The sequence below is a fragment of the Anopheles gambiae genome, chromosome X (assembly GCF_943734735.2).
Source record: "Anopheles gambiae chromosome X, idAnoGambNW_F1_1, whole genome shotgun sequence".
Classification (NCBI taxonomy): domain Eukaryota; kingdom Metazoa; phylum Arthropoda; class Insecta; order Diptera; family Culicidae; genus Anopheles; species Anopheles gambiae.
Genome location: NC_064600.1, coordinates 9741963 through 9863858, shown reverse-complemented (window position 1 = coordinate 9863858; position 121896 = coordinate 9741963). Strand labels below are relative to the sequence as shown.

The 121896-nt window shown below is 49.2% G+C and overlaps 2 protein-coding genes across 6 annotated transcripts; one reads left to right on the top strand and one right to left on the bottom strand.

The window, feature by feature from the left end:
• The first annotated feature begins 425 nt into the window (after positions 1-425).
• LOC11175652 (mucin-19) lies at positions 426-109633 on the top strand. 4 transcript variants are annotated; one of them, XM_061651826.1, is made up of 13 exons: positions 3659-4401; positions 15645-15734; positions 18227-19976; positions 21058-22659; positions 28396-28584; positions 97173-97409; positions 97653-99871; positions 100563-101356; positions 101438-101808; positions 104087-104122; positions 104326-104620; positions 104690-104816; positions 104902-109633. In XM_061651826.1, the coding sequence occupies exons 3-13, from the start codon at positions 19698-19700 to the stop codon at positions 106106-106108; spliced, it is 7356 nt and encodes a 2451-aa protein (XP_061507810.1). In that variant the 5' UTR covers positions 3659-4401; positions 15645-15734; positions 18227-19697; the 3' UTR covers positions 106109-109633. The 4 variants fall into 4 exon arrangements, with proteins under 4 accessions (XP_061507949.1, XP_061507741.1, XP_061507810.1 ...); XM_061651965.1 differs by lacking the exons at positions 3659-4401; positions 15645-15734 and adding an exon at positions 426-609 and having other exon boundaries at positions 104090-104122; XM_061651757.1 differs by lacking the exons at positions 3659-4401; positions 15645-15734 and adding an exon at positions 428-585.
• A 4448-nt stretch (positions 109634-114081) lies between these two features.
• On the bottom strand, positions 114082-117424 carry LOC3289708 (small ribosomal subunit protein uS8A). Of its 2 annotated transcripts, none has more exons than XM_565801.4 (3): positions 117269-117424; positions 116311-116636; positions 114082-114496 (listed from the first exon to the last, which is right to left on the bottom strand). In XM_565801.4, exons 2-3 carry the CDS (start codon positions 116607-116609, stop codon positions 114403-114405), a joined length of 393 nt encoding a protein of 130 aa, XP_565801.1. In that variant the 5' UTR covers positions 116610-116636; positions 117269-117424; the 3' UTR covers positions 114082-114402. The 2 variants fall into 2 exon arrangements, with proteins under 2 accessions (XP_565801.1, XP_061507639.1); XM_061651655.1 differs by having other exon boundaries at positions 117122-117314.
• Positions 117425-121896: the final 4472 nt, after the last annotated feature.

Here is a 121896-nt window from a genome sequence, read left to right as displayed (position 1 = left end):
TGCGCTGCAGCGCGAGCGGGCCAGCTGTATCGAGCGTTGCTGAGAGCGAGACAGCCTGCGCAGGCCAGCACTGGAGCGCACCACTCTCGTGTGTGAGCTGTTGTTATTTTGGCAAGCGAGCGCCCCCTATCGCTCTCTCACTCTCCCCTTCTTTATCGTGCGCTAGCCGCTAGAACGGTCTCGCTCGCACGCACTCGATATTGATTCGCTCGTTCCAGGAAGCGTGCTCGAAATTGATTAGGCGCTCACCGTGCGCTGTACGCCTGCAGTCGCCCGCGAGCATGTGTGTGTGTGCGTGCGTTTGCGGTGGCCACTCACGGGGTGGGATTTTTTGTTCCCGTTTGCCTGCCGCGTCGGGCTCCGCGCTCTTTCTCGCTCGCTCGCTCTCTGTTTGCTCCGTACGCTCATGGCTGCCAACCTAACGACGCGCTGCCGACGGCTGACCGCTCAGTAAGCAACCGTACTGGAGCGCAGCAGTAGCGCAGCAGCAACGGAGCAGCAGCAGCAGCAGCAGCAGCAGCAAACATTAGCGAATAGTAGCAACAGCAGCAGCAGCAGCAGCAGCAACCAACACTGTCTCGGCGAGTGTGTGTGTGCTTAAAAACGAAGGTTTATTTTTCGTTCGTTGGATCAAAGCTCGTACGCGCTGTGCGTTTACCGTGCCGTGTGCGTTTTCTCTCGTGCGGTTTTTTTTTTCTTGATTGTACGACCCCATCCGTCCGTTATTTATCCAACATCGAGTGCGCGTGCGAATCCGTGCCGTGGTTTTTTTTTCATTCTTGCTTTCCTCCTGCTGGGTTGGCGTGTGTTGATGGTGATGTGTGTGTGTGTGTGCGATCGTGAACGGTTTTCGCCCTTTTTTGTTTCGCCGTTCGCTTCCCTGCCCTTCGTGCATTTTCCCTTTTCGGCATCACGCACGGGACGTTTCGGGGAGGGGGGGGGGGGGGGGCTTTTTTGCGGATCATTGGTGTGCAAAGGGCATGGGGGTGTGCCTGAGGGAAGTGTGGGGAAAAGGAACCGTGTACGAGAGCGCGCGAGAGCGAGAGAGAAGGAGAGCAGCAGAACGGAGTGTGTGTGTGTGTGTGCGCGCGCGCGCGTGCGTGCGAACGCTTGCTCACTCGCTCACCCTTGCTGTGTTTGTGTACGTACCGTGCGAGCGGAAGAGATGGAGCGGCAGTGAAAGAAAAATATACGCACACACACACATACACAGGCACACACACACACACACACACACACACACATATGAACGAGTACCGGAGTTTGCTGCAGTGTACCTTTCGCCGCCCGTCACCCGTCCCGAGCCGCCTCGCGTCAACGGCGCCGCCGCCGCCACCATAAAACCAAAACACACATACATGTGCACACACACATATACATCCCGCTAGCCCATTTATTTCCCTTCCCTTCGATGCACGTGGAGCGAGCGCATAGGCGAGAGAGAAAGGGAGAGAGAGAGAGAGAGAAGAAGGAGAGCAACAGGGAAGCGTCTCGGGGGCGGAAGCGAGAGCGTTGCTAGTGTGGAAGGGAAAAGAACAGCCAAACAGCCGACCGGGTAGCGAGACGAGCACGGACAGGAAAACGGAAAGGAAAAACACACACACACACACACACACACACACACACACACACACACACACACACACACACACACACACACACACACACAGCACACATCGCTTTTGGAGAACATCAACCCCACCGATGCCCTCCCCCACGGGATCATCACCACCGTTCCCCCCCGCTCCCTTCACTCTTCCAAGCCGCCCTTCGCTCCCTCTTCCAACGATCCAGCCTCCCACTCATTTCCCATTTTTCCAACCACCTTAAAATACACACACACACACACAGATACACTGATGGGGGGACAGGGCAAGGAAACACCTTGTGTGTGTGTGTGTGTGGGTTGAGGGCGATATCGGGGAGGAAGAAAAGAAAAAAAAAGAACGACAGCAAAAGAAAACTGCCGCCGCCGTGCAAGAAGGAGCCAGGGGGCGGGGGGGGGGGGAGGAATTGCACAGGTTTTTGCTACACGCAGCTGGGGGAGAGTGGGGGGGGTGGGGTGGGGGTAGTTGGTAGGTTTGTAACGGACAGAAAATGTACACGAACGCCCATTTTGGCACCCTTTTTCTCCTCCCTCGCTCTAACTGGGGGGGGTTTATGTGGTTTTTAGGCTGTTGTGTTGTGTGTGGCAGGGAAATCAGTGCAGAACACACACACACACGTGCTCAGCGGTACCTTTACCTTACACCTCTCGTGTACACCTCCTCCCCTTCCCCACCGGTTGTTTGTGTGTTCTCGGCGTTGCCGTTTTTCCGCTACTAAGTTGCTGGGGAAGGAGGAGGCGGGGAGGAGGGAGGGGGATGAGGTGTAGGCTGGCTCGCTTTTTCCAAACGCGACCGTCGTCGTCGTGTGTGCGTGCGCACGCGCGCGCTCCCTTTTTGCTGTCTGTTTGTGTGTCGGCGTGCGTGTGTGTGCATGTATGTTTTTCATTGTGACACACACACACACATATTGAGTAAACGTTTTGGAAAGGGTTTTTCTTGTTGGTATTACACAGGAACGGTAGGGAAGTGTAGAAGGGGGGGGGGGGAAACAGGAAAAAAGAGTTTTCAAAAACGCCAACCGGAAAAGGAACAAATACACAACCACACGCACGGTGGCCACAGATGTTTTGTGAGGGACACAATACACACATTCAAAGGGAAGGGAGGGGGGGGGCTGTGGCGGAATGGAAGAAAGCTGTATGGTAGTGATGGTGGTTTTCCATTGTTTTTCTTCGGCTGAGCCGTTGTCAAACTGTCAAAAGCAAACGCTTCCTGGCTAAAAACACGAACACGCACACACTCACTTACAGCAATAAGAGTGTAAGTCTTTTCCACAATGCATCGTTCTGTAACTGCCCCTCCCCCCTCTACCCTCCCGTCTAAAAGCTCTTTCAAAATCAAACCACAACCCCCCCCCCCCCCCTCAAAACCGCCTTCGCTTCCCTGCACGGGGTCGTATCCCGTGACGTAAGATTCGTGTGTTTGTGTTTGTGTGTATGTGATAGTGCGAAAACAAAAGAGAAAATGTGCTACATGTGTGTGTGTGTGCGTGTGTGCGTACAGCAGCACAGGAAAAGCAGGAAAAACAGCAGCAGTAACAACAATAGCAGCAGCAGCAGCAGCCGAAAACCGCAAAAGCGTCCGGAGAAAACAATCAACCTTGTCCGAAACAAAACCAAAAAAAAAACCGTTCCCCTCACAACCACACCAGACCCAGACCAGACACACGCGCACACTACCCCTCCCTTTCCATCCTCTTATCACCCCCCCCTCCATAAACATCCTCTTTTCAAAGTGTGTGCGTGCGTGCGTGCGCTCGCGTGTCTCCTTTCGAATGTGTGCGCAGCGCGTCCGTCCCGTGTGTGCATGCAATTGTGTGTATGTGTGTGTGTGTGTGTGTGAGTGTGTGCGCCCGCGCGCGCGCTCCTGCTTGTGCCCATACTATCTCCCCATCCCCCTCCCCCCCCCTCCGTGTGTGTGTGTGCACGTGCCCGTTTGATTTCACTGAAGAAAGGCAAAAAGAGGAACGACTGTGTCCGTGTGAGAGTAGGTGTGTGTGTGTGTGTGTGCGCGCAAAATCGCGCTGTGTGCGATCGACAGAACAACCTGCACTCCCCTCCCCCCCCATCCCTCCCTGCACACCATCAACCATCAAGTTGTGTAGGGCTGTTAGGGGGTTTTTGTGAAAGAATTCGCCAAAAAAAGAGTCGTCGAGCTGTGCCGCAGGTCCCGGTAGTAACGGTAGAAGAACCTGCCTGTGGGTGTTGGTGGTGGTGCCATAGTGGAATAGTGAAACGCCGAAGGGGGGTGGGGAGAGGTACTGTGCGTACTGCTGTGTCTGCTGTGGTGTCTGTGTGGTTGTGGGGAACGCAGGAGGAACCAAGCAAGAAAAAAACCCGCAAGCAATCAAGCCATGTCAGCAACCAACTGAACCTGCTCCCTGTGCTGTGTGTGGAGGGGGTGGAGGAGCGGTAGAGAAGGCCTCCCCGTTCGGCCCGCTGCAACAGCAGAAGAAGCAGCGAGCGAGTGAAAAAAAGCGCACCACCACACACACACACACACATACATCAACAGAGCGAGAGAAGAACGGAACGCGCCAGCAAAACGGAACGACCGAAAGGCTTCTCAACCCTCTGCCTTCTCAAAAATTGCAAGCCAGGCCCAGGGCCCCCGCAGGCACACAGGCTCCGTAGCCCTCTCGAGACATGAAAGGGGCAGAGAGAGAGAGAGAGACCGAAGAAGGAGAAAACACATCAACCACACAACCAATAATATAGTAAGCTGTGCGAGCCGCACAGCTGTAAGCAGCAAGGAGGAAGAATAGCAGCAGCAGCAGCAGGAGGCGAAAGGCAGTGTGAGTTTTGCAATTCCTACACTTTTTGCTTTTCTGTTGTTCTTTTACTGTTGTAGTACGTGCGTGTATCTGTGTGCTTTTCATTGTAGTTGCTTGCTTGGTAGTAGCCTTTATGTTTAGTGTGCACCGTTCGGTAGAGTGACGCCTCTAGTGGCTGCCCATCTCCCGGCAGTCGTGGAAGAGAGGTGAACCCGCGTTGCTCTGGGTGGGAGTTTCGTTGCCGTGTTTGACGTCTGCAAAAGCTATCAAAAGTGTATCGGTCTATGCTGGTAGAGTCGTCAGTGAAATTGCAAATATTCCCAACCGCCGTTGTGCATTCGCTGTGGATTAGGTGTGGTGTCTCCTAAAAGTTTTTCGGAAAGGGGTTTGGGGTAAGATCGCAGTCGCACAGAAACCCCGTGCGAACAGGCAGAGATACTGACCACTATACTATCGAGGATTTAACACGCAAGATCATCGGGCACGCACACAAACACGCTGGCTTGGGCAGTGTGTGTTGTGGTTAAGCGTTCGTTTCGCAGCGAAGGGCACGGGACAAAGGCCAGGTAATTGCTACCTGTACCGCTGAACCGGCTAGAACCGGCGTCTCTGGAGTGGTTGCTTTTTTTGTTGCTGCTGTTGTTGCATACCTACCACACACATCATCACCGGATGTGCATGGTTTCTTGCGAACGTCTGCATCTTCTGGCTGGGCGGCGACAAAACACAGAAGTATTTTTTTTTCTTCTGTTCTATGGAGAACGTTAGAAGCATTATAACACACTTCCAGCAGACCAACGCGGTACCTGCCTCTGTCCCAGCAGCAACAGTTGATGCTCGTCACGTGGCCGTTCTGCATCTTCAACCATCAAACGACATCCCCGGCACAATCAAACGTTTCTGTTGGTCACGTGGGATCCCACTGGCGAAAGTGCGGGATCGATCCAAAGGATCAAAGTCACTATAATTTGAATTCGCACATCAAACATCGTGAACTGTATCGTGAGTGGGTTTGGCAGTCTCTTGACGAAGTGATGGTTAACATTGAAAATATCAACATTGAGCCCGGATTGAGCAATGACCTTGACAGAAGAGTAACCATCAACAATCAATGCACCGTCGCTTCTTGACATGATCAATATTGTCATCCCTTGGCTGGCATCTCTCTCGACGCCACAAAGTACGCTTTGAATGGATCAATCAGCATCTTCGACCGCTTATGGGTCGAATGAGGTCAACAGGCTCAAAGTCTCTATAAAATCCCGTCGCACCTGTAGGACATGGTGGCTCTAAGAATTGACACTACAACATTGTACGCTTCCGCCCTCCCGACATTATGATGCAATGTCTTCATTCTCCCAGCGCATCACTATGCTGCACCATAACTAGGAAGCGTTACCTCAACAAACCTATCAAACCCCCCGCTCGGATTAGCACACGCCAACGGTCTTTTCTCTTTCTACTATCGCTGAACCCACTGCGAGTCAGATTTTATTTTCATTTTTTTTTTTTCAAAGTACCATATTACGGCTATTTAATCCGAGCTAATCGCCGCGAGTGTTGTTGCGGGATGCTCCTCCCGCCGCCAGCCTTTTGCAGAGCTTCGGCCGATCAATCCGGCCCCCCCAACATCTGCTTGAAGCCGCGTGTTTATATAAACAACGCACTCTTTACGCTGGCTGCATCGCGTCACCGCGGCCCGCGATACCTTGCACATTGGCTCGCATCGGTCCCCGTTATCGCGCTTGTTTGTTTTGTTACGGATGATCTTTAATGAGGTGTGCTACCTCTCTCTCACACACACACACACACTCATAATAGGCCCGCGAAAGCGCATTGTTATCGTCCATTAGCGGGGCGCAAGAGGCATGCCCGGTTTAAATGGTGTTTTTAAGTGCCCGCTTACGGTTGCAAACGGTTGTTTTTAATTATCAAACAACGATTAACGCGCGGCACGTTGGCAGATGGAAGATTTTCCCATCCTTTGCCCACTGACCCGAGGGGCATCTTACGGTTCGGTTTCAGCTTCGGTGTTTTGTTTTTCAATACCGGTGTCGTTGATTGTTTGATTGGTTTTGCTTTCCTCGAAACACAACTTGTTCGCTCTGCCACCCCTTGTGACATTAGCAGCGAGCTGAGATTTTGTAGCTCATCCGGTACATTATCCTATCGGTCGTCTCGGGCAAATGTTCAAACGTATACACACACTAACATGTGCAGGACGTGCAGGAGTTGCTCTAACCTTGAAACTGTCCCATTCCCTATCCCATCCCATGCAGCCATCTCCTCGGTTGCAGCTTTCACGTCACTCTTTCCCAGTGCACTTTTTCCGTTCACCCGCCTCGGCCGTGCTTGCAGCTGGCAACCCGGCAAAGAGATGACAAAAAGAGAGCGCGCTGCTCTCACTGCTAGCGAGAAAGCGGAGAAAGAATGTGTAGGTTACACAATTTCTACCCGCGCGGCACACAGCATGTGGATGCAGTTTCCTGCCATCTTTGCTTGGGCCGGAACGTATGCCGTTTTCTGTTCTGTTCTGGAATGTGGCATCTCTCTCCGTGCCCTTCCCAGTGTGTGTGCGTGTGTGTGTGTACGACTGTATGTTGGATAATGTTTTCTAAACTTTCATTTCCGTGCCTGTGTGACGGTTGATGTTGGCTTCGTGTCTTTTTGTTTTTGTTTCCCAATGTCCTTCCAATACTTTACATACGCACTCAGCCTTTGTGTGAAATGTCACACTGCCCTTGTTGGGTTACATGCCAAGGGACTTTTTTAAAACCCCATATGGCTCGAAAACTCCAATGAAACAAACAAACCAAACCAACCAGCTTTCAATTTTACTCGCGCGAACAAAATGCAACATGTTGCAACTCTGCCCGTGTCGATGATCTCGACGCGTGTGTATAGTTTGCCCTGGCTTGGATAAACGGCATACGGCAGGGAGCATAATTCGACTGGCGGAAATCACCGTTCGTGGGAAGTTTATGGTCGTAAAACGAAATAAAAACCAGACCAGCGCAGAAACTTGGGCCATAAAACGAGTACCAGCCATTGGGAGGGGGGAACGATTCTGATGCACCCGATGCACATACACACACACTGTAGTGGGATAGCATATGTGCTTGCAAGTATCAATCACCCGCTCGGTGCGGGCGCGGGTCACATGAAGCTACTATATAATCCCTTCTTGGTGGAAGATCATAAAACGGCACCGCTGCGGCAAGAGATTTGCTGAACGATCCGGCCAAGTGCAAATATGCTAATTTGATTGCATTATAAAGCTGCATTCATATATGGACAGAAGAGTCACTACGGCCAGTCACTCCTTCGGCCAGGCCGCCGCCGCAGTGAAGGCGGACCATACAATCGCAGGTTGATTTTTGTTGTTTGAAGTACAATTAATAGCGATTTTCGAAGCAATTACAGCGTTGCCATAAAGCACTCATTAAGAATAATTCGCTCCATAAGCGGGAAACGAGGCTGGGAAAAGGGGGCGTACGCCCTATTAACGGGTAATATTGACGGCGAAAGTAAACATGGCACTGGGAGCAGAAAGGCCACCGGTACGCTGCGGATGGCGGTGAATTATTTAATTAGTAGAAATTGCCTTTACCTTGGAGCGGAGGTGCCTTGATATTTGGCCGTGCTAAATAGCTGACCCAAACGTCCCTATCCTTGAGCATCATTCGGTTAATGATAGTTGCTTTAGTTTTTTTTAACCATTCGGTGTGCTCTCTGTCATTGGGATGCAATTAACCGTACAGAGTTCTCAACTTCTGTCTTTAAAAATTCGTGCCAAAGTATTTAATCCAAATTCCATCAAGAATGGTTTTAAACTGGCTCAGTCGTTCGACATTGGGTAAGCGATGCTTACCGAACGTCCTTTTTTTATTGTTGTCATCCATCCGCCGTACTAGTGTGTGTTTGTAGAACCGGTGTACCGATGTGGCTGGCTTCGCGGCCTTAATTTCCTTGCCATGCTTTGGTGCCTGCTCGAACGCAACACGAACGTGGCGAGGTGGAAATGGTTTTCCAAACACAGCACCGCACCACCGGCACAAGATGCGGTGCGTTGCACATTGCTGCGGAGAAACAATAAAAAACAAAACAAAAAACACACACACACAGAAGGCCACGGAAGAAGTTTAATGCACACACCGCGTCAGAGGGAAGAGCACCGCGAGCAGAGCGACAAAGATGATGAAGCAAAAAACAATACCGCCTCCATTCCCCTCCCCCCCCCCCCCCCCTTCTTGCAAGACATCATGGGACACACTAAACATAAACATAAACAGACCGATCTCTTCGCATCGCCGATGGATGATGCTTTATGGCCATTCCGGCGTGCGCGCTACACTTGGCGAGTGCTGTGGGCCTCCCAAACCAAACCTTCGGCCCGCCTCAACCTCTGGAGGGCGCAAATGGTATTCGATTGTTTATTTATATATTTATCCTTCCTTCTGGCTCGCGGGTTTTCTGACTGCCTGCCTGCCGGCCTGCGCTTGTCGTGCCGTTTTGTTGCGCTTTTGTGTGTTTATTTTCAAGCGCTCCTCCCATCCCCCCCTCTCCAAAGCAGCTAGGTTTGGGGGTTTGTTTTGGTTGTTGGCTGTTTTCCGTACAGGTTCGAGCCGCTGCAACGTGCCAATGTGTGGCGCACAAAACACAACCTCGAACCGGTGCAGTTATTTTATTTATCGTTGCAATTTTTTTTTATTGCCAGTGCACTGCTTTATTGACCTGCTCTCCTCAAGCACTTTCCTTTGCTTGTTTGTTTGTTTGTTGTACATTTGAGTGAGTGAGGTGCATTAGAGGATGGATGCATGCTCGCCCCGTTCGCTTGGGGTCTTCCTTAGCTCAACCTGTTTTACAGCCACACGTTACACGTACCGGATGGTGGTGGAACGATGCCATAAACTCTAGTACAGACCGCAGACAAGAGATTCGCGTTCGGACCGGGGCCGTGTCGGATCACAGGGCAGGGCCCGATTTGTGTACGGGATTTTGACAGTTGGCGGTAACAGATTTATGGCTACCGTCCCTCTGCCGTCCGGTGCGTGTAGCTCGGCGGTTATGGTAATTTTATGAGCGTTATTATGTTTGCTTCGCGTTCGATTTGAAACACGTCGTTAGACTTCGAGCACCAACACGTTTCTGTTGCGGGTGCTGCTGCGGCTCGTTCGAGCTATGGGTCGATTCTTCAACAAAGTCTCGCAGGTTAACACACACACACACACACACACAAACACACAGTGAGACGAGTGCGTTAGAAGGGGGAGAAGGAAAAAAAATCGCCCAGTATCAAAAGAGAAAACCTACCGTAAATCTTGTGACAGAGTTCGGGCTGCTGGCAGCGTGTGCGAGATTTTTCCAACCATACCTTCGAGGCGTGTTTGTGTCCCTCTGCGTGCGTGTGTGTATGTCTCAGGAGAGCGTGCGCTCAGCATGAGTTTGCTAGCACGGCAACACAAGCGGGATGAGGTCACGAGGAGAAGAACGAGAGCGAGAGAGAGAGAGAGAGCGAAATAAGGGAACGTAGATTTAGTATAAAAAAAACCTACGAGTGTTAATAACCTTTTGTGTATGCTACGGCCGTATGCTAGTCTGTCTGTGTGTCTGTGTGTCTGTGTGTTCCGTACTTCGCTGCATTCCTCTTCTCCGGAGATCTTGCCCCGTTCTGGTTGGCGTTTTAATCGGATGCGTTTGCGGATTGTGAGCACACCAGTTTGCTGGGTACGCGGCGGAACCCCGGGCCGTCGTGCACGTCGCTTGTGTGTGCGCGTGACAAAACCCTGGGAAGGTGAGGGAGCGGAGCGGGATTTGGATGGGCCAGCGACCACGCGCTGCGAGACAGGGGGAGAGTTCTACGCTACGCTGGTGTTGGTGCGCACGGGCCCGTTTTGGGTCTTTCCCTTTTCGGGTCGATACGGCGTGCGAGCGTGTGCAGGCAGCGCCCGGTCGGTCGGTCGGTTGGGTTTTCCTTTGTTCCGGGTTGATGGTCCCGACGCACCGCTGCATGCTCCGGAGAGCGGGAGAGTGCAGCCAGAGAGTGCCAGTGAGCACGAACGAAAGGGAGCGAGAGAGCGAATGGGCTGCTTGCTTAATGTTACATTTTGTTAAATTACAGCGCACACTTGAAGCGAAGAAGAGAATCATCCACGTCGGTTTAAAGCCCACGAAAGGCTTGCAGAGAAAATCAGACAAACCATAGGTTTCCCCATTCAGCAACAACTCCAAAGGGGTCGACATGATGTAGGGACTTGCTGGTTGATTTGCTACAACAACACAGAAAAAAAACCCTTCGTCTCTATGCACCAAAGCAGCACCAGCGGCAGCACACGCACACACGGCCAATTCCATGTGACCGAGCCGTGGGGTGACCCTGCCTCCCCCCCCCTCCCCTCATCCTAAAAGGCTGCCTTTATTTACACCGCTCTCGACGTGCGTTACACACATCTGCTCATCGGTGGAACCAATTTCGGGTTCGGGCTGATGGTGAGGCGAGTCGGGCTTTGCGCTAGTAGTTGTGCACTCGGGACACGCTGTTTATCAAAACCGCTGGGCCCTAACCAGGTGGCGCTTGGTGAGGAAACGGCACGGCACGGCCCACAGTTGATGCGAGAGAAATGGCAAAAAACAGAGGGATAGAGAGAGAGAGAGAGAGAGAGAGAGAAAGAAAGATAGAGAGAGAGAGAGAGAGAGAGAGAGAGAAAGAGAGAGAGAGATGGTTTACGTTGCACGCCTCTTGTCTTCTCGTACGCCGCCGCGTTTATCGAGCCGCCCGTGTTCGAATTCTCGGCTCTGGTCGAAGACGAAGCTATCCACTATCCCCGTCACCGGTAGATGTGGGCCGTCTGGCACGTAGCGAGTGAGCTGCGTTGCTTATCCCGCTGTCAACGAAAACCCCCTCCGCCCTCCCCATCTCCTCCAATCCCTTCTGTTGTTATTTACAATCACTTCACTGTCCTATGTGACTGTGTGTGTGTTTTTTTTTTCGCCGTTTTCGGTTGGTTTGTTGTCTGATTTTAAAACCGTTTATAGTTGCCGGTTTAGCGGCTCGGGGGCTCTTAGCTTCGGGCAGAACCCCAGAACCCGGGATTGCACAGGGTGCGGGTGGAGGTATTGATTTGTACGGCACGGTGCTTCGGTGTGAACCGGCCCCGGATGACGTAGAAGCGAAGGTTCCTATCTACGGTCATTACCGCTCAATTTGGCGTCTAACTTATCTCGTTTTGTCTTTAAGGCACCGATGTTTGTTGATGAGTGACCCACTTTTTGCTTCTAAGACTTCGATTCTTTACTGTAAGTTAATAGTTTTATATACAAAACATCAATTCAGTTGCTGAATTGTGTCCATAATTAAGAATAGAATTTGAACGATAGAATATAACGATAGTGTTTCGATTCGTGAAGTTTCAATGCAGTCAACAAGAGTTTATATACCGTTACAGGTTCAAACAATGCCTGAGAAATGTATTTAATTTCATTTTGGGTTTTGTGAAAAAAGGGCATTAAAGTTAATGGATTTAGTGCCATTGTACTGTAACATGACAGTTGTATTAAATCTGCTCAAGTACCTTGAGAATAGTTATGATTTCTTAAAGGCAAATTTGGAGGTAAATATAGATGCCTTTGGAGCAACAATTAATGCCTCAGAGTCATCATTTAGTGGCAACGACTGTATATTGGCTCGCATCTATTTCCATCGCGATCTTCGCGCTATGCTGTCAAGTTAATTTAGCGAAAGAGTTGTAGTAGCAGTGCTAGTAGCGCGATTTTCTGCTGCTACAGGCTGAATAGATCTCTGAATGCCTAATACCGTAGTGTCACAATGGGCAAAGGCGACCTACACGAGATGGACGTACAACATCTGTAGTAGCACTGTTCGCCATCCAGAAACAGCTATACAGCTGTCACATTCCAGCACACTCACACACTTGGTACGATAAGCTACATCGCCGAGCAACGTACGCGCTGATATCGAATCGATTATAACGATGCTGCTGCTGTTGCTGCTGCTGGAAGTCACCTTGTCGGCCGACATCAATCTGGTTTCGGAGCCAATGTGCCATGTGCCAAAATAGCCGTGCGTTTTAGGCTACTATGACGTTCCGGTGGTCGTTTGCCGGTGAAAACGTCACCGGCAACACCTTCTCCCTCTGTCCCAACGCAGTGCACAAAGGCAAGCAAGGCATTTCGGACGGCAAAGCGGGCAATTCTGAAGAGAGCGAGCAGCAGCAGCAGTAGCCAGCAAACGAATTCGCTCTAACGGCCGATGTTGTGTATGCAAATGAAAATTATCATTCCCAAGCGCTCGTTCGGTTCCTGCCTACCTTCCTGGAATCCACTACCACGCTGTGTGCGCGTGTGTGTGCCCGTGTCTATCGGTATGTTGGGTTTGGGAAAAGAGTTTTGGCCAAGCGACACGCAGGCGCGCGCGCGCGTACACACGCACACATCCCACCGACCTCGCTCGGGCCCCCATATCCCATCGCGGGGCGGGAGGTTTTTGCTTGCTGTGTGCTACTGTGGTGGCCAGATTTTTTGTTGCTGCTTTTACGCGCTACCAGCATCGGCCATGTCGCCCTGCAGTGCTGCATTTAGCGGCTCCGAGCTTCACGCTGCAGCGACTGGGTGGTCGTCAGATGCCGTGATTTTATTTCTGTAAGCTGTTGTGAATCTTCCAGTCATGTCACAGACACCTTCGTGTGCGTGTGTGTGTGTGTGTGTGTGTGTGATTGTGTTGGACACTGCTGGAAGTCACTGCTTAGTCGCTCACCTGACAGCGAACTCTGCCGCCTGACACGAAACGCCGATCTTCAACAAGCACATTCCAATTCCGTCGTCAGTTAACCCGGGCCTGGAATATTTATGCTGAAGATACACGCAAACTAGCCAACGTTTCGCGTCGCAGAATTCTAACGCAGGAACAAAGAGATAAAAAGAGAGAGAGAGAGAGCGAGAGCGAGAGCGAGATGTGCACAAAATGGTGTGGGCCATGGAGGGAGGGCACAAAAACGAATGAAATCAAAGCGGAAGGATAGAATGGTTCGCTGTACTTCTTGTCCGTAGCTCTCAACCGAAGCCGTCGCGAAGTGGAGACGAAAATAATTAAGGAATGAGCTATACCACACACACACACACACACACACACACTTAGAGACAGACAGATACTCCAAGGCATGAGGTAGGCAAGCTCCTCCGCGTGCTTGATCGGCGCAGGTACCACACAAGAATGTGGCTGCCGGATGAGCTCGCCGATTAAGGGCGATAATATGGCGCTTGATGGTTGATGGCGTTTGCTCGGCAATGATGAACTCTATTGGAGTGGGTTTTTTGCCTTAAGTTGTTGAAACAGCTTCTCCAGATCGTAAAAAAAAAACAACAGAACCACCGCTTGGGAGTTTGGCAGAGTGCAAGACAACACGGGAGGTGAGAACGAACGCGAGCGCGCACTCCGTAACCTTGTCAACCCAAGCGGAATGAGATCAACCGACCGCATCATCACCATCACCATCTCGAGAGAGCCCCCCCCCCCCCCCCCAAGGGTTGATGCAGCCCGAGTCCCAACGTTTTATAAGCAGGAGGTGGAGGTGCCAACGGTGCAGTGGACGATGGGCGATTTTCTCCCCGCAGGGGACAGTTCATGCGAGAAGCGAAGGAATGATGATCGCTCGAAATGTAAGGGCCGTGGACGGCCGTGGAGGGGAAGGCATCCCGCGCCTGAGCGGCAGTGCGAATGAAACAGTCCAGCAGTGAAAAGGGGACGGCCAGACAGTGTTCGTTTAGGATCGGATCGAATCTCTGCAGGAGGTTCGCCCTGGCTAGAACCAGTCGGGAATGGAGATCACCGTTTTTGGAGGCCGATCTGCTGCTAGATGTTGGGGTGGGCTACACGGAGTTTTCTCGGCCTTCTCTGTCGCTGTTTGTATGTGTGTGTGTGTGTTCTGTGTCTTCCTCTCTGTTGCTGTCCGTTCTATGTAGCCACATACTCCACGTACAGATTTCCAAACGACACTGTACCACTGGGCACTGGGCCACCCTTTTGCAATCCAGGCCTGTCATTGTGTATGTATCCGTCGCTACACTGTACGTTTATGTGCGTGCTCAGTGTGCCTTCCCCGGAGTCGATCCGATCCGAGCATCAAGCACAAGCAAGCCCGCGCTTGGGGTTTCTCGCTCTCGCACACCACCGAGGCGTGGAGGTACCTTTTCGTGAGTGGAGTCCCATGGGCGACCGGGCCGTTCATTGACCGGTCAATATATTCGTCCGTGGTGGTGGTGGTGATGGGTTTTTCGCGCATCCTTCGCGCGTGTCGCGGCTCTCTCGCCAAGCCCCCCCCCCCCCCCCCCCGCCACACTGTTGCTGTTGTGGTGGTTGTGCATATACATTTTATTTTAGATTTTTGTTTCGCCCTGCTTCTTCTGCCGATTCGCGCGCTGCAGGCTCAGGCAGGCAAGCACTGGGGGTGGAGCAGAGATGCAGTTCAAGCAATAATGAATTGCTGCTGATGATTGCTGGTGCGTGGTAGGAAATGTCAAATGTTGTCATAAAATCTCTGGTACACGCTGATGAAGTGATGATTGTTGGCGGTGATTAAGTTCAATTCTGAGGCCTCAGACTCTCGCATATCTGTGAGAGATGCATTCTTTGTGGCCCGTTTCTTTGGTTGCGGGGAGATGCGTGCTGGTTCTGCTCTGCTTTTTGGTTGTTGCACTTGGCGAAGAGCTTACTGAGGTATACAGGCTCTTTGTAGATTTACCTTCGGGGGCTTATAAGACTCGCTTTACTACACAGGTGCTCCGTTGGAGACAATGAAGCCATATCGGGAGCTGGTGGGTTGGAGCCCATTTGGCTATCAGATCATCCTGGAAATATAGCTCAATTTCTGTGCAAATTACTTCCTGAGAAACAAATACTTATCTGGTCTCTCCGGTCCAATCATACAGATGCTTAGATAGTTACCTAGCAATGGTTTAAAGCTCGATGCACGATTGCGAAATGGTGACCTTTTCCAGTTTTCCTGTATTGTGAGCCAATTTTGTAGCGACTTCCAAGAAATGTACCCTTGACGACAGAGCTCCGAAACTGTTCATAGCCCGGGGTTTCCCCGTACGATGGGCAGTTCCGTGAGCTAGTCTCGCATACCAGTGCTCCTCTTCCCGTTGGTAGTTGGCGTTGCTATGAATGCTACACATTGAATGCTTCCCACTGCTAATAGCTCCACGAAACTAACAGCTCTTTCTGGCAACATCTCCTCTCTTTGCAGGCGAACGACGATGAACATCATCCCTACAAACTGCAACATACAATGGGCAGCAGCAGTTGACAGTGTCAGAGCAGCAACACGACCCCGAACGTAAACAACACACGCGGTCGCCGCCGCACGCTGGCAGTGGTCCCCAGCGGTGCCGACGGGACCACCAAGCCTTTGGCTGCTCGAATCGAATAATCGATTGGCAAGCGCTCGCTCGGTAACGGCTATCAAGAGCGAGCAGCAGCATCATCATCATTCGAGTCGCCGCGCAACCCCCGGTCGGCAGAACCGTTTGCAAAAAAAAAAAACAAGACAAACGCCGCCACCACCGCCGCCCGTGTGTGCGTGCGTGCGCTCTCGTGGTGTTGGTGTTGGTGTGCACACGCGAACAGTTGCACACCTGAGCACACTGCTGCCCGCACGAATACAGGCGCAACAGCACGCACCAAGCAGCTACCCCATGCGCTTCGGGGGGGTAGTGCGCAAGCATCGTTACACGCGAAGGACAAGGAGCACGATTGTGTATGAAATAGTGTGTGTGTGAGAGAGAGATAAAGAGAGAGAGCGAGACAGAAAGGGAGAAAGATCAATAGGAATGAAACATAAAGACGGCGCGCACACACTGTAGCCCGCTGACTGACAACGTGTAACATACAAAACGGCATGCTGTACGTTGCTGTGTATTATTCCAATACACACACACACGAACACGTCGTTTTACAACAAGCCCAACTGTCAAAATAATTCCAAAGACAGTACGAAATCAAACGATACAGAGAGAGAGAGCGAGAGAGCGCAAAATGTTTGACAGCTGCTCACGACAACAAGCACTAGTGAGAGCAAGACAAGCGGCGATATAACACAAGCGAGCGAGAAAGCAACAAAATCGAACTGAGTGACCAGAACGCAATCCACAGAGAGAGAGAGGGATAGAGAGCATGAGAGCCATAGTGGGAAGAGCCATAGAGTGAGTGAACCCGCAGCATGTGTTGCGAGGGTCGAATGAGTGACACGTTGAAACGACGAAACGTGTGCGCCTTTTTTCGGTTCTCGCTCTTTCGCTCTCACTCTCACCGCAAACGCACACACCTCTCGATTGCACAGTTGTTTTTGCTGCTGTTGTTGATTGCAAAGCCCTTTCCTGCTTCCCTTGTGTAACTTAAATTGTGTTCACCTTTTTTTTTATTCTACCTTTGATCGGCGCTTCCCTCTGTGTGTGTGTGTGTGGTTGTGTTAGTGCATTTTCTTTCGCTGGTCGGTGGTTTTTGTCGGGTTTTTTGGTAATGGCAGAATTGTTATCGCCCAGTGTGCGCTTTGTTTGTTGTTTCCCCAATGCGGAAAAACTCGGTTTGCACACTTTCTGTTACATCCTTTCCTTTTTACAGCCGTAAACCTTACGGCAGTGCGTCGTGTACCGTGTGTTTGTGTGCGTGTGTGTGGTCGCTCCGTGTCATTTATTGACGTGTCTCTCTCTCTCTGTTTCGGCTGTTTCTTAACCGTATCTCTCGCTCTCGCTGTCGCTGTCAAAGCGCGAAGGGGGCAGCGCTTTGTTGTATTAGCGCACACGTACGCAGCGCAAACACACACACACACACACATAGACAACTGGGCAGCACACGTACGAGCAGCACAAACACACACACACACATCCAGTTGTCTATATATATACCAACACGCTCGCGCGCACGCAAACAGGGACAGAAAAGGCACTCCGTGTGTGTGTGTGTTTTGTACGCAAAGAGGATCGCGGAGTGTCTTGAAAGCAAGGTTAGTTTTCCACCGTTGCAAGTGGAGACTAGTAGCAGCAGCAGCACCGTAGTCCGTTACGGTCGGTTTTGCTGCAGGAAGGCGGTAATCGGAGGAATACAAAAACACAAACACACACACACACACACACACACACACATATTAGGACTCGACACACACACACGTGAACAAACAAAACGTTGACGAAAAAGCAGGCACCGAACACGCAGAAACTGCCCAAAAACACAATGTTGCCAGCGCACGTACGCTGTGAAGTGTGTTTATCTTCGTGTGTGTGTGCGTGCTTGTGTGTGTGTGTGTGTGTGTTTTTTGTTGTTGTTGTAGCGATCATCCACCCCCATTGCCGTCTGTATGTTGCGCAATCTCCAAATCAACGGTGGGAACGTCCCCGGTGGGGGAGTGGGTGGTGGGTTGAAGAAGGAGAAGGAAAAGGGTTTCACGACAGAGGCCTTTTTTCGATCTTGTTGTATGTGTGTGTGTGTGTGTGTGTCGGAATGGTTTTGCGGACGGTTGTTTGTTTTGTTTGCCTCCACACTCCCCCCGACCCAACAGCTCGTCCATACATGCGCGTTTGTGTGTGTGTGTGTGTGTGTGTGTGTGTGTGTGTGTGTGTGTGTGTGTGTGTGTGTGGAACAAAAAAGAAAGAAAGCAACAAAAATATCCTTCCACATCGTGCCCTCGTGTGTGTGTGTGTGTGTGTGTGTGTGTGTGTATGTGTGTGTGTGTGTGTGTGTGTGTGTTGGTGCATTATCCTTTCTTCTGGTACACAGTGTTGCCATCCTTTCGACCACCCAAGTGACCATCCACCTTTCTCACTCACCCTCCAGACAGGTAGAGACATTTGTGTGTGTGTGAAACAACAGCAAAGAAGCAGCAGAAAGGAAAAACAAAACAGAAACGAAACAAAAGCAACGGAAAATGAAACAATCGAAACGACGACACGTGTGCAATAGTGTGTGATTACCGCGTGCGAAAACGATGCTGCCGACAGACATCCGACAAACGGACAACGCCACCGCTGCCGCCATCCTCATCCTCATCATTACCATCGCCACCGTCAGCTCCTCGATCAACCTCGTGCAGCAGTTGGTGCGTGTGTAAACCGTCTCGCTTTGCGTGTGTGTGTGAGTGTGCGCGAGCGCGCGCGCGCGCGTTCGTGGCTGTTTGTGTGCGCCTGTGTGTGCTGTGCTGTGTAAAAGCTGCTCTAGCGCGTGGTGGTATTGTGTGTGTGTGCGCGCTCTGTGCGCGCTGTGCTCTGTAGTGTGTGCGGTGTCGGTCGGTTCGGTTCACCACCCACCCACCCACACGCCGTTTGGTCAGACAACACCAACAGCTGTCACTAGCCATTTTCGATCCAATTGCGTTCGCTAAAATGCATGTTAAAAAGCATGTATCCTAATACATAGATCCTCGCCACCGCTCTGTGCACGTGCAGTGAGGCTGTGTGCGTGTGTGTGCGTGCGCGCGTGTCTGTTCTTCTATTTTGCAGCCCGTGCAAACCAGTGTGTGTGCTAGAAAGAAAAAAAAAAGTGCGTCTGTGCACCAGTGAAAGACGGGCAACTAAAACGGCGAGCGTGCTGCCAGACGACACCCCAATCCGAACCACCCATACCACCCACACACAGAGGCGGATCGAGAGCACAGGCGTGTGTGGTGTGGTGCTGGTGCCCGCTCTGTTGTAATCTATTGTTTTAGTGCGTGTGTGTGTGTCGTTCTGTGTGAAAGTGAAGTGGAAAAGTAAAAAAAAAGAATCCTTAAATAATCCCTAAAGAAAAAAAGGGTCACACGTGTGTGTGTGTGTACCAGTGGTGTATTGTTTGTTGCGTGTGTGCGTGTGTGTGTGTGGGCTCGTGGTGCGGGGGCCGCCCATACCAACATCCGGCCGCATGTCCGGAGCGTTCCGTGGCGCGTGCTTCCTTTCGTTTTCCGGTTCCGGTCGTTGAACGGTGCTAAAGTGTGCAAAACGCGTGTGCGTTAGTGTATCTGTGTGTGTGTGTGTGTGCGCGCGCCCGCCAGTGTGTGTGTGTGTGTGTGTACGCGGCTACCTATGTGTGTGCGGTTGTTGGACTGCTGCCGCCAACGCTGCCGCCACTGCCGCCGCCTGGCGGCACCGCTCTACACACCGTCGGCCACCAGCAGCAGCAGCAGCAGCGCCACCATCTGGCGACAGGAGCCACAGTGGCACGGCGGTGGTACGGTGCGCCAATAGTGCGCTCCATCTACTCCACACCCGAGCGCCGACACCACAGCCGACAGCGCCCTAGAATGCAGTGCCGCCGGGGTTGAAACGAGCACGCGATGGAGATACATGTGAAGCAGTGCAAGCAGCGGAACAAACGCCGGGAGCGGGCCCAACGTATGATCGCCGAGCGGGACAAGGATGCGGCGGCGGACGGTACCGGCAACCGCGATCCGGACGACAGTGCGGACGACGACAGCGGGCCGGTCAGCCGGGAGAAGCCGCACCGGCCGCCCGTCCGGCGGAAGCGCAAGGAGAAGGAACCGTCGCCCGTGCTCGAGGAGGACATCATCGACGGGTTCGCGATACTGGCGTTCAAGACGTACGAGGATATTGAGGTAAGGTCACATGCAAAGCTTCAAAAAGGCTAGCGAGAAATGAAGGGGCTAAAGGTTGTGGAATACGAAGAACTTCTGAAGGAGCTCGCGATACGTTGCTACAAAAGTACTTCCCAGGATCCAAACTCCTAAAGGTCATGTAGAAATTATCCAGCATATTAAGGTATCCTGGTAGTAAAAGATTCAGGAATCGATATCGTCAAGCTTGTCGAGGAATACAAAGATGGATAAGGAAAACTAAAGTCAATCAGGGCTCAAAAAGATCACCAAAGAAAAGCATCTTCAAGGTTCAGATATATTCAAGATATTTTCCAAATATCACTGCACACTAGGTCGTCCAAATCTTCAAGAATAGAAATATCCGTATATAGGAATTGCTCCAAAGGATGGAGTCTGGATTAGTTTCGGAGGATTCAATAGTATTTCCAATGACAGATCTTCTTAAAAGTCCTACATGAATCGTTGTAAGATTCAAACTTGCTTCCAGAATTACATAAAACACTATCAGGACTAAGGATTTTGTCAGATTATATCTTTTCATACATCCAACACATCAAGTAATCTAACGGATCTTCAGGATGTCCAGGTTTTTGAGACTACAATGATCGCAATATGAGAATTCAAATGATAGAATTTCGGAGAATTCAAGAATACTCCAAAAGACAGATCCTCTAAAAGATGCCCTTAATGAGTCGTTGTAACCTTACTTCAGAATTAGATTGGAACCTTATCAGGATTGAGAACCTTGTCGGATAAGATCTTTTCATACATCCAACACATCTACTAATCTCACGGATCTCCAGGTTTTTAGCCTGTTGAGAATACAATTATCCTACTATGAAAATAGTTTCAAAAGATGGAGTTCCGGAGAATTCAAGAATACTTCCTAAGACAGTTGTTGAGAATAAAATGATTCCAATATGATAAAAGTTTTAAAATATGGAGCTGCGGAGGAATCAAGAATACTTGTAAGGCACAACTTCTTTCCAGAATGAGATAAGATCCTTGTCAGGATAGATCTAGTGCATCCAACACATCTACTAATCCTACTCCACCATCTTTCTCTTTCTCTTCCCACCAGTTTGCGATAAAGGTCGCCAACAAGCGCAATGAGAAGCGACTGTCGTCGATCGTGGAACTGACAACTGTGATGGTGCCGGAGGAGAAGCCGCCGAAGATAATCGACACCACGCCGTCGAAGCTGGCGGAGAAGTCGCTCGGCGGCACCGGCGTGGTGCCGTTGGTGACGAACAAGAACAACAACAGCATTAACAATAGTGAGAACCATGCCGGTGCGAACGCTGCCAGCCCCGGTGGTGGTACGGCCCCCGGTACACCCGGGCCGGGTGGAGCAGGAGGAGCCGTTGGAGCAGCAGGTGCTGGAGCAGCAACGGCAGTAGTAAGCAACGTCAATGGCGGCGACTGGCCGCCGGTCAACAACACCCACCATCAGCTGCACCATCTGCAGCAGCAGCAGCAGCAGCAGCATCACGGTGTGGTGGGACCACCGAGCAGCGTTAACGAGCGCACACCGAACGGCGAAGGGCTGACGCACCACGGCACTGGTCCGGCCGGTGGTGGCAGCGGCAGCGTACCGGCGGTAGCATCGGCGACAGGTGCCCGCGGCCCCGGCAGTGATATGGCGCTGATCGCGGCCAACGGTGGTGCGCCCGGTGGGACCAATCATCACAATCACCTTCACAACAGCCACGGGCACCACAACAGCCACGGGCTGCACAACCACAACCACCTGCATCCTCACCACAACCACAGCAGCCGGAATCACAACCAGCAGCAGCATTCGCCGCAGCAGCAGCAACCGTTCGCGTCGGTTCACCACCATGGGCATCACAACCATCATGTGGTGAGCAATGGGAGCGTTAGCGGACCGACAGCGGCGACGGCACTACCCGCTGGTGGTGGTGGTGGTGATGGAGCAGTCGGCAACGCCACCAATAGTAACAGTGGCGCCCCGAACGGTGTCAACGGTGATCCCGGCCCGGTTAGCGCCGGCAACGGGCCGAGCAGTGTGGCCGGTAGCGCCAACAATCGGAGTAGCAGTAGCAGTAGTAACAGTAGTAGCAACAGCAGTAGTAGCGGTAACGGTAGCAACAGCAGTAGCAGCAGCAGCGTCCGGGCTGCCAACAGCAGCAATCGAAACAGTGGCAGCAGCAATAGTGTACCGGCTAGTGGTAGTAGCATCAATATGAACAGTAGCAGTAAGAACCATAGCAGCAGCAGCAGCAGCAGCAGTAACATCTGTTCTCTAAATAATCTCACCATTGCCGCCATCATTGCGAATGGGCCGCCGCGCCGGAACGTGAACGGCAGTGCGGCGGCGGCAGCGGCAACGACAGTGACGGCGAACGGTGCGCCCGGTCCGACCGGCACGAACGGTATCAGTGGCAGCAGGGGCAGCAGTGGCAGCAGTGCCGCCAGCAATAGTAGTGGCACGCCGAACAGCAACAGTACCGCGAATACGCATCATCCAAACCACCATCAACTTCATCATCCGCATCATCATCACCAGCAGCAGCATCAGCAGCAGCAGCAACAACAACAACAGCAGCAGCAAAGTCACCATCTTCATCATCAACAGCAGCAACAGCAGTCGCCTCATCTTCAACATCATCCCCACCATCAACAGCACCATCAACATAACCATCATTTATCAGCGGTACATGTAAGTATACGACTCTATCTCGATTTGGCTCTGAGTGGCGGCAAAGAGGGGACACGACCCAGCAAAGCATTGGGGAGTGCACGTAGATTCGTGAGGCAGAATGTAATTAGCCAAACATGAAGTCCTAGGGTAAAGCAGAGGCTCAAAGAGACCCTCTTAGGTCCAGAAGATTTAGAAGCGAACGAAATGCATCAACAGATTAACAAGGTTAAGAATTGTTGAGATATGTATGAGGTAGATGCAAAGACTTCAAACTCTCTTTTTCATCCTTGCTCTTGAAGCAATGATCTAGTAGTCATAGCTAACGTTAGGTATCACTTACTTATCCGGCGCTACTACTGCTTCGCGGTCTTGGTCTGCCTCAGGAGTGTCCGGAACCGCGCACGGACTAACACCTTGCGTCTGCGTTATCCTCGGCCTTAATGGCGGACGCCTCCACGCCATCTTGCCACCTCAGTTTAGGTCTACCACGCCTCCTCTATGCTTGTGCACGTTCTAAAAAGACTTTACGGGTGTCACGGATTACGGGTTAGGTATCACTGATACCAAGCGATTGCCTACTTCAATGTTGTAGTCTCAAGATACTACCTGAAGATTACCGACATTGGAGATCCCAAACTGCTCAAGTTGGCCATCTTGTGACATACTACTTAGTTATTTCCCAATGAACAGATCCAGCTCTAATGACCTGGTTCTGGACGCCCTAACTACATGTAAGAGGGGGTTGTATCAGATGGTTTGTTTCAAATCGGAGTTGTAAAGCCGTCTCCTCGGTATATTTAGCTCTCCGTGGTCTGCTGAAGGGGTCGAGGGGGCATGGAAAATAATCTACCATCGCCGAGAGTAGCTTATCCCCCCCCCCCCCCCCTAATACGTGCAAACATGGCTGTCAAGCTGTCAATGTTGCTCATCGACGCGCCCGTCGAGCGGCGATGCTGTGTTTACGTTCGCGCGCCACCCGTAACAGCCAGGGCAATAATATTTTATGGATGTTTATAACAGCTCGGTAAACAAACGAGCGGGCGCGCTCGCTCTCGCGGGGCGGATCGTTAAAATAAAACAATAATCTTCGCCGCGGGACAATTGAGCTCTGGCCCTGGGCGGTTCGGCGAATGGTGGGACTATGGAAGCGCTCGCGCGAAAATATTCGCGCACGTTCGCGAAGTGTAGTGCGAGCGGGTTACTTTGTCCATTGGCTGGTGTCCCCCCTCCCCATCTTTTCTAGCACACAGGACGACTCTTCAATCCACACTCTTATCGGAATGTTCTTCCGCGCCTGCTCTAGAAGCCGTCCAACGCAGTAGTGCAATGTGCTGACCGTGCCGCTATTGGAAATGATCTGTGCGGTGTTTGTTTATTGGCCACGAAGCGAAAACTACTGTGCGGATGCTGTACTCCCCTCCCCATCCCCCTCCGCAACACTGACAGCCCCCCCCCCCCACCCCGGGGCCCTTGGGGTTTGGTTTCGTTTATTTTACTCTGGATCTTGCTTTCCAGTGCAGTGGAACGGTCTCGTCGGCTGCCCCGGTTGGTGGACCGTTCGAAGCAGCTTTGGCTGGATGGTTCACTGGTGTTTGTATTGCTCCAATGCTCCATACTGAGTCCGCCTCTGGGTGCACAACAGTCTCTACCCCACCCCAGTGGCTCGAGATTTTCAGCGAAAAGCCGCTTGTTTTTGCCGTTTGCGTTCCGCGCGTGGAAACGGATGTTCGCTTTTTGTTTCCTTCTGCGCGAAATTGGTACCTCCTTTCCTCCTCCTGGAAGCGTGGGTACTGCCGCGAGGAAAAGCCGTTGGAACAGCGCTCCGCTTTACGAGAAGCGACTAACAACTTTACCGGAACGAGTCGCGGTCGTTCAAGGGGGGAATTATCTTCCCCGAAGCGGAGAGCTTTCGATGGGCGAAGGAGCGGTTAGTGTTTCGTCAGGGTGGGTAGGGTGCGATAACTTTTGCTGATGAAATCATTAAGCGCCGCACTTTGGATATTAAGACTAATTTTTGCAACCAGTAAATGCAGTTCGAGGAGCACTCGTCGAACAATACAGCAGCCTGCAGCTGGCCAGCTGGAGCTTCCAGGAGCGGTTGTTTGCAAGTGTTATCGCCAGGGTAACACCAGCTTCCAGTTTTAATGATGTTTTTGAGCGAGAATCGTCTCTGGGCAGGACTCAGAGTCTGAAGAATTTGTAGTGTTGCTTCGGGTAAAGTTCTGAAGTATACATCCAGTAGCATCGTGAACATATGTTTGACAGAACTTCTAGGCAAATTCTGAAATCTGTAGTTCAAAGGCGTTCACAGTTCCTAAAATCGTCCACACAAAGACTGTGATCTATTGGAACGTCAGCATTTCTGCGTGTATGGGGAAGAGATTTTGATTTCTGGATAATATCTTCCACCTCTAGCCGCATTCTGAAGTATGTTTAGTGTATCTTCACTGCTTTCATCAGAAGAACTTCTGTAGTCGTATTCTGACGAATATCCTCAGTGTCTAAGACTCCTGTTGGCCATATTTCTCAGAATCTTTGTAGCATCCATCGTACTTATAGCTGCTAGACACTGCTAGATCCCAGACTTTCTGCCGAACCTAAATTTCTAAAGAATATCTTCAACGTCAGTATTGGAGCTAGCACGGCACTCTCCAGGATTTCTCAGACAGTGTTTACCTCAGTCAGTGTCTACCTTAACTCTCCCTGGATGCTATCATCTCTAGCAGATATTCTGAGTGAAGTAAAGTGAGGATATTGCTTCTAGACAGATTTTGAAGAATATTGATTATGTTCAAAGTGTACTTCTTGTTAAGTTCCGAAAAAGTGTTTCAATATTTTGCATATTGGAAATTTCCCAACATGAAACAATTCACTAGGAATTAACTCCAAAAACACGCACCAAGTCCGCCGCGGGAAAAAGGTCACGTACGACCGTCCCTATGTGCACGCCGTGTGCCATTTTACATTCCTCCCCAGCACTAACCGGACGAACGCAAACCAACAAAAAAAAAGGAGAAACGCAAAGTGTGACACATTCCGCCCCATTCCGTTTGAATGTTTATAAACAATCGCGTGTCAACTGCAACAAATTCCCCAGAGCCCCCTTTGGCACCATAGCAAAAGGGCCCCGCTGACCGTTGTTTATTCCGTTTGCAAGCGGCTCGCTGATGTTTAGTTTGTTGTAAAGTAAACTATTACCATCCTGTCCTCCCATTCGCTTCTTGTCCCCCTCAATCCACTGATTGTTCTCGCTTTCTCTCTCTTTCTCGCTTAGTGTCTTATTGTGGTACGTGCCGCATCGATTGGGTTGTTGGCCGCACATGTGTGCATCTTTTTTTTTTGTTCAGGCCGACCCAGCCTCACTCCATCTTGCGTCCACTGCGTGCTTAACCGGTGCCGCCGCAGGCCTAGTCACACCCGCGCGTTTTCGACCCGCTTTGGCTTAGAGCACCCGCAAATACCGATTATTGAAACGTGTAACCTCCGCTGCGGACCATCGGTGTCGGTCGCTTCACAGAGAGCGCTGGGATGATGATGCGGATGGGTTGCTTGGTGGGGGAGGGTGAGAGATAGCGCACGGTGGTGTGAGGCCACCGGAAGAGAGCGAGGTGTGCGGTTGGTGCTGAAGCTCCGACGGTTAGAGATTACCCGCTAATAGTGGCGGCCCGATTAGCGCAGAACGGTTGAAGCGCGCTCACGGGCACCCACAGAGCCGGGCTGCACTGATTGCTCACTCCCGGAAGAGTGGCGTGACTGGGGCCTGCGTCCGGCGGGCGGTGATCGGCGGGGAACCAGTTTGACAGATTGTTGATGGTTCGCATGACTGGGCCGGGCTAATTAATTGTTTTCGGTATTAAAAGCGAGCCGGCGATGCTATTAAAATGACTAGCAGAGGTTGGTGTTGTTGTTGTTGTTGTTGTTGCTGCTATAACAACCCTGTCCTGACTTTTCGATCCCACCAACAAGGGCAACAAGAAGCACCCCGGACTGGTGTACTGGCACCGGATCGGATCGGTTTTTGGTGATGTAAGGGGATGTGGGGCACAATGGGCACTGTTTATTTAAGCATTTTTTTCACAGGGTAGGATAAATCCACAGGATAGGGTAAAGGATACATTTCAAGACTCAACATGTTTTCATCGGAGTGTTGTAAGTTGTTTAACCCGTTATTAAACAATGTAACAGGGATGCAATGTCGCAGAGATACCTTTAAAGTGCTACATAGTAACGTTTTTGAGATATGGGATTTCTAAACAATTTGTCTGCAGCAAGCGGAACAATTGAATGCGTCCTTTTATAAATACAGGTGCTCCCGAGATTTGGGACCGAAAAAAGGGTCCTAACGCAAGGTGTAAATCGAACATATGTCGATAAATAGTTTATACCCCTAGTTGCAGAGTCGAAATCTATCGAAATCTGGTATCGTGTATTTTAACTAAAACAATGTTACAACGATATTCAAGTTTGGGTAGTGGTGGAATCATCATAAATGTGTCTGTAACGGTTATCAGCAAGAAACTTAAAAAAATACATAAAATTCTTCTAAATGACAGCTTTTACCTGTCCAATTCAAAATTGTCGTATTTGCGGAATCGTCGCAACTGTGCTGGCTCTTCTTCTTCTTCTTCTTCTTCTTCTATTTGGCATAACGTCCTACGCGGACATGCCGAGCTATACAGTCTTGCGAGTCTTAATTCATTACCACTCACCCGGTTGTCCTTGCTACGGGGAGACGGTCCATTCTAGGTTTGAACCCATGACGGGCATGTTATTGAGTCGTACGAGTTGACGACTGTACCACGGAATAGCCCCTCTCTCCTGATGTGGGTAATCAATAAATCACTGAAAGCCAAGTCCACTAGTGGTACAGGCAGGCCTTGACCGACAACGGAAGTTGTGCCAAAAAAGAAGAACATTTTGCACTAGTGTTTTGACGTTTCAAGGGTTTGTTTACATATGCCCATATGCTGTATGTGGAAAAAAAAAACTTTATATTTTACATTTTTTTCATACGTTTGCGTTATATTAAGGTTTTGTGGTAGTTTTAATTGATACTAATAATGGGACCCTTCACGATTCTTTTTTTGTTGTATGGAGTTTGACAGTTGGAGGCTGAAATCAAGTAAACACTCCATACAAAACCACACATAAAACTATCCTGCAATTTTCAGTCTAGATTATTCTAGCCACAAAGCTAGAATTAGATTCGAGTACCTGCTCGAAAACACGAGTTTGTTTACATTTATCCCAAGGTGCATTAAAGAGATCAGGTGGTGGAATCAAGAATCAAAGTGTATGTAGTCCAGGTGGTCCTATAGCATGTTTTTTATAACCAAATTTCAACATCACTTTTTGACAGGATGGGTAAAAACTTTTGTTCAAATAAGCTTTCTGGAGGCTTGAAGAATACTGGAAACACTCTTAAAACCTTCATTCAGAAGCAGAAGCGATAAAAATCAGCCTTCAACATTAATTTACCTTGGGATAAGGCCACCTGTATATTATACCGACTTAGATAGCTGCTCGAGAATTGCTAAACAATGCAAACAGCTGACAGGCTGATATTTCAGCCTACGCACTTACAACGGAAAGGGCCCCATTAATTGATATTGTAAGAAAAAATGTGTTTCATTGAAAATTCAAATAAATATTCATTAAATAGCTTAACAAGGTCCACTTTGCCCCTCTTTTTCCCTAATAAAATTTCGCCTTTTCACTCGATTTCTTTTTCTCTCTCTCTCTCTTTCTCCGCAGAATCTTTCCCTATCTTCGATCATCGATCCGGGCACGTCCGACGATAGTGGGCGCGCCTCGGAGCGACTGACGACGTCCTCGGTGGCCCAGCGGGATCCGGACAGTTCGCGAGACCGGCTCAGCGACGCGAGCAGTCGCTGCAGCTCCGGCAAAGGGTATATCTGTGATAGCGAAGGAGACGATGATAAGGTAAGGATGCGGGAGGCTTCCGGCGTCGGCTTTTAATTAAGGCGGTAGCCGCCAGTCGTACCCGTGGGCGCGCGTGATCGCGCATTAAGGGTTTCGGGGGCCGAGGGTTTGCGGTGGGGCAGTCCCGTTCCTGGGCGTGGTGGACCCAGGCGTGTCAAAATTATTACCAGCATGATAATCACTCTGGCTCTAGGGTACGGGGCAGGGGTTTCTCGCTTGGTGTGCCATATTTTTGTGGTTTAGTTTTTTTTTTTATTTTTCTATTTTCACAACTCATTTGCACACCGTTAAGTGGACATTCTTGACCCTCCTCCTCTTACTTCTCCTCCTTCCTTTCCTTCTGGTGGTGTGATACGGGCACAGGTGAGAAACAGGTGTTACCCGTGCCCCTCCCCTGCACGGTCCAGTATTGGGTTTGAAGTTTACAAATTTTGATAAATAATAGGTTTTGGGTGGCGACCGCAACACAGGGTGTGTGTGTGTGTTTGTGTAATTGTGTTTTGTAAAATCACCCTTCCTTCTCTACCCAGTTAACCCTTCTCCCCTCCTCAGCCGTGTAATTATTTATAACCACTTCCTGGTGGCAGCGCGCAGTAGTGTTTATGTCTCCCGGTCCCCGTTCCCTTGCTGTGGCGCGTTTTGTGCCTTGCTAGAATGGTCTAATTTTCACAATCCACCACGAAAGGTGCTAAGCGTGAAAAACAAGCACGAACTTCCCTTTGGGGGAGTTGCTGCTGCCCGCCCCGCTCCGCGCTGCTGCGAACCGTTTGGAAGGTGTGAAGTGTTACCACGTTCGGTATTACCCACTTGCCAAGCGGTTCCCATAATTAACAAATCTGCGCTACACACACACACACACACGAGGCAGACCATGCTATGGGAAGAGAGGGAAAAGAGGGAAGTAAGTACCATTTCACGAACAACGTTTTTGCTCCCCACTTGCTGGTCAATTGCGCCTCTTGGGGTTCTTTACGTCTCTCTCTTGCTCTGGAATTGAGGAGCTTTATTACAACACACGCACACACACACAAAGGAATGTAAAAATAACTCTAGAAGTTCTGTGAAGCAACAGCTCCCTTCAAACTGCATCGCACCGAGAGCGGCAAACTTATCGCTTAAAGTTTTTCCCCCAGCACTACTGGGCTGGCCAGTGTCCGGGAGACTCCGGATGTGCGACTTCCGCCGCACGTTGCTGTGCTGCTGCTGCTCTGCCAGCGCGTGTTGAGCGCGGGATGAGCACATGCGCGTTACGTGATCAGGAAATGGTGGTATCAGGTTTTGTAGCTGTTTTATTTCGTTTTTTTTTTCATGGTGTTTTAAAGTCAATTGGTTCATCTACCATTACCTGGGAGGAACTTTTAAGCACTTTATTCGCATTTGGACTAAAGACTGCACATAAAGACCGCGTTAAGACTTCGAGCGACTCTGTGTGATTGATCTCTTGTAATGATTTCCGAAGCAAAGCAAATGAGTTGATTCGTTTGAGTAGCTAAAGGGAATAAAACAAGTCATTTTGTTTGACCGGTTCTACTGCACACAAAAAATCTGAAGTCATCGAAAGGTTCGTTGTTCAGGAATCATAATTAATCAGACCTCAGCATGCCTCAGTAGATCTTATTTATACACCATTTTCGAGCACAAATAAACAGTGTTAAGCTAATATAAATGTATCAACATACGTTTATATTACCTGGGTTCGTTTCTTTGATGTTCGTTTTGTTGCGATAAAATTGTTTGGAGCATCATTTAAATTGATTATGCATACTTGTCTAATAGTCAACCTCAATGTTGTATTTGAATCACAATAATTTACATGGTTTTCCAAGTCACTTTCTAATGTGCATATAATTACTCACCGCCTGCAAGATGTTTTTCAACAGCTGTCAAGTGGTGCATTTGTTTCCTAATGAAATTTCAATTTTTACACATGATTTTCAACACATCCTCAAATAACTGCCAAATTCAATAAAGCGTGAGACGTGTTGAAAATCATGCTGAAGAAAATAAAAATTATGATGATGAAAATGAAACATCTGATTAATGTGGATTAACATCTTGCACGCGGGTGAATAGCAACGTTTGCATTCGAAGGTGACTTCGAAAACCCTGTATCAGTTCTTTCACACAATTTTCAACACGTCTCAAGCTGGGTTGAGTTTGACAGTTATTTGGGATGTGTTGAAAATCATTTATAAGAACTGAAACTTTGTTGCGATGCAAATACACAGTATGACAGCTGTTGAAAATCATCGTTAAGATGCAACTACAAAGTATGACAGCTGTTGAAAATCATCGTTAAGACGGTGAATAATGATGTGCACGTTTGAATCTGATTAGGAAAAACCTGAATTGGGGAAAGCAAATGTTCGAACGCATCTTAATATTGTTTAGTTGGGTTCGAAACGGTGTCGAGTCCTTTAAATAATAATAATAATAATAATAATTTATTGTTTAAGAAACCTAGTTTGGTGCAAGATAGTAATTTCGCTTTTGTTTTCTCTCTTTCTGCTTCATTCCAGGTAAGTCAGCTGCAACGCACGACCGCTGTGAGTATGCATAGTGCAGCGGACGAACACATTATTGAACTATTTACATGTGAATGAGATAAACCCTAGCACTCCTTCCCCCCAGCACCCGCGCCCGGTCTGCCCACGCCATCTGCCGACATTCCGCGCTACTTTGTTAGGCACTGGCACAGGGGTATGTTTTGACTTTCTAATCACGCGGGTCAGGTCGGCGCATGATGCGGCGCACCGAGGTTAAGCGACGAATGGGCGCCGACGTCCCCCAAGGGAGAAGACCATTGGGCCTATGTTTGTGTGTGTGTTTTTTTTTTGCTGTTGTACGCGATCTCACAGCGCACTGCAGGAGATGCTTTTGTTGCGTTGGAGCAATCAATTGGATGGCCCTTGCTCTTTTGCCCTTCCGCAGGACATCATGGACATAGAGGAGCAGTGGGCAGTGAATCAGCGAGCCGCTTCATTTTGACTCAGAAGGGCAGCTTTTGGTTGGAAGTTTTGCAGCAATTCCTAAACCCTTCATCGATGGAGAATGTTTGAAAACTAAACAAAAAGAAAACGATTTCCATAATCTCTTTTTTAGCCCACGGTTTCGAGCACGTTCGCCCAAGTAAGGCAGAGCGCGGCTGGTAGCGGCCGTCGAGGGTAGCCGATAGCGATATGTTTACGCTTGGAAAAAGTGGAGGGAGCACAAGGAACGAGCACGGGAAGCCCGTTCTGACGCCCGGGACGTGTTGTTTATGTTTGGCCCTTGTCTAAACAAGGGAAGTGCTGGCGTTGTTCGGCGTCGGCAAAGCCACTTGCCAAGGGAGAGGATGGCACTTAAAAGGTAGTGCAAGCGCTCGTCGATTTCAAAGCCAGAGAGCGATGATTTAAGCCGTTTCAGTGGGAATGTAACAGTGTGTAGCGGGCTTAAGATAGGCGTGCTGTAATCTACTTTTCAACTAACACGCAAACCTGCTCCTTGAGCGCGCTGACAGTTTACAAATTAAAGCAAAAACGGGGGCAAATCTATAACGTGTACGTAAGCTGGAAGCTGAACAGCAATCGCGCGAAGCTGATCCGTCACGACCCCGACAAATCATCGACGACGAGCCCCGTGGGGGGGTTAGGTCGTAAAATCTCAAACGATTACACATTAAGAAGTCACTAAACCACTTTCCGTGCGACACCGCCGTCATCGCTCATTCTCACACGCCGCCCCGCTCGACCCCGTTAGGTGACGTTAATGGGGTTTGATACTTTTCCGCCCCGTCCCGTCGTGTCGCACCTTCCATATTCCCCCGGCTGGACGGGATTGGATGCAAATGCAATAAAATGCACTCAACACCTAATGCGCGCCGCGTTGTGAAGTGTGATTCCGTTTTTATTGCCCCAGGCTCTCGGGAGCGGGAGGGAGGGGAGGGGGGCATTTTATGGCATTTTTTGTTTTGCGGGAGATCGAGAAAGAGCGCGCAAGAGAGAGAGAGAGAGAGAGTGAACGAAGTGAAAACAAACGCCACCACTTTATAGTGGCAGATCCGTCGTTCGCCAACACCCAGGCAATCAGGGAGAGTGAGAGAGAGAGAGAATGAGGGAGAGGGAGAGGGTGCACAACAGTATGCACTCCTCCGTATATTAGCAGCTCGTAAAAATATGCAAAGTATCAATTAAAACTTTAATTAACTGCTCATTTTGGTACAGTGGCGGCAGACCGCGCGAGCCGAGCCGCCGAGCCGTTGACGGACGGGGGAGAGAAAGCGAAACGAGGTTACTACCGTGTGTGTGTGTGTGTGTGTGCTGGCTTGGTGGTCCGTCCGGGTAGATGCGATGTTTTTTTTTTATTATTTTCTTGGTCGCTACAATTTAGCCCGATCCCACCACCGTTTACGATACAGATTTACGGTGTGTTTGTGTGTGTGTGTGTGTGTGTGGCGTACTTATTGGAATGCTAATTTTGGGGGTCGCCCGCATTTTTTGGGCCCTTGCACCACAGATGCCAATCGATTTAGAGGGAGTAGAGTCGGATCGGCACATAATCCTGTTCGAAGGTTCGTGAGCGCCTTTTGCCGACTTGCAGTTGCGAACTGCGGTGTAATACACTTTCAGGGAAGACTTCGTCATTACACGTGTCATTACACACAACTTATTGATGTAACCTACTTGCAATGGGGCGGGGGGGGGTGGGGGGCAAATCAGCTCCGGGCTAAGAGCACACGCCGCCACGTACACGCTCCGGTTCTAGGGAGCGCAAACAAAACAGTCAGCGCAATGCGCAAGGTCGGAAGCGAGCTGGTGGTCGAGCGCGTTGATGCGCCGCTCTCTCTGTCTCGATCTGTTGGGCGGCGGGTTATCAATTCTTGGTTTTGTTGGAGATGAAACTTTTCGTGCAGCAACTTGCGACTGCGGGGGTTATGTTACATGAAGTGTGAATGTGTAGAGTCATATTATATCTAACAGAGGGGGGGGGGGGGGGATTTATTGGAGTTCGTGTTAGCCGTGTTGAAAAAAGAAAAGGACGAAATTTTAAGATAAAAAAGGAGTTCTTGTGTGGCACCTTCCTCCGCGCTTATCGTCGAGAATTCTCTCGCAGTGGCGCCCTCTAGCGGGAATCAGTGACACCTTGTGATACCAACAAACTTACGCAAAACCTTTAGGTGTGAGTTACCGCTGCCCATCGCCTAAAGCAACAGCGACTCTCCGCAGCAAACTCCAGAAGATTCGGTGGTCACACACGTGCATTTCGGTGTGACATATATCTGTGCCGGCTGAATCACGCCTCCTCCATGCGTTCGGTTTAGCCTTCTCCTACACTCACACACACCCACACATACATCACCTGTACACGAGGTTCCGTGCGACGACTCGTGTTGCTGCTGCCACATGCGCATATATTAACACAGCTGTGCGCGCACCCCTAGATGATGGAGCAACTCCCCAAAAAATGGAGGAAAAACTGTGCAAACAATTGCTGTGTGTGCTGGCTCGTCGAACCAAAAAAGCCCCACGTGCATGTAGCGCACTACACTCAGAATGACTTCGTTGGTAGGTTATTTTCCGTGCCCGATCCTCCCGATGTCGAGAATATTCCAACACGGGCGGAAATGCTCCAACCGGCACAAATGGTGTAAGCGTGCTGCGTGTGCGCGAGATACACAGACCGGCACGGAATAGAGAAGCAGCCACACACACACACACACGCACACTGTGTTGCCTGTGTTGGGACAATCGACCGTCGTGCGCGCATCTTGGTCGCGTTCTTGCCATTTTTGGAAGGTTTGTAGGGTTAGCGAACGTGCGCTGCATTAATTATACACGCATTGCGAGACACAGACCCGCCCGCCGACGATGCGAACGGGTTGTAGCGGGTTTTTCTTTTCCTTCCCTTTTGCTCGCACCTCCCTGCCGTTCCTGCATTCACCTCCCCCCCCCCCCCTCCTATTTGTTCCCAATTTTGTGCTGCTGCTGCTGCGGCAGATTGTGCCGTCTTGATAAACTGCTGGCCACTTGCAAAAAATTACACTTTGCCCCACGGGGGCACTGGACCGTGTGTGTGTGTGTGTGTGCCTGAGTGCGCGAACTGTGCGCGCACTTCGAAGGGGAGATGACACACGAGCTTAATTGTACGCGGAGCACACACGCGAACAGCTTTATTAGAATCTGCACTTGCTTCCCTCCCTGTTGCCGCCGCAGGGGTACGCACACAGTGGGCGGTAAAGTGGCGGTAGTAGGGTTCAAGTAGCACAAGGAAGCGTCAATTACTCTGAAAGGAAAGGGGGCAACAAACAGGCCGGTACAGGCCGTGCTGCTGCTGCTTGCTGTCATCGTCGCAATGGTTCTCGGTTCTCCTCATCTTCATAGCATCTCGTGTGCAAGTTTATGGTGTGTTTGGAACACTTTAGACGGTAGCAAAAGTAAGCAAAAAAAAAAAGGAAATCCCTCGCGAAAGGCAAGCAGGTTATCTGTTGGGATAGTGTGTGTTGGTACAGTGTTCGCTATCTTGGATGGCTTACTCATAACGGCACGTCGGTTTGTGGGGAAAGAGCATCGTTTGGGCCCAGTTCCATACGCGCTAGTTATCTCAGCGGAAAATCTACAACCCAACTGACTGACAAGCGCGGCCGCACTCTTATAGAGCAATGGACGCGCTAGCAGTGGGATGGCTGCACGGTGCCATTGGTAACTGCTCGGTCTGCATATGCAACACGCGCCCGTATGCGTGTATCGCGTTCGAATCTCCTCCCGGCGCGGTATATGCGCGCGCTTGTTGTGTGTGGGTATTTGCTGCTGCAACTTATTACCGTGCATGAAACACACATTTTCCAGTCGTAATAAGAAATTCCAAGCGCTCTGTTCGTCCTTTCTTCTTCCGGTGAAAAGCTTTAAAAAAGGGCTCCAGCATCGTTCGTGTCGTGGTCTGTGTTGCGGGGGATGGTATACATTTCCCCGTACGTACGGCGCAAACTCAAAAATATCACCAGCGACTTTTGCTGAATTTTTTATAACCTCCAATTCGGACAATTCACCAAACTCCTCCGTACTTCCCCGGGGGGAGCGTGAGGTGTTTCAGGTTAAGTGTGTGTGTGTGTGTGCAACACGAAGAGCGTAGGAGAAAGGGTTTAGGCGGAGGGGGTTCTATAGGGAAGGAACGTTCTTTTTTGTGCTGCACGAAAATGCAAATGCATCACCACCACCAACAGCAGGCGACTGCTACCGTCTACTCGTTGTACACCCGTGTGTGTGTGTGTGTATGCACTTTCCAATGTGCAGAAAGGCACAGCTCCTTTCCAGAGAGAGAGAGAGATAGATAGAGAGTATGGGAAGAAATCCCCCCCCCCCCCCCCCCCCAGGAGCCACATTGCATAAAGTGGGCTCGCGTGCATTTTTGTTTTTTGGCTATGTGCCTTGGCTTCATTTTCCCATTTGCGTTCTTTGTGGTGGTGCGTTCGTCGCTTGCTTTTTGTCCACTACACTTTACCAAATTCCCTGCAAGAGGGGGGCTTTGAGCGTAGCGGGGGAAAGCGTAGCGTTTGCGCAGTTTTTTGTTGTTGTTGATGGTGTGTTGGTTTCCGTAGCGTACAACAGTCATTCCTGGTCTCCCGCCGCCGGGTGCCTTTTTGCAACAACGTTCGCACACACACACACACACACATTCCACCCAGTCTACGGCGGCATGAAAACCGTGCCGTGTGTCCTCCGCTTTGTCGACGGGTACGATTCGCCGAAATAAAACAAAAGAATCCTCGCTCTCTCTCTCTTTCTTTCTCTCTCTCTCTTCTCTCTCTCTTCTCTCTCTCTCTCTTTTCTCTCTCTCTCTCTCTATCTTTATCTGTGGCTCTCGCCTATCTCGTCCACAACTATTTCGCATTATTTTGATTGCGTGGGCAGGGTTCGTTGCTTCCGCTTCTTTTTTTTTAATTGCAATTCACACGCACTGACGACACACCGCTTGTGTGTGGTAGAATTGCTCAACCGCAGCAGTGGGAGAGAGAGAGAAAGAGGGCGTCGATGGTGGAGTCAAAAATGGAGAGTTGAATGTACGACCAAAACCCGGCAAACCGAGCGGCGGTCTAACACACGTTGCATTTGCAGCACTCCCCTGTGTGGTTGTGGGTTTATTTTTTGAACGCGTTGAAAAATGTGTCTTGCTTGAAGCATTTGATGACGGTGCGCTAACACACAGCTCTGGTGCCACAACATCACCACCACCGCCGTTGACAGATCCGCATGTAACGCAGTGTAAACAAATGCACGTAACAACACGAAAAAAAAACATTAAAAAGAGAGCCTGCTGAGAGTGAGAGAGCGCGCGCGCGCGCGCCAGAGAAAGGGAGAGAGAGAGAGAGTGTATTGCTCTCACTCATGCACGCGCGAAACAAGCGGGACAGTAAATCATCGCGCGAGCAAATTGCGTACTCTCGCTCTCTGATGCAATGTCGCGTAACGACAAGCAAGAGAGCGCGCGAGAGAGAGAGAGAATGGGCAAGAGAGTCGATTGTCGCGTGGTTTGCGTGTTCGCTCTCTTTCACTCGCTTTCGCGCGCTTGCCGCTTTTCTCTTTTTTGGTACCGGTGCCGCTGCAGGAATGTTTGCGCGTCGCGCGAGAGAGAGAGAGAGAGAGCGCGCGCGACGCCACACCGCACAGAGCGTGTGACAGACACACAGCGTGCGGCGAGCGGCGAACGGGCCGGCTTTCGGGTGCGTGACGACGCCGGCGAGATGCACTCCGTGTCCGTTTCATTGCGAGTCCAGACACCGTGCGAGACGGACGGTCCGTGTCCATTTTCGCTGTTTTTGTTCTCTTCTCCGTGACAGTCTCTAGTCCCGTGTGTTGGTGGTGTCCCGATAAATACCCGCGCGCGCGCCTCCTCCCCCGTACTCTGTGCCGCGTCCGTCTCCTGTGTACTGTGTGTTTTGTGTGGTTTGGCGCTTTGTACGCTCTCTAGTGGTTGTTAGTTTTGTTTTTTTTTGTGTATTTTTTTATTTTTTATTTATTTTTTGTTTATTTGGTGGTTTGGGAATTCCGTGTTGCGATTGTTTGCGCGCCGCTAACCTAGTGAAAAGGATTAAAGCGGTGCGCGGTGTTGGAAAAATAAGCCAGCTGAAAGGGAAAAAGCGATAAAAAGAGGCAAACTTAAGGAGGGAAAAAGTACTTAAGATTTATTGCAAATGAAAAACACATTCGTACACATACACACACACACGTCAAAACGAAAACACAAGAAGAGAACAAAAATCAAGCCCGATAGAAACAACAAACAAAAAAAAAAACAAAAGTGGAAGTGAATCGTGAATTGAAGTGTGTACAACAGGAGGGAAAAAAACGGCGAACGGCTAAAGTGATGGTGTTTGCGGGGGACCAAAAAAACACGAGGGAGGGATAGCAAAAGAAAGACCAAATCTCTCTCTTTCTCTTTCGCATTTGTTCTCTCTCTCTCTCTCTCTCTCTCTCTCTCTCTCTCTCTCTCTTTGTTTCACTCAGTTTTTTTCACGAACCGGTGACAGGGCTGCTTCTTTCTCTAACCCGTCCTTCTCGGGACGGTTACGCTAAAGTTCGTCGTCTGCGTGTTGGAGTGTCTCTAAAAGCGGTGGCCCCGGTGGACGTTGGTGGCAAATTTATGCAAAAGTGCAATCATTTCCATCCCTCTAAAGTGAGAGAGAGAGAGAGAGAGAGAGGTGGTGGACGATGCGAACGATCGGAGAAATCGTTTCAAATGCAACATGGAGTTGGTTGTTTTTTTTTTTTTGCTCCGGTGGGTCGTTTATGGTGGCCGACACGCTTCTCCCATCACTACTCTCCAGTTGCTGTGTTAACACTTGAACCATAAACTTTCAAGACAGCAGCTTGTTTACTAGGCGCAAAACTTTTTGCAGGATTGGAGTTGCTTGCAAAGGAAGGCGGGGAGATAGGAGCAGACAGCGCTTAGGGTAAAACGTCAACGTCCCTTTGTTCCGGTTTTGCTCGAACCGAATGGCCCTTTGCCACCAGAGAGAGAGAGAGAGAGAGAGAGAGAGAGAGAGAGAGAGAGAGAGAGAGAGAGAGAGAGAGAGAGAGAGAGAGAGAGAGAGAGAGTGGTGCGCAAACTCCTCCAATTCGGCAAACGCGGAAGGTTGTGGCTGTGTGTTTTATTTTGCTTTAGCGCCTGTCAAACGCCCGTCTGGGTGACTTTTGGTTTGTATTGTTTGTGTGTGGCTGTTTTCCTCCTGTTTTCGTCCAGCCAATAGGCAATAAGAACATTGGCCACGAGCGCGGAAATCAATGCCCGTGCAACACAAACACCTCTTAATACAAAGTAAGCTGCTCCCCGCGCTCGAGCAAATGAAGAAGAGAGCGAGCGAGACCGCGCGGCACTTGACAACTGCTGTCCACTTGACAGATTATCTCGATTGCCTGTCAGCAATAAATATGTGTGCGCCCTGGGTGTATGTGCAACACTCTCTTATTGACTTGCGAGCAGTGCAAACAAATCTGGGCAAGTCACACCTCCCCACCCAGCACACGCTGGACACAAACGGTGCGCGCTGCACAGGGGTTCTCTTCTCGGTTTGTTGCGATCTAAATATAGTCGCCACCTCCTTCCGCGGTGTACTCTGCCCGCCAAGCGGTTGTGGAAGGTGTGTGAAAAATCAGCAAGCACAAGCGCTCGGAAATCGTTAAATCAACGAGCGTGTGTGAGACAACAGGGGCGATCAAAAAGCGCCCCACCACGCCAGTAGCGCCGAGGCAGGAAGCGCAGGACCTCCCAACTGGCGGCTTTGCTCTGGGGTCCCACCTCTTCCTCTTCGAGGTGATAATACTTTATGGTAGGAAAGGGGGGGGGGGGTGAATCACTGGAGGAGACGGGTGTAGTTGCCCGCCCCGACACAGTCGCAGCGAAAGCCGCACTCACGGCCAGGGACGTGTGTGGGGCCGTTGTTCACCGTAGGTGCCGTAGAAGTCGTAAAATGGTCGTAAACTGGTCGTAAAACACTGCTGGACGTGATTTTCGGACGGATGAAGTTTGATCTCTCGACCCTGTGTGTGTGTGTGTGTGTGGGACGGAGAAGATATAAATGGGAGTGGAGAATCACGTGATGACGGGTGTTGGAAGAGAGGCATGGGAATTATGGAAATTGATACGTGTGTGCGTGTGTGTGTGTGTATATTAATGTCGGATCTAATCGCGCTTGACCGATCAGATTGATCTTGTCGCGCGATCAGATCAGGTGCGACTCCTCCACTGTCTCGTTTGTTGCGTGCTAAATGTTTGTGTGCGTTTTTTTTGTTGCCTTCCTTCCTCCCATGTCCACCCAGAAGCTACTGGTGAGATTTGTAACCGCAAGTGCTTAAACGGTCCATAGTGCTGCGGCAAAGTCCTGCGTCTGTGCCATGCTCTGAGTGTGGTGAGAAGTGTCCTGAGCCAAAAGTGGAGCAATATTTCGAAAGCAAGTGATGCAGATGGCGCTCTGAAAGAAGAAGCTGGTGTGCAGGAAGTGCATTGTGTATGTGTTGGTGTGCCCCAAGATTCTTCAATCAATCGACTGGCAGGAGTCGCCATTGCCAAGCCACAGACAGCTCCGGCGACCGACCTCTTCAATCAAACTCTCTGGAGACCAGGTGGTCGCCACCGGACGGCCGGGGCAGCAGTAGTGGTGTGTGGTGTTTGCGGCACAGCATGCCGCAGCAGCACTTCGTTGCAGCCGGTAGTCGTCGCCTGCCATTCCTCTGCAATCAGAACATCCAGCAATTGTGTGTCTGTGTGTGTGTGTGTGAGAAGAAGTAAGAGAAGTAAGAAGCAGAAGAAATAAACACACGCTGCTGGATCGCGGGATCTATATGTGCCGCCGGGAGCGGGACCGATCCACCATCCCCTGGCGGAGCGCGGTGCCTCCACTTCTCCGTGCCTGACACGCTTCCGGCCGCGAGCGGAACAACGAGCAGCGAGCACTATTGGACGGGTCGAAGCAGCGCGCAGCACCCCGCAGGAAACTGCGGGGCCGCATAGCCTGAAAAAGCTGGGCAAAGCCGGCGCCGCTGAAGGAGGAGGAGGTAACAAGAGCAGCAGCCGTAGCGGTGCCAGTGCCTCCGCCGACCCGATCGCTGCGCTTGCGGAGGGAATCGAAGGAGGAGTAGGTGGTGGTGGTGATACGCGCGCTACTACTAGAACGACCGCCGGACCAGCGAGTGGCCGGCCGGGCTCGCCGATGGCCGTCGGGGGCGCCACCTCCGCGTCCGGCGTCGGCACTGCTGCGGCGGCAGCTGCGACGGCGGCGGTGGCGGCATCCATCGGTCGCAGCAGTGCCGCGATCGTGTCGCCCGCCCAGACCCTGACGCAGAGCGCACTGGCCGCCGCTACCGTGACCGTGGCGATACCGGCCGCCGGCAGCCCGGCGACCTGTGGTGGCGGCGGTGGCGCACCGGGAGCAGTAACGGTGGTGGTGGCGGCCCACTCTCCACCCACCGGCAAGGCAGTTGCCGAACAGGTCAGTTGTGGGACTCATCACGTTTGCCCTAATTGAGTGGGCCCGTTTTTGCATGCACCGCTGGTGCCGTGACCAGGAGCTCAAGAGTGAAAACAGAACTTTTAATGGCAAATTAGTGGGGCTTCAGGCTTGATAACACTCAGCATGTGCAACGGGACTGCTGCCGCCTGAAATAATGGGTAGAATGCGAGTGGTTTTGCTTTCATAATTGGTGCCATGACCAGGATCCATATCATCACACAACACAGCATCCCATCCTGCTGTAATTTATTGTGTGAGGTCTTAACCCCTGTTTTATTGCTTGCAGCTCTGACATCGATGAATTCGATAGATACGCTTCCAGTGAACGAGAGACCATAAAAAGAGAGAGAGAGAGATGGAGAAAGAGAGAAAAAAAGATCCCTGAAAATGGAGGAAACGCTATCTAATTGTTTTCAATTGGCTCATAACATCGATCCTGTGCCCTGTCGCGCTAATCGGTGTTAGAGGAACGACAACACACACACACACACATCACACACACAAACATACAAACACAAACAGCACTATTACACAGGATTGTGTACCATTCTCCCCTGACTGGCTTTGGGTTACATCATTGTGCCGCATCCTGTCTCTTGTCGGTCGGTCGGTCGGATGCGTCCCCTTCTTTTAATCCTTAGCGCACAAGCCTGTTGTGGATAAGGGGACTGCCGTGGGGTCGTGATTTTCCCGCCACCTCCTGCAGCGGTCGCTCCATTTGTCTCATTGTGTGCGATGGATTGTTTGGCGATGTGCGGTGCTTAAATAATAAACGAATTACCAAGGGGACGAGAGGTCCCGCGTAGGAACTGAGGCGGTTGTGGTATGCAGTTCTGGCCATCGATGGGTATATGCGCTCGCCCGTTCGCCGTCCCCTGTTGCAATTCCCTCTGCGGGATATCGAGTAAAGCGAGGAATTTACGCTGCGAAAAGGAAACCTCTTCCAAATGCTTACCCAGGGATATTTGCCCTGTCTCTCTTACACTCCCTTGAATGAATCCTTTTTTTCTGCCCTACTGTTGCTATGTCCCAGCGACCAGAGCAAAACCGGAGAGGAGGGGCGTTCCCCTTGTCGTACTGTCGCGCACACCGCGGCAAATATAAACCGGAGGGCGCGAAGTACTTTAACACTCCCGGGAGGAGTAGCGGCTCGACCGGAACGCGCAAACGACGCGACGATGGCGGCCTTTGTGAGCGGTAGCAGCAGCAGCAGCAGCAGCAGGTCGTAGTCATCGAGTGCGCGGAACTAACCGTAACTGATGATATGATAATGATGATGTTGGCAATGGTTGCGCGCGCCAGCCGGTAGCTCCTGGACTTTTTTTTTTGTTTTGGGTAGTTTCATGCTTCCTCCTTCTTTGCCCGCGGGGTTTTGGGTCAAGAAAAAAGAAGGGGCTCGACCCTCGGGGTTCGGTTTTCGTAACAGCAGTGCGCTGCCGAGAAGGCATCATCTCCCCGGAGGTACTTCCCCTAGGTTTTTGTGCTGGTTCCGGTCTATCGAAAATCGACGACTTTATTAAGTGGCTTCTGCACGTTCGGGGCACCGAAAGAGCGAGATGGGGAGGAACGGGTGTTGTTGGGATCGTGCGAAGCTAGACTACCCTGTCCTATTCACTGCCTGCTTGCTTCTACCCCTTTGTTATGGTGCAGTTGTTTGTTGGTTCATACCTATTATTTTCTTCTTCCTCTCGCCTTTCGGTTGGCACATTATACTCCCTACCGGTTTTGCTTCCCAAGTTCACATTCCCCAAAAGGCGTGCAAACGACAGTACATTAGTTCTCATTTAAATGTGACAAAACACGATCGCGCCGGATGCACGCGAGCTCTGATATTTGGCCGAGGCAATGCCATACAACAACCGGTCGATAATGGTACCGCGGGCGCCTGTGTTTTTCTTCGCCGCGTTGCACACGCCACGCCGGTGAGGAACAATGCCAAAGAGGATGTAGCGCATCTTCTTCGAGAAAAAAAGGCGCGGGGTGTTGTGCTCCGAGGAGAACTGAAGGACAGCTGCACAGGACACGGGGACTACAACACGCGAGATGATATATAGGCGTGAAAAGAGGGGGGGGGAGCGCGGTGTGAAGTGTATAAACCCACAAAACCCACTCGCCGGCAAAAAAGGGAAAGTCGGCAGTGATTGTGTTTTATTTATAATTTGTGCGAGGGTTAACAGAAAAACAAACAAGCCCCGCCGCCGCCGCGATCCGACGGTTGTTTTCGAAGAAACGCTACACCATCGATTTTGATTATTTCATTCCTCTTGTGTTGTGCGCTTTTTGTTTTTGTTTGGTCACACATATTATTTGTCCGTTAGGCAATCGCCAGTAATAGTAAATAGAGCTCTCCATATGCAATTGAGAAATGTGTATTATAAATCAATTTTCTCGTTACTATTTTATCACAGAGCAGAGAAAGAAAGAGAGAGAGAGAGTGGAGAGCGTTCAGCGCGCGCGTGGGCGCTTCGGGGATTTGATCCTCTCCTCTCACACGGCGCGCAATCGTGCGCTCGCCGCTTGTCGTGCACCGCACAACTGAACCACCGAGCAAGCGCTGCCCGCACCCCGTTCAGTATCGTACCGTATCGGCCGTCCATCAAAGCGCGCAAGCACTTCATAATGCTACAGCTCTATTACACCGCTAATGAACCGTCGCGCGCGCGAAATGAAGGCGGATGGAGAGTGGCTCATCATGCCATGTTTATCTAAACACACTCCATACGTTCGAGTATGTGTGCGTGTGTGTGTTTGTGATTGTGACTCTCATAAATAAAAAATAAAAAACCGGGGCTGCCCCCATAATCACCCCGTTTACAGCCGCACGCCCGTACAGATTTATTAACAAATATTACCCACCGTTTTCGGGATAAATAATCGCTCCTCTATCTTATCTGCCCTCCTCCCTGCACTTACTTGCACGGCCGATGTTTCTGTGTTTTGTTGTTTTTTTTTGCTCCGCTCTCTCTCTCTCTCTCTCCTCCTGACAGGCCGAAGAGTAATATCATGCGGTTTCGTGCATCGGTGGAGGCGGTGGGTGGTTTCGGTGTGGTATCATAAATAAATGGCGCAGACCACAACGTGTGTCCGCTTTTGCGCTCGTGATGAGTGAGCTTGAAACTAATAAATGAGGTTGGAGTGTGGAGGAGAGGGCGAGGTAGGGGGAGATCTGTAGCACACACACACACACACGCACAGCAGTAAAACAAATCGAAGAAGCGCAAAACATACCGGATCGACGTTAAACGCTTGTCGAAGATCATTCCCACCAGGGGGAACAACAGCTCCTGCTGAGCGGGGTCCGCGATCGGCAACGGCACTCGGCTGCCGCCTCTGAGTCTTTCCCCGCTGCCTGCGCCACCTATCGCTGGTAGAGTGATTTATTGATCGCGCGCACATACCGTTCGGTCTCGTATATTTTGTATCTTGCCTCTGCGGCCGCCCGTTGTGGATATTGGGGCGGGCGCGTGGGCATGGGGGGGGGGGGGGAGTGTTTAGCATACGCATTTTAATTGGCTAAGCATATCGTGCGTGTTTTTTTCTTCTCTCCCTTGTCGACTTATCGCAACAGAAGAGCAGAGAGCGGAGAGAAACGAGACGAGAAGAGCGTTGATGGTGGTGGGATAGTATCGCTGCCCGGCAGGGTTGCTGCGCTCCCCCATGCTGAGCTCCCGTGTGTGAGATCACTGGTTTTACTGCCTTTTATTATGAAGGAGATATATGTATCTAAGTGTGTGTGTGTGTGTTTGCTGTGTGAGTGGATGATATTAAACATTTTGTTAAAAGCGTTGTTTAAATAAAAAAAAACGCGCGGGCATGATGCGCATACGGCGCGACGCGGTGCGGTGGTGTTTTTCTTTTTGGGCCGGGGCAGCAATAATGTGTCTGCGCTATTTGCTTGTCAAACATCCGCTCGCACTCGTCGATTAGCTTTTCTGCTTACTGTTTCTTCTTTTTTTTTGTTTGAATAGGATTATAAAAAAAAAAAACAAACTAACTAACTAACCGCATATCATGTCCTCCCGTGTGTTTGTGTGTACGCGCTGCTATCAAAAGGCTGGCTGTAAACCATCACTGCGAGTGCTGTTTGCTAGACTTAGCGGTGTGTTTTTTTTTTTGCTTTTGTTAAATACAAAAACCATCACACCATCTACCTTCCCGTTTCTAGAGTGCTGTTGTCTTTGCTCGGTTTTGTAGTATCACAACAAGTAGCACTAACCCAATTCTGCTTGAAATGTGTATGGCGGCAAACCACCAAAAAAACGGTCGGTACAGTTTCTCCCACTGCTGCTGCCCCGCTTTTAATGCCCGATCACTTAAAGCGTGTGCTGTAGCGGTTTTTAGCGAGTGACGAGTGTCCTCACGAGGTCTGGCGCTCAAGTGCGCTTTCAAACCCGGTTCCCACCGAACTGAGCTGTGTAACTGATGCGTGAAGAATTTGAGTGTATGTTGTGCGTGTGTGTGTGTGCGGTGAAGTGATCTCATCTCTCCGGCACCGAGTGGAATTGGAACAGGATCCTTCAGAAGGGGTTAAGATGGACCCTCCACCATGTAAACCGTTTATTGGCGTGCCGTGTGTGGACGCGTACGGGATGAGGTCGTACTCTCGTTTCTTGAGTGAGGAGAACGTGTGTGGAGAATGGTCACCTGCATTATTGAGAAAACTGCATTATTGGAAACTGACTTTTAATGATTGAAAATCATCAAAAACAATACTTGATGCTCACCACGAACATTTTGGAAGATTTATAAATAAATTAATAAACCAGAAAATAAAATTACAAGGTTTTCCATGTTACTTTCGATTGTAAACATTGTTTTTCACCGTGTGCAATAAGTTATTCCACAGTGTTGTGGTATTTCATTGTCATCATAATAATTTTTAATATCTTCAGCATGATTTTCAACACTTCAACGGTCTGTTGTCATCGTTTTTTTCTCCGGGGGTTGAAGCTGGATCTCATCACTCGTTGGTTTTTAAGTGTTGAAAATCATGCTGAAGAAGTTAAAAATTTAGTTTTACATTCGAAAGTTTTACTTTTTTTTGGAAAACCCTGTATTACTCAAAACGTTGTTACAGATGTGTTTCAACAGCTGTCAAATGGTGTATTTGCTTCCAAATGAAATTTCATATTCATCACATGATTTTCTATGCATAACAAAGAACTGTCAAAATCAGTCGTGTTGAAAATCATGATGTAGAAATTAAAAATTACCATGATGGAAATGAAATATCAGATTGATGCGGATTAACATGATGCACGCGGTGAATAACGATGTTTACATTCAAAAGTGACTTGACTATGAAAGTGACTGTTAAACATAACACTTTAATTCTAAAAATTTTTTATTGCTTGCGAGATGTTCCTCAACAGCTGTCATATGTTGTAATGGCATCACAATTATTTGTCAGCTCTTCCACATGATTTTCAACACATTTTTTATGTGTTGAAAATCATGTACAAAAACTGACATTATATTATGATGCAAATACATCATTTGACAGCTGTTGAAAAACATCTTGGAGGTGGTGAATAATGATGTGCACATTCGAAATTCATTGTGCGACCGTTTTACTCAGCACAATACATTTTTACACAACTTTTTACGATGTTGAAATGTAAATTTCATTTTATACATTTACATTTGTTATTATAGCGTCTACTTGTTATGTTTTTTTACGAGCAAGATGTTAAATGCCGTGAGTATCCCATTCACGGCAAAATGCTTAACTCTGCCATTTTGCCCCGAGTTCCCCTATAAATAAGCTTATTACAGGGTTTTCCAAGTCAGTTTCGAATATAAACATTGTTATTCACCGCATCCAAGATGTTTTTCAGCAGCGCTCAATTGGTTAATTTGTTTCAAAATCAAATTTCAGTTTCAACGCATGATTTTCAACACATTACAAAGAACTGTCAACCTCAATCCCGCTTGAGTCGTGTTGAAAATCATGCGGTAGAATTTAAAAATTATTATGATGGAATTGAAATGTCCGATCGATGTGGAACAACATTTTGCGTGCGATAAATAACAATGTTTACATTCGAAACTGATTTAGAAACCCCTGTAACCACAAATCAAATCCAATAAAAAAGTTTTGTTTAATCTTCCTCCATCTGAAAAACATTGTGTGCCGCTGTGTAATTTGAATTGATGATTGATTTGTGTTTTTTTATTGCATTTCGGATCGATTTAAACCAATTATGGATGCTAAATCCATCCTGCTCTACAGCAAAACTGTAACAAAATTATAAAAAGCAGTAGGCACCAGCCCGCCCCCATCAAGCTCAGATTTTGTGGTCTGCAGGTTTTTGCTTGCAGGGTGCGATATTGAATTGGATTTCGATGTGTGACAACAACTAAAGCTACACACAATTTGATATTCATGCTCAAATCATCAAACTTTTCGCGTTAAAAACCACCGCCACCATTATTTAAAACTTGTCTAGTTGCGGTAAAAAAACAACAAAAATCAATAAATGTAGAAATGTCTTGTAGCCTTCTGTGACTTGCTGGAACGATGTTTCCGTCCACTTCTTGTGCTTAATATATTCTTTTTTTTTAGTTTTTGGAGTACAAATAATAGTAGGGTAAATGTACCTATAGTGGTGGTAGTACCAATAGTGGTGCTATTGCTCTAAAATGCGGTTCATAGGGCAAATTAAAAGTATTTGAGTTATTTAAATTAGTGTGAAATGTTCTTTAGCCTTTTACAAAGGGTTTAAAAGTTAAATGGGGCCATTCCGTTACTTAGTGACCGAAAAATCCATTATTTTGTGAAATGTGTCAACATTTTTCCAAAATCCTTAGGATTTCATAACGAAACTCATATTTCTGTTAACGTTCTAAATGATCACATACCCACACAATTACTAGTTTTTCAACATGACTGTTATGGAATGTTATTGTTTTACTAAAATTATTGGCATTTTGACCATATTTATGCATTTTTAAGTGTTTTTTACCATAGTACCATTATAGGTACACAAAACAGGCATGTTCCTATAGTGGTTATAGTTATAAAATCAATAAAAACAGGTCGTTTTCTGTTTATTCGAGGATATTTTCGATATGTCGTACTGTTTTCACTAAGATAAGCAACAGAAATGAGATTTATGTAGGTAATTTACCAAAAACAGGCCAAAATTCGCTTATATAGCTGAATGAAAAATTGACTTCAAATCAAGCACACTCTTCCGGATGTAGGTTGATGACAGGTGTGATGCAGTACTTTAGTCAATAGTTTCATTGATCAAATTTATGCATTGTTTTACGATCAAATTACGCAATAAGCCTATATTATGGCAGTAATCCTTGCTATTCATAAGAAAACAGCTTCGAAACTAAGTTTCATTGATATTATACACCGTTTTTGATGCATCTTTGTTTACCACCACTATAGGAACACAATACGACGACTATAGGAACCATACCACCATTATAGGTACAACGAAGCAGTCACAAAAATATGTATTTTTTCGTAAATTTGATGCATTTCATGGTAAAAATGGTTGCGATTGCGAAGATAAAACATATTCCAATTGCTATGTGTTAAAATATTCAGAAATTGTCCTTCCTGACACTTTAAATCCATTAAAACACATCGGTACCTCTACAAATTGCACCACTATTGGTACATTTACCCTACCACTGGAGCACGGAAATTGAAACAGCATCCAGCGGGCATGCAAGCATCCACTCGGTGCATCCCCAAAGCAGGGTTCCCCTCCTCTCCAAAAATCGGCTTCCCCCAGTGCAGGAGAAATTCGCTGGCACACACAATGTTTTTTGTTATTATTATTTTTTGGCGAACTGCCAACCATTCCGTTTTGGGCGTGCTGCACAAATCACACGCGGGGCCAGGATGTGCATTTGTGTGCTAGCTCGGTCAGGCGCGATGAATAATTAAATTTAATAAATGTGTGTGCACGCCCGGGGACGGACCCAGGGCGGGGCCGCGGTCGCTAAATTATGAATGAAATTTGATAATGCAAGGAATATGCATTGACCGAACGAAAAACGGCATCGTCCGGTGGAAGTATGTGTCACTGTTGTTTGGGTGCAGAGTGTTGAAGGTGGTGAAGAAGGAGGTGAGGTGAGCAAACAACCTATCCATACCCCCATTGCTTTGTTGCGGTGTACCGAGCCCCCCGATGGTTGTAGGGCAAATGATGATGCCAAACAGTTTATGGTCCATGCCGGATGCCGTTTCGTCCAAACCAAATGCTCTGACCAAAAAAGAAAAAGAAGAAGAAGAAAAGAAAAACATCTGCCAATAAATAATCATCTCACATTTTCAATTGAAAGTAGGCAGCAATAAAAAACAAACAAAAATAAAATAAGAAAAACGGCTAACCAAACACAAACCGAGAGCAAAACAATAATTATAGACCAAAAAAAAGCAAACAAAGCAAAAAAAAAAACAGGTCGTAATGAAACGACAAAACCATCAATTTAAATTGACTACTACCAGTCGCTGCCTCCATGTTCTCCCCCCCCCCCCCCACACACACACAACACCCCGCCAACGGAAGCGTGTCAATCTCAATCCGGTTTGGGTTTTGTCGGTTGTTTCCTTTTTTTTTTAATTCCCCTGCCGTCGCACTCCGTTGGCTCGCGCTGGCTCGCTCAAAGTGACAAGTGACAATCAAATGACAGCACTAAGTAAAACCCGCCAAAGCGAACCCCTGCCTCCCCTCTTGGGCAAACACTCTGCGCCTTGCTGTGGGCCCGTTCGCACATTAAATCATTTCACAATCAATCAATCGATTAATCAAATCCCAATGGCGAGCGCGATAGAGAGCTTGTGCAGAGCGACGGGGACGATTGTTTTCCATCTCCTTTCCGCCAATGTTGCATTCCCCCCCCTCCTCCTCCTCCTCCTCCTCCTCCTCCTCCTCCTCCTCCTCCTCCTCCTCCTCCTCCTCCTCCTCCTCCCTCCAGCATTGGAATTGCCTCTTCTCCTTCCACCCATCCCTGCCTCCCTTGGAATTCTGATTTGGTTGGCCGGTCGGACGCTTTTTTCATTACGCTATCACTCATTAGATTTTGAACATAATTAAATCACTCGACATCATCAATTATAGAAGCTCATCAGTTTATGGGTTTTGCTGCCGCTGGGTGGGATGGGGTGGGATGGAGCGCGTGGGAGGCAGAATGGGTGGAAGGATAAGCGGACCCTATCCGTGTAGGCAAGCGATACGAGCCGGTTGGCGAGTGGCGATAATAATGATAAAAAAAATAAATTTAAATCAGAGAATCTCTGCCCGAGTTCCTCCTGTGTCCTGTGTGTGAGTGTGTGTGCAAAGGATTATGCTCGAAGCGCGCACCCCAGCAGGATTGCATTTACAAAATGGCGCACACTAACCGAAAAAAACACACACAGGGACAGAGAGCAGCGGCAGCAAATTGGTGGCATCTCGTCGGTCTTCTCTTTCACACTCAGCACTCACACACACACACACACACAGTGGAGAGGGCAGACGTGTGGTAGGAGGCACACAGACGCGAATAATTAAACTCAAACAGGCGGAAAATTATTTTGCCCCGGAGTTAATTAAATTTTCATTCGTTTATAGATTATTTCTCGCCCCGCGCCTAATATGGTGTGTGTTTGTGTGAGTGTGGGTGCGCGCGCGCGTTGCTGGCACTTTTCCCGCCCGCCGCGGGATAGGTAAAGGGAGCTGTTTTAGTGGCCGAAGGGAGCAGGGGGCTCGCGGGGTGCTTGCGAAACCTGTGCCGGGTAATAATTTTCTTAATTTCGCTTATTCGATTAAGTGCCGGAGTGTGTGTGTGTGTATGTGTGTCTGTGTGCTTAACGCGTAAACGATTACGCAAGGGGGTTGAAGTGCCCTCCCCTCTTCCCATTTTTTTGTTGGTAGGCTGCCGGCTGGATGGAATACGGAAACAGTTTGAAACACTTAATTGATTGTTAATTGTTCCGCCGCGGCATGTGCGGCATTGCCAAAAGAGATAAAACACTGATAAAACATTGGTCGCTGGTCGCTTTACAATGTTACACAATTTAAAGGGTAGGAAAATAATAATATACCAATGCAATTAAATTGAACTGTTCGGCGTAATTATTGTTTAATTTCTATTAACTTAAGCCTTGACGCGAACGGCGCCTGAATTTATGCAATCAAACGGGAAGAGTAAGAATATTTATGTACCACTACGCGGTACTTCATACACCATTGGCTTCTGCCAATCGGAGGTATGGCTTTGTTTTTTTTTGCAAATGTCATACTTTTGGTCCTTCGAGCCGGATACAGAACAACCCGCGTTGCACGTGCAAGGCTTACGTGAGACTTTTGGTCCTTCGAGCCAGATTTCAACCAGTGACGTATGGGAGTCAGTTTCAACAAACCACTAAGTTCTCACAATCTTTCCCTGTGTTGGCCCTGTGGCCTCATTTTGCAGTACATTAAAATGGCTTCTGATGTTCGCGCATACGTAACGAAAACTTCTGCACTCTCGAGTCGGAAAGATGATTGTAACTGGGGGAAAGAAAAATTCAATCCCGGGGTGTTTGGCGGAATGATACAAGAGAGAGAGAGAGAGAGAGAGAGAGAGAGAGAGAGAGAGAGAGAGAGAGAGAGAGAGTGAATAGCAAAAAACAAAGTCTCAAACTTTTCCCTCTGCCAGGATTGGAACACACAGAAGCCTGCCCAAGGCGTTGACAGTGGTTATTTCTCGTTCGCGTTCGCCCAGTCACATGGCTCAGAGCGTGATGAAACCCTTCTCCAACAGACACAACCAAAAACAAAACAAAAAAAAAACGAAAAAAAAAACAAAACAAACTGAAACAATCACATCGACACGGTAGTGTGGCGCTGCAATGCGAGACGTGGCCTGTATTTGCACCAAAAGAATAGCACACAGAACATACACACATGCACGGGTGATGGCGTCAAGAGTTCTCGTTCCGTCGTTAGCCAGCTTGCGCTGGGAGATCAGTTTGCTTGGGTTGTGCGTTCTACGCCATGACCGTGTGCTGGCTCTGCTACCTAATCAAAATCCCCAACATACTGTCGAACACATTGCGTTCTACCGGCGAGCACCGAGCAGCATAACGATGCCGTGTGTGTGTGTGTGTGTATATGTTGCTGTCTACGCCCGGTGGTCATGTCGTTTGGCAGGAATTTGTGAACGACGCTGGCAAAAGAAGCGGTATATCCTACCTTCTGTGCGCGTTAGACACGGTGGGCACCCTTCCCGGGGCGAGAGTTTACCGAAGTTTAACGAGATTAACAGATCGTAATGGAAAGTGGGATGAAAAAAGTATACCGGGGGATGTTTGTTCCGGCAGCGTTCCGTTTCATTATTTCCAGTGCCTTATTTTTTGAGGAGTACATCCATCCGCCCTCTCCGTACCGTGCTGCTGCCGTGTTTCGCACGGTTTGATCCATTCGTTAGATCAGTAAGCTACCTGGGATTTACCTGTCAGAGCATTTTCCACTGCACATACAAACATGGGGGGGGGGGAGGTCCTTCCTTTTTTCCTGAACGAAGGTGTTGAAGTACACACTGGTGTCTCCTGTACAGTTTGTTCGGGGCAAAGTCATGCTTATTGTTGTATGAAAATTTAAACACTAACTTTGAAGCAGCACATTTACTCATGTCAACCTTTTGTTCTCTCTCTCTCTCTTTCCCTTCTCTACTTCTCAGGTAAGCTTCAACTTGTATTTCAAATCGGTAAGCTCACACTCACACACCGGGTTGGGGATCAAACGCCTTCGGGCGAACTGCTTCTGGGGAGGTTGGATAGACTATTTCTGGTAAGCGACAAACGGCTATCAGCAGGCACCAATCAGCTCGAGTTATCGCGGTCCGGTACTCGCATCCTGGTGTACCAACAGCATCCAGCATTAGCAGCACCTGTGTCGACCAAGTTGTGCCTGTTGTGTAGAGTGCGTCGGCAACATCCAAGGATGAGCGTGTTGAGCCCCCTCCGGTCCATATGAACACACCGGCAGACAGTCACGCCGCTCCGTGCGCCTTATAACCCCATTATCCCTGGATGCTGCCAAACAGGAAGCGTGCCATCCTTCACCCCAGTCTCGGCTTGCCTGTGACATGTCTGGCGTGTGAAGAAGCTAACGAGGAGACGGGAAAAAACGGGGGTTGAACGAGAATTACGTTACACTCCCAGTATCAGGCAGCAGCAGCAGTATCATCATCATGTCACATTGATCTAGCAACAGGGAAAGGTGTTGTCTTCACCACAGCCTGATCATTTGGACGCTCAGGGTGTGCAAGAGATGGAAAAAGTGGGTAATGGACTTCAAACATAAACACATACACACACACAATGTATGTCTCATAGATGGTGTGTTAATTTGCCTGATTGACTTCCTACCTAGCCCTGTGATGCGATGTGCGATGGTGCGTCCTCTCTTAACGGACGACTTCTTTGCCAGTGCCGGTGGAACGTACGTGATGGAAAGGAAAGGTGAAACTGGAAGTATCACTTTAAATATTTATCCATCATTTCCAGGCTGAATGAACCTTGTCGCTTCTCCTCCCGCTCGCCTCAACCAAAGCAAGCATAAAAATGTGGGGTTTCTGTACCCCACACACACACACACACATGAGGCAGAAACTAAAAGCTCAAAGAAAGGCGACTTAAACAGTCTTGTGAAACACTTTTTTTAATATGCGCACACCTCTTTGTTCGTGTGTGGACAAATCAAACAGAGCTGTGTGCGTCCATGGGGAACGTTTGAGGAAGGCGAGCAGCGCGGCAGACTGTTTGCGGTAAGCACATTCCTCGGTAGCGTAAGCACTCGATGGATGGGCACCACGGATTGTGTGGACATTGTTCTGCACCGATGCACTTAACCTTCCCCCTCCTGTCTGTTGGGAGTTCCATTGAATCCCGGCCTTCCCGAGAGGTATAAAGCTACACACGCGGGAAGGGGGCATCGAAACACACACGGTGCACAGGGAAATTGAGAAGAAGTCAGTTTGATATCTTTGTAAAGATTGATTAACCTGATAGGGTGTTAAAGAAATGGCTAGTTGCATGATAGTGTTATCCCTTTTTGTGGGACATCAAACGTGCAGTTGCTGGGCATCCGGAATAGTGCAATGGTAAGCGTTCAGGCTTCGTACGCCACAGTTTTTGTGTTCGAATCCCGATTTCAGCATCGCCCATATAATGTGTTAGTCAGGCTTTTGCAGTGCAAGGAATGTAAATTAGCTCTGTAATTGAGAAATCTTCACTGCGGGATAGAAACAACTTCATAGTTGAAAAACTCCGGACCCTGGTTTAAAGAGATTCTCTCAAGTACATCCTTGTTTGAGTGAAGAATCCTTCCCCTCCGAATGTTTGCTGCAATCGAAAGCACTGTTTACTTCCACTTATTTGCAAATAACTGGCTCAAGAGGCAAACCTCATTAACCGAGAAGCCTGTCTCTTGGAATCCCGTGGAATCTTCCATACCGCTGGCCTTCTTCTTTGTATAACGAGCATTGCAATTGATCTTCTCTCATCGGCTAGTGTTTTCTCTTGCACGTTGCGTCGAATGTATGCAGCCTACCAGCAAGTCCCAGAGAGTAGTTCGCGGAATTCGATCGTACAACTTTTTAGTATGCGACAGAAGCGGTCGTCCCCCATCACCATCAACCCCTTTTACAGCGGTGCCGAAGGTTGCTGCTCCGTCTGCTTCCCGGCCGACCTGCTCCTGCTCCTCCGCAACCATCCCGTTTGGCTTTTGGCGGAACTACCGTACGTGCGGATTCCTTTTCCTCCTCCCTACCTGCCTGTTCCGGCAGCCCGCGAGTGTGCCCTATTTGGAGTCGCTACCGCGATTCGCACAACTGCAGCGTGTGCATTAATTCTGAGCGTGTGCTCGCAATCAGCGGGTACGGGTTAACATTCAGAAGCTCGGGCAGAAGTAGCGCTGGAAAAAGGCAACAAAACGAAGAGTTGTGGCATTGTTTCGCCCGGTTTTATACAAGACACAACACCCTGCCTGCTTTCTTGCTGTGAAGTGGATACCTCTACACACAGGCGCGCGCGCGCCCGCTCCCGCTCGCATACCGATCGATTGTCAATTGGGTGCGAGAATCGAATGTGTGGCGGGGAATGGTGAATGTTAATCGAGGGGTGGTTGGCAGTACACACGGACGCAATGTGTCGTGCACTATGCAATAAATTGACTGCCCCGTTGTGCTAACCTTTTCCGCATGCTAGAAAAAGAGAGCGCGCGCGAGAGAGAGAGAGAGTAAAGGCGATAGCGGAGAGATTTTTATGGTCCTGCCTGCTTGCCTGCTTGGCAAAGTCCTAAAGGGGTGAGATGGCAAGTCAACTGCAAAAGGGCCTGCAAGAGTCAACTGGAAATTGGCGTCAGTGCGCGCCTGTTGATGCAGAAGATTTGGCCAAAACCTGTGCCGGTGGTTGAGCCGTTCAAACTTGTTTCGCATTGGGACACTAGAGCGTGCTCACACAAATCTTGGGCCCAGAAGAAACACTTCAAAATTCTGGCCCAGCGTGTCTTTTTTTTTTTTTTGTGAGTGTTCTGCAAGCAAGAATTATTCAGGCCCGAGCGAGCCTCACTCGCTGTTCATTCATATGGAAATTAAATCTCTGTGCTTCCTTAAGCTGCCGTTGAATGCACCTGGACAGCTGGAGACGATGACGCGATAGCGTCGTAGACCCTCGCACGGCTGCAACAAACAAACTTGAGCCATTGTTGCCATTTGTTAATAGTGATGACCACATTTAGTGCCAGCTATAAATGTTTATTGCTCCGGGGGATAGCGCAGTAAAACCAGCCTGCCTGTCACCTGGTATATGTGTGTATTTTGTTGCCAGTGGTTATTTGCTTCGCCTTTTTTTTCGCGTTGCAGCTCCCGCTGCTGGTGCTGCTGACGGTGATGCGACAACGCACGGTTAATTGCTCTGTCATCGGCGACATGCCGCGCGTACCATCAATGAAGGAGAAGGACTGGTGGAGAGGGGACCTGGGAATGGAAGGCGTTGGGTGTGCGGTTTTGGAAATCTTTCCAACAAGGGGCAGCCAATTCCACAAACCGGTTGTTAGTGTGTGTGTGTGTGTGCTTTGTGCTGCAGCGATTGCAAAACGAAGCAAAGGAAGGGGCAAGAAGGAGCCGCCTGTCAATTTGTGCGATTGCATTTCGCATTCGAACGTGTGTGTGTGTGTGTGTGTGTGTGCTGCACCCCATAAAATGAGCGGTTTGATGATTTTTATTGTTTTATTGCGGCATCGATCGTCGTCCCCCCGGTACGCTTTTAATGCATGTGTTGCACATAATAATCGTAAATTAGCATGCTTGTAAACTGTGGCGCGTTTTCAATTATACACATCGTTGCGTGCGTGCGTGTGTGTGTGTGTGTGGGTGGGTGGATGGGTGAAGGTGTGCGGCCCACGTCATGAAGCCGAATAAGTTCATCAATATTATTGTTATTATCTTATGGAGTTAGTTTTATTCCTCTTTTTTTTGACCAATAAGATGGTTTTCCGATTTTCTGTGGTGCCGTGACTAGGATTAATGATATCATTTTAACGCTCGCGTTTTGCTTCGTTTGCAAGGGGAAAAGCAAAATGTTGACCCGCAGCTCACGCTACAAAGGAGTAACTTCGCATGGAGTGTGGAGAGTGTAGACGGGTTTGGGTTTAACGGCAGGGTCATTCACTTTCGGTACAGGGGCTGCTGCCAGCTCAACACATCAAGCTGTTAAAATGCCTTATAACTGTCCGGGAATGAGTTCGACGTTGGATTTTCTGTTGGTGTGGTTTCCTCTAGATTGTGATAACATTGACAGAACATATGCTCCCTGTCAAACGTGTGACCAGTGTATTAGGGTGTACAAATTGTGTTTCAATAAGAAAAAAAAAATCCTTGCGTTTGCTCTGTTTCGTTCCTAAGCAGTTTTCACGGCATCGTTTTAGTGTCGGCACGGTTTTGGGCTGCTTGTGGTGAACCCTTTTACATCATTTTAAAAAAACGGAACGCACTCCTGAAAGGCATCTTCAGCCAGCAATGCCATTTTCCCAAGGAACGAGCGAAAAAAGTTGTCCCTTCTGCCGCCACGGTTCCTGCTCCGGATACAACACCTGGCCTGTCGTGCCCTGTGTGTCTCACCTCTGTACTTGCAACACGAAGTGTTCAGCTAAATAGTGAAAAAAAAGTCACGAATAAAAAACCCTCCTTCGGGGGAACCAATGGCGCACAAGAGAGTTTCTCTTGTGAGCGGGTCCGTCGGTTGTAAATTGCTCGCAATGTGCAGTCACAAGTATTAACCTCCGTTTTTTTTGTGTGTTTCCCTCTATACACCGCTCCGCCGCCCGGGCTTCACAGGACAGTACAATCACATGCACAAACACACACACCAAGCACGAAACAACTGGAGCGGGGCAACGGGACAAACAAGGTCTTAATGATACGTCTCGGGCGCAACGGCGCGGCCCAGAGAAACCGGGAACGATCGCCATCGTTTTGCCTGCAGCTTTGTGCTGTGTGCGCGCGGGGTCTGAAGTGCATCGAAGCTACATGATATCCATTGGCAAGGAGGAAGAAGACAAGGAAAGAAACGAGGTGGAACGTAGGGGACGTTTATTTGTTCGAAGCTAGCAATCAGCATGAAGATCCCCCCCCCCCTCCCCCCAACATCCCCCGGCATCCTTTCGCTCTCGAATGCCGACTTGGGCTTGGGCTCTCGACCCCGGGAGCGCTTGCGTGCGTGGAAATAAAACGGGGTGGAATGATCGAGACGCGAAAACGAGCAAATTAAGTTGAATGTAAAATAATCGTTCTTGGCTCCCCCGCCGTGTGCTGATCGGTTGAGTTTGTGGTGGGGGAGGGGTTAGTGTAGCGAAACAAGGGTACAGGGTTTACGCGATCTGTTTTTGTGTGCCACCTCTTTTGAAGCCGGAGTGAGCTTTTTTTTTCGAGAGGTGCATTGGGATATTGGCGGCATCTTCGCACGGAGCGTTGGGATCTGTTTACTTTAAAGTTTTACTGCCTCTCCATGAGTGTGGCAACACGTCCAATAGATTTGGATCGCTTCATCAAGCGTGGTTGTATGGGTTTTTTTGCCGCAAAGACCTAAGAAATGTTTCAAAAAAAAAAATACTTTTTTTTAACGCCAAAAAACTCGCCCAATAGCCCTGCCTGTGCTGAGGCCCGAGCAGAACCCGTTCGATTGCAACCGGCTCGTTTGTAGCTCGCTTCCCAGGCGATCTCTGGAGCTCTCGCTGGCTACGCTCCGGCTTTTACCCGCAACCGGCAATTATCGGTACATCTTTAAATGCTGATGGGTTGATTGATTTGGCCGGTGGCATCAATCCCATCCGCGCGCCCACACCGTACCCCGCCCTGTTGCACCGAGGGGGGAGGGGAGGGGACCAAAGGGACATAATAGCTGCACCCCAGCATCCGACCGGCAATGCAGAGCTAATTCTGCATACACCGTCATGTGACGAGCGAACTGGTGATGCGGCCCTGTGAGAGAAAGGGAGCGTATGTGTGTGTATGTGTGTGTGAGAGAGAGAGCACTTGGTGAGGAACGTTAAAGGGTATAAAGTGGCACGATGTTAACATGCATGCGAAAAAAAAACACACACACACATCAAACACGAAGAAGTAAAGAACATTAAGCGCTCTGCTCTCAACAACAGCAACCCTGCCCGCAAACGAGGTTTTCACCTTTGGCGAACCAGAAACACCAACCACTCGACGCCTTGTTACGCAAAGGCAGATATAAAAACACACACACACACGCGTAAACTCTGGGCGAGAAGGGTGGGTGAGAGGCGGCCTAATAGCTTCTCCAAATGGTGGTGCGCGTTCCAAAGGCCGGCTCGGTCGGCCCCGGATGAGAACGAACGCTCGCCGGGCGAAGGTAATGGGCCGTGTGCTGTGCTGTTGTGGCCTGCGAGCGGCGGTTGTGTGTCTGCGATCTTGCCGTAGCATATTACCCCGCAGTGGGGCGGCGGCAAGCAACAGCAGCAGCAGCAGGCACTCCGCCGCCTCCTTTGCCCGGGCGAGAAGGAAACGAGAAACGAAATGGAAATCGGGTATTATTTATAATCATATGCCTTTAATCGTAAGTGTATATAATCACGATTTACGTTAATTATTTTAATAGAATGTTAATTCGATGCCCTCGAGTTGTTGTTCCGATGCAAGGGCGGGAGAGAAGACCCTCTAGCATCCTGGGTTTATGGGTTGTTGTTTTTTTTTTGTTGTTATGCTTCTTTTTGTTTTGCTTGTTGCGCTGCGCGGGCTTTATGCGGCAACCGTTTCGCTTGAGCGAGGTGGCGCTGTGTGTGCGGAGAGGATCACTTTCCGACAGCGGTGGGATGGAATGGGGCGCAGTTGCTCTTGTAAGTTGCTGTTTGTGCTGTTGTTGATGTTGCTGCGGTTGCTTTCCTCGCTATTCTTTTCCAATCCCCGCAGATATGATGGACGTAATTTTAAGGTGGGTCGGTTTCGCTTCTGTTTCCGCTTTGTGCGCTTCGTAGCTCCTTTTTTTCTGTGCGACTAGAACGGAACAAAAATGGGAAAGAATGACACACACACACACACAGACAGCCTTGTGTCTGTTGTAGGGTCGGTTACAAGAAGCTGAGGTGTCTCAATTCGTTCGACAGGCTGCTGCTGCTGCTGCCGCTTCTGTCAGAAACGCTTGCCCAACCGCGTGGGCTTTCAGTGTCAGTGGTTTGACAGTTATGGCTTGAATGCAGGAATGTTCAGTCCTCGTGCAACTTGAGCATGCAGTGAATTAAGAGTGCAGGGGTTTTGGCGATCCTTTTTTTGCGTGCCATCTCTTTCAAAGCCGGAGTCAAACTTTTTTTTTGCGAGGTGCATTGGGATATTGGCGGCATCTTCGCACCGAGCATTGGGACCTGTTTACCTTAAAGCTTTACTGCCTCTTCATGAGTGCAGCAACACGTCCAATAGATTTGGATCGCTTCATCAAGCCTGGCTTTATACGTTTTTTCATCTCAAAGTGCTAACAAATGTTGCAAAAATCGTTTATTTTAGTCTGTAGTCTTTTCGAACGCAAAAACCCTGCCTGAAAGCCCTGCCAGTGGTTTGACAGCTATATGGCTTAAGGCAGGAATGTTCAGTTCTTTGCGCAACTTGAGCATCCTATGGACTAGAATCTCTTTCTTTACTGAGTGCTCATAAAGTTGAAGCGAGCTTAGTAGCGTCCTTTAAATAATTGAAGCTTGAAAAGGATCTCTTGATACCTTCAAACTTTGTTAGCAGTGTACTTTAGTATACTTAGATTCCATAGTGACGCTTAGTGACTCGTTTATTTGGTTGGGCCGCTTCTTGAAATCGGTGCATCAAATATTTTAGTATCCGCTGGTACTTAGTGCAGATAGTGTACACTTTTCGAGCAGTTGCTCGAATCTCATTTAATGCCCTATGCGCAACTTCTTCAATCTGATATCATGTTTGGAAGAAATGGTAACGCAACAAAACGGAATACTTTTTAGCGTTTGTAACTTTTCGAGCAGGTGCTAGAAGCTAAAGAAGTGTAATACAAAAAAAAAAAACGAAACCGGCTCTGTTAGTGATTTACTCTATCGATCGACACTGACGCCTAAGCGTTCAGCATCGCATGTGTTGTCACTAATCAAGTGGTCTCAAAGCTTCCCTCCTCAATCTACTGTACCGACCGAGCACAAGCTCCACGGGGTAATGCGGGTCATAAACTGCGGTAAGTTATACTCTTGCTCGAAGCGTGTCGGGCCCGATGCCCACGATGTATCACTTTGTTGCGCTCCGCCGAACACGCCGAAACCACGTGGCCGCTGGCGGGGAAGGGTCCCGCCGCCGGACTTTCGGTGCAATCCTTCTTCTTCTTATTCTTCTTCTTCTTCTTCTTCTTCTCCTACCACCTCTTTCACAAACCACAATTACACACACCGCTCTACCGGCTAAATATTGGTCGTTACAAACTGTGCGCGCAAGAGGGTGTTTTACATATCGTGTTTGCTGTTTTGTTGCTACTTGTTTTCCCATCTTCCCCCCCCCCACCCCCGCAAGATAGTGGGGAGGATCGGTAACTAGTGTTTGCACTGCTCCTTTCCTTCGTATAGTGAGTGAACAGCAAAAAAAAAAGAAACACAGCCTGTGAATGATGGTGGTGTTTATACTGGTAATGTTTTGTTGTTTTGCGCTCGCCGCCACCGCCGCCCACTGCACGAATGCGCAACCAGAGCCACCCTTCGTCAGTTCATTATAATTATCATCATCAGCTGCAATTTATGTCCGTAATTCATGACTTTAACGCGTACTAATTTTAGCTTCATTACACACACACACACCCACTGACACGGACGTGTGCGTGCTCTTCGTGCGTGTGTGTGTGTGCACGTTTTGGCACTCAGAGTAGATGTGTGTTTCCCTTCTCGTCTCCTGGACAACAACAAAAAAAAACCTTGAGCGTTTATGAGGGTTGAGGGCTTTGGGGCCATTTCACAGTCAGTCGCCCGTGTGGAAGAGCTCGGGACTCTTTTTCCAGTCGCGCAGCAGCCAGCAAGGAAGGAGAGCGAACCTGTATGTGATGTGGTCGAGGGTGGGGGGGCGATCTGGGAGAGGGGTTTGTTTTATTATTTTGCGTGTGTGCGCCATCATTTCTGTTTTTAGCCATAAAATGTAAGCACTAGCAGCAGCAGCATCAGGCACCGTCCCAGGGCGAAACGCGCGGTCCAAAAAGGGAGGAGAGGAGGGACCAAGGGGTAATTGTTTGGCGTTAAAAAAGGAGTTTGGTTTTGGAAAGCGAACGATAAACAACAGTTGGTTGTGAGGATTGTGTATGTGTGCGTGTGTGTGGTTTTGTATTTTATGTTTTTTTCTTATTGCATTTTTCCGTTTTTTGCTGCTGCACCGATCCAGTAGGAACGTCTCACGTTGGTATGATGTGTGTTTCTGGTTTGACGACAGTCGTGCATGCGAGATGCGCTCAAGCGTTTATTGCCTTCCCTGCCCATCCCTTGCCCTACTAAAGTGTGTTTTACGATTCTAAAAATACCCGCACAACCAGGAAAGCCTTGTTTTTGATGGTTATTATGACTTTTAGCTGCAATTTGGTGAATCTTATTGCGAGATTTGTGATGACATACGGGGGGAGTGTCTTTCGGGGCACGGATGCCGTGACGTCAGCAATGCGCTCTTTGCTATGATTTTCTGCTTCGTAGGGATTTTTGGGTGTTAGTTTTGATACTTTCAAAGTGTCTAATATCATTATCCAATGATGATTTTTGCCTGCTCGTTTGCATCCGATTGCAGGGCCGCGTCCCATAGCTTCTATTCCTTTCAGCAGGCGGTGCTGCTTTTTGGTGCGAATTTTGTATGCGGGCTTGCCTACCATTCAGGCGCGTGGGATAATGATCGTACTGTCGTCAATTTTTTTTGTCTCCATCCTGCTCTGTCTGTGTGTGTGTGTGTATGCGCGAACAAAAAAGAACGAAAAATGACCAAAAGAAATGTACGTATTGCGATCGTCGTGTTCTCGGTCGGTCGGACGGCCAGTGAAACCACAGAAAGGAAAGGACACTTGACCCACAAAACAAAACCAAACTCAAACCCAGAAAACAAAAAATGAAGGCAAACACGCGAGCAAGACAGCCACAAAATGCCCCCAGTACAGATACAAACACACACACTCAAACACAACCGGGCAACAAGGAATGGCGAAGAGCAAACCGTGGCAAGTTGTGAAAGGTTTGGGGCGCGGACCGGTGCATCATTTGCATATTTTAATACGAAAGCAAAAATATAAAATAATTTAAAACTTTACTCGCGCAACGTTGTTTTCATTCTCCAGTGTGGTGTGTGTGTGTGTGTGTTTGTGCCTTCTGTGTGCTTGTTCGGGACATCATCCCTCTAGCACTACGAAAATAAAAAGAGCAATGTCCTCGCTGGAGTTGCTCGCAATTGCAAAAAGAAGGGAATCGTGGTTTGAGGATGGTTCTTTTTTTTTTTGCTTGCTTTTTGCAGGGGCCTTTGCCAACCTTTCCGCCGTAAAAGGAAGAGGACAAGTTCTCGTCTCTGTGTGTGTGTGTGTGTTGGAACAGTTTTCCGGGTAGGGAAAAGTGCTACCTGTTTTACCTCTTGTTGGTTAGTTGCTTCAAAAGTGTATGTATAAAAAAAAAACGTACATAAACGCGGACAACTTTGGGAGAGAGTTTTTCTTTCTTTTTGTTTTGTTAATATTTTTTGTAGTAAAAACGGCTTTACGGGCGGCGTGATGGGAAGGTGGAAGAAGCGATTGTGGCCACCGCTCGCTCCCGTTTTATTAATTAAGCCCAGAGTTTGTGTGTGCGCCTCGGCTCTAGTGTAGTGCAAATTTGTACGTTTATTTCCTTTGGTCGTGGGCGCACATAGAGTTGGCTTTCTGTTTGACGTTCCACCGTGCTTCGTGCGACTGCGGGCTTGGATTTTGTTTTTCGCTATATGTGTGTCTGTGTGGAAATGTGGGGAGAGGGGGGTTGGGGGCACACGTTATTGGAACTGGTCCCCCGGTGTCAGTCGAATAAGCAATTCCTGCTGCATGGGAGGAGGAATAGATTTGTGTCCTGAAGTGTGTTATGTTCCGGAATATTCCGTTCTCTCTCTCTCTCTCTCTCTCTCTCTCTCTCTCTCTCTCTCTCTCTCCCTCTCTCTCTCTCTCTCTCATACTCTTTTTCTCTGCTCGAAGACCCTTTGCGGGCAGCCTTTTGGGCATGCCGTTTGTCTGGGATCGTTTTTCGGGGCGGTTTGGTTTCGACTCTCCCGGGTGAATTTATTATCCCGTCGTTTGTTTTCCAACGCGGCCCAGCCACCCACCCATCAACATACCCGTTGGGGGGTTACGCTCGGTTAAAGCCAAAGTCTCACCAGCGCGAAACGGGCAAGTGCGACGACTTGCATGTTGGTTTTGCTTGCTTTTTCGCCCCCCCCCCCCCCCCCCCCCTTTCATCCCGGCTGCTCCGGCGTGCTTCTTTCTTTCCGTTTTGTGGGTTTATTTCGTCCACCCCGTCCTCCAAGTCCTCTGCAGAGGGGTTTTTTTTAAAATATTGCCATCGGTTGTCCCTTGTCCCCGTTGGTCATTTTGTGCTCGAGCTACGGATAATGAATTTGTTTCGAGCATGTATTTTTTTTTTGTTTCTGGTAGGTTTTTCTTTTCTTTTCTGTCTCGCCCTTTGTTTCCATAATTTTATTTCCTCCTTCTTCCCCGCATCCTTTCCTACTCGGAACCACATGCTGCAGGAAAATGAGCAGCATGCTGGATGGGGCGGTTTGCTTTTTGTTCATAAATATGGGTGTGTTGGTTGTTCGTGTATTGAGGTGGAATCAATTTGTGTTTTGTGTGGCGCTATGAATGTGCAAGTGGGCTTTCCTGTTCGAAAATGTTAGCACATCGGAATGAGTGAGCTTCGAAACAGAAGGAAAAACAATCGAGTTTTATATTAACAATCTTTTTTTGTACAGAAAAACAACACCATAAACCTCACACTTTTTTTAGATATAAAACAAAACTACCTAAAGTCATTACTTTTTTAAAGTTACTGCAATGATTTTCTAAAATATTTTCTTTCCTTCTTTGTCTTTCTATTTTCAGGTGAGTCTGGAGATTCATTTTCCGAGGACAACTACTAGTTGTAGGATAAGTACAAAGTATTGTTAAAAGCAAATCTAAACACAATCGATCGAAGAAAGCTCTCTCCTACATCGGTTCAGCTTGTGATGATCCATCTAGATCCTTGGTGAAGCATTCAAATTGCTCAATTAGCATGCCTCTCTTAAGCCTCGCCCGTAGTGCAGTGCCAACTGCACGGTACTGCCAAACCACAGGTCGTGTGATCGATCCTGCAAAAAAGCGCAACTTTTATTCGACAAATGCTTACACAGTGTTTTCCTTTCCCTATCTATCGTCAAAAAGCGCTCTCTCCTCCTCCTCTTCTCTCTGTGTTAAGCTAATTACTTACCACCACCACTTCGCTCCTCCCTACCCAAGTGGCCACCTTTAAGTGGTCCAAGGCAAAAGAGAGAGAGAGAGACCCTTCCAAATGGTGGTGTAGTTTTAGCATTTAAGCAATCACTCATCCATATACCCACACACACACACACACACACACACACAACACATACCCCAGTTAACATAAACACGGCTTCAGCTGATTAGTTTTACCCGTGCGGAGGTCTGGTTTGCAACAAGCGTCTTACCGCTCACAGCGCCGCGCGCGCCACACCACATCCACCCATTAAACGGTTAATTTATCGCCAATTCACACGTTAATTACACACACTCTTACACACCTACTTCTTCCAAATAAGAGAGAGAGAGAGAGGGCGACAGACACCACTTAGCCCCCCTCCCCTTCATGTGTGGTGCTGTCTGCTCTACTACCACTAGAGCGCCGCGTGTTCAATGGGTCAACAGCGGTTGAAGGTCAGACCAGGCAGGAGGGCGCGCGCGCTCGTTGTATCGAATAGCTTGTTTCTTCGAGGGCGAGGTTGTAAGCGAGAAGGCAGGGGCCAGAGGGGTGCGCTTCTTGTAACCCGTAGTCACACCCGGCACAGAAGAGAAAGTAGCCTTTAGTTGTGTGACACCCGAGAAGCCTCTCTGACCTCATCGATTACTCCGGTAGAGTGAAGGTGTGTGGTGAAGAAGAGTGCGAGAGCGAAAGGGAAAGAGCAGAGACCGAGAAGAAGAGAGCGAGAGAGGGTGATCCAGCACAGTTTTGCAAAATGGGTACCACCACACTATGATCGAGAAACAGGTTTCGTTTGGTAGCGTGATGCCACCTTCTACCTCACCTCTCCAGGGTTTTGTGGGGGACGGTTTGTGACGTCCGCGCTGGAACTCCTCCTCCTCTTCCTGGGGTCTCGTGGTCAAGTTTTAATAGCTCAATCGAGAAAGTGCCTGCTGCACTGGGCGCGGGTTCTCCTTTGCTCTAGACTCTGGCCGCCGCTCCTGACCCCGACAGCATGAGTAAGGAGTGAAAGCGTTCTGCATAATACTTATCCTTTGGGAGTACCCCTTAAAAGACGGCGGCTCCCTTTTGAAAGGTACTTTTGGCAGTGGTGGTCTCGCTGCTGGGTGCGAGCTGTTGCGCTGCACAATTCTGGAAGCTCGTTACGCTCTCATCAGCTCGGTAAGATCAAAGTCAGGCCAAACATGAAGCGCGGGTGACGGCCCGGTAGCGTCGCCTGGAAACAGAACCCGTCGACCGCCCCGAAAGAACGCACTGCGATGGGCGACGTTAATGTTGCGTCTTCCGACGTTTGCCCCTTTTTGTCGGTTTGCATCGCATCGCATTACAGACATTCCTGAGCGCGTACTATGCGCACAGGCACACAGTCTTGTTTAAAATTTCACGCACGATTGACTGCTTCCGAGAAACCGAGACCCCAAACCGCCGAAAGCGGAAGGCGGCACACAGAAACATAAGGGGCAGGAGCCAAAAAAAAAACCCCCCGTGTTTGACGTACATTTGTTCTAAAAGCCGACGTGCAAGACTGGTTTTGTTGGGAGCGGGGGGACCCCTCCGAAAAGAAATCGCCCAGAAACACCGGCACACACACACACACACACACACACACACACACACACACACACACACACACACACACACACACACACACACACACACACACACATAAAGTCACTTCATATTTTACATTCCGCGTATTGGGTCCCCGTGTGTTTGCGGGACCCTCTGCGGCGGGACTGTTTCTCACTTCGGTGCGAACACATGCTACCGTATAATTTTACGATGTCGCGTCTACCACCCACCAAGCGTGTCGGGTGTGTGCTGAGTGTGTGTGTGAAAGAGAGAGAAAGAGAGAGAGAGAGGGAGTGGTACGGGTAATGCGCCGCGACGAGCGCTATAATTAGAAGGCCTAATCTTTGACTTTGCCTTTTCTTTTCACGCCTCACGGGAACGGGGCGGTAATAATGGTTCTTTCGTGGTGTGTTCTTTTCTTCTTCTTCTTCTTCTTCTTCTTTTTCTTCTTCTTCTTCTTCTTCTTCTTCTTCTTCTTTTTCTTCTTTTTCTTCTTCTTCTTCTTCTTCTTCTTCTTTTTCTTCTACTACAACCCCGAATCGTGTCCCTCTTCTCGCGGCGATGTCTACTTGCGCTGGCCCAAAACTCGAACAAGCGTAATGTTTTGATTCCTATTAAACGTGATTGTTGTTTCCACATGGCGAGGAAGCCTACTTGTGTTTTGGAGCTCTGTACAACATTATTACACACTCCCTGTGCTGTGTCATCTGCTCTTTTTTCTTGTTTTTGTTTCTTGTTTTGCTCTTTCGCTCTACAAAGAGTGCGAAAGTAGAAGAGCGCTTCGCGCGAGAGCTGACGGATGGACGTTTATAAACTCGTTTGCTAGTCGTTACCACCTCGCCCGACCTCCGCAGAGAGGTTAGCTCGGGCGTAGTGCAGTAGTGCGTCGCGGGTTGTCTGCCTGTCACAAAACCCGCTCCCATCTGTCACTCAAACACTTTCGCTCGCAACACTCCTTTAGACGGCGTGACGGTGTGTTACGCGTTGCTGTGGAGCGGCACGATAAGAGGAGCTACTGGTGTTTAGTTGTGCAGGGTTGTTTTGGGTAAGAATTTGTCAGCAGAGCTGTCTGGTGGTCAGGGATGCGAGATTGACAAGCTGAGTCTGAAGATGCTGGAAGGGTGGCTGAGCGTTTCCAAAAGACACACACACACACATACTAAATGTTTGGAATGGCTAATCCGTACGGCAATCGACATTAGCTGTCAAAGCACCGGATTATTGCATAGATACCGATTATCCACAGAAGAATCGTTCCAAGTGGTCGTTGATACGACATACCAGCTCTACCCCGCAACATCCAATTAGACCGAATCTCATTTGTTATAAACAAACACACAAAATCACTAAAAACGACGGGATCTCACGTCGCGTTTTTTTTGACATCTCACTCTTCCCAACCTATTCTCTCTCTGTCTGTGCCGGGATATTTACAACACAAACTCCGATCGTATGCGTCCGGTGTAAAGATGTCAACCCTGTTGGCCCCCTCCCGGACCTACGCAACCACACACACACAACTCGAACACGGTGTACGACAAAGTTGTCTGGTAATTAATGCCTCGTTCCTCGGCGCTTTTTTCCCCCACTCGCAAACCTGGTGTTGTTTGTCGCGCATCTGTTTGATCCTGCAGCACACCGGCAGAGGGAACGCTCACTAAGCCCCTGTCAGTGTACCTCTCTTGTCGTCTGCACCGAGCGAAACCGGTTTTGTTCGAGCGCGCATATCCAAACCCACACACCACTTTCACTAATTGACGTCTAATTCGGTATGCAGTCGCGTGTGTGTTTGTGTGTATACTCCCATATCCTCTCGTTTCGGACGACCGTGGAGACACACCAGAAGAGGCGGGTGAGGTACAAGAGAGTGTCAGAGTGAGTGTGCAATGTGTGTGCGCCCTTTTATGATCTAATCTCATCTCGGGTTGCAATGAGTTAGGGGGAGACTGTGGAGTGGTGGTAGGGGGCTGAGGAGGTCACGAGAGCGCAAAAGCGCAGCAGAATCGAATGAAATACCGATTATATGCCAATAAATTTCCACTTTACGCTCTTGGCTGTTCGTGTGGGCCCGTCCCCCCTCCCAGGGGCGTTAGAGGACGCGGGTGCAAGATATTTACCCTTTCGCTTAGCGTCAATTGGTTGCAAAACCTTTTGACTGGGGATAGTTAAATGTGTGTACGCGCGTGTGTGTGTGGCTCTGTCAGAGTAGCCTTGGAATGGGGGAAGGAGGTTCAAGCTAATCGGTACCTGATTGAAGCGAAACGACGGAATTTATCGCTAATTTTCTGGTCGACAGGACGCTGCTACCGGAGTTTGTTTGCGAATGGTTAGGTGTGGCGACGGCTGGCGTCGGTTCCGATCGGGTTGTAGCGCTGAGGTTTTTGGGAGGGCAATGAATCTGGAATTATGATGTTATCTGATGGCATATCGCTACTGGTGTTGCCGGTATGTACGGGAGCAGGCGATGTAAGTGCTTAATATCTGGTTCAGTAATTGGTGGAGTTAGACTGTCAAATCGTTATCATTCTTTTGACCAACCATGCTCTTGAGTTTCTACAGCATCGAGAATGCCCGTCAGTAGCAATGATCCTGGAAAATAATCCAATACTGACATTATTACGAGCAGTTGTTAAGTTTTGGTAACGATTTTCCCCCTGAAGTGTGCTCTTGAGTTTCTACCGCACCCAGAATTGCTATCAATAATAACGATCCTGAAAATAATCCACACGCAACATTGTACGCGAGCAATTTTCGAGCAAGTTATCAAAAAAAAAAAAAAAAAAAAAAACCCGTTGCAACCGCAAACAATCAACGGGAATAAAATCACTACGTCTGTACCCTTTCGAATGTACGCTGCGCTCTTGTGAATATGCTCACCTTCTCTCTTGCTCTTTCTCGCAGTGCACCCAATTAGTCCTTACGAGGTGATAAGAAGTCTACCGAGAAGCACCAGTTCGCCCCGGTTTTGCCAGCTCAAGCCTCCCCTAGAAACTTCTTCGGGAAACTCTTCGAACCCTGGGCAGTGCAGAAATGCGCAATAAGCGGGAGGATTCCACTGTTCCTCTTATACACTCTTGCTACCGTTTGCTCGCTCTTCATTCGGTGGGCCGTAATCTGGGGTTCGGAGGTTGTTAGCGTTACTCTTTATTTAAAGACCGACAAATGGATGGAATGCGGGGTGCCATAAAAATAATCATTAAGTTTAATGTCATCTGCTCATCTGTTCGGCACTCAACTGGGGAGTTTTGTGTGTGTGTGGTGTTGTTGCCCTTGTTGCTGCTGCTGCTACTGCTGTTGTAGGAAAGTCGTTAGCGCGGGCCCACGGTTCGTGTGCGAGGGTAGGTGCTCAAATGTCTTTAAATGTATTTTTTTTACGGGGTCGTTGTTTCTTCCTTCTGTATCTTCTGTTTTTGGTGGCCAGATAGTTGGAGCTACAATGCTGCTGACAGAGGAAATGGAATCATGCTTAAAACCTGTGTGTGTGTATGTTTGATTGCTGCTTTAGTTGCGAGTGATTTATGTCACCGTAATGACGGAGTTGCTACGGGCACGGTTTGGCTCAGCGTTGCGATAAGATAATTTTCAATTGATACATATCAAGCGGTTTAACCATAATTGAGTCGAAATGATTAATGCACTGCTCGTGCGAAGTTATCCAATCCACACGCCAACCTGGCTCCCACTGCTGCCGGGGGGAAAAGCTGTTCGGAAAACCCACCAGCGGGCACGGAGACCTTAACATTTCACCCCAAGTCGTTAGTCGTCGCGGCTGCTCCCCATCGACTGCCAACGATCCTTTAACACGGAACACGGGGCATGTAATTACATCTAAGTGGGATAAATTGGCTAATCACAGGTGAGAAAACGATCGCAAGCACAGCAGTGGTGTGGTGTGCCCTGGCTTCAGTTAGTTTCCGGCTTGTGTTGCGAGCGCTGGTGCGGTGGTAGAAGAAGCGGCTAAATTGATTCGGCGAAAGCCGAGCTCGCGCGTTAGAATGATTCCCCCGAGAGAGGTGGCGCGGCGCGTGTCGGAGGCGACTCCACCGGGGCGCGGAAGTATCGGATAAAAATTCTTTCCAACACGAGCTGCTGGTGCTGCTGCTGCCGCCTTTGATTTAATTTGCTGTTTAATTTCGCCGGCTGGTAAATGTGCGAACTCGGCACCCGTCACTTCCACACTCACACACACACACACACACACACCCTTGCAGAAAGTTTCCAAATCCTTTCCCATTGCTTGCTTGCAAAGTTTCGGCAGTGTAGAGTGTAGTGTGTGCGGTTTAACCGGGTTTGAAGCTTATTAATTTCAACTGAACGAAAACTTCGCCTCTCGCTCGCTGGCGGCAGAGAGGCCGAGAGTGCGGGCAACGAAGAGGAGGGTGGGAAGGTTTTGCCGTCTGCTTCGCGACGACGGGCTCAACTTAGGAATCCAATTAACAGTTTTAACCTTATCAGTTGCCTTTGCCGCCGATTCGGGGGTTGAAAGTTGTTCCTCGCGCGCGTGCGGCAGTAATTTCGCTGCTGGCCGGAAGCAGAGTTTTGCTCGTTTGGGACGATGGCGACGAACCTTTTTCGTATTTTTGTGTGTGTGTTTTTTTATCATTTTGAGCAGGAGAAGGAACTGTGTTCCTAACTTTCCAGAATCGATCCGCAAATGACGGCAAGCATCTGCTCCCTGCACAAACGGTCGTCGTCAAACGGTAGAGATGAAGTTGCGCACAAAGCGAGAGATCGCACCGATTTTATTACTTCCCTTGCTGCTGAACTAGTTATTTCACCCGTCGTCACGTCAACGTTTATTACGGACCGTGTGTTCTGCGCTTGATATTCCCGCCGTGAGAGTGCAGCTAGCAAGTGGGTGGCTGCTGCTCCCCGTGTACGTGCTGCTCTGTTCTGTAAAAGCAGCCAGGCGCAATAAGATGACAAAATTTATTATTCATCTAGTTGCCCGTCGCTCTTCTTCTCGGGTTCAGTCAAGTTCATCAACCCCCTTCTGTGTTAAAAACGCAGTACGCCGCGCCCACACGGACAAAAAACAAAAACTGGGGAAGCAAACCTTCCCTCTCTCTCTCTCCGGAGGGTCGTAGGTTTTGTTTTATGACCTTCCCCGAGACCCGATCTAGGCAAAGCTGTGTTCCGCACTTTTTGATGGTTTTTTGACGACGAGCGCGCGATGTCGCGGGAGGCGGTAGGACCCGCTATAAAACTGCAGTGACTTGAAAAGAGAGAGAGAGCAAAATGGGAAATAAATTTCAACAGCTTATGTTTTTGGCCGAGTTTTGTTGGACCTACAATTTTTTGTTGTTGTTGAGTTTTATTAGGTTTGCTTTATTGTCCGTGGGAAGCGAACGTTCTCTAAAGGTTATCGTGTTTGCATTTTTTTTGTTGCACACCCAATTATGCGCCAGTTAATCGCAGCTTTGTTTGTTGATTCACGCACGCTGTTGTTGTTGTTGTTGGGACGTGATGCACAACGCACCACTAGAATAAAAATCAATAATAGAAGACAACGAACCGTCTTGTTCCGCCGCTCTAGTCGCTTTCGTGCAGCCACCACACTTTTGCACCAGGGCGGTCTACCACGAGATAACGAAGATAATGGAGTTTCGCAGGAAATGTTTTAAGTAGCCCGACCCACACACCCGACCGACCGAGCACAGGGTGTGCACTAATGCAAATGCAGCGAAAGTTTTCACCATCGCGGGGGCGTAAATCGAACGGGAAAACGTGCGAAAAAAAAGAGAGCTTCTCTATGCCACATTTTCTCGAACGCCAATGTACTTCAATGCTACATCTCCGGAGGGGCCCCTCCCAAGAACAAGCATTTCCAACGGTACAGTAGCAGCAGTGCACCCGGTTCCAACTTCTAGCAAGTGCTCTGCATCATTCAGGCGAAAGCAATAGCCACCAAAACCAGAAACGGTGTGTGCGTAGGGCAGTTTTCAATATTCTACCCCAACACGTGGAGGGTCCTGCCACTACTTTGGTGTGCGGCGCCAACGGCGGCACCTAGACGCACGGGCGGCGAATCGAGGAGAAGTAGTAATGCGATTACACTTACCCTATTGTAAGTCATTCTCTAACACACACACACAGAGATACCCTTTCAAAAGGGCTGGACACACACTCCAGGATTCTCAGGAGCCGGTGGTCCCACGAAAGAACGGAACGAAAATCAAAACTGTGCACAAACTAACTAAGAAATAGAAGAAAATAAAATAAAAAAAGAATGAAGCAAACTTTTCCCTCGCTTAGCAGACCGGGGAGCCGTTGCTGTTTTACTTAACGTCACCGGCAAGCAGCTTTTTCCATTCCGAATCCTCGTCTGGGTGGGATATAGGGAGTGCGGTGTAAGGGTGGCCGGAAAGTTGTGCTGTGCTGCGCTGTGCTACCGGCTAATAAGGGGCGAGGAGTGTTCTCGTTCGCCTGGGAATGTTGCCGACTACTTCCTTTGCCAATTGACATTGTGTAGATAAGAGAGAGAGAGAGAGAGAGAGAAAAAAAAAAGAGAGATGGGGTAAACGACAGTGGGAGAAAGACAAGGAGGGGATGGAGGGCTGTAGAAATTATTCCGAGATAAAATAAATTACCGAACGATAAAGTTGGATGAAAAAGCCATTATAACTTTTTCAAATTAAATTATTAGTATACAGCTTCTCGTTTCGAGCTTTGCGGCGGTGTACCGGGGTGTGTATGTGTGTGTGTGTGTGTGTGTGTGTGTGTGTCGGCACATCTTCCGTGTCCCTGCCAGAGATTCTCATTCTCCCCGTGTAGAACGCCTCTTCAGAACACAGATGAGTTCGGGTGCAGTTGCTCCCTTGCAACAAGCTTTCCCTGCAAAAGAGCCATTTCCTCTGCTCTCTTGATGGGCTTTGGTATGAACAGCAACAGTGCACACACACACACACACACAAAAAAAAGAAACAACATCTCTCTTCCCGCCTTTCTTGCTAGGAGCTCAAGAAAGTGCAAACTTTTCCGTGCAGGTTTTCCACCATCGCCCCAGCACAAGTTGTGCTCGCGCTCCGGAACGCAACTGTGTCCGGGAAAAGGGAGTTTTTCGGGTTGGCATTTCGAAATCGCTTCTCCACTCAGCCTCGCGCAAAAGGCAAGCATGATAATGGGAAAGTGTGTGTGTGTGTGTGAGTGGGGGCGAGCGAAACTACTGTTTCTGTTCCCCTCCTTTCCCGGCTGTGCATTTCCCGTGCGGATTGTGCACGCGCGGAATCGTGCGAATGGAATCGCATTGCGAGATTTGCTGAACAAAAAGAGCAATTCAAGGTTGTGCCGGTAGCGGTGCTGTACTGCTGTGCTCTGACTATAGTTACGCTTGCTTTACCTTTTTGTTGTTGTTAGGATCGTTTTTCCCCGGGCCGAAGTGGTGCGCACTCTCATCCTGGGATGGGAAGAAGCTGCGCCAACCCCCGAACCCTAATGAAATCATTTCAATTAAGCAAAATGGCGCCCAGCGAGATGGACGGAGAGCATGTTAGTGCCGCTCCACACGCGTGCAAAGTTACAATCCAGCGGGAGTGAAATTAGTTCTGCAATTGGGAAAGTTCAACGAAACCCAAAAGACAAAAAATTCCCCCAAAAAGCCATGACGAAGAACTCAGCAGAATTCGCTGTCCTTTGTGTGTCTCTTCGCCGAGGGTTTTCTTTCTCTTTTTTTTTGTAGACCCCTCGAATTTCTGGGACCCCTTCGCAAACCATCCCCAGCGCCCCCCACGACACATGCGCTGTTAGACGTGTTGGACAGTAGCACGGTTTGGAGACTCTGGCACAGAGCGCATCCCTGCCCTGACCATGGCATTGTTTTGCGCTTCAACCGGTCTTCCAGGATTCGACATCCGTGTGTTTGTGTTGTGAATGTGTGCCCGATACCTTAAGCCCGCGTGATGAAGTTGCCATCACAGGGGCCGTTTTTTGTTGCTGCTGTGTTGCCATGCTCCACGGGGAAGCGCACCAAATCGGTGTAATCCTCCCGGAAAGCACCCTCGGCGTGTTGCGGTGTCGACTCCACTGCGCTAGTGGTGTCCCCTTGTGGAGCGCACCCGTGACTTCGATCCGACTTCGGATATTGTTAGTCGGATTCCGACACCGGCAAAATCGGAACCACTAGTTCCGCCCGAAGTCGGAGTCGTCTCGAGTCGGAGTCTCCAGAGTCGGAGTCTCTAAAGTCAGAGCCTCCAGAGTCGGAGTCTCCAGAATTGAAGTCTCCAGAGTCGGAGTCTCTGGAGTCGTCCGAGATCGTCTGGAGTTGTCTGAGGTCGTCTGGAGCCGTCCGGGGTCGTCTGGGGTCATCTGCAGTCGTCTGGAGCTATCCGGAGTTTTCTGGAGTAATGCGGAGTCATCCCAAAGTCCAACAGAGTTATTCAAGGACATCCGGAGTTATCTGGAGTCATCTGGAGTCATCTGGAGTCATCTGGAGTCATCTGGAGTCATCTGGAGTCATCCGCAGTCATTCAGAGTCATTCGGAGTTATCCGGAGTCATCCGGAGTCATTCGGAGTCGTCCGGAGTCATCCAGAGTCGTCTGGAGTCATCCAGAGTTGTCCGGAGTCATCCGGAGTCGCCTGGAGTCGTCCAGAGTCGCTCAGAGTCGTGCGGAGCCGTCTAAAGTCGTCTGAAGTCAGAATCGGCGAAAACTGCCGACTACGGCCGACTCCAGACGACTTCAAATGACACCAGACGACTCCGAATGACTCCGGACGACTCTAGATGATTCCAATTCCGGGCGGCTCCGGACAACGCTAGTCGAATTTTCCTACGAAATATTCGGAGTCGGATCGGAGTCGACTCCGAATTGTTTAACCAACTCTACCCATCACTACACTGCACTGCAATTCCAGCGTCTTTGTGTCTGTGTGTGGTGTAGTGTGTGCGCACGAGCCGTTGTTCTGTGTTTGCTCCGTGTCAGCTTTTGTTGCCTCCGTCCCTGGTGCTATTCAAATCGCCGCCTCAAATCTTGCCTCTCCCCTGGCGGTACCGGGTGACGTGTCTGGAATGAAAGTAGAATCCGATTTGCGAAACTGCTGCGGCGACGATCGTTCAATTTCCCCGTCGAGCGCATCAGTGCAGTGTAGCATCCTTACAGAGAGCTGCTGTACTGTAGTGGAAGTACAGCTTGAAGCTGTCAGCTCACTTACGCGCCACCCCCATTTTGTGAACCGTTTTCAAACGTGAACGGTAGTGCCAGAGCACTAAACCGGTAGAGGAAGGTGGAGTACATATTTTCCATCTCCATGGTGTGTGTGTGTGTGCGAGTCAATATCCCCGCGGGGGGCACATCGAGGTTTCGGGAAGGGGAGCGTTACGAGCAGCGAATTCGACAACCGAACTCTCAGTGTAATGAAATAAATCGAATCAGAGACCGATTTGCATAAAAGTGGAGTGCGGGGTTAGCGGTGCGACTGCTCACCGTTCTTCCCGCCGCGTACGTGCCCAGGCCCTGCACGGGCACCGGCTCCTGAGGCTTATCTGTGCATAGCGTTTCGAAGGGTGCCAGAATCGAAGGATGCCGCGCGGGAGAGATAACTTCTGGAGTCACGGGGGAGGATTATTGCAGTATGATGAAGCAGTGGTGCCTCTGTGTGCGCCCGCAACCCTTCTGTGTTCTGGCTGGGATTTGAACTTTCAATTGGTGGTTGGGGGTGGGAGAGTTAGTTATCGACAACGTTTCAGACATTCTGGATATATCAGATGCAAGGCAAAACCACGACCACCGTGTTCGGGTACGACGAAAGGGAAGACTGCTGCAACCCACAGTACGCATAGCTTCTTTATCGTGTACTGCCTCAATAAAGATGATCTTGTTTGTGTGTGTGTGTGTGTGTGTGAATCCAGGGAAAGGTTTCACAAGTTGGCACCTTGGTTGCTCTGACCTTGGTTCCCGGCAGTATCGGTGTATTAGACACGGGGATGGATGGGTGGTGAGTAGATCCTAGGGACATTGTCGGTTTGCCGTAAATTTGCCAGCAGAGGTTTGTTCCGGGCAATGAGCGTGCGAATGAGGCAATTTGCTTGTGGAGCGTGTGGAGCTAGCTTAAAATCATCCACTCAATCTTCCTCCTACTGCGGGAGTTTGCGAGAGTGGTAGAGCAGGAGCGAAGAACCGGAGAGCTGGAGTACTCCGAGGCGAGGTACATTGTACGACCGTAAAAGTTGCTCGTCTGGAAGCGCCCCGTGTATTGCGAGGAGGAAGCTAAGCGAGCTCTCACTCACTCCCACTTGGCCGGCTGCCTTGTAATGGACACAAATTGTTATTTTAGCACACAACGGCGAAGCAGTGTGTATGTTGAGATTATCTATTTATATGAATCACTCTTTGGTTTCCCTTTTGTGCGGTGTGTGGTATGTGTCCTGCGACGGCCCTCTACCATGGGGACTTGTCGGGCTACTTTGCCACGATTAGGTCGAGAGATTTCTTCAGCTAAACTGCTTCCTGCTATCTATCCCCCCGCTGCTGAAAATAACACCACCGATGGTTGAGAGTTGTGCCATAGGTCTCCCCCTCCTGTCCCTTGGGTGCTCTGTCGAGGAAGTTGTCTAATTGGTTTGTTTGCAGCAGGCAAACTGTAAAATAGCTGCGGTAAGCGATTCGCAAAACGGCAAAGTTTTTGGCACCCTGCCAACCAACGTGGCGGTGGCCTGTGCCGCCCGACGATGGAACTGGAATCGCCGAACTCTCGTGGAGGGGGGGGGGGGGGGTTTGGCAGCCGGGGGTGTGCAAAGTGTGTGACCACCGTACGGCTCGGCGTGGCCGTGTCATCATCAAGTTTTTATGGCTTTACGCGTATGTTAATTGGTGGTAATAAGGCTGTAATATGTCATTTCTCTCTTTTTTTCGATATCATTCCCACTCTCTCGCTCTCTCTCTCTCTCTCTCTTCTCAATGTCCTGCGATTTGATGGTCTTTGGTGTATCTGCTTTCTTGTTTTCAAATAGATTTATGAGTTAGACACATTACTATGTAAATAGACCATTATTAGACCGCTAACAGACGTCATCAGCGACGCCATATAAAGAAGTTATTAAATTCCCCTTTCCAAAACACCTCCGTTTTGGCATCAAATGCCGGTACTTACGATCAATTTAGCTTAAACGACCAATAACAGACCGTTAACAGACCGTTAACAAAGGAGTCATCAAAACGGAGCCTAATCGATTAAAAAAAACCCCAAAGAAACCATCAGTCATTTTATTCGATTGCAATTGTTTTGGAGGTGGGCCACATACGATCGAAATGGATTTTATGGTTGCAGGTAGTAGAGGGGATGATAAAAAAAAGCCACATAAAACGGAACACTCTCCAACGGCCTGGCAGAAAGAAGTAGTGTAAAAATAGATGCACACGCTCTTCTTCGACAAGCAGCGCCACAAAAAGCAAAAGCAATCAACTTTCGCTTAAACGTAACATTCACACACAGAAACACACACAGCCAGCCTATCTCATGTCCTGTTTGCTGTGTCCTCTTTACCCCTCTCACTCGCCCTCCCTTTCCCCTGGCTGTGCACACATATTGCTGGCAGGTGGAATTTGCAGAAGAAGTGGTGGAATCCGCATCCTTTTAGTTACCCGCCGGGCATAATCGTATTGCAAAACGCAGGCAGAAGGTGAAGTGGATCCTTGTGTATGTGCATGTGTGTGAATGTGTGTGTTTGTGTGTGTGTGTAGCTCAGTATCGACATCGTGTGCGCCCACGACACATAGCAACGGGTTCGGGAAAATTGAAATCCGTACCGTCTAAGAAGACCTGTCGTTGGAGGGGGTAGTAGGAGGAGTGCGTTGGCTAGAGGGCGCTCATGTGCGGGAGCACGAGGGTTGAGCAGGATGGTTGAGCAGAGGTTGTTGGAATCTGTGCAAAAAAGTAAAACGTCAGCTTCGCGTCAACTGGAAGAGGTTAAGAGAGAAGGACTGAGAGATAGAGAGAGAGAGAGAGCGAGAACGAGGCAACGGAAAGGGGCAGAGCAGCGCATCTATACACACACACACAGAAGCGATGCGATTGGAAAATATGCTTACTCCAAAAAGCTGATGCTACTGCTGCTGAAATTCTGGTTCGGTGGCTCCGGGCGAGGACACACGCGATATGAAGAACTCGTTGGTTTGGGAATAAAAACTCGGAAAGCGATTCCGTTTTTTCGCCCTCTCGTTATCTCTCTCACTCTCTCTCTCTCTCTCGTTTCCGCACACGTCCCCTACGCTTTTATGCCTTCGAGGTATAACTGCACAACATAGTAGAGTCTCTGGGACCTGGTCTCTGGATGTGTATGTGTGTCTCGTATGCAAATATTGCTCCTCGGAGTTGCGGCTGCGAACCGAGATACGTACGATGCAAGGATAATGGTTGGGATTTATATTTTTTGCTACCGGTGCCGCCGGTACTGCCCCTTTCCCATTCCCGGTTCCATGTTTTGCTACTCTAAATGAAATCACAATAGCACTCTACTGCACCAGGCGGAGGATTCCAGGAGGATGTGTGATGTGATGTGCGCTTCTCACCCGCACCCGCTCGCTGTATTGATGCTGGGAATTGGAATAAACCACTTCTTGTGTCAACTCTTCCTCTGTTTGCTGCTGCCGCCTGCCCGCTGTGTTGCCACTAACCAACCGCACACAATCCTCCAGCAGCAGGCTGGGGCAGACTGACGCACAACCTGCTCGAAGCTGCACTACTACTGCCAGTGACACTGTGTGCGCACGGCAGCGGCTGTGTGACTTCTGTCCATTCTGTTGGGTAGTGTACCTCTCGTACATCATGGCGCAAAACGCAGTCCAAGTACGGGAGATCTCGACTGTTTGCTTCCTTTTTTTTTTTGGGTTGTTGTTGCGTGTTAGGTTTTTGTTTTGCCGCCTTCCGCTTTCCGTGGTTAGCCATTGGGGGGAGGGGACCCGCCAGTTGTTTGCACAAGCGGGGCGGGCTGGACAGACTCTTCTTGGCTCTTAAAAATCAAATTTCGGTCCCCGAGAACCACATGACTCCTCTCTTTCGGGTGTGTTGTTTTTGGACGACGGCGATTTTTCCGGACGGATGCGCGTTTTTGCAGGCGCTCGCTTTCAGACTTTCGGGAGTAAAATGTTGTACGATTGCAGAGGTTTGCGTGTTAATCCTCGATGTCCCGGTGGTGGTGGTGGTGGTGGTGCAGGAAAGGATTGGCGCGAGGGATTTGTCAGGTTGCGTGAAATCTATCCCGAAACGATACGGAACTGTATCGGACGAACCATCCGGTGCAGAGTGTTTCCTCCAATCCCTTGTCGGCGATGACTTCCTGGGATGGACTTTTTCTCATCTCTTTTTGAGAAACCAGTATTCCCGTCACGTACACAACCCTCCGGCACATGGCCACTGCACAATCGGAATTTGGTACGACCATAGTAGCATATCTGTGTGTGTGCCGGCGTATGTATTTCTGCCGGCGGGTGTTGACATGGCAACTTCATCAGCAGCGCAGGACCTGCCATCGGGTAGTGGTGAAAGAGGAGGAGATGGGAGGATACACTGTGTTTTCTCATTTCAAACCACTCGAGGTGTATTGCATCGAGGAGCGATCAGACGGTGAAACCCCCTTGACGAAAGGTAGTAGTTCCCGTTGTCCAAGGAAACCTCGGGTATGATATCCCCCCCCCCCCCCCCCCCCCCCCGAGGTGTAGTACACTTCCGGGCATGGACGTTTGTAAACATGCTGAGAGTCTTTTCCATGGAGAGCGGACTTCAAAAATGTCCCCAGATAGCATCGGTCGTGAGGAGTTCCGGGGAAGCTGTTGCTGCTGCTGCTGCTGGAATCTCTGCTGAACTCCCAATACGTTCCAATGTTGGAGTTACTGGTGTTGTCTCCCTGATACCTCAGCAGTGAACAATTTTGCGAATAAGCACACAGAGCTGGATCCTGGAGCTTCAATTGTTTTGTTGTTGGTTTTTGTTTCTTTTTTTTGTGTACAGTTTACCTTTGACAGCGGAGAGAGTCGCACTTCCTCTTCAGAAGTTTCGGCGAAGCGCCCAAGTGGCTGAGACATGTTTGGAATTGAAATGAAATCGCATCAACTTTGTACGCTACTGTGTTGGTTGTTTGTGTGTGCTCTCTCTCTCTTTCTCTCTCTCTCTCTCTCTCTCTCACACACACACACACACACACTGTCGTGCTTGCTTTTGACCATTCCGCTGTCAAATGAATGTCAATAATGTCTGATTTGCCACAGCGTGACCGTTGAAATAACTCTGCACCAACGGTTAAAAGTCTCGGAACCCGGGGTGTGCACCCTATGCCATGACTGTTTCCAATCAATTATATACTGCATACCACCTACGACCTTTCGACACCCGAGAGAGAAAGAGAAAGAGCATATACAATTGCAATATCCTGGGGTGTCCTGGTTTAACGATGATGGAAATGCTCGAAAAAAAAAAATATTGCGAAGCGATGGTTCAGTCTGGTTGATGATGTAACCCTTTGGGTCAATCTCCAAGCAATCTCAAGAGTACACAAATATTTGCAATATGTTTACTGCCGGTTTTACAGCCACTGCTGGCAGTTAATAATTAAATCTAATTAGCAAGAGCCGAACATCGGAAACAAGGGAAACAATAAAACACGTGTGTCGCCCACCCGCAATCTCTGGTCGCCATGTTGGTCGCCACTTTCAGCTGCAGCTTGTACTACTGGCGGCGGCAGTACACGCAATGACGCGCGCTACCTCGTAAATCCCATCGTACGGAAATATTACGCTTCGCTTTACCACAGTTCGTCTTTGATGTCCCTCAGAGGCAGCCCGCGCTTTCGTGGGTTTTTCGCGTATGAATATTGCAACGAGGATTGAATGTGTGCACATTTTTTGCTGGACGATTCCGGCAAAACTCTACCCTCCCTTCCCCCAATGAAATCGCACGGTTATGAAGAAGCGTAGCGGTTACCATATTCTAGCGCATAAAACCAGAAACTTAATGACCATTTCATGCCGCAGCACCATTACACCGAATTACGGAGCACATCAGGCGCTGTCTAAAGGCTGCCCAGCAACGGGGGAATAGAAAGAGAGAGAGAGAGAGAGAGAGAGAGAGAGAGAGAGAGAGAGAGAGAGAGAGAGAGATAAGGAGGAGCAGCAACGAACGACGAACGAGCAGATAGCGATGGAGCGAAAGTTATACGACATTTTTATCTCGTTGTAAAACCTATTCCAAAGGAGCGCGCACTTCAACGGCGCGGCTGCAAGAAAGTCGTGAAAAAAGAAAACCCCTGCTCTTAACCCCTAGGAGCAAGCAATCTTGCCACAGCCCCACCCTGCCTTCCTTCTTCCCTCCCCGCTTTGCCCTACCCCTTTGTGGTGCTTTATTTCTGCCCCGAAGCCGCGACGACCTGCTCTCCTCCCCGGGGTGCGGGGTTATGCGTTATGATATCCCGGGATCAATCTCCCATTCGACGATTGCACCCATCAATATGTGTTTTATATCTCGCAACAAATTGATACTTACACTACCACCCAACCCCGTGCGCCGCCGCCACACTCCTCGCCCATCTTTTCGCCCCCCCCCTTTTGCTTTTTTGTTGTGTTGCACCCTCAAAATAAAACCTTCACCCGAAATTGGTTGTCAAGCAGTCCGACAGCGGCTCACGACGGTACTTTCCGTGCGTGCGTGTGCGTGCGTGTGTGTGTGTGCGCTCGCCATTTCGTCACTCAAGCACAAATGCTTGGGAAGTGTTCATGCTTTTGTTTGCTCGCAGCGCTGCTTAGCGGCTTAATACTGGGCGGAGAAGCGCAACGGCAAAAAGAGGGGATCAGAAGAAAAACGAAAACGGAAAGGAAAAGGTAAAAAAAAAGGACATAATGTGATTATTTTATGGCAGATCCGTTTTCTTACGGTTTGGTTTGGTTCGTGCTGGTTTTGCACCGGCCACCATCTCCCGAATGCCGCTTCCCCCCCCCCCCCCCCCCCCCCTCTTGCCGAGGGCTTGTGGGAACTTCAAAAGGCAAAAAGCCAAAGACGGGCAAGAAAAGGCTGCGTTGCCGCGGCGACCACGGGAATGGGGGGGGAGGGGGCACCGCCCGGAAATGATTTCCCTTTTCTTTTCCGAGGGTTTTGTTGGCAGGAGATGATGATGGTAGCAATAAAAAGTTAATACGATCTTCCTTCTCCTCGCTTTGCTGCCGACAAGATGTCTCGTGATGTAACAAAAAAAAAAAAAAAAAAGGATGATGCTCGTGCGAGGGGCGACACCAAAAAACCTCCATCAAACGTTGGGCGAGACAATAATGTCGACTTTTTACATCCCCCGCCCCCTCGTTACTCGGTGGAGCAAAATCTCCGATTTTTTTCGCCCCCTGTTTTTTTATTATTATTATTTCTTGGTTAAATATCTCCCGTGCGTCTCTCGCGTTGGCTCGGGTAGCACGACACTCTGGGGCTGCCACTTGGTGTAACGCATTCGCATTTTCCGCTACTTGCCCGCGTCCCCCTTCCTCTGGTTATTGGGTGAGAAATGGTAAAAAAAGACAAAAAAAACTCCCCCGGAACGGCGAACGACGCTTTGAAGCTGCTTAGTGGTGGCGCTAGTGGCTACTTTGTGGTGGGTTTGATGCGGTACGCAGGAAAAAAATAAAATAAAACCCTTTTTTATTCTTGCACTGCTTTTGAGTGTGGCGTTACGAGAAAGGAAAGCAAGAAGGTTCGATTTGTTTCTCGCGCACACACACACACACACACACTCACAGACGTGTCGTGTCGAAATAATCGTAAAAACGGGTGAGCTGCTTGCATTTTTCACCTTCTTTTTTTCGTTGTTGCGATTTTTTTCTTTCTGAGTAAAGCGTGAAGAGCTGGAAATTCGGAACTGTTTTCCTCTTGACCGCATACACACACACACACCAACAAGAAAAAAAAAACAGGGCTATAAAAAGAAAACTTTCTTTTGAAACCCTGCCATCCTTTCCCCCTCCGCGTCCCACTTCTATTTCTATTTGCTAGTTTTATTCGACATTTAATTTTTTCGCCTCGTTTTTCGCGCACACCGGCACAAGCAACCCAACGCACATCCCGCCGTTTGTGGCTGAGCTTTTGGCGGTCAATGCACAGATTACGTTTTTTTTTTGCTTTCTTTCTTTCTTTTTTATTGCCTCCACTTGGTCCGTTTTCGTGGCCCACAGTAGCAGCAGCAGCAGCAGCAGCAGCGAAAGCCCTTATTCAAATGAAGGCACAGGCAATGGGAAAAGGAAATCATCTCTTCTGAGACCATTCGCGTCTTTACAGCTTCTTGCGAACTTCCTTCCCTCCGTTTTGCTTTTTTTTTTTTTTGCTGGTCCCCTTTGTAAAGCGGTAAGGACTTGCTTTCTCAAATAAAAAAATAAAAAAATAAAAAGGATCCAGGAACGCTCCCAAAAGAGTCCCCTTTTGCCTTTGCCGAGAGTGGTTCGGCGTACCGTATCAACGTTTCGTTACGTTTTATTTTTTCGAGTCGATTGGTTGGAAGCAAGGCAAAACGGTCGGTTGGTTGGAAGACAGTGTATGTGTGTGTGTGTGTGAGAGAGAGAGAGAGAGAAATCCTTTTTAACAAAACACACAAACCGGCAAGCGAAGAAGATACCTTTTTTTTCGCAGGCGACCGCCTTATCGCGTTCGCTTCACTTTCTTTTCGCGAGTGGCTTTCCCATTCACAAGCCCCAGGACCATTTTCCGGCCATCCGGCGGGCCCAAAGAACGGCAAAGCGCACACGGCGAGCTGGGAAAATCTTCCCATCTCCCCCAACGGAGAACACAGAGAAAAAGAAGAAGAAGAAGAAGAAGAAGAAGAAGAAGAAGAAGAAAAAAAAACAGATTGCATTGGCGAGCTGCTGAAGGCAGAACCTTTCGTGGTTGTTTTTTTTGTTCTCTCCTTTCAGTTGTTGTTGTTTCGTCGCCACTTTTTTTTCTTACTGTACACCCGTTTCGCCCCGTGCTGCTGCTGCTGCTGCTTGCTGGGTTTTCGCCGCGCTCGTTTGCGTCCCTTCCAGTGCAGTGGCGACGCGCGCATGTGTCCTGCACGCGCGTTGTGTGAACGAAACAAAAACAAACAGCGCAAGTTGCGCGAGCGACAGAGACGGAACGCGACGCAAGCACAGCAGGGAGCGTGTGCGTGCGTGTGTGTGTGTGTGAGCAGCGCGCAAATGTGTTGGAAAAATGTTTGTATAGTGATCATGTTGTTAAATCACTCGAGGGGCAAATCTACTCACGCTATAATGCGATAAATATCAGCAGATTTAGCGAGCGCCTCTCTGCTGCCCGCCCTCTCGCTCGCTCTCTCACTCGCTCTTTTGCCCTTTTTGTTTGTGGGTGCCTCTCGCTCTAGCACCAAACCGGGTCTCGCCGGCTCCCGGGGAACAACGAACCCCAAAAGACGAAACGAAAGAGCGCGAGCGAGACAAAAACTGATACGTTTCGTTGATGGGGGGGGGGGGGGGGGATGCTGTACGAGCAAGACAAATTCACTCCACGCCTTGTGACAAGGCGCCCTTTTATTTATTTATTTTTTTGGATAGTGTGTGTGTGTGTGTATGCCGTTCCGATGTGCTTGGGCTGTGCCGTTTGTTGCTTATTGTTATTATCTTGACGTTTGTCGAGAGGCATTTCATTATTTGGCCGTGCGGTGTTGTCCCAACAAAACAAACGACGGAGCGGTTTTTTTTGTTGCCGTTGTTGTTGTTGTTGTTAATGGTGTGTGATATAATCACGGTTCGTTTTTTGTTTTGTTTTTTGATAACATCGGTGTGTGAGGGTTTATGGTTGGGAGGGAAAATGAATGAACAAATTAAAGCATACAGTCGTTGCCGCTACACTTTTGCTCCAACTCACCTATTTTGGTCTCTAAGGCATCAATTTTTGACAGTGCACATCAAATTACACGCTTTTTGCAGTGTTTGGGTAATGCAAATTTAGAGTTGAAAAAATTCACCTTAAACATTTTGTACATTTATCATGAGAGTCAAAAATGTTTGACTTACATACAAAAAGAGGTGGCGTTAGGGTCAAAAATTGACGCGCACTGTCAAAAGTCGATGCCTTGGAGGCAAAACTTGATGCGCACTGTAAAAAATTTATGCTAAAGAGCCAACATTTAGCGGCAGCGACTGTAACAGAAATGAGATTTTTTTAGGAGGAGGGATGTATATCTTCTTCTTTTTTTAAATACTTTTACAATAAAACGGAATGAACAAAGGACATCGTTTAACTCATCGCAGTGCTTTTGATTAAATTGTATGCATTAAAAAAAAAAAAAAAAAAAAAAAAAAAAAAAAAAAAAAAAAAACAACACTGTCAATTTCGCTGTCTGACCACTTTGCCCCGCTGTGCTGTAATTTTGCTGTCATTTGCTGTAAAGACGATCCTGAGAAGCAAAGTGCACACAAAAAAAATCACTCATTTTTGTAACGCATTTGCATCTCGAAACGCAAACGTTGTAAATTAAATCTTGTTGCTTTCTTCTTGCCCCCCCCCCCCCACCCTCCTCTTTGCCATGGCAAACCATCCGTCATTCGTGTGGACCAAAATGGTGCAGCGCGCGCAACGCTCTCTCTCTGCTCTTTCGGCTGTCTCATTGCGTGACTAATTGACCGTGTGAAACAAAGCAATCGGTTATGGTCGCCTCTGCCTCCCTCAGTGCAGGGAAAGCAGCCATAAATTCAGTTTTGTTTTGTTTTGTTTTTTTTTTACATTACCGCATCATCGCCATCATCATCGTCGTCATATCGCGCCTCAACGATGTGGCGAACATACGACGTTGATGAGGGTGTTTTGTGTGCGGTGCAGATGAGAAAAAAGTGACTGATTTTATTTCGCTCTTAATGTTTGCTCTTTTAACATCAGTTGTGATTTCGTTGCTATTTTTCCCTCCCACCATGTTTTGGGGATATTTTCATTGAAGCTGTTCAGTGCAGCGCTTGCGGCGAAAATATAGATATATATTTATCTTCCCGCGCACGCGGGGGGTGCTGTGTGATTGTTTCAAATTTATTGACTTTTCGTGTCCGCGCCGAGCACTTTCGTGGTTGCGCGCGCAAAGGCAGTAACTTTGCGCAGCAGCAACCGCAGCAGTTCCACTCCCGGGTGTATTTGTTTGTTTATTTGTTTTCCCCCCGTCGTTTTCATGTGTGTGTGTTTATGTTGGGGGATGGGGGGGAGGGGGATTTTATGAGCAAAGGGTTTTTTTTTTCATTCCGAAACGGTTTGCCTATTTTATGACGCTTACTTGTGTTGCTACTTGTATTGAAAGCAAGAATTCAAAAAATAAAACAAGAATGTCTTCCAGAAGAAACGAGCGCGTTTTGGGTCCCCCGAAAATAATGACTCGATTTATTTTTAATACAATCCCCTCTGTCACACACGCGCGGCTAAGTGGTCTTAATCTCTTCGGTGCCTGCCACCGTTTTGCTCTCCGGAACAAGACGAAAGAAAAAAAACTTGTTTGCCTGTTCACGATCACGATGCTGACTCAACTCGTTTTTTGTGGTTATTACCCACCCTGTTGATTGTAAAGCTGACAAAGGCATTTTTTTACAAAAAAAAAACAGAAGCAGAAACAAAGAATTAAACGCATCGTTCGACATTGTGCGACCGCGTGACTTGAATAAGGCGCTTTTTGACAACTTGTCCCCAATTGCCTGCAACTTTCATTGGATACTAGAGTGAGACATTAAACCATTTTCTTCTTCTTGTTTTTCATTGCAGGTAAGCAACTGGTGCGAAGAATTAAGACTACCGGCGCGAAAGGTACGTAAGATCGTGCCTTTGACATACTAGTAGTGAAGGGACATCTATATCATCTCTGGATATCGTTATGTCGTCTCAGAATTTGAGTCACTAACTGGACTTTGATCTTTTGAACCTAGGCATCTCTCACGATACATATCTGAATACTCAAATTTGGCAGCTGTGCAGATGTTAACTTGCCCTGCATTACCGACGTAGGCACTCAGGATGAGTCTGCACGCTACTATATCCTCTCCTAATGAACTCTGCTCCGTAAAGACATACAAGATATCGTTTCTAACCACATTAGAGAGGATCTTGGAGAAGCGGTTATGGAGAAACCTGTTCACAGGATGTCGAGGGAATGAATTTTAACGCTTTGTTAGCAACGTTCCTTCCAATTCCTTATCCTCCGACGAGACAGATGATAATGGAGGTCCAGCGATATCAAAAGTGCAAAATTCTGAAGTCAAAAGTTGAATCTTTATGGGATCTTTAACAAGAATGTTTTTGGATAGGGGATCCTATGTCCCAATGTATCAATATTCCGTAACAAGATGCTAGACTCGTTTAGATCTGTCAATTGAATATCCTGGATTAGCTCAAGCCTCTATGTTCAGTCATGTCCTTACCCGAACATACAAAAAGTCACAAAAAGTCCAGTCTTTACGCCTTGTTGGCAACATTGCTTCCGATTCCTTCTCTTCGAACGAGACAGATGATGATGGAGCTCTAGAGACATCAGAAGTGCAAAATTCTGAAGTCAAAAGATGAATCTTTATCGGATCTTTAACAAGAATGTTTTTGGATAGAGGATACTATGTCCCAATGTATCAAAATTCCGTAGCAAGATGTTTGACACGTTACGATCTGTCAGTTGAATATCCTGGATTAGCTCAAGCCTCTATCTTCAGTCATAGCCTTACCCGAACACACAAAAAGACACAAAAAGTCCAGTCTTTACGCCTTGTTGGCAACATTGCTTCCGATTCCTTCTCTTCCAACGAGACAGATGATGATGGAGCTCTAGAGACATCAGAAGTGCAAAATTCTGAAGTCCAAAGATGAATCTTTATCGGATCTTTAACAAGAATGTTTTTGGATAGGGGATCCTATGTCCCAATGTATCAATATTCCGTAGCAAGATGTTCGACACGTTCGGATCTGTCGATTGGATATCCTGGATTAGCTTGAGCCACTATCTTCAGTCATGGCTTTACGTGAACACACAAAAAAATGAAGTAGGACACATTCTGGAAGTTCCAGGCTTCTTTCAGTTCTCCGATGCTGGAAATCTTCGCCCAGTCCAATGCAACAACCTTCACCTTCGCTCTATACCACTGCGGTTTCAGTTCTCGAACGTCCACGGCTAGGGGGGGAAAGATCCCTGCCAGATCTACCTTGGACAATCGCGAAGAATATTGCAGTCAATAAATTCACGTCCACTTACCTACCTACCCAGGCGGAGCCGGCTGTGGTCATCATCTCGATTCTGCAGCGCCAAGTCCACACCAGCGTGCTCTGGGCCGCACTGCAACCGGGTGTAGGGGAACGGTAAAGCGGAACGATTCACCGAGTGTAGTAGTTCGGGCAGGTTTTCGCCTCCCCGGATGGCCGTCGGTGACTTTACAATCGATTCATTTTGTTAACCTGCCCCCATCTCGCGCACCAATCCCGATCACGCAAAAGGTCTGCCCGAGCAGCTTTCCAACGACCTCTGCATGTCTCTGTTTTGTTCGTTCGTTTTGCTTACATCTCGCGCAACCGGGCTGTGTGTATGTGCGCGCGCTGTATCGTAAAAAGGTTGATAAACAATTAATTCCCGTATAAATTATACTATCGGACGATCCGGGACACTTCGGGCCCGCTTGGATGCAGCAAGCGTCGTGGGCCTTTTCGTTGCTGTTGTTGATGCTGCTGCTGCTGCTGCTGCTGTTGATGTGCTGTGCGCTGTTTGTTGGGATGTGTCGGTTGCTGGGGACCGACCGGCCGTGGCTGAAGACGAGGTGAAAAATGTTGCTCGCACGCGCGCGTTCCAACCTCGCCCTCTCGATTAAATGCTTCTCGCTGCCGTAAGCGAGCTTTTGCCACCCGCCATCTTCGCCACCAGCGGCAAAGTGTGCCCGCCCACGGTCCGCGAAAGAGGATGGTGAAGGAGCGGCAGGGAAATCGCCCAGCACGACATCTTCTGTGCTACCTTTCACGTGTCTGTGTGCATGTCTGGGATGCTGTAGCGGTCTGGCTGCAATCTCTTGCACACGCCTCGCACGCCTACCTGGGCCCGGTTGCTCGTTCCTTTAGTCCAATTTTTACGATTTCCTCTGGGAGCAGCGCAGGCAAAAGCAAATCTCCTGCGGGGACATCTCCTGTCCCGCCGCTCCGCTCCCTCTTTGCCCTGTCGAGCGCAGAAAAATTCGAAACACAAACGCGGGAACACGTTTTTTCCCCGCAACAGAACCCTGCCTGTCCCACCCATTTGCTCCAGTGGCGCACTATGTTGTGTGTGTGTGTGTTCCCTTTTTTCCCATTCCCCGGGGGCGTGAAAAGACATTGGCCGCCCGTCTTGCATTTCACATTTTTGCACTATTTATTTGGCTATCCAGGGTGGTGATCTTGCATGCGTCCGGCCAAAAGACGGGGCACCCCCCCCCCCCCAGGGCACAAGTGGCACGGGGAAAGGAAAGTCTGCACAAATCGTGCATTTCAATTCGGTATGTGTGTGCACCCCCTTCCGCGCATGATGTCACCGAACCTGCTTTCCAGTGCGCTGAAGACGATGAAGGCACTGCGGGAAAAATCAGTGAAAAAGCTGGAATGCAAAATAAAAACAATATTTTTGAATAAAATATTTATCGCAGATTATTTTTAATTGCTTCGTTTTATAGTAAAAACTTTAAAAAAAAGTGTGTCCAATTTGCTGATTTCATCAAACAAGACATGAGGGCTAATTGTCTGAGTCAAGCTTGCGAGCGATTTATTTACTTTCGTTCCAAAATTGCTTCGTTGACTCTAGACATTGCTGCCGAATTTTGCAGAAATGGAATTGTTTTGCCAAACAAACTGCAACGTGAAATGCAAAAAGCATCGTACAATTTCAATAATTATGTCTACGTAAAATGTATTATTGTTCTTTAACACGATTTTCGATGACTTGAATGGTAGCGCTTCTTTACTGATTTTCTAATTCCTTTGTGCTGTTGGTGTTCCCACGCTTTGTTAGTAATGAATGGTAACAATGCAATTCGGAACTGTATTTTTTGAGTCGGGTATTGCAAATGTTCTTCGTACAGCTGGAGATTATGGGGCCCTTTGCGATTCTAGTCAGCTTTTTGTATGGAGTTTGACAGTTGGAGGCTGAAATCATGTAAACACTCCATACAAAACCACACATCAAAACTAGCCTGCAATTTTCAGTCTAGATTATTCTAGCCTCAAAGCTAGAATTCGATTCGAGTACCTGTTTGAACAAATGGCAAAACAAGGTGGTGTTTTGATTTATCCCTAGGTGCATTAAAGAGATCAGGTGATGGAATGTGTATGTAGTCCAGGCGGTCTCATAGCATGTTTTTTATAATCAAATTTGAACGTCACTTTTTGACAGGATGGGTAAAAACTTTTGCTCAAACAGGCTCTGGTAGCTTGACGAATACACAAAACACTGTAAAAATCTTCATTCAGAAACAGAAGCGATACAAATCAGCCTTCCAAATACATACACCTTAGGATAGGCCCACCTGTATATTATACCCACTGTGATAGCTGCTCGAAAACTGCTATACAATGCAAACAACTGATAGGCTGAAATTTCAGCCTACGAACTTAAAACGGAAAGGGCCCCTATAATTCTTGACACTTTTTCACACAACACTCGAGTCACATAGTGAGCCCTATTGATTGCTTTGGAATATGAAGGATGTGCTGAAGACAGTGCTTTTTTTCTGTTCGTCAAATGCAACGTGTAGGGTAAATGTACCAATAGTGGTGCAATTTGTGGTGGTACAGATGTATTTTAATGGATTGAAAGTGTCAGAAACGACAATTTCTGAATATGTCAACACATATCAGTTGGAATATGTTTTATCTTCGCAATCACAACCATTTTTACCATGAAATACATCAAATTTTCAAAAAAATAAAAAATTTTGTGACTGCTTCGTTGTACCTATAATGGTGGTATGGTTCCTATAGTCGTCTTATTGTGTTCCTATAGTGGTGGCAAACAAAGATGCATCAAAAACGGTGTATAATATCAATGCAACTTAGTTTCGAAGCTGTTTTCGTATGAATAGCATGGATTATTGCCATAATAATGATATCTTTCGTAATTTGATCGTAAAAAATGTATGAATTTGGTTGATGAAAATATTGACTGAAGTACTGAATAACACCTGTCGTCAATCCATACTCAGAAGAGTTTGCTTGATTTGAAGTCGATTTTTCACTCAGCCAGATAAGCGAATTTTGGCCTTTGTTTCATAAATTACTCACAGAAAACTAATTTTTGTTGCTTATTTTAATGAAAACAGTACGACATGTCAAAAATGTCGTCGAAAAAAATCTAAAATTAGCTGTTTTTATTGATTTTAGAACTAGGACCACTATAGGAACATGCCTGTTTGGTGTACCTATAATGGCACTATCGTAAACAACACCTAAAAATACGTAAATATGGTCAAAAGCCAATGAATTTGAATAAAACAATATAATTTGATAACAATTATGTTAAAAAACTAATAATTGCATTGTTATGTGGTCATTTAGAACGTTAACAAGAATATGAGTATCGTTATGAAATCCTAAGGATTTTGGAAAAATGTTGATACCTTTCACAAAATAATGGATTTTTCGGTCACTAAGAAACGGAATGGCCCCATTTCATTTTTAAATCCTTTGTAAAAGGCTAGAGAACATTTCACACTATCATAAAAAACTTAACTACTGTTAATTTATCGTATGAGACGCATTTTAGTGCAATACCACCACTATTGGTACTAGCACCACTATAGGTACGTTTACCCTACATCATGTTGTTAACAATCGTGACAACGGCGTTTGTTTACATTCGCACAAAACCTCGCAACAACAAATAGAATTAAACGGTTGCAGAGCTTCATCGCCGTTTTGTACAAGGGGTAAAGTGACCTTTATTTCTAACGACGAATTACGCTGGTGGTGGAAGAAGAAAAAGTGTAAATAAGACAGAAAAGCAATTCTCGCAGGATTTTGCACCAACAAGATAATGCCACGGTACATCCATGAAGCAGAATACGGAGTAATAGTTTCAAATAATAATTCGAAATATAGGAAATGTCCCAACTTGTCCTGCTGCCTGCCCAGTGTGGTGCTGGACGCTGTGCAAAAGTGGCTAAAAGCAGGAACGAAGAAGGCTTCCATGAGCATACAAGGGAGGGAAGGAGCAGAGGATCCCGTAGGACGTTTTGCAGCCGAAATGTGGCTGTGCATAAAAAAGACATTTTTGCGAAAGATAAATGTGTGTGTGTGCATCGATAGAGCGAAGCAGCAAACCCCGGGCGTAACTGGAGATAATTCTGCAAATGGTTAGAATTTGGGTTGCTAATGAGCGGCGAGGCTTTTCAGTTTCGGTGCAATAGTGAAGACCGCGCGGGGTTCGTTTTTATGAGATTGTTATTAACTTCTCTTCAATGTTTATCTGTTTTATTATTATTATTATTATTATTATTTTTATTGTATGGTTCGTCAACTTTCAGCCCATGCCGAAGGCGGTTAACGCTTGCATTTGTTCAGGCTGTCCTGCCGTTTCCTCTTTACAAAACTACGCCAACTCACTTAGGCGCGATGATGCTCTGCGCCGCCCTACTGCTGTGCTTCTAGTTTTTTTTTACCGTTACGGCCGGAGGTGTATCGAACCACACCACTATTATCACCTTTTTCGAAGTCATCTTCTGTGTGTGTGTGTATTGCGCATCTTAAACGATGCGTGCGCAGCAGAGTAGCAGAGCGCGTTACTTTACTATACTGTGATGTGCGCGTTCCGAAAATGGCGTGAACGCGGGTGCTGGCTGTGGAATGACTAAAAATGGGAGCAAACCTAGTTTGGGTATGGCGGGGAGAGAGCGCCCAGGTGACAGGCAGTGGAGGGGACGATAATGATCACGGCAGCGCAGAGCTGCGAACTGGTTTACCTGGGAGTGACTCCAAAACTCCCTGATTCCAGGATTGGCTCGATTGGTGTGTCCGGCCTGTTGGAGGAACTGCTACTGTAGGTAGCAGAGACACCCAATCAAGTCTGTACAGGAATTCGAGCACTGTAAGCTATTTGGAATTGCCTCAGAATTCCTGCAGCTCACAACGCAACACAGCGCAGCGATCGAGAATCGGCATTCGTGCCGAATATACTTTGTCGAAGTGGGGAGTCAGGTCGTCAGGGGACATAACTCGGCGAATAATTGACACAGTGGAGGAGGGTATAATATATCTACCCTCAGGACACGCCTGCTCCGCAACCCACAAAGGTGTTCCAGATGCGCAAGCGTGCCTCGCTTATAGGAATAGGCTCCTACGGGGGGACGTCCCCGTAGGTTTGTTGCGAGCCAGCAAACCCGAGCAAAACGGCATTTTTGCCGATAGAAATCTGGTGGTTGCTGGGGAATGGTGTGTAGAGGAGCGCGAAAGCGACTGCACCCTGTGGCGTGGTGCACTGGTCCTGCTAGGTCCACGCGGGGATTTGTTCAGTGCATGCTACTTGTGTTCTCCGCCTACCGGGTGAAGGTTTTTGCGTGTCTCGTGCCGCGCAAAACCAGAAGTTTGAGAGAAGAAAAAAAAACTGGTGTAGGGAGTTCAGTGCAAGAGAGGACCGGGACGAACGTCTGGAGTCTGGATTTGGAATGTTCGGCGCGCGTGAAGGAGAGCCCGTCTTTGGAGTGATATGGTTTCGGTGCCCTAGCCGTTGCTGCAGTACACATGCTTGGGACAGATTTATGACGCGTTGTGGACGTGTGCGGACGGGATGCCTATCCTATTGCCTGGAATCTCTATCCACCATTTTGCTCAGCGCACTTGCTCACCACCGTTTCCCAGGTTGTTTCTGCGCTCGAAACAAGAGCGCTCGCCGCTGCTCGCTCACTCGCCAGCAGGCTCTGTTTAATTACTGCACCCGCTCGGGATGTGTCTTTCACCCTACTCAGCGGTAGCGATAGCCGCTAAGATCTCAATTTACGATCCGCGGGGATTACACTTCACGCAATTGGGGTATAATTTAGCATTTTCCGTGCGATTAACACGCACTCGCCGCCCTCCCCAAGAGACGGAGATTAAACTTCGCCTCTCCTTTCGGCTTCGAAATCGAAAGCTGACCGTGATGGAATTTATGACCACCACCATCCACCACTAGCCCAGAGCTCCCCAGGATTCCATCCGCGTTATACCTCTGTGACGGTACCTTCGCTTCGCTCGGTTCAAAAATTAATGACCTTTCGTATGGTTTTTTTTTTTGTAAGACCACGCGGAGGAGCTATTAAGCGGCAGTGTCTTAGCAGTGTCCCACTAAAATCTGGGCAGCCCTGCATTGCCCCAACGAAGACTGTTACTCTCGCTGGCAAAAAAAAAACACGGTTTGTAAAGTGTCGCCTTAGTGTCGGAATGCTAAGCTTCTTGGGAACTGTTCTAGAGTTAGGAAGCGCAGGCTCTTCTTCTTCAAAAACCGATTCGGTCTGCTGCACCCCTTCCCACGAAACACCTTGTGATTGCAAGAGCGGTGGCAGCACCATCCACAGCCAACTAAGCCTCTTACAATGCGCAACCGTGCCATAAAGTATCTTTAGTCTCCCTCAAAAGGATACCAAAACAACAAAAAAAAACGAAGAACAAAACTGGTTGCGTGTGTATATCAACACCAGGCAGTATTAATAAATGCGAACGACACCGGTGTGTGAGGCCTGTGTCTCCTCCACTCATTTGCAGCAGCGGCATGCAGAGACCTAAACAGTAAACGAAGCGAAAAAGGTGGGCCGAATGCCAGACCAGACAGAGGCAGCAAAAGCAAAGTGGCAGAGCGAGGGGGGGGCGAAAAAAAACGAGCGTACACAGACAACACGGAGTGTACTACTACACCTCCTTTCGCAACACCCTCCCCCTTCGCGAAAGGATAGCAATCTGTCGTCCCACCCCGAGCCACGGGTGACGGGGTTGTAGTATGTGGTTAGCTAATTTGTTGCTCACGCCTATGTTTAACAAACTCACTACACATCAGCAAGCACGGCTACAAATCACCTGGCGCGCGCGCGCGCTCCCGAGCGGTGAGCGGTGGGCATGGCAGCCCTCACGCTGCACCCTCACCACGCGTTCGCTCTCTCTCTCTCTCTCTCTCTCTCTCCGCGCTCCCTGTGCGCGATGGAGCGGAGGTGGACGGAGCCGACACACGAGAGCGCTCTCTGACAGATGACAGTTTTAATTATGAGCAACCAGAGCCAGTTTGTTTGGCTCTTCTTGTGTCTCTCTGTCTGTCCGCTCCGGCCGGAGGTTTGTGGAAGGTGTCGCCGGCGGCTGTTGAGACAAGATTTGTAGCCGACGACAAGCGATACCCTACCCATGCATGCCCTTTCTGGTCCCCTGCAGTTCCATTGCGCGCTGTTCTGCTCTGTCTATTGAGCATGTTCTTGCCCAAGTGTGTGTGTGTGTGTGTGTGTGTGTGTGTCTGTGGTCGAGTACTCAACTGCCACCGTTTTGCGCTAACAATGCGATTTGACACTCTGTTAGACGTTTACTGGGGGGATGGGGAAGATAGGGGTGTGGGAGGTAGAGAAGTGCATTTTTCAAACGCGAGCATCGGTACTGCCGCTTGAAGTAGTAATGATTTGCTTAATGATACGTTCGCGGTGACAGGCGTCAGTTGAGTTTTTGTGCGGTTTTTTTTTTTCGCTGTCGGCAATGCCTACAGATTAGATGACTGATGGTAAACTGTTCACGACTGTGCGTGCGTAGGCGTGTGTGTGTGTGTGTGCCACCATGTGTACAAACTAATTATGGGGAGCCGTGTGACGTTTAGGCGACAAATTGGAGCATCTATATGAGCCGCCGTCTCTCTGCGCTGGTAAGGACGTGTGAAGGCGGAGCATTACGGTACATGCGGGAAAGACCTCCACCCCGTGGTTTGTACTTCTGTCTGTCGTTGAATTTGATGCTTACAAACGGATGGTTAGCTGTGGAGGGATTATTGAAGAACTCTAGATCACTTCGAGACTTTGTCAGGATACATTATGCTCATCCCAGAATATCTTACATTAGGTCTAGAAGTACGTCCATTGAAGTATTTCTAAAGCTATGACGAGATCTTCTCAATCAGATTGGCAGGTTCTTGATGTCCTATGTCATCAACACCCAAGATTTACACGAATGTTCAATAATAGTTTGAAGCGAAGAAATCCTCTTTACTCTGAGTCTATGTTTGTGGAGATCTTGGAATCTATTCCATAATAGATAATTGGAATGATCTCGTTATACTATCCCACCAAATAAGTTGCATAATCTTCAATTCCTCAAGTCCTCAATTGTATGTCTGCCCTTACTTGAACACTTGCTGGAAGAATTTGAGACACAGGAGACTATCCAGTTCATCATGCGATCGATCTTTTGCAGAATCCCACGAAATTGAACTATACCTGGTTAGGACCTCATGCATTGGATACGAATACTTCCACCCCAAAAAAACGGGCGGTGTGTGTGTGTGTGTGGTAAATGCTTGAAGAACCATGGTTTAAAAATGGCACCTGCGTTGCCTACGTACTCCCCATCCCAAGCCTTTGACATTCGTTGCGAGGACAATGCCCACCGGGACGGTAACTAACACCCAGCCAATCCCGTCTTGTCTTGTTCGCAGGGTTCCGATGGTGGCGGTTCGGTAGTGTTCGCCACGACCCCCCAGACGCAACAGACGGTGGCCCCGCGGAAGCTTGACTTTCCCCCGACCGGCCTACCGCTCAGCGTGGAGCCGCTCGGGGGCGGTGCGAGCCCGATCCGGGTGCCGGCCGCCGGCACCGGTCCGGCCCCATCACCGGCACCGGCCGCACTGCCACCGCCAAGCTTACCGCCGCCTTACCCAGCGACACCACTGCAGGTAAGAGGGAGTGATGCGTGCGACCTCCCAGGCACTGGGTACGGGTTCCTCCCTCCCATGTCACTCTTTGCGAGATGGCTTTTTTTCTGTTGTGTTGGTTGGACATTTTGGAAAAGTGCATCAGGATTATTATTTTTTCCCCCCAAAAATATATTTCAAATTCTGAGAACATTTAAACACCAGTGCTCCCGAAGAAGTAAGCTAATCTGTTTTTGCTTTTTGTTTCTCTTCTCTACCGCGCAGGTATCGAATGGACCATTGGGTACGCATTTGACGCCGCTCGGTGGCGGCCACCAGGCGGCAGCGTCGCCGCAGCAGCAACCGCCCCATCCCGGATCGCAACAGCAGCCACCACAGCCGTCCGCCTCGCCGCAGACGGCCGGCATAAGCAATAAGCCGCTGTTGCCGACCGCCTCCGCCAAGATACCGGCCGCCGGCGGCGTCCTGCTGCTCAGCACGACGGCGGCCGCCACCACCGTAACGACAGCAATATCAACCACCTCCCAGAAGCAGCAGCAGCAGCTGCCGGGGCAGGGGGCGCCGCTAGTTTCCAGTGCGCCCCAGTCGCCTGCCCAGTCGCTGGCGTCGGTAGCGTCGCCGGCGGGCGGCAGCCTACAGGCCCCGTCGACACCGAACCAATCTCAGCCGCCGCTATCACCCCAGCAGCAGCAGCAGTCACAGCAGCAGCAGCAACAGGGACCGCTGCCCGCAACGTCGACGGCCGCCATCGGTGGACCGCTCAAGTCAGTATTTCTCGGCGTGACGGCGGCAGGCCCGAACGGCGGGAGCACTGGCGGCAGTAACGCACCGTCAGCCGCCTCGGCGGCGGCCAGCAACTTCACGAGCGGTGGTCCCGGTGGTCCGGTCGCTCCCAGCAGCCACCACCTCAGCGGGAGCCTGGCGGGTGTGGTCGGCCCGAGCAGTGCCAGCAGCAATGGCAGTGCCGCGCCCTCCTCCCTGCCCCTCTCCGTGCCGCACACGCCGCCCGCAGCAACGCCGGCGACGGCGGCCGGTCAAACCGGGGCCGTGCATCCGCCGCTCGACAGCAGCAGCAGCACCACCGTCGCGACCTCCTCCTCTGCGTCATCCACCTCCTCCTCTGCACTGTCATCCTCGTCCGCCCCGTCGTCGGCCGCCGTGCCCACGTCTGGTCACACGTCCTCCGTGGCGGCGGCGGCGGCTGCTTCCACCGGCGGCTTACGCACCAACAGCCCCGCCGTACCGTCGCTGCCCGGTGCGCTGCCCGGCGGTCCGGCCTCGATGCTCAACGGCAACCACGCGGCGGCCATCGTGGCGGCAGCCGCCCATCCCTCGATGATGATGGCGAACGGGCTCGGCAGCCTGCCGCCACCGTACCGGGGGTACCCGGGCTACCCGCTCTACTCGCCGTACGGCAGCTTCCAGCACAATCCCTACCTGCCACCGTCGGTCACCTCGCCGAACCTGTCGCCCCGGTTGCATCCGGCCCTCGCCCCGATGCCCCACACGCTGATGGGGCTCGGGCTGATGGACGCCCGGTTGCAGCCGCCGCCGCTGGGGGCTGGGCCGCCGCCACCACCGCCGGGCGCTAGCAACGGGACGCCGGGAGGCGTGCCGCTCGGCCGGCCCGGTCCCGACCGCGATCCGTCGCCACTGATTGCGGCCGCCCAGCAGCAGGCCGCTGCAGCCGCCGCAGCCGCCCAGCAGAAGGTGCGCCCGATCACGCCGAACACTAACTCGAGCTCGAGCAACGGCTCGTCCTCCTCTGCCTCCTCGTCGGCGGCCGCCAGCAGCAGCAGCACGTCTTCCGTCACGCTCGTCTCCAGCACAGCACCGTCGGGCGGCGGGCCGCTGCTGCTGCACCCGGCGGCGTCCTCCGCTCCGGCCGACCCGTCACTTCCGCCGCATTCCTCCCAGCAGCCGCCGTCGCACCGGGACCTCGTCGGCCACCCGGGGGCGGGGCCGCCCCATCCGGGGCTGCATCTTGCCGGCGGCCCGCCGGGCAGTGGGAGCGGCCCGGCAGTGCCGCCACCGCCGCCCCCGCACCACCATCTGCTAGGGCACCCGGGCGCTCATCCGGGTGCGGCGGCGGCAGGTGCTGTCGGTGGGCCGGGCATCTCGCCCCTGCTCGTCGGCCACCATCACCATCCACTCGTGGTTGGTGGGCCGCCGCCTCCGCCACCCCCGCCCGGGCTCATGCCGCCCGGTGGGCCACCGTCGGTCTCCCATCTGCATGGCGGCGGGGGCAGCAGTAGTAGCAGCGGCGGCGGACTCGGTGGAAACAGTATTAGTGGCCATCCGGCAGCCGCAGCAGCAGCACCACCTCCACCACCGACCTCTTCCAGCAGCAATAACAACGGCAACGGTGGCAGCAACAGCAGCAGCAGCAGCAGCAGTAGCAGTAGTAGCGGCAACCTCATCGTCTCTTCGCGTCCTCACTCACCGCGCGGTCACAGCCCGAACAGGGAACGGGATAGCTATAGGTAAGTGTGTGGCGATGACCCTTGCAGTGAGCTGAGTCGGGGTAGAGTTTTCAATCCTTAACTACTTTCGTTTTGACTAAAGTAATGCATCAAACTTTCAAAACTCGCTCCTGACTGACTCAACTCATTCACTGTTGACCCCAACTTAGCGACTCACCCTATTGAGCTCCTCAACTCATTCACTCTCTACAGCAGAGATGTCAAACTGATGGCCTACGAGGTCTTATGGTGCTACTATTTTCAGTGGCATTTTGGCCCGCAGGGTCAAATGAGTTTGACATCGCTGCTCTACAGCTTCTAGCGACGTACTCTTTCTCACTCGCAATTCTGCAACGCTTTACGATTCAACATCCCTCACTCTCAGCAGTGACCGACTAGCTACTCACTCTTTTAGGACTGAACTCCGCCCCCAGGCGAATCACTCGTTAAGAACTCTCCCCACTGATCAATCACTCTTTTCGCGTTCAGCTTACTCGAACTCAGCTCCGACTCTTTGGAGGCTCTTGTATTAGTGTGAGCAAGAGCAAACCAAAAGACTTCGTGACAACCAAAGTAGAGAGTGAATACGTTGAGTGAAGAAGGCTCATCCGAGCTTTTTGTGCTGAGCTACAACATCTCCCGCTCACATTGCACTCATTTGCTAACATTTGCCCTCTTTCTTCCTCTCTCTCTCTCTCGCTCTGTTTTGCAGTAGTAACGTAAGTAGTTTATCGCGCTCTACGCCCGGCTCGACGATACCAGCGTACGGTGGTGTCGGGCCGGCGACGAGCGGCCCCTCGCCCGTGCTGCCACCGTTCGGTGCCAGCCCGCACTCGGCCGCCGCCCTGGGCGTCGTGCCGTCGGTGGCCATCTCGGTCGTCTCTTCTAGTCTCACGTATCCTAAAACCACGCTCGCGATCGGAGGCAGCATCATGTCTTCCGCCTCCACCTCCTCCTCGGCCGCCACCTCGTCCGCCCCGTCCATCGGTGGGAGCGGGGTGCCGCCGGGATGGCCGCCGGGCGCGCCCCTCGGGCAGCCCACCGTCGTGTCGATCGCGTCCCACTCGAGCTCGCCGGCGGCCGGCACGCCCGGCCCCGGTCTGCACAACAGCTCGTCCTCGTCTTCCTCGTCCTCCACGGTCGGGTCGCACCACCACCACCACCACCCGCACCATCATCTGCAGCAGCAGCAGCAGCAGCAGCACCATCATCACACGCGACCCACACCTCCGCCGGCGAGCGATCGGGGCGGCTCCAGCGCGTCCGGCTCGATCGCCGTCGTCTCCTCGCCGTCACCGTTTCCGGCGGCGCCACTGTTCGCCACCCCGATTCCCCCGCCGACCAGCGTCTCGCTGTCCAGTCCGGCCGGTGCGGGGCTGTCGGTCGCTAGTGCGGCCGGCGGAGGCGCTTCGGGAGCGGCCGGTGCCGGTTCGCAGCCTCCATCGCAGCCGCCGACAGCGCCCCATCCTCATCCCTTCTCGGCTGAATCTCTCTTCTCCACCAAGGGTAAGTCACACGGCCATCCCCAGGGGGCAAACGTTCGCAAGACGCTCATCGTTCTCTCTCTCTCTTTCTCTCTCTTTTTAGTGTCCGACCAGGCCGACATGTTACGGCGCGAGCTGGACAACCGGTTTCTGGACCGCAGCGGCCTGACGGCGGGACCGCCCGGGCCGCCCTACCTGCGCCAGGAGCTGCACCATCACCAGCACCAGCACACGCACCTGCACCAGCACCAGCACCAGCCGATGCTGCCGGGGGCGGCCGGCGGTGCGCCCACCCTCTTTCCGCCGCCCCTCTTCAAGGACGTGCCTAAAATCGGTGCGGTCGATTCGCCCTTCTACCGGACCGGGATCGGGATGCCGGCGTACCCGGGCTACCCGCCCGGCCTGCTGCATCCCGGCCTGAGCGGGCCGACCCAGTTTGTGCCACCGAGCCACCTGCAATCGTTCGTGCCGAAGGTAAGCATCCGGGAGGAGTGGAGTGGAGTGGAGCATCCCATATCAAATCTAAACCATCCAAAGCACGACACCCTGGCACAACGCACAACTTGTTTGGTGTCATTCGTTTCTCATGCACTCCTCGCTTTCTCTCATTGCTTATTATACTCTCATGTGTATGTGTGTGTGTTTGTGCTGTATTGGAATGGAGTTGGAAGAACTAAGATTTGGGGCTTTGCCCTTAGATACATCTCGGAGATACATTAGCGACGGCACACACTAATAGCTAAACAGCTTAAACATTATTTTCCCACTTTGCAGTAAGAGCTTCGTCGCAAGTCTGACCGCGCTACGAGCCAGACTGATGTTAGGCATTTGTCATCTGCGGGACATCAAAAAAAGTCTATAAACGCAGTTCGTAGTGCAAACTAAATTGTAGATGTATTGTGGCTCTTGAAGCCTCGTTGATAGGAGTTGTAATGTCTATCCGCATGCCTAAAGCCTTAGACACGATTCGGCAGGAAATAAGACCTCTGCGATCTCAGACATTGGCAAGCTTCCCAGCCCCAGCTCTTAGGTGTTGCACTATGCAAAATCCAATCTTGTAGACAGCAGACTTAGTAGAGCAGGAACACAGATTGAAGGGGTTATGGAATCTCCGATTTCTGAGGAGTCTGGTTTTGTAGGAGTCTGAATGTCTATCCGCATACTTTAGACAAGACTGGGCAGGAAATGAGATCTCTTCGACAGGAGACATTGGCAAGTATCCAATGTTGTCGACAGCAGACTTCGTAGAGTAGGAACACAGATTGCAGAGCGAATGGAATCCCTTCTAAAATTCTGAGACACATGTCCAAGCGATTCGATGTTCTCGCATAACGAGTAGAACACGAACGTAGGGTAGATGTTTTGATCCTGATCTGGATGTGGAATTAATGCTGAGCCAGCTTTGGTTCTGGTACCCGATTTTGACCACACGTTGGTTCTACAACTATTCTTGAAGCTTGCCTGTTACCAGAATGAAGCTGAAACCTGTTTTGGTTCTGGAATCGGTCCCAGAACGGTTCCTGGGCCAACCTTTGCTCTCCATCCTCTCCGTAGGAAACCATAATGGTCCCATAACTATTCTTGAACTTATGCTGGTGCAGGATTTGATCCCCAATCTGATACCTCTGATACAAACTATGGAATTTGTTATATTGGGACAGTCTACAACTCAAACTCTATTGCAGTTGTCTTGTGACTCTTGGAGCTCCTTTGGTTGGAGTCGGAATGTCTATCCGCATGCCTAAAGCCAAAGCCTTAGACACGATTGGGATAAGATAAATCAGATCTCTACGAACACAGACATTCGCAAGAATCCAATGTCGTGGACAGCAAACTTAGTTGAGCAGGAACACAAATTGCAGGGCTAATGGAATTCCTGAATTCTGAGCAACTTGCCCAAGGAAATTGCTCCCGGAATGAATATCGATTCTAGAACTGATTGCGGTACTCTCCCATACGTGTGGTTGCCTGTTACTAGAATTGAGCTGCAACGGATTGAGTCCCAGAACGGATCCTAAGCCAGCCTTTGCACTGGAAACTATCCATGTGATTCCGTAATGGTCCTAGAACTATTCTAAAATGTATGTTTGTGCATAAATTGTAATTTTGGAACCAATGGAATTTGGAATCGGTCCTACAACTATTCTGAACCCTATTCCGGTCCATGAATTCTGAACCGGTCCTTGCACGATGTAGGTCCTACAGCTATTCTTGAACCTGTGCCAGTATCGTATCCTCACTTTGTTCTCCTGCTGGACCTATGTGCTAGCTCCAATAGCGAATCCATGATGGTCCTGCAGCTATTCTTGAACCCTAAACCATACTTCAGGAAGTCTAAGAATGTTGAACCTTCTCTAGGCAAAGGGGGAAAAAGCGAATCTCTCCACAGTGTACCACAAGTCTGTTTCACCTGGCCAACTCCATTCCAACCCAGTTCGTACCCCGCCCCATTTTGTTACATTGTGTTTCATTTGTTTTTCTTTTTGTGTGCGACTACACACACCCCGCCCCCACCGCCAACCTTCTCATTTCACATTATTCGCTTTTACTCATTCGGCCATTTTTCTTTTCTTTTTTCTCGTTTCGTGTTGTTTGTTCATCCCAACAACCCACCATCATGATCACTGCTCATCACCATCATCATCATCATCATCATCATCACTGCTCTTCATCATCAACCTCAACATAAACCACAACACCCAACAACAACAACAACAACAACAACACTGTTATAAATCAAAAACAAAACCAGCAGCAACAGACGCCACCGGTCGATCCGAACAAAAAGGTAAGAAGGGTCATCTCACCCCCCCCCCCCCCCCGCTCCCCCACACAAAATCATCCCCCTCCTCGACCATCCAACCAGGATGCAACAGATGACACAAGCAGACGACCGTGCAAAGCGGGAAAGCACAAGGAGCCTACTTTTTTGTTACTAACAAAATGGTTTCTCTCTCTCTCTCTCTCCCTCTCGCTTACACGCGTGCACAGAAAACGGGCAAGTGGAACGCGATGCACGTGCGTATCGCGTGGGAAATCTACCATCACCAGGCGAAGCAGAACCCGGACAAGGCGGCCTCGATCAAGACGGCGTCGGAGATGCTGCGGCCCCCGTCCCACATGTACCCGCCGTCGGCGGCGGCAGCAGCCGCAGCGGCCGGCCTGGTCCGCCCGCACGATCTGCCCTCGTCCACCTTCCCACCAGCAGGCCTTCCCGGGCGCCCGGGTCCGTACGAGTCGACCCCGCTGCCGCCCAGCTTCATGAGCTCCCCGGCTAGTCATATAGGTAAGGTGCAGCCGCCTCCCTTTTAGCGGTGCCTCCTCTAACGCGCATTCTCGTGCTCTTGCTTTCCAGGTGTCTCACCGTTCGGCCGGTACGCCTCGCCGTACGGCGGCTCACCGTTCAGCGGCCTGTCGCCCTTCACCCGGGACCTCCCGATGGGTTCGCAGATGCCGGGCGCGCTGCACGACCCGTGGCGCAGGTAAGCTAGTAGTGAGCTTGCTTGGTAGCTCACCTTCCTGCCATCGCTGTACAATGACCCCGTCTCTCTCTCTCTATCTTTCCAGTGCCCTACCGCGCAGCGTAAGCAGCTTTCCGCCCGGGCCGCAGCCGGCGGGCGGCGGCGCGTGGCCCCCGATCAAGCAGGACCCGGGCGGCCTGGCCGCGGAAACGGCCCGCCGGGAGGCGGAGGAGCGCGAGCGGCAGCGGGAGCGCGAAGAGCGGGAGCGAGAGCGCCAGCGCCGGGAGCGGGAGGAGCGCGAGAAGCAGCGGGAGCGCGAGCGCGAAGAAAAGCTGCGCAAGGAGCAGCAGGAGCGCGAGCGGGAGCGGGAGCGCGAGCGCGAGCGGGAGCGCAAGGAGAAGGAGCGGCGCGACATGGAGCGGCGCGAGATGGAGCGGGAGCGGATGCTGCACCAGCAGCAGCGCGAGTCGAAGGCGGCGGCGGCGGCAGCGGCCGCAGCGGCGGCAGCCGCCGCCGTCTCCTCCATCAACCGGGACCGGTCGCCGCTGCGCAACGGCACCGAGCTGGACATCCGGATCAAGGAGGAGCCGCGCAAGGAGGAGGAGCTGCTGCTGCGGAGCCACGCGGCGGCGGCGGCGGCGGCTGCTGCCGCGAGCGGCGACCCCCGCTACCACCCGTCGATGATGCCGCACCCGTACATGGCCGGGCGGCACCCGGCCGCCCACATGCTGCCCGGGGGCCACCTGTCCCGCTCGATGCTGCCGCCGTCGATCGGGCTGCCGGGGCACTTCCCGCCGCACGGCTCGTGGGGCCCCGACCCGTTCCGGGACTACGCGCAGCTGCACCACCCGCTCCGCTACAACCCGCTGATGGACGCGTACCGGGCGGAGGAGGCGAAGGCGTCCCTGCTGTACGCCGCCCAGTCGGCGGTGCACTTCCGCGGCAAGGAGCCGAGCCCGGTACCGCCGCCCCAGCAGCAGCAGCAGCAGCAGGGACAGCAGGGACAGCAGGGACAGCAGCAGCAGCAGCAAGGGCCGCCGCCACACCACCGGCTGCCACCGGGTGCAGCACCACCGGGCAGTGGAGGTGGGCCGCCCGGTGTAGGGCCACCGCCGCCCGGCTCTTCCGGCGGCACACCCGGCCCGATGAAGGTGGCGTCGCACAGTGGCGCCTCCACGCCCACGAACGGACCGCTCGTGGTGATGGGAGGCGGCGGCGGCGGTACACCCGGGCCGGGCGGGCGACCACCCTCGACCGGCGGGCCGAACACGCTCGATCTGCACAAAAAGGAGGACACCTGCCAGTCCCGATGATAGTCGGCGGCCGGCGGCTCGTTGGTGGTAGTCGGTGCGACAACAGGCAACAGCAGCCCCCATCCTTCGGCCGTGACGACTCCACTGATCGTGATCGTGGACGATGACTAGTATAGTGCAAGAGAGAGAGAGAGAAAGAGAGAGAGAGAGAGAGAGAGAGAGAGAGAGAGAGAGAGAGAGAGAAGCGAGCGTGTTCTACGAGGACACGCGCGAAACAAACACAAAAAAACGGCACGATGTGATCCTTTTGAGTAGAAGAAGAAAGAGAGAGAGAGAGAAAACAAACACATTGACGTGCATACGACGACGTCATCTGATCCAACTCCCCCCTCCCCCTTACACACACACACACACACACACACACACACACACACACACACACACACACACAAACACAAACACAAACAGGTACGAAAATGTCACTTCAAAGCAGCAAAGGGCGCGAGGGTTGTTAGAGGGAGCGCAAGCACAAAAACCTTCTTTTTTCTCCTTTTCTCCTGAAACGACCAACCAAAACACACACACACAGACACAAACAAAGGTGCAGTTTTGCATTTAAAAAGCCAATTGAGAGAAAAGGATAGAGATAGAGAGAGAGAAAAGGAAAAGCGGGAATGTAGAAAAACTCAAATACTTCTCTATTTTTTAGTTTCGATATTGATTAGTTTGATCGTTGTTCAATCCCTGGGACCATACGCTTTAAACGTACTCACCCACCTGCACAGTAAACACAACAAAAAAACACTCACACAGACACACTCTCACGTACACGCACACACACACATACACAAAACAAACACGCATGGAAAGGTACCCTTGGCTGGAAAGCGCAACCCACGCCACCGGCTGGCCGTCAGAAGAGATTTATTGCATTTATTGATTCGCGTGGTGGTGTGGCAGAAGCAAGCAAGCAACACACATACACACACACACAAACTGCTGCACCACACAAGCCCCGTTTTCCCTTTTTGGAGTTTCCAATTGGAATTACAAGTTTCCATCGTGTGCCCAATACCTGCAAAGCACTCCCTTCCCTACGACCCCCAATGCGCACAAACGAAAAGGTGATGTCGAACCGGTGTGAGTGCGTGTGTGTGTGTGTGTGTTTGGCACAACAAATGGTGGTAGAAAAAGCGGACACCACAACAAGCAGGACTTGTACATTCGTCCCCCAGTTTCGCCACTCCATTTTTTTTTCGTCTTATCGTTATCGTCTTATCGTCTTTTGTAAAGGGGGGGGGGGGGGGGGGGGTGGGGGCGATATTCTAATTTGGATTGCTGCTTCCTTCCGCTTGGCCAGAGAACCAATCCACAAGCACATTCCAAAGTATGCCAAAAAAAAAAACAAAACAAAACAAAACAAATGGATGAAAAGTGTCACCGCAGCAGCAAACCCTCCCAGAGGCGGCTCTCCGCTTTGCTCTCAACTGTAGGAAAATAGTTTAATTTTTAAATGCCCTGTGCAAAACCGGCAACAGTGGGTTTCCTCCGTTGCGAAACATTCAAGCACGCATTTACGGGAGGACGGGTGAAATCGAGAGAACGGGCCGAGTGGATGTTTGGGTGTGCGAGCTTTTCATTTAAGTTTTAACTGTTTGCTTTCCGGTTTCGTCTTTTTTGTTCTGCAAGCCAAACGAAACGGTCCATTTTGTGTGCGTGTGTGTGTGTGTGTGTGTTTGTGCTTTAAATAAATACGAAAGACTGCTGCGCTTATATCGTAAGCGACGAACCTTTTTTTTCTTCAACTCTGACGCTGTGGCTCGGGGAGTGGTGTACTTACCCATCGTGGGGGGAGGGGGGAAGAAGGGGGTAGGATTTTCGAAACTTACCGACGGACACATACACATACACCTACACACACGCACCTTTTTGTTTTAGTGCCACTTGCGTCCTACACATTATGAAGTGTCCGAGTAGACGACGAACCCCACTTTTCGTGCAGTGTAACACAAGTTGAAAAGGAAATCATACATACACACACACATGACGGGGGAGGTAGGGAGTACATAAGAGGAAGAAGAAGAAGAAGAAGAAGAAGAAGAAGTAACATAATACTCCGCGCGGTAGCAAAAGATGTAGGGAAAGGAGGGGAGGACGACGACGACGACGTGGGAAACGGCAAGGTAGCTATTACACTATTAACAGTAACATTTAATGGCGGCAGGAGGAAAAGGGGAAGACTAAACGAAACGAGCCACTCGTGTGTGTGTGTGTGCGCTCGCCCATGAGTCCGCTGTACTAGCAAACGGTGTAGCTTAATTTAATTCTATTTCGTTTTTAATTACAATTAAATATTATTTATTCGATAGTCAGTTTTTCATTATTATTATTATTATTATTTTTAATTTCTGTATAAAATAAACGAAAAAAGGGAGGGTAAAGTGCGCCGCGACAGAAGAAAGTTAGAGAATAAAACAAAACAACAAACAACAAACAACAAATATTTTGCGTGTGTGAACGAAACACGGTGTGAGCGGTATGCGTGTGTGTGTGTGCTTGTACAGTGGAATGAGCGTGTGTGTGTGTGCGTGTGTATAGAGGAGGAAGAAAAACACAACAGGATCATCAAAAATACGTAATCGAAACGGGCGGGGCGGGAAAGGCGACCCCAAGAGCGCAAAAGGGCACAGGAGGGGGGGGGGTGTTGTAGAATTGATCTGTTCTTGCTTTTGTTTTTGTTCTTGCAGATAGCAAAAAAAAGGTGAGGGAGGGGTTAGAAAAGGTTTCCCGCCAACAAGAGGCAGGGGAGGGGGAGGGGGGGGGTGCACGTGCAAAAGAAGCTCTTTAGAGAAGAATTGACTATTAAAATCTCTTCCACAGCGGTTTCCTTTTCGCTAGCGTGTGTTGTGAGAGAGAAAGAGAGAGAGAGAGAGAGAGAGAGAAAGAGAGAGAGAGAGAGAAAGAGAGAGCGGGTAGGGAAAATAGACAGAGAGAAAGAAAGAAAAAAAAGATATTTTGCTTAGTATTGAGCAGCAAGGGAGTATGTGTGGTGTGTCTGTGTGTATGTGTGTGTGTGTGTGTGTGTGTGTGTGTGTGTGTGTGTGTGTGTGTGTGTGTGTGTGTGTGTGTGTGTGTGGGAAGCGCAAAGATCTCTCTGCATTGCGGGCAGAGCAATGAACCCAAAATCGAAAAGCAAATTAGGAGCAACAAGGTTAAAAACACAACAATAGAGAGAAGAAGAACAAAAAAGCTAAAGTAACAAGTAAGAAGTAGAAAAATATACAAAACAATACAGAAAAGCACACAATCTTACAACAACAGCAACAACAACAACAACAACAACAACAGCAACACAAAGGAAGTAAATAATGATCAAACACAACAACAAACACATAGACACAAATAGGAGAAAGGAAAACAAAAACAAAACATGTAGAAGAGAACAGCTAACACACGAAAAAACAAAAACAAGAACACAAAAAAACAATTCAACACGCACACACACACAAACAGACAAGAACGAAACAGAACAGTTTTACATAAAAATAAAGTAATGAAGAGAAGAAAAAACATTATAATCAAAACTTTTGTTTGTTTTTTGCTTTATTTGTATATTTTTATTATTATTTTGCTTTGTTCCATTTGTCTTCTTTTGTATTATTATATTATTATATTATTATTATTATTATTATTATTATTATTACTATTATCATTATTATTATTATTATTATTGTTTTCTATGTTTCTTTCTTTTAGCCCTCAACCCTCTTTTTTTTTGAAAAAAGGAGACGCACGGTTACTGACCGATGCAACACATTCTTTTTTTTGCGCCCCACGCCTACACCCAAGTGGCGCCAATGCCCAAGGAAGGACACACTGGAAGCTGAACAAGGATCTCGAATAGCAAAAGAAGGGGCACACACACACACACTACCACATCTCCATATCTCTATCATCCGAGAGTGTATGTGTGTGTGTGAGTGAGTGTGGGAGGACAAATTGGATCACGGATGTGTTTGTACGTGTGTGCGCGCGCGCGTGTGTGTGTCTGAGGGAAGGTTTTGTAAAGGGGAAATTAAATCAAAAGTAAAGGACGAAAGAGAAAAAAAAAAGCGCAGCCATTTACACAAAAGTGATTGGAAGTTTTCTTCGGCGGCATTGGAAAGCCGGTCGAGCACGAGGATGGACGCCTTTTTTTTTAAATTAAATAAAATTAAGGCTCTTTGCAGCAGCCAAAACAAAACGAAGAATCAGACGAGAGAGAGAGAGAAAGAGCGAGGAGAAAAAAAGAGAAGTAAATCAAGCAGTGGGTGTAGCAACAAACTCCCCCTCCCCCCCTTCCCCTCGGTCTCGGACTGAAACACACACACACACACCCAAGCGGCACAAAGGTGCAAACAGTAAGGCACGTGAAAGCTGTACTATTTAGGGGAGAACTTCAAACAAAACCAAACCCAAAGAAGTAAAACGAGCAAAACGCAAAAACGGCAAAAGGGCGAAGGAGGCCGAAGATTACAAAAAAAAAAACAAACCAGAGCGCAGCAAAACATACCAATAGTAGCATGTACGGGGTAACACTTTACAGTAGCGGTACGGACCGAGCCGGACGATGCATGAGGCATGCATGAGAGAGAGAGAGAGAAAAAAGGGCATTAATGTTAAGTAAGATTTACTTCAAAATACTAACGGCGCGCGAGTTAGCGGACAGAAAGAAAGCGCAAATCGGTGTGCAAATGTAAAAAAAAAAACAAAGAAACAAGAGAACACAAACAAAAAAGGTAAAACTAATATGCAAATAAATATAAAATAACACACACATATAGAGCAGACCAAACAAAGGCGGACGGTGGTGGTGTGTTACTAGTAGTGGAGAGAGAGAGGGAGAGAGAGAAAGAGAGAGAGATAGAGAGAGAGAGAGAAAATATAAAGAAAAAAAAAAAAACACATTCAAGGAGGAAAAGGAGAGAGAACGAACCCAATGAAACTCTCCCATCGTTCGCTCTAGAGAGCAGAGGTGGGAAAAAATGTAAACGAAACACGTTAAAACGAGAAAAAAGGATTTATTTAACTCCTTTTTCCCTAATCCAAAAAAAGTGCATCTAGCACGGAAGCTGCTGCTGGGGAAGGGAGAAGAGAGGAGGGACATTAACAAACAAAAACAGAGATTCAAAAAAAAACACATAAAACTGGTGTGCTTTCGTTCTACAAAGCGTTCATCAAAAAGTGCCCCCATTAACGGTGGCACCGGTTTTTGGACGATTGGCAGTAGAAACCATCCCTCCCCCCCCCTCACACACACACACACACAACGCATTGTATTTGTATAAAGAAGAAAAACGGAGGGAGAGGGGGGAGAGAGAGAGAGAGAGAGAGAGAAACAACTAGGACGGTGCTGTAACACACATTGAAGAGACACGGGGTGGGAGGAAACCCGAGAAGATAAAAATTATAAATAAGAAAAATAAAAATGATAGTGAGCAACACACCCACACACACACACACACACACCTCCCCTTCCACACGGACACTAATAAACGACCCCACACTCACGATATATACAAACACGTAGCGATTCGCGAGACGAACAGACGGCAGCAAAAAGAGGCGTTATTTAGAGTGATAGAACCATAGAGAGCGTTGTGTGTGTGTGGGAAATTAAAGAAAAAATGTGCAAAATAATGCACTTTTTTTGGGGGGATAGGGAGGGGGAGGGCGTGTGTAGTAGTAGTAACAGTGGGTGGGGCAGGAGCGATCAAGTGAAGCAAAATAGGACCGTGTATTAAAATTGTAGAAGAAAATATTTAACAAACACGCACACCCAACATAAAAGGCACGGCTGCACCCGTGCACACGCCAGCGGGCGTGTGTGTGTGTGTGTGTATGTCTATGTTAAGGGTGTGGGTGGTCGCTTTAAGCTGGAAGAACAAAAAAAAAATGGAAGCGGTTAGAGCAGTGCAGCAGTAATCAACCCTGGACAGGATTAAGTCCAGAAGAAGGAGGACGAAAGAAAAAAAAGCGGATATACTTTATACGGTCCAACAGAATAGTGCACACGTGTGGGTGCGTGTGTGTGTGTGTGTGGATTAGAGATAAAAATACGCACACACACACACGCGCACCAACACGTTCCTTCGGAGTTGCGCGGGAGGTGCTACCGAAGGACACGCGTGTCGGTCGTAAAGGGTCAGTGGACCAGAGGAGGCGTGCATGCATGCAGGAAGAAAGCAAAATGGGGAAAATACAGTGGTGACTTAAAAAGCGCGGTAATGGAAGTAGGGGTAAAGGGAAGGGAGGAAAAAAACCAGAAGAAAATAAAATATTTGAAGAATTATCAAAAATGGATTTTTTTTTGGTTATCTACTATGCAAGGGGTTCGTCGCTTGCTGCTATTTTAAATTGCAGTCCATTGTTTCTTTTTGTTGTTTTCTCTGTTTAGCGGACAGCTAGTAGGTGGCTTCCACCAGTAGGATAGTGTCATGCTACTGCCACCTAGCATAGAGGCAACACAAAAGGCTATCTGTCGGCTGAAAAATAACAAGGCACCCCCGGGGAACCGACGGTATCGCAGCCGAACTGGTGCAAGAATAAAGGTGCACGACTAGAAAACGAGATTCATCAAATTGTTACAGAGGTGTGAGATAGCGAATCGATGCCTTTTAAGTGGAATCTCGGCATCATCTACCCCATATACAAAAAGAGAGACAGGTTGGACTGCAACGACAACAGAAACTATCAAAGATCTTGGAGAAGATGGCAGAATACAGACACGACACCTACCATCTGTTCATTGACTTCAAAGCCGCATATGTTAGCATAGCCAGGGTAAAACTATACGACGCTAGGAGCTCTTTTGGAATCCCGACCACCTTGATAAAGGCTAGTTAGAATGACTATGACCAACTTCACTTGCCAGGTGAAGTTGGATGGAATACTCCCAGGGCCTTTTTCTAGAGAGGGCCATCCGGGACTCGAGGTTGGAGACTTCGGGACCAGATGGTCAAGCCAACCCAGATCCTGGCATACGCTGATGATATAGACGTCATTGATCTACAGAGCTCTCCTATGCATAGAACCTCGGCATAGAACCTCGGATTGCGGATAAACGAGGCTAAGACCAAACTGATGGTGGCAATATCAGCGGCTCTACCAATGAATAATCAAATCCTACGTAGGCCGTGACGTACAGAACATGTGAACACACTTTTGAAGTCGTCTGAGAATTTACCGGCCCGAGGGCCAAAGGTCAGCAACGACACTAGCATGGAGAGCTGCCAACCAGTCATTCTACAGCCTGAGAAATCAGTTCACCTCAAAGAATCTGTCGCAACGGACGAAGCTGGGACTATACAGCACCTATATAGTACCGGTACTCACATACGCCTCTGAGTCAGGGACACTGTCGAAATCTGATGCTCAGAAGGATCCTTGGCCCCGTATGTGTGTGGAAGGACAATGGAGGTGCCGTCATAACGACAGGCTATACGAGATGTACGGCGACCTCACTGTCGTGCAGCGTATCAAGCTCAACAAGCTCCTGGGTGGGCTGGCCATGTTGTACGCATGAAAACGGACGACCCAGCCCAAGTATTTTTAGGCCGTCCACAAGAGTGTTGGGAAAAATGAAGTTTTTTGGAAACGATTCCGGAATCGGATTCCCGGACTGATTTCGCTTCTGAAACTTCTTATTGCAATTCATTAACTGATTCTCATTCCGGAGCTACTTAGAATTCTGGTGTCAATTCTGATTCCGTTACCGGAACAAATTGCGATTCTCAGGTCCATTCCGATGTCTGAGCTGATGCTGATTCCGATTCTTCAAAACAACGGCCTACAACACTAAAAGACTTATGCCACTAGCGGGCGCAAGAGTGCAGGAACGGATTGTGCTATGCTTAAATTCTGCAATTGCCTTCTGGTTTGTGATATTCACGCTTTCTACGTACTCATAGACGAGTGACCCGCCGGGATCGGATCGGATCGGATCGTAGAACCCTGAATATGCGCCCTGGAACTACAAAACGCAACGCAAGTCATTGTGGTAGGTACATGCGCTTTTCTCTATATTTGCCAGCTTTTGTGTTAACAAACGCTCCACCTTTCTCACCGCTGTTGACGCGCAACGTCAGTAGTCACAGCGCGCCGTTCAGCCACTTTTGCACTTCTTAAAATAAGTTCCTCGACACCCGGAGTGTAAAGTGGAAGCCAGCGGGTTTTAGGCACGCGCAACGCAAGCTCTCTCCACCCACCGCACAGTTTCTCATGTCTCTGTCTCTGTTGTGTGTGTGTATGTGTTCTTTTTTTTGCATATGAAGCGCTGTTTCTGGGTAAGGGGGAGTTGCTGTTGCTGGTCTACTCTAGAAGAAGTAGCCCAGAATCTTTCCTCCCAGATGCTTCCTCCTGGCCTCCTCGTGATCCATGATGCCACCGCTGGTAGTCAGGACGACGTAGCTGTTCGTGGAGAGAAGGGAAGAAGAGAGAGATCGATAATGATTAAGACAATGTATTTAATGTTCTTTTATTTTATTTTTTTCAAATGTGTCAAACTGAGTGTATCCAATCCGCTGAAACCAAACAGCACAGTTGGTGAGGTGTTGAATGGTGATTAAAGGTGGATTTATTGCACTGCTATTGCCTCCAATGCTTGACACCATCACTGCACCACTGGGTACGCGTGCAGCGACATTTAAGGGTTGGAATGAAGGCGTACATAATGCTACTCCCGGCCAATGATACATCGAATAACAACAACTAGTGCTGCAAAATGTCACTGTCAATGTCGTAAAATCAAATCTGACTGAATCAAAATTCATGTCAGCGTCACGTACTCAATTGTGATGATCAGAGATGATACTCAAAACGGTTGGTGTGATAAATGCATGCTTCGTGGCATGTTTGCGACCAACGCTTGGCGACATTTTCTGTCTGGTGATTATGCCAGGACTTTTTTTTACTGTGATCAGTTCTGCACAATGTCACTGACAAGTCATGACAAATTCCGGCTGAAACAAAATCATGTCAGCGTCACGTCACTGAGATGATCAGACATAAGACTCGAACAGTTCGTACAACCATCATATGCTTGGTGACAATTTTTGTAGCACTCCACTTTTGGCCAGTCACTTGGTCGCGACATTTTCTGTCGGGCCACACAATGAGAGTCTCAAACACCGATCGAAAATGTCATGATCAAGTGGGTGACCAAGTGCTGGGTGCTACAAAAAATCTCACCAAACATGTGATTGGTACACATTGGTGTCTAAAACAGTGGCATTTGCACAAACTGTATGTTATACTTTCTCCCGTTGATTATTTGTTATGTTATTTTTGGATTCCTTCCACATTAGTTTGAAAATGTATGAAAACAAAATGTATGGCTTTTCATGTGTTTCTTCTGCCTCAGCAAGTACGCAAACGGTAATCTTTTCAAATTGCTTTGCTATTTGAAAATTAATCCAAACGTCTCGCATTTATTCATAAATTTACAACTAAAGGAATTAATCCCCATTAACGTGTAAATTTCTTTTAAATATCGGAGACTCTTATTTCCCACAAAAAAGTGTTATCTTCTGTAAGCAATCTACTTCAGACTGTAACAACTACTATGTTAAATGAGCATCATCGAAAGTGCGATCAGTTTTCTTTAATGAAGAATAAATATATAAAAAAAAAACAATGTAACGACAACAAAATAGTCGAAATTAACTGATTAAAAATAGATTTTGAGGTGAAACCTTGTGATAAGTCAACCTAAGCTTCGTGATAAACGTCTTGCCTTATTAACAACCTTAAACCTTAAACAACAAGATATAAAAAATAACCAAAAATGAGAGCACAACAACTTGTTGATTATCACCCTAACATTAGATGAAATGCAAATGTAGGGCTCTGTCGAATAAAAAAGGGTCACCCGAAGCCGATAAAATGAGTGTTGAGAGCCTAACATGAAAAGGCCCCCGGGAAAGCGATTTCTAAATTCTTATTTCGTTTGAAATGTCCGTTGGTCTTTTGAGATTTTGGTCGTTATTTTTGGATTTAGAGACGCTTAGGAAACGCCTTTGATGTCTGTACCGAAAGAAAAAAAACTGTTTCCATTCCGTTGAATCGTGCTGGCGCAGTGTTTCGCCGGTACGGGATTAACGGTGGAGAGTTTGCTCTCGCCCCCTAGCTTATACCACCGCCGGCCTATTGGAGCAAAACCGGCGGCATAAGTATGATTGAAGAGGGCTAAAATCGATCTACTTGCTGTGTGCACAGAAACCTACCCAAACTGACGGGAGGGCAGCAGGTTGTTGGTCCACCGCTCGATATCGTTGAGGGCGACGTCGAACCGGGGCGAGATGATGCCGGCCTTGTTGAGGCGACCGGTCAGATTGACCACCACCTTGCCGCTGCGATGATCGTCCACGATCTCGAACTCGCCGATGTAGCCGTGCTTCATCATGACGGTCAGGAACTTGATCACGACCTTCGAGTTCGGCCGGATGAGGACCTGGCGCTTGCCGCGCTTCTCCGCGTTGTTGATGCACTTGAGGGCATCGGCCAGCACGCTGATACGGACCATGGTTGGAACTCGAACTTTGGCAGCTCACTGGAAAGAGAGACGGAAGCGGACAGGTACAACATTAGTGATGTAGTGTGCGTGTGTGTGGTGTGGGAAGAAGGTCCGTTCGGGTGTTCCGAGGGGGTGGGGTGCGGGCGACAAAACAGGTGCGTGTACGTGTCGCGTGTGCTGCTGCTTGGACCCGGGTGTTGATCGATGCTCTTTAGGGGCGGGCAGGGGGAACGGTCTTTTTTGATAGGGGCAACACACATTTCTCAACACATGTCCCAGCTTCCAACTGTAAACATGCAAGCTGTACACACACACACACGCTGTAGCCTCAGTATGTCGCATGGCGTGAGCTATCGTCCGTCGCACGACCTTAATGTGGCCTGTTAATTGATTGTTGTTGTCGTGTTCTGGCCAAAATTCCGTGTGGTCACCGAAGATCCCATTTCCGTCCGGTTCACACACTCCAAGGAAGCACCCGGCATCCGAACCTCGCACGCACACGCTCACACACACACACACACCCTGCGAATTCGGGTGGAAATTTCGCTATTTCTCCACAAAATCCACCACACCGCACTGTTCTAACAGAAAGGACCTCAACGGAAGCGGCCTAGCGGTCGAACGCCACGGCCGTAGCCCCTTAAACCAACGACAAAACCGCTATTTACCTCACTGAACAACCGCGAACACGACGTGCGTCGACGACGATTTCTCGTAAAAGAACAGGAAACGGTTGCCACGCGAGGCGGCTGGGCCCGATGACAGCGGCTGTCACGGCCCCGGCCCGACCGCTGTTGACGTGACAGCGGGAACTGTCATCGGCGTTGTCACTCTGAGCCGCGCATGACAGCCGAAAGCGGAAACAGCTCCAGTCGGAACAGACGATGAGCATTGCAATAGATGGCGCGCTGGTTGTGATTGATTTTTTTAAATTTATTTTTTTAATTCGTACAAAAGTGAGCACATTTTGTAAGAAATAAAATTTTAAAAAATTATGCTTTAATTTTCACACGACCAAAGGGAGCTAGAAAAATGTCAACAAAACGCCCAACCCGCAAAATCCGGCAATGCTATAAAATTTTCGACGTCGTGCATAAGTCGTGTGAACGTCCACCCGTCGTCGGGGCTACGTCGCTTATAAGAGGTTACTCGACGAAGCGAATTTTTTGAAATAGATTTCACGGCGAAAAACAGCAAAATTATGGGTGGTTTTGCTGATTTTGGGTTGTTGTATCGAATAGCAGCCACAAAAAATAAATTTTATGGATGGCTACAAAAAACGTATCTTGCCCTCCCCCCTTACTCCTTGCTTGTCGGTAGTGGCGATCACACCAGCTGTTCATAGGCTGCTAGTGGTGGGAGTGATAACACGCTTGTCTGCTGTCCTCTTTATCCGTTCTTCCAGATCACAGTCGCTTTGTGTGACGTCGCTTCCCACCACCTCCTTCATTCCCCTCTTTCTCCCAGCGGCTATTGGCGAATGCTTGACCTTGTGTGAGCGCGCTTGACTTGGGGTTATTGTTTTTTTCCTTCCCGTTTTTTTTGGCTGCTGATGCATTGTGCGTTGCCTGCAGCCGCCGTTCGAATCCGGATTTGATCACCGCGCAAAGTTGTCGTGTGGATGTATAAGTCGATCTACCGTTGGAGCTATTTGCTGGTTCGATTGAATAAATGCTTCGTACGGGGTTTAAATTGTTTGTTAGTGTAGTTAGTTGCGCTTGTGCAAAAAAAAAAGAAGAAGCAATTAAAGGACAATTATCAATGCACTAGTACGCACATGTGAAGCCAACCAATGCTTAGTTAAACTCAACGGAAAGTAAAATGTTCAAATGAGGATTGTTATCATTGAACACATATTGTCTTTCCATTTATTACTTTTTTATCAATAATGCACAAACCCATCCAATCCTCCCCTACCCCTCTCCCTCCCTCCTTCCCTACCAATGGGGATTACAAGTAAGAATGCATATTGTACAGTCTTCTTCCTTATTACCGGGGTTTACTCTTCGGAAGAGAGAAAGGAACGTCTCCCCCGCCTCTCGCTCGATGCTGTAAGCGAGGAAGGCCCCGCCTCGACATGGCTGGCGCACGCATCGCTCGCTCGCGTTGCCTGGCTTGCTCCTTCTCTCGCCTTTTTAGGAGACGCATTATCGTTGCGGATGGTGTGGCGCGGCCATGTCGCAGCCTGGCGGGTGGCATAGAGAGTTGTGTTCTAGCCCGTCGCTGAACTCGCCATTGACGCAGCATGCGTAAGTGACGTTTATGCTGCATGCATTGTCGATAGCGCTGCGGCTGCACTCGGGGATTGGCTGTGGCGACCGGCCCCCGGGAGCCTCAAATGCCGGCAATGCAGCCGGACCTTTCACGCGCCAAGGTGCTCCACGCGTCCCCGCATTCTATGGATTGCTTGGTTGGTTTCGGCGGTCCCTCGTTGTCGTGATACCCGAACACAATACCACAACATACCAGTCCTAGGTTCAAGCCCCGTATGGTGCTAGTAGCTCAGGACTGGCTATCCCGCTATGGGTAAATCAATTAGTAACGTCAACTCGCACGACTTAACAACATGCTCGTCTTCGGTTCAATCCTCGTATGGGCTGACTATCCGGCTGCCGGCATGAACGCGCAGGGCGTTACGCCAAGATGAATAACAAAACAACAGGAGATCCGTGCTCAAGAGTGGTTGAGGCAGGTAGAAAAACAATGGTTGTTGTGTAAAATAAGAAAAAGATAAATAAACTTTCTACGATCCTCCGCTCATAAGATTGATGTAGACAATATTTTTGATTTCATTTTTAACAGAAATTTCTTTTCAAAGTGTGGCGGGAAGGAAGAACATTTACTTACAAAAAATGCATGTTGCTTCCTTCCCGTATGTCCTTCCCGCTCCCCTTCCAGCTCGCTTCGCTCTCGTCCATTCCGATCCATTGTTTAGAGCCCATCGTCGCTCCGGAACAATCCGCGCTGCTGCACGCAATCCACGCATTCTTCTTCTCATCTCACCTCTTCGGTGATAGTCGAACCGCTCCTTCCGGCCCCTCCTTCCGCTCTTGTTTGCCCACCATTTCCATACTCCCTTCCCTTTTCTTTCCCTTTTGATTCGTGTTGCTGATTAATAAGGCTAGCATAGTTTAGTATACAAGGTACGGGCAGGGCGGCTTAACCAGTACGCAGTGGCTGATAAAGGGTATTGGGGGCTCTAGGCGATTAGACGAGTTGAGGCCCCCTGTAAATGGTGTTCTAGGGGGGGGGGGGGGGTGGTTTCCGGCACTGCTTGCTGTAGGGATATTTAACAGTAAACCTGAAAAAAATTGCTGGGGGGGGGGAAGGGAGTTGTGCAAATGATTAGCCAGCCTCGGGGCCCCAACGTCCATCCTTCCGGGTGCCCTTGTCGCTAGTACTCTGTCCATAGGCATACTATAGACTAGCGAACTACGGAGCCCCTAAACCGGCGGAGCCCCAGGCGACCGCCTAGTCCGCCTACCGTAAGATTCGCCACTGCCAGTACGCAAATAAAGCGGCCGTGTGGGGCCCCCGCTCAAAAGTAAAATCGACTCGCTCGACACATTCGTGTGACCGCTTAGGGCCTGTACACCTGTTAATCCGCCACTGGGTGGGGGTCGACCTACCGGGTGGGAACCATCCGTAAACGATCCGGATCATTTGAGCCGACTCGAACTCGTTGCTCCCACGGGACGGGATGGTGGCTGGCGAACTACATACTGCACTTGCTGACCACATACCAGCGCTCCGTGGAGCCACGTGATCGATTGCAGTCCGTGGCCGATAAGACCCCACAGCTCCCTGCCATCTTCCTGATCTCTTTGTTGTACAGGTGATCTTGCCTCCCTTACGAGCCGAGGCTGAGCGCAGCAATTCAAGCCACATCCTCCCGTACAAAGTTTCTTCTTCTTTGACGTAACGACCAATACTGTGGACCGGGCTGTAACAGCTTCTTCTTTACCTTACTAAAACCACGTTATCGGATAGTCAGTTCTTCATACCGGAGGAATGGTCCGGATGAGAATCGAACGCGTATAGCCTCGTAGGAAACGGTTTAATCACATCATGCGTTCAATGAGTCTGTGTGCATGCCAAATAGAGCAGCAGAATGACGTTTAAATCGCATTCTGCCGCTTAGTTTAAAGGGTATACAATATGCGGTATTTTATTGTTGCCCGTCCGTGTAAAATGTACCAAATCTACACACAACATCATACATGTGCTTTAGGTTTTTTTTTTTAAATTCAGGACCAAAGGCCGGGCTGTGTTGCTAAATTGTGTTGTTGTGCTAGCCAAAACGTTGTCCGTACAGTGTGGCACATAAACGTGCACGAATTTGTGCAGCATTGGGTGTGCCAGAGCCATTGCTTCTAACAATTTACATTTAACTAACTAACGGATCAGGAGGATGACGATCGTTCCCAGCCGATGCCACACATGGGAATAACAAGGAGAAAGAAAACTCCCTCACGTGCGAGAAAGAGCAGCAACAACCACAGCTTTGCGCCTATAACATGGTGAGAATGCGACGGGACACCATCGTTTGTGAGCGTGAGCGAAACAGAAGACAGAACCATAATCTTCCCATCCATAATCAGCCACCATAATTTGTGTGTGTGTGTTCGCCCCATACAAATGTAATAATTTTTATTTTCGCTTGGTCGTAAATCGCGGCGAAAACCGCCTTTTGCGGGTTGGGCGGGCGTTCCCAACCCGCAAAAGGCGGTTTTCGCCGCGATTTACGACCAAGCGAAAATAAAAATTATTACATTTGTATGGGGCGAACACACACACACAAATTATGGTGGCTGATTATGGATGGGAAGATTATGGTTCTGTCTTCTGTTTCGCTCACGCTCACAAACGATGGTGTCCCGTCGCATTCTCACCATGTTATAGGCGCAAAGCTGTGGTTGTTGCTGCTCTTTCTCGCACGTGAGGGAGTTTTCTTTCTCCTTGTTATTCCCATGTGTGGCATCGGCTGGGAACGATCGTCATCCTCCTGATCCGTTAGTTAGTTAAATGTAAATTGTTAGAAGCAATGGCTCTGGCACACCCAATGCTGCACAAATTCGTGCACGTTTATGTGCCACACTGTACGGACAACGTTTTGGCTAGCACAACAACACAATTTAGCAACACAGCCCGGCCTTTGGTCCTGAATTTAAAAAAAAAAACCTAAAGCACATGTATGATGTTGTGTGTAGATTTGGTACATTTTACACGGACGGGCAACAATAAAATACCGCATATTGTATACCCTTTAAACTAAGCGGCAGAATGCGATTTAAAC

What these genes read in the sequence shown, in the direction of transcription:
- LOC11175652 (XM_061651757.1), top strand. Translation starts at nt 19,698, where the DNA reads ATGGAGATACATGTGAAGCAGTGCAAGCAGCGGAACAAACGCCGGGAG. An exon ending in TGCAATCGTTCGTGCCGAAG is followed by an intron (nt 101,809 to 104,086) that starts GTAAGCATCCGG and finishes AAACAAAACCAG; the next exon opens with CAGCAACAGACGCCACCGGT. An exon ending in CGGTCGATCCGAACAAAAAG is followed by an intron (nt 104,123 to 104,325) that starts GTAAGAAGGGTC and finishes ACGCGTGCACAG; the next exon opens with AAAACGGGCAAGTGGAACGC.
- LOC3289708 (XM_565801.4), bottom strand. Translation starts at nt 116,609, where the DNA reads ATGGTCCGTATCAGCGTGCTGGCCGATGCCCTCAAGTGCATCAACAAC. An exon ending in CTGCCCTCCCGTCAGTTTGG is followed by an intron (nt 114,497 to 116,310) that starts GTAGGTTTCTGT and finishes CTCCACGAACAG; the next exon opens with CTACGTCGTCCTGACTACCA.